Source organism: Sceloporus undulatus, chromosome 4, assembly GCF_019175285.1.
Source record: "Sceloporus undulatus isolate JIND9_A2432 ecotype Alabama chromosome 4, SceUnd_v1.1, whole genome shotgun sequence".
Taxonomy (NCBI): Eukaryota; Metazoa; Chordata; class Lepidosauria; order Squamata; family Phrynosomatidae; genus Sceloporus; species Sceloporus undulatus.
This window is the reverse complement of record NC_056525.1, coordinates 106,487,756-106,631,934: the sequence shown is the minus strand read 5'-3', so window position 1 is coordinate 106,631,934 and position 144,179 is coordinate 106,487,756. Positions and strand designations below refer to the sequence as shown.

The 144,179-nt window shown below is 40.5% G+C and overlaps 1 protein-coding gene across 1 annotated transcript; it reads left to right on the top strand.

The window, feature by feature from the left end:
• Positions 1 to 33,485: 33,485 nt before the first annotated feature.
• PLPPR4 (phospholipid phosphatase related 4) lies at positions 33,486 to 95,411 on the top strand. The gene is made up of 7 exons (XM_042464333.1): positions 33,486 to 34,031; positions 71,021 to 71,206; positions 77,590 to 77,719; positions 79,034 to 79,229; positions 82,902 to 82,959; positions 86,578 to 86,751; positions 89,390 to 95,411. Exons 1-7 carry the CDS (start codon positions 33,486 to 33,488, stop codon positions 90,725 to 90,727), a joined length of 2,628 nt encoding a protein of 875 aa, XP_042320267.1. The 3' UTR covers positions 90,728 to 95,411.
• The last annotated feature ends 48,768 nt before the right edge of the window (positions 95,412 to 144,179 follow it).

Sequence of the window (144,179 nt, the reverse complement as noted above, 5' to 3'; positions counted from 1 at the left end):
CATGCAAAGTTCTGCTGTGCTGCCTGCCAATGCCACCAGCAGTGGAAGTCACAAACTGAAGTCACAACAAGCTGCCCAGCAGTGTGTTTGATGCTGGGTGCCTCATTTTTCAACCACAGAAGAGTGGTACATGTCAACACACCTGGAAGCAGACAGTTCAGTGAGACACATGTATATACAGTCCCCCAGCATTGCTCCAAAGTGCCCAGATAACAGGGGAGAATTTGGGCTAGCCTCAGAGCCAGAATATTCCAGGAGCAGCCCAGGGTATTATGCCTTAGGTGTGCTGGAGAACATTATCCTGTCATAAATACTGCAGTAAATTTCAACTTACCATTCCAGCTACATGGAATGGGGAGTATGCATTATCTTGAGTTGTATCAACAGCAGAATATTTTAGGTCAGTCCTGTATTGACATTACACATCTCCCCCATCCCAGTTTCTATAGCCAATAGGAGCTGGGAGCTCTTTCAAGAGTGGTTGGAAGTTTCTGCTTTGCTGCTTCTGTGTGTCTTTGAGTAGTGTCCAACTTATGGCAACCCTAAGGTGATGTTATCACAGGGTTTTCTTGGCACAATTTGTTCAAAAGGAGTTTGCCTTTGCCTTCATCTGAATCTGACAGTGTGACTTGCCCAAGGTCACCCAATGGGTTTCTGTACCCAAATGGGGATTTGAAATCTGTTCTCTAGAGTCATAATCCAATGTCGGACCACTACACCATGCTGGCTCTCAGTGAATGTTGTGCAGAATAAATCCTGAACTGTGAATAGCTTTTGAAAACTGCTCAGTTTTTTGAAGACATTTTCACATTGGGAAGAGAATGGATAAAATTAAATTGAATTTAAATGAAATTAGTGAAGAATTATATCCCTGTTGAAAAATGATGGATCACATGAGGCCTGGGATCCACTATGAATGAAGCCTTCACAGTCCTCTGACATTCCCCTAACAAAGGGATGGGAATGTGGTAGCCTAGACATGGTCATAGTTATTTCTCACTTCACTGGAAGTAATGGGATAAAATGTTAAGAAAATAGCTGGCAAAATAAGGTGCTATCTTTGCCCTGTCTTGTGTTTGGCAGATGGGACTTTGGATCTGAGAGTTTTAATCTTGTAGTTCTTTCACTAGTGATTCTCTGTTTCTCACCCTAAAGAATTGCTTTGCCAGTCTAGATGTCCTTAAAATGCAAGAGGATTCAGTTTTTCTTCAAATTTTATTATTTTTCCTTCACATTTCCCTCTCTGTCTCCCTTTCCCCACAATCTTTTTCCCCCCATTCCAGCTCTTTTATGATAAAATGTCAGAAATGTGCATTGCATTTCAGTATTCTCTATCCATTTTCACAAAATGTCACTAAATTGTTCCCAGTCATATTCGAAAGACTATTTCCTGTCCTTCAAGCTGCCTGTTTGTTGTGACTGGCATTCTAACAATCTTTGGGAGTTCAAATGGCACTTTATGTTGGAGATTTATGATTGACAGTGCAATCCTAGAAAAGATTACTCAGAAGTAAGGCCTATTTACTCCTTACTTTCTGATTTGTGGGCATAGGATAAAAACATACAGTAAGTCCTGTGTCCTATTGGTAGCCTCAAACAAAGTAGACTTATAGAATAAAAGGGTTTGCATAAGTATTGACTCACCCTTGATCATCAGTTGATTCAATGGGTCTACTTTAGTTAGGATAGTCACTAGGATTGAGGCCTAAATCTACTAACTTTAAAAAAATGCAGCCACTTTAGGGAGGGTGGGTGGTAGTGTCAAATATGGTTGCCAGATCATGATGATCTCAAGCCAAGAGATCCATGCCAAAACCTGAGATCTAGGGACAACTCCTCATGGGTACAAGAAGTCTAACAAATGAGGAAAATATGTACACAAACAAACACAAACCACTGGATGACTCTGACTAAATAATAACAAACCTCAAATATAGGTGTATTGTTTAAATTAAAATACTTAATTCAACTGTGTATAGCTGCTTATATGCACATATATATATAAAAAAACCTGACATAACGCTACTTGGTTCAGTCTGTATGAATTTATTACCATAGGGTTTTTTTTTGGGGGGGCATAGAATTACAGCCAATTCAATTGTTGTGGTGACAAATGTATTAGTAAGAGAGTCCTTTACAATGCTGAAAATAAAATAGTAGCAAACAACAGAAGGAAATCCTTCACAAGTATTGAAGATGAAATGTTATCTGTTCACAAACTGTAGAAAATAAAATGTTGGCAGCCAGCAAAAATGTTAGCAGAGAATGGGACAAACACACAGTTTCCCCAGTCAAAATCCTTATTACTTCATGCTCATGGTCTGCACTGGCAAACCTGAGGTACTATGATGGCTGCAATTTTAATCTTGAAAATGGCACTGGGGAAGATTTATAACCCTTTTGCCTCCACCATCCATCGCCAAAGCTATGGTCAAATTGGCAGCCCCTGTGGTTACACTTCAAGGTAAGGATTGTATCCAAAGGTGTCCATCTGCCAAAGGAATGGGATCCTTCAGGAACAGAAGCAAAACGTCACTGTTCCAAGAGGAACAGTGGCAGATTGGATAAGCCATAGTCCTGTATTGGTCCCATTTGAGCTGTCTTCTGAGTAAAAATCAAATGGGTCACACTTATTCCCTCTCACTGGTTGGCTTCTCTTAGACCAATCTGGCATTCCAAAGAAGATATGGTCCCCTCTCATGACCAACTTCATCTCTGAGGCTGCATATTCTTGGCAAGATACTTTGCTCTTCAGAAAGCTCCTTAAAGTTTGGGCTAAAGCCAATGGAAATCTCTCATGTACAATAAACATGGTGTTTCTTTGAGCCTGGTCTACATAGCTGCATTTGTAGTTATGGGCTTACTCCTTAATAATGGCACTGTTCATTTAATACACTGTCTTGCATAGAAGGCTTTGAATAAGAGTGTATTCAGACGGAAGCATCAGGCACAGATTACTGATGGAAACAGGTTGACAGTCATTGCAGCCCTGGTTCTCAAAATGTTGCAGCTGTGTGGGTGGTGTGTCTGCAGAGATGGGTAAGGTTGCCACTATAAACTCCACATTAGTCCGCAATGTGTTTCTTGATGGAATCAACTGGATATTGGGTTGGGGAACCAGATGTAATATTCCTCTTGCAAAGTGGCTGCTAGAAATGGAAAGGTGTCACATTTAACCCCACTCCCAGTCAAGCGTAGCTAGTGGCTTCCATACTTATCCCGCAAATAGGTTCAGCACCCTGGATAGTTCTTTATGTCTAGTAGATTAGATGCAGTGCTCCAGTGACATGGAAGTCCAGAGGTGCCACCAATCCTAGCGTGCAAGTATACAGCCTCCTTAATGCTAATTCAGCGTAGATACTGAGAAGGCTACATAGGGATGTTGAGAGTTGTTGTCCAACATATCAGGAAAGTACCAGGTTGGGCTGATACTTTTCAATATTGGGCCAGTACCATTCAGTGCCTTCAACAACTGTATATGCCAAGGATCTACAGATGTTTTGGAGAACAGCTCCCACAATCTTTTACCTTTGGTCATATTGGTTGGGGCTTCTAGGAAGTGAAGTTTAAAAAAAACAAAACAGGAAACCCAAAGGTTCCCATCTCTTTATTATAAGCAAGTTACACATGAGTTTTTCATATAAAAGGGAAATGAAGCCCTGTAATCATTACAGGAAAAGTAATATTTGAGGACTACAGCACCCACCCCGCCCCAGGGAGCATTTCCAAGCTCTGTATGGGTGAGAGTGGCCAGATCACTTCAGTAAACTGAAATAAAAGATATCAATTTTCAGGGAAAGAGAAACTCCATATTCAAGCTCTGTTGACATCTGTCCCATATTCATCCCTCATTGATGCTTCAATTGAGGTAACACAAGATGCTTAATTTGTTTATCCCACTTTGCAACTGATTATCAGAGAATGGTCCTTGGAGATGATACATGAAGCATGCTATCAAATAAGCAGTACATGATACGAAAACTATTTGGAAATTCATTTAGAAGTACAATATGTAAATATGATTCCCTCCTTCCCTCCCCCCCCCCCCGCCTACAACTCCAAAGAAGGGATGTATGACCAATTCAATTTTCCCCAGATTTTACAAATTCATATCCACTGAAACTATAAATCTGTCACTCATTTCAAGCCTTACAGACTCCCCCGCCACTGTCACTGCCGCCCGTCCCCCCCCCCAAAAAAACTAAGAAATTTCTGGCTGTCCTGCTTCAGTCCCCTTTTTAAAAAGTGTAGACTTAAATGCCCAATAAGATAGCAAAGTGGGCAATGACACAAAAATACTAAGGCTTGGGGCACTAGTCATCATTTTTCTGCAAAATTTTCCCTCTCCGTATTTCAAATTGGGGCTGTGGGGGGGAAAAAAGCTTAGTGTTACTGTTAATGCATTACGGGCAGTCAGAATTTAGATGTGCTAATTTAATAATATTTCATTTTATGTTAAACTTCTATTTAATAAGTTAAATTTCATTATACATTTGTATTATACATTTGTGCCTCTGAGCAAGTTGCATAGGGATTATTGGAATGCTTGAAATCAGACAGTCTTTATGGTGATAGCAGTTATTCAAAGGTGGCGAAGTCCAGTGGTGGGATTAGATAAATAAGGTCTCACACATGTACCACAAGGGCATCTAGATGGTCCCCAGATATGATGCCATAGCTGTGGGGCAGGAGAAGGTTCTAATATTTGGTAGCAGTGGAACAGCTGGATGATGCTTGCAGTTGCCCTTTCTTACTATAAGCAAACCAAGATATATTTGTGAATGCCTTCTACATTCATAGTGTGTGAATATATTAATATACAACTCACCCTTTCTACAATGATGTGATCCCATTTGCAGCTGAAAACAAATGTGCCCATAAATGCATATACAGAAACAAAATTCACACAAACATCCATTCATGTGAAAGGGGAAATGCTTACAAAAAGTGTACACACCGAGAAAGGAGGAATACACAAATATGCATGAATTAGTCAAAGAGTGCACAAAAATTATATTAGTTTTCACATTGAATTTTTCAGGAGCACCAATATTGCTATGGTCACAAATTGAAATGAGCATGAGTAAATGAAAAGTTTCATAAAATGAAAATACATAAGTTGGGCTATTGCATTGCCAATATTTCCGTCTGTCTCTATTTTTCAGGCATGCTGCCCATTAACAGACATCTATTCTTCAAGCACAAGACTTCAAAGACAATGTATTGAATATTAAAGCAAATGATGAAGAGCCGATGAGAGGTGTTAATGAAGTGCTATTAGAACAGTAGCTGCAGATGGACCGAATATATGCCGCAGGGATTTGTTAAGCACACCTGTCATTGTCACTGCAAAAATTCTACCAAGGGCTTCAAAAGTCTCATTAGAGAGCTCATCCTTCCCAGACCGTCTGCTACAAACCCTACTTTGTCACAAGTCCAGCTTCAGTTGGTCCCCCTAGTTCATGAAAAGAGCTGGGTCAGTGAGATTTCAGACCTTCTTCCTTTGGTTTCCATGCAGTTGTAGCCAGGGTTGGCTACAGTGCAGCCTTGCCTTACATGGGGGATCCGTTCCAGACCTCGCCGCGTAAGGCAGGTTTCGTGTGTGCTTGAGCCTGATTAAAACTAATGGGGCTCATGCATGTGGTGTGGGGTGGTGCACACGCCCATGGGTGAGCACGCTCTTTGTCACACGGCTTTCAGCATAACCTGAAAGCCATGTATAGCACACACACCTATGACATGGGCACACTGTATTTTCAATGACAGCTCCCTGTAAAAATCTGGGAGTGGTTATCCAAAACCTCACTTTTCCATGAGTACTGGTCCACACATTATGACTTTTAAAAATACGTAATTTGGGGGGGGGGGGGGGAGAGTAAGTAAAAAAAAAGGAAAATAAATGAACATGGGAAAAGATGTCCTTAAAAGAAAAAAGATACACACACACACACAGAGTTGAGAAAGGTCTGTTCCTTTTCCTCTCCACATATGATTTCCACCTTTTGTTAATGGGTTTGATTACTCAGATATCAACTTTATCTAGAGAGAAGGTACAAGCATACTAAATCTTTCCAGTCTTTCATCATCATTGGTTACCTTTGGGCATAGTGTCCTCCTGTACCAGCTGTGTAAGTTTAGTGCTGAATGTGCTGTGCTTCAGCAGAAAATTCAATTCAAAGAGCAACTATGAACAACTATTCATGAACATTTTAGCAACTGAGCTGTGGGGTTCTGCAGGATACCATCCTATGCTCAACATTATTTAACTTCTATATGAAGCCACAATGGGTGGTCATTTGGGGGAATCTGAAGATATTTCCCCTGTGACATCTGAATTAGGTGTGAGTATACCAATGGTTGCTCTGTGACTGGACACAATAGCAGGCTGAATGATGGCCAATGAAAACATGGAAGTGGGTGATTTCCAAGTTCTGTAGATCTAGGGTTGCCATACCTGAGGACCTCCAAACCGGGACAAACACGTTGGAAAATGTAGGAACTTTGTAATTATTCTGAGCCAGGAAATGAAAAAAAAAGTCCTACATTGTTAAACGCTGTCCTCCTCTCCTCCCCTCCGCCGGCTTGGGGGGAAGCCTCGGCCTCCTCGCAGGCCGAGAAGGGTCACGGGGGCCGTTTGGGCATGGCAGCAATCGCCACGGTGCCAACGGCCTCTTCCGCCTCCCGACTTGGGAGGGAAGCTTGGGCTGCCCAGGCCGGTGAAGGGGCGCGGGGGCCGCTTGGCATCGCAGCAAAATGCGCAAGGGTGCCAAGCAAAGCCCCTCATCCTCCTGGCTTGGGAGGAAGCCTCGGCCTGCTCCCAGGCTGGGAAGGGGCACGGGGGCCGCTTGACATCGCAGCGATCACAGCGGTTCCAAGCAGCCTCCTCCTCGGCCTCGCGGAGGACTTGGAGGACCCCGCGATTGTGAAGCCGCCTCCAAGGCCTCTCTGGGGCCTGGGAGGTAGCGTCTCCACGGCCGGAGCTCCGACCACGGAGAGCGCTCCCAGGCCTCAGCAAGACCTTGGAGGACCCCGCGGCGCACACAGGGGCGGAAGTGGCCGTGGGTGGTGCCGTCCCGGTCTTGGCGCCAAACCAGACCAGGACCGGGACAGCACCACCCAAAGCGGGATTGCCCCGCCTACAGGCGGGATATGGCATCCCTATGTAGATCTGAACTCTTCAGGGCCCCTAAGGAAATGTAGAGCAGGGGGGGGGAATTTAAAACAGGATAAAACAACATTTTAAAATCAATTTAGAAACTACAGATTGTTAAAACTACCAAAGCAGCTGCCCCTGGTTTTAAGGACTGAAAGCCATATGACACAAGGTCTAAGCTGCCTGCTGGAAAGTAAAAAGGATGAAACCAACCTGATTTTTCTAGGAAGGTAGTTCCACAATCAGTTTGCATCTGAAGAAAATGTCCAGCCTTCTGTATCCACCAACATAGCCTCACAAGATACCAGGTCATGCAACAGGGCCTTTGCTGATGACCTCAAATTTCAGGCAGAAATACATGAAAAGAGGCAATCTTTCAGATATCCTGGCCACAACTCTTTCAGGATTTTGTAGGTCAAATCCAGCATTTTAAATTGAGCCCAGAAGCACACTGGAAACCAGTGTGGTTATTGTAAGACCTGTGATATACAGTCTCTGAAACACGCACCCAGAAACAGTCTGGCCACCACATTTTACTTGCACACACTTTTCAAGGGCAGCCCTGTGGATCAAGAATGAGCAACATTCTTGATCCACTGGTGAAGCCTTGCTTTGGGATAACTGGCAAAGGTCTAGAAGTAACTTTGACCTGGAGCAACTGATCATCCTCTGTTATGGAAGATGTCAAGTGTGTGTTGTTGTTGTTCCCATGTGACTTCAAGTAATTTCTGACTTATGGTGACCATAAGGTGAAGTTTTTCTTGCAAGATTTAATCTGAGGGCTTTTAACTTTGCTTTCCTCTGAGGCTGAGAGAGTATGGCTTGCCCAAGAGTGTGTAATGGTCTATAACTGTTTAGAATTTACCCCCATTGCTACATATCCAGTAACTACAATATGCACCTCTGAAAATTAATATTAAGTTGTCTATTGGAACAACAGTCAAGGAAGAATTATTCTGAACACCAATCAGTAGAAAATGCTACAATTGTTGCGTTACCACAGAAAAAGCCATTTAGAGTTGGACTAATCTGCTCAGTGATAAGTGTTGAAATCCAAATTCAATAAAAATCCATCAGTACACTTTAGCAGTCATATTACAAGCCCCTAAATCAAGCACATACCACTTCTGGAGACTTTGTGATATGACATTGAAATCTATATCAGTAGAATAGCACAATGTAATGATGCTATCTTCAAAGCACAATCATCAAGAGGACAACTGAGTGGAGAGAAGTAATTTGCATTATCTCTTTTTTTTCCATTGGAGCTTGCTAAGATCAAAAGCATTTTTACCTGACAAAGAATACCATGCATTTCTTTGATTACCTTTTGTAATCCCCATGCAAACTGGAACTCACTTCTTCCCCCACCACAGCCCCACAAAACTCTATGTAACATTCCCAGCCTTTTAAGTACTAAATACTGTGAGTTACCATTAGCCAAAGCACACTGCATGCATCTCCATTCAACTTTTGTTATAATACCATCCCTGACCTTATTACTTTGTATGAAACGTGAAGTGACAATGGAATATATCTGCTGGAAAGGAGTTAGGAAATGGCATGCACCTGGTAAAGCAGGGATAGGGAACATGGCCTTACTGGATTATGTCATCCCTCCTCTTTGGGCTGATGGAAGCTGCAACATTTCAAGGACACACATTCCCTGCACTTGTGATAAAGGCCATATCTACAACATATTGAAACAAATATAAGATTTTCCTTGGTTATTAATGTATTTTGACCAGACTTTAGAAGAGTTAATTTTTATATAACTCCCTTAATCTCCATCAAGCATGGGCACAGACTGGCAGTTCAGCTTTGATTTTGCTGACCCCTAATAATTTAGCACTGAATAACACTAACAACTTTGCATATTTTCTACCTTTTCAGGCTCTGAGCACATATTATTTATCTTTCCTGCAAGCTTTTGCATTTTTAATTTTTTTTGCATCCACGGGCCCTTTCACATTACACACTTATAACTCTGTGCTTCCACCTCAAATGGCATGACTGTAGCCTGTAGAGTCCAATGGGATCTGTAATTTCATGAGGCATTACAATTCTCTGTTTGAGAATTCTAAATGTTCATCAAACTGCAGAACCCAGTATTCTATAGGATTGAACCAGGACACTAAAAGAACAATCACAGTGCTATAATTGTGAGTTTAGGAAGCTCCCGTATTCTTTTTCTTTTAAAGAAATAAATTCTAGACCACATTTCTAGATAAAGAAGTGCAGAAAGGTATAGTTGATGGCATGATGAATAGAGGCAAATGTTTTGTTTATCCTTTTGTCTGTCTTGTCATTAGTTTACCAGAAGTCAAGGAAACACAGTCTAGACACAGAAAGGAAAATGTTTAAAAACACAAGAGGAATGTATTTTGTACTGAATCAGAAAAAAAAATCTATCTAGTTCAGCATCCTACTCCCTATTCTGGCCAAGAAGATACTGTTGGCAAGCTCATAAGCAGGACATAAATGCAATATCACCCACCTGCTTATTTCCTCACTCAACAAAGTATATGCTGTATGTATATATAGCCTCTGATACTGAAGGTATGGGGAGCCAGGGTGGTGTAGTGGTTTGAGTGTTGGATTAGGACACTGGGAGACCAGGCTTTGAATTCCTGCTTGACCAGACTAAAATTCAAAATGAACTTAATAGATTAGAAAACTAGGCCAACGCTAACAAAATGAATTTCAACATAGAGAAATATAGAGTACTACACATAGGGCAAAGAATGAATGAATGAATGAATGACAGAAAGATGGAATGCATAGATATAGGATGGGGGACACCTGGCTTGAGGACACTACATGTGAAAGGGATCTAGAAGTCATAGTAAACCACAAGTGAACATGAGTCAACAGTGTGATGTGGCTGCTAAAAAGTCCAATGTGATTCTAGGCTGCATCAATAGAAGTATAGTGTCCAGATCCAGGAAAGTAATAGTGCCACTCTATTCTGCTTTGATCAGGCCTCACATGGAATACTGGGTCCAGTTCTGGGCACCACATGTTGAGAAACTGGAGCAGTCAGACTAAAAATAAACTGTAGGAAGCCAATAAAGTAGGGACGGGGTTATGTTTAATTTTTATTAGACCCACACAGTGGGTCAATGTTTTGTTTGAGCTCCACATCACAACTCCAGATCCCTTCCTTGTTTGGTCACTATCATCTCAGATCATGTCAGTCTTTAGGGAAGGTAGGATTTTTCCCCAAGGGGGTATAATTTTATCCTTGGAGATATAAACCACGTTTGCTAGTTTATTGTTTTAATTTTCCCCATATTGAGAGTTCCTTCTGAGGCTCTTTTCTTTCTTTTTTCTTCTTTAACCACCCTGAATGTTTGGGTTTGTAGCATATTTAGGCACCCCTCTGCTCACTCAGAGCAGTGGCTACATCATTTTCAACCTTAGATTTAATAGCTTATGCATTGTTTTAGTTGTGAAGAGCATGATTAATATTTCTCTTCTTTTGCTAAAATATTTATTTTTAAAAATGAGATGGGTAGAAAGGGATAATGGAAGATATTTTGCAACACTGAGGTTGTGTAAGAACAGTTAATTTTCCACAGAGGTTTCCAGTCCTTAACAGCGTCCCACCACAGAAATTCTTTGGAGGCACAAAACTTTTTCTCTGTGTGAAGTTAAACAGCTGGACTTACGTTCAATGTTGCATCTGTAATTCCTACTCTGCAAGGACTGTACCAACCCCAATGACTTCTAGAGCAACCTGTAATCTAGCCATTTAGTAAAATTCAGTGATGTTTTTACATTCCGTGTGAAAGCCTGTGCCCTCACCTCATACTGTGGTGAGAACCATCTGACCTACCTATTTCTGTCCTGTTGAAGTATCTACCCAGATCCAAGATTGTTATCATTGATTCCCTCAGCAGGTCACAGCTAAACAACTTACATAAGTATTCCCTGGGCCAAGAAAACTAACAGGAGGAAATAACCATTAGCTTCTTTTGCCTTCAAGAACTTGGAAAGGGAGAAAAAAGAGGCAGAAATCAAATGATGGGATAGTTTTAGGAATTCCTACCTTGGACAGCTCCTCCAGCAGCACTTCCCTCTTTCTCTCTAAAATGCACAACAGTGTTATAATAGTTGCTGACATTCCTGACATGGTTAATATTTAAAGGGTAAGATGAGCACAGTCAGAGACTCAGAGGGTGGCTGGGGCAGGGAGGGGGCAGCGAAAATGGATGTGTGATATAATTCCTCCTCTTTCCTAAACTGGGTCACCTGGTTTCTCCTTACTATTTCAATTAACAAATGGTTTGAAATGAGAGCGTCTGTCAGCAGTTGGCAGAGCACATGCATGGAGGACCAAGGTGGCCCAGGAGAAGGGATCATGAGAGGCAAAGGCCATATGGGGAAAGGACAAAATGAATACTGATGGAGGAGGGGAAGACTGTGAGCCACACATGTGGAAGGAAGTGGAATGGAGGGGGGAAAGGTAGCGACACAGGAGGATTTAAAAAAAAAATAGTGCACTGAAAGACAGAGCTTGGAAGAAGAAGAAAGGGGTAAATATGAACTGTTAAACAGACAAAGGTTTAAAGTGCTTTAATAGTGAAGACAGCAGCAATTATTTAGCTGAGTCTCTGTTGTGCCACTATTGATTGCCTCTATTTTTAAGTAAAGTAGTCCAATTGCTATGCTCTTTTTTGCCATTGATTGCCACTGTTTTTAAGCAAAGCACTCCGGTGAGTAAAAGAAACCCTGGCAAAATGTACTTTTGCTCATCTTAAAGAAACAGCTACAGAGAAAGCATGAAGTTATGTCGAACTAGGAATCAGGAGGGAATAGCTGTAGCTTTGATCCTGAGGCAATGAAACCATTTTCTAAGTTCTAGGAAGGAATTGTTTCTATAAAAGGCAGCTGTATACCTTCTATAAGTTGGTCATTTTGCTCGACTGGTGATGGGTAACACCAGTTATCTAAAGAAATATGCACATGTCAGAGGAACTATTTTTCTGGACAATAATGATGGTGGAATAGGCAGTATATTGCTGTTCACACAATAAACAGATGTGCATTGACCAAACCTTCCATCCTAGTGGTGCCTGGCAGCAAAGATGGCACAAAAACAACCGTCCCTGTTGGAATTACGGACAGCAGGACATCTTGTAGCTTTCTAATGGGGAAACCTTCCTACCATTATTGAGACCTGTGATATTACAGCCACCAACACATCCCAAACCCTGTTGGTTTGACTGCAGCAGGATAGAAGAAAAGCAGTTGTAGTTGTTCTTTTCCATTTCCATGCTGGTGTGTTTTTCAACTCTATTTCCATAATTCCCCCATGTTGTGAGCATGTCTGAAGGCTGAGAAGGCTTTGGTTCCCACAAATCCAATGCTTCCCCTAGTCTGCTCATGCTCTGCCTCACCACCCATATTTTCTCACTTGATGCTGGAATTGCAATATCAGAGAAGGAAGAGTTGCAGATGTTTCCTCAGGGTCAAAATCAGGGGACGTAGGTTGGATCATATAAAGGGAAAGATCTCAAAAATCTTATGACATGTCATTCATTATCTCAGGGATTACAGGTTTGTAGCCTCTGAGGATTGCGGACCAATTTTTGCCACTTGCCTATGTTGCTGGCTAAAGGAAGGAACAAGAGGGGGGGAAAGAATAGCATGACAGTTCTGGATTAATATTGTGATTCTTTGAAAATTCACAGATACTCCAGTGAATTGGTGTATATGCCTTCGAGTCACCTATCAACTTAAAGTAACTCCATGAATTATGTACATTTTCTTAGGCAAGAAATACTCAGAGATTGTTTGCAATTGCCCTCCTCAGAAATATAGGCTATAGTTCTAGTATTCTTCAGTGGTCCCCCACCCAACTACTAACTAGAACTGACCCCTGCTTAGCCTCCAAGATTGATGGGATCTAGTGATTTCACCATCACTTATATGTGACAGCTGGAATCCACTGGTGTCAGCCTCAAAAGTGAAGAATATATCAGTGTTGTACATTCACAAATATGACATGTCAGCATTCATATGTGACTGCTAGTATTTACCATTCACGATAATAAATTTGCTTTAAATGCACAAACAGCAGGGGGGGGGAGAGACGTGACCTGCAAACTGATTAAGATATGGCTTTGAGAATATTTAAATGTGATGCACTGCCATTTTCTTTACTCCTTATCTCCCACTGAGATTTACAGCTGTACAGGACTGACAGCTTGACAAAGTAGAGAGGAAATGGAATATCTTGACAAATTCATTACTGAGACGTGATTGGAAGTTGCCATTTTATTGTTGTTAAGGCCTTTGAAGTCTAATGTGAATAAATTTGCCAGAATCAGCAAAATATGGAATCTTGTGAGAGGTAAAATACTTCTGAGAAAAATGCAGGACAATATAGGAGAATTAAAATAATCTCAAAGTATCAATCATTTTAAAATCTTTTCTCCTAAAGTGCATCATCATCATCATCATCATCATCATCATCATCATCATATAAAAAATCAGCTGGACAACACTTATTTATGTATTACATTTACTGGTGGGGGATAATTTACATATAATTTACCGGTGGGCGATAATTTACGTATAAACGTCTGGGCACTTATAATGACTCTTAGATGACCTGGAGAGCTGAAAACAATGGAGTTGCATAGTAAAATTGGTAGTAAAATTGGCAGCAAAATTCACTTGCCATTTCAGTGGAAGCATGTCCTTCAACACAGACAGCAATATGTTTTGCAATGGACTCTTCTCTTCCTTCCCACCTCTTTTTGAGAAGTATTGGTCTGCCTCTGGCTCAGCTGTAAACATAAATCAATACGAAAAGAGTTCTGGTAGCAGAATAAGTATATCATGCCTCCCCAACTATTTTGTTCTAAGTGGAATCAGTTAGCCTATGTATAAAAGGAATATGAGCACATATTGATGGTCGGGACTATGTATTATAAGGTAGGCAAAGGATTGCCTCTTAATAATGAGGGCGCTGGAGGAGCAGTGAAGAGGAATGGGGCTTATGGAAATGATAGTCTAGAACACCTAAGAGCTGAAGAAAGATTGCTTTTGATTGTGCTTTCAAACTATACTCACGTTACACTGATGTGATACACTACATGAAGATAATCCAACTTTATATTTTCCCTTTGGAATGAAATGGAAAAAATATTTGAAAATATTCCCAAAATATGGTTGAAAAAAGTGTTTCTCGAGTGTCAGGAAACCTTGACCAGGAGAATCATAGACTGGTGGGAACCTTTGCAATTGAGAACTTATCCAATTAAATAATTACATGGTTATTTTGCATAGAAAACAGCATTTCCTGCCCAGAAATGTTTTTTACACAGACAATGCTGTTTCCTGAACATAAAATATTGTTTTCTGTGCAAACAACCATATGATAATTTTGTAAGGTGCAATACTGCAGTTTGCAAAGATTTTCTCACAGTGTGAAATTAGCAGAGAATTGTATCCCTAATTTGGAATCAATTACTTTTCAGCATCAGTTCAACACTCCAGACTCTGATGAAAGCATATAATTGTACAGGTGAATGTTTCATTCATTTCAGAAATGGTGTTTACCAGTCAGTGAATGTTCTCCACCTATGGTCCATAATATATCTTTGGATCATGGCGCTAAATCTTACTAAAATTCTCATGAGGAGGGCAGGGGTAAATGTAATGCTGAATTTTTCACATGTGCCAAAATCTTGACTGACTCATCAACATTTTGTATTCATAGATGCCTATATTACTTTTTTGCATGTCATTTCATCCTCCCAGGTAATTGTCAATTGTACTGGCATAAATAATACCTCCGGCTTTTCACTGTTCATTATTTTCACAAAGTGCATATGGGTTTTATCACATGAGCCCCATTCTCACTGTAATTGTGCTTGCCAATGAAAACAGAATGATAACTGCTTGTATTATAGCCATTGTTGCATTTCTTCACAACTGTCACCATCACACTCTCTTCCTGACATAACCCCACCTCTCTAATCTATGCCCAACCCAGCATGCCTTCTATTTTTTTATTTTCACTGTTTTAAAAGTATGTTTATTGAGTTATTATACATCTTGCCAAAAAAACATACAAAACAAAATTCCTAGATTTTACAAACATATATAACATCAAACATTGACATACCTTCTTTATAGCACACACACAGTAACATTTACCCATTAAACAAATCATTCAGCACTACCCTACCCCATTTTCAATCCTTCTAAAATCTCATTCTGAACCCAAAATCTCTTCTCATTTGGGTATTTTTTTAAAACAAAACAGCCCTACAAGTTCTCGACTTTCCCCTATTCACCTGTTCAACATATTGTAAGAAAAGCACAGAAGAAGGAAGAGTTGAAACAGGAGGAAAGAATATCAACAATCTAAGATATGCAGATGACACCATAATACTATTAGAAAACCTCCCAGACCGGGAACAACTACTAAGAAAGAAAGTGCAGAAGCCGGCTTCCTGTTGAACATAAAGAAAACAAAAATAATGACCACAGAGGATCTACACAAAATGAATATAAACAATGAAGACATAGAAATAGTAAAAGAGTTCTCATACCTGGGATCAAACATTGATAGAGATGGAGACTGAAGCCAGGAAGTCAGAAGAAAATTAAGAATGGGGAGGGCAGCTTTGAAAGAAGTAGAAAAGATCCTAAAATGCAAAGATATACAACTGAGCACAAGTTAGAATCATACAAGCCATTGGATTCCTTGTTACCATGTATGGATGTGAGAGCTGGACAGTTAAGAAACAAGATAGGATGAAAATCAATTCATTTGAGATGTGGGGCTGGAGAAGACTGCTGAGGATCCCATGGACAGCCAAAAAGACAAACAAATGGATCCTAGAGCAGATCAAGCTAGAAATCTCTCTGGAAGGCAAGATGACAAATGACAAAACAGAGGCTGTTGTACTTCAGACACATCATGAGAAGGAAGGACTCCCTGGAAAAAAATAATGCTAGAAAAGGTGAAGAGAAGTAGAAAGAGAGGAAGGCCACAGTGAGATGGCTGGACTCTGTGAAGGAAGTCATGGATATGAATGTACAGGACCTAAGCAGAGCAGTGGAGGATAGGGGGTCTTGGAGATGTCTCATCCAGAGGGCCGCTACAGGTTGAGATCAATTCAAGGGCATTTAACAACAGCAGCAAACCTAATGTGCTAAAAAAAAGATACTACTTTAACTGTCATGACTTAATATAATGGAATCCTGGGATTTGTAGTTTGTTGTGGCACCAGAGCTCTTTGACAAGAAAAAGCTAAATATCTCAAGATTTTATGTGGTTTTTTTTTTTTTAATTACTGGTTGGATATGAATAGATTTAGATAAGGTAGTAAAGAATGGATAATTAATGTATTATACCATATATGTGGAATATTATATAAAAGTTTTCTTATATTATTGTATGTACTGTAGGTTATAATACTAATAAAGAATTACTAAAAAAATGCAGTAAAGCATTAAAAAAAAGTTAAATATCTCACATAATACTACAAATCTCAGAATTCCATAGCTTTGAACCATGGAAGTTAAAGTGATGTCAAACTGCATTAATTCTGCTGTGCAGACAGGACCCATTTAGCAGCTGCATTTTGCATTAGCTGACCCATTTGAGTCATATTCCAAGGCAGCTCCACACAGAGTGCACTGCAGAAGAGAAACCAGGAAGTTACCAAAGCATTAGCTATAATGATCAGGTAATCCCTGTGCATGAAAAGCCACATTTTTCATCACTGAAAATTCAAATTAGGAAAGAATCATGGGCTAGGCATGTACATTAATATAAGATGAACTTATGACCCCCCCCCCGAGTGCTGTGAAGTTAGTGGGCTTCATAATGTAAGGATGGATTACCAAGGTATGGCAGATGCACTGTCTGAATAGCTAACTCACCTAAGTAGAATGATGATTTGAGAGCAGCATCAAAACAAAACTAATTTTTGACATGTGATTTCTCTTTATGTGTCAGGGATCAGAATCACTGATCCTTTCAGATGTTGCTTGTCGATACCTCCCAGCATTTGTTACCATTGACTATGTTGGCTAAGGCTAATGGGAGGTGTAGTTTAACCATATTTGGAGAGCAGCATGATTGCCCACACCTGATATGTGTTAACAGAGAAAGTAAGGACTCTTCGCCCCAAGTGGCTCAAGTATCATTTGGGAAGGAAACACTGAAATGATAGACAAAGTGAAGTATTTCAGGAACATGAATTTGCAGTCCACAGCCTCCGGCAAGTATCCAGATGCCTGTGTGCAAATGTTATTGTAATGTATTCTGCTAGTTGCTTTAAATATTAATGATTTAGTGAAAAACAATTAAGACATATCTTTTTGAAAACATGGAGCATTAACTCTCTATCCATTAAAGTCACCATGGCTTCACTGAGTGCACATCTATTTTTGTGCTGTCTTTTGCATGTCATCCTGTCAGTTTTGCCATTCTGGTTGATGCAAAAAGTGAATGGCGTCTCAGGGAAGACCATGTTTCATTTGTTCTTATTTTACTGAGGGGTTTTTTAAATAATCAAAGTGAAATGAAATCTCCATTTTTTCAACCAATTTTTTTTAATGACATGTAAAAAGTAAACCTTTAGCAATCCCATATGATATTAATATTCATGGCTTCTAGATACATTACTTTGTATAGTGAAGACCTTATTCTTAAAGAACACTACTCAGGGCACTATTCTTCACACAACTCTGCAAAGTGAATGAGATTTCAGCAGAACACAGGGCAATCACTTACTTCATAGCACAATGGGCCTTTGGTATCCACTGGGGTTTGATTCCAGAATACTTTCATGGTTACCAAAAATCCATGGAGAACCATATCTTAGACCACAGATTGCAGAAACTAATGCAGAAGACTGGATACTGAGTAGACTGCCTTTCCCTATGGTCCTGCAGCAAAACCCCTACTATTAATGTTATCTTGATTTCACAGTCTAGCTAGTATAACTAATTGAAGTTTGGGGGCATCAGTTATTCAGATTCTATGCAAGATTCTAGGCATCAGTGAGATATCATTGGGTATTGTGGCAAGTTCCACCCATTGACCAAAAACAAATCCTCCACCAGTTTGGTTGTTACCTAGGTCAACAAGGTCCATATCATACCAGGAAGATGGAGGAACCCAGAAAGTCCCGCCATGTCTCCTCTTCTTCTCCCACAGAGTGTTTGAAGCTCAGTGGTGGAAGAAAGGAGAGGCTTTGTTTGCCCCACTTTCTGGCCATGCCTTCTCTTCCACTGAGCCCCTCGTGTCTTACAAGGGCCTGTTACAGACTGCCAAAATGAAGCTGCTTCGGTCGCTTGAGTCTGGCTATTTAAATGAGTGCATGGGTCATAAGAGTCGGAGGTCGCAACCAAGGCCACCTCCTTCCGAAGCACTGAGTGACAATTTGGTGCAGCTTTCGGATTCTTAGGATGCATGCATCATTTAAACAGCGTACCTCTAAAGAGACCCGAAGCAGCTTTATTTTGGCAGTCTGTAACAGGCCAAGGTATGCTAATGCTAAGTCCCATTTCTACCGAAAGGGAGATGTTTAGGGTGCAACAGTGGCATTGCTAGGATGGCTGTGGTGTCACTTCACTTAAGGTGTCAGCCAGTGCACACCCAGCATGCCCCCTAGTGACACCTCTGCCACAAGGCCAGCACAGGCAAAGGGCTTCTCAGTCACTTCTTAGCCAGTTACAGTACTTTGTTGCTGCTGCCAGGGTGACTGGGTGGCAAAGGAAGTACTGTAGCAACTGAGATTGGTTATTTTGACTGTGCAGTAGAACAGTAGACCTGATATCAAGAAATGAGTGTACTGGGGGTGGTAGTGCTAGAGTTGTCTTCAAAGAGGAAAGGGGGTGGTAGTGCAAAAAAAGTTTGGGGACTACTGGATTATGAGATTTGAGTCAACATCATTTCCCTCAGTCACTGATGATGGTCATTATTTGTAACTAGCAATGAGATGGGTTTAGGGATAAGGATTCCCAACCATATAATGTGAGCCCCAGCCATTTGCTGACTTCCTCAGAGGGGTAAGAGTGTGCTTCCCAATTCCATACAGAAATGGATTGGTGATCCATTTACAACAGTGCTCTTCTATCATGCTTAGGGGCATGGTACAGGGAATGCAGGACAGACCAAGTGGTACATATCCTTCAGTAAAGAATGGCTGACGGCTGAAGAGAAATGGCTCTTTGCTACCCCAGCATTATCTGCTCCAAGTAGTTGTCCCATGCGACTAATAGTCTTTGAGTTTGGTGTTCAAAATAGCAATAAAAAACAGCCAAAATTTATGACATGCTGGCTTAATAATCAGGAAGCAGCTACTGTATTGCCATGTTTGTGCTCTTCTTAAATTCTAAATTATTTCAGTACTGATTTCAGTTAACTTAGTCTTGTATTTCTCAGTAAAATTAACACATTTTCTACATTCATAAATTACATGATGTGTACATTTCTGTCATCAAGAAGGCACCACAACCGAAAAATACAGGATTTTCTGGTGTCTTCTTCAGTCTGTATGAAGGGTGCGCTTTCCAAACTTCAAATATGAGACAGCCCTTATAATAATTCTATATCAGACAGGCTTCTTTATCCTCAGATTAAGGGCATCCATTTTAATAAGGGGTATTTGACCATCTGGCCATCCTACCTGATTTAAGGGGGGCTGCTGTTAGTAGTTAAAAGAGTTCTCTTTTGAAGCAAATTCCCAAATCTAAAAAAAACCCCTAAACAACCATACAATTAACTTTATGCAATGGTTGCTTTAAAACATTGACCTACATAGGCAGGGTGTATGAGGGAAAAGGCAAGAGAGGACAACACTTTAGATAGGAAAAGAGAAATTATCAAATTATTATTATTATTATTATTATTATTATTATTATTATTATGCTTTATTTATATAGCGTGTAGATTTACACAGCGCTGTACATACAAACAATAAAATAGATAAAAGTAAACCTGCCCTGGTATTGCTATTGCAACTTGATGGAACATATCACCTGTCTTCTATCTTCTCAAGATTCCTATTCTGTATTCTGAATTTGTCCCAGACTGTGGTACACTTTCTGTTCAGCACAATTCCATCCTGGTCTCTTGAGATTTATAGTTTGGCGTAGATCAAAGCAGAGAATTTTTTCCTGACAGGGAAAGAAAAGGGGGAAAAATCAGATGGAGGAGTTGGTGGGGAGTGAAGCTGCTAAAAGCTAATGTCATTTTTTAATAATTAACAACTATCTCCCCTCAGTCTTATTCCATTTGCACATACTATTCAGTGTTGTTACCATAATGTTGTTGCCCACCTTTTCTAATACTTCTAGACTTTCTCATCTGGCAGCACAGTTCGCTAAGGTCTTTACAGGAACTGTTGTTCTGGGAACTAGCACTTCCCAGGAGCACTTCCACTACAAATCCCAAAGCTGCATCTTTCAACATGAATGGAAAGGGTTCCAAATGTTTTTTCCCTCTATAAAATAAAATATTGTGGGTTTATGCATTATGAATTTAACTAGCTCCTGCATGATTGATTGCATTGGTACAGGATGACAAAAATGTGGTTGCCCTATATCCAGCTGGGATCCTATTCACTTTGCGAGAGTAATGTGTGCATTCTAAAAAGGAGATAAAGCAGGAAAATACAACCCAAATACTGTTTCTGCACAGCAGGCTCTGACTCCCACAATTCCACTCTTCCTTTCTTCATGAGAGGATTATCATCTTAATACACTGAACTCAAATAGCAAGGGTACTCTCAATATTTGTAGAAATGTCCATTGTCTAAGGGTGGAATTACATGTTATCAGACACATGAAGGTAATGCTGAAAATGGCAACCACTTTGCACACCACCACCACCCCAAATTCTGTCCTGGCACATTTAGCACACATTTTAAACAACAGCTCCATGTACTTACCTTAAAGCTTAGTTTCAGACATTAGGCAGAAGTCAAATCATCTATGTTTCGTAAAGCTAAAGGCTGATGCAAACTAGGGGTGTAAATCTTTGACTATTTGAATAATTTCTGCAGTTTTCTCCTCACTCTGAACCAAAAAAAGAAACCAGCATTGTGCAGTTTTGCCCCTGCGTTCACATGGACTGGATTTGGAGAAATTATTCCAGGCAAAAATACAAATCAGATTCTTTGCATGAAATGTGTGTGTGTGTGTACAAGCAAAAAAAACCCTCATTTTTCACACAAAAGTACTGTTTATAGAAACAGATGTAGGTTTTATGCAGGATTTGGTATGTTTGTCCTAAAACTGCAATGATTTTGACACAACATATTATTTTTGCATATGTGTTTCTGAAGACTTTCACATGCAAAAATGCTATTTTTACACACAAGAAAACCTTGTTTCTAGAAATACATATTATTATTATTATTATTTATCATTTTTGGTGCAAACTTTGTGATTTGCAGGGAGAGGACCACCACCAATTTTTCAGACAAAAAGAAAAAAAAAGGAGTGTTTCTGAACACAGTTTGTGTTTGTGTAAAAAAAAATTACATAAACATGAGTGCATTTTTGTGTTGAAAATTTTCCTAAAAAACTTGAGATGTGTGAATATTGCATAAAAACTACACAACGGCCTCTTCTGTGTTATTCTTCTTAACCAGCTTTCCCAGCATCAGGAAACCAGTTTTTCAGCCTGGAAATCAACAGCAAATATTATTTCCATCCCTATTATTGGGTTAAAGGAGGTCTATAGCAAAATACCACCCATTCTGAAGGGTCTCCACCACCTATGAGCCCTGATTCATGGCTCTTTATACCCCCATCCCAATATACAAGTACCGAACAGTTTCCAGCTGCCATATTGTAATCTAAGTCAGTGTGGAACACCGGGAGATGGGATGGATAGCTTGCCACCACCATAAACTCACACCCTACGCTGTGTTGACTGCACCTCTGGGACACTGAGCCCAAGTCTCTTGCATTCATGCCTTGTTTGTTATTTTTGGCTACTGGTGGAACAGACAGATGATTAAGCGAGAGGTCTCTTTGATCTGATCTAGCATGGATTACTGTGCCACTGGAAAAATTAATGAGCAAATATGTGTGAACATCACATTTTAAATGTGTTCTATAAATGTTAAACAGTATCATTACCTGAAAAAACCCAGCCTGTTTTAGTGCCCAACAAAAGGTAATTATCTCACTATAGCTGCAACAGGGAAGCGCATACACACACACACACACACACATATACACACACATATTGACATTGTATTTCAGTAACATTTCCATTAACTTCAATGGCAGCTTCAACAAAGCTTCCAGTTTTGCCCCACAAAGTTATTCTCCTAAAATAACACATTTCACCATGGAAACAATGGCTCATGGTGAAATCAGTTTCTTTTAGGATCCTGGCAGGAACAATGCAGGATGTATGTGTACACTACTCTGTATGAGTCATTTAAACAAGGCTTGGTTGCTGTGCGGTTGCTGTGTGCTTTCAAGTCATTTCTGACTTATGATGACCCTAAGATGAACCCCATCATGGGCTTTTCTTGGTAAGACTTGTTCAAAGGGAGTTTGCCTCGACCGTCTTCTGAGGCTGAAAGATTGTGACATGTTCAATGTCCCCCAGTGGGTTTCTATGTCCAAGCAGGAACTTGAAATTTGGTCTCCAGAGTTGCAATGCCGCACCTACTACACCACACTGGCCCTCAAGGCCTGGTACTTTTCTCAATCAAAACAGAGCCATTTCCTTTAGATGCAACTGAAAGCTCTTACTAGGGCATGAGGTCAAGTCAAGTTTTCACCCACCCAGCCCAATCCTGAGCAACATGTTAAAAATCTAAAAGACTGGAGTGTCTAATACATAGTTCAATTAAGTTGCCAGATTTCAATTTAAAAAGGTTTCCCTGACAACTGATTCCCCACACAACTTAAACTTACAGAAAAAAATTCTACCAAACGTATTAGCGACGCAGTCCTGTAGATATCTATGCAGAAGTTAAATCAACTGAGTTCGATGGGAGGTACGCCAAGGCAGAAATGTATAGAATTGAAACATTCAAGTACAATCAATACTAAGGATAGAAAATATAAAATGGAAAGGAAAGTTTTGGTAAAAAGACTAGTATCTGTTGAACTGCTTAAAATGTTACGACAAGGAAAAGTCCTCACCTCTTTTTAGATAGACAGAAGTGAATTAAACTAATCATCAACTATCAGTAGTAAGTTCTACAGAGGAATTTTAATAACTTATTTTCAGAATTACTACCAAATTATATTCAGTAAGGAATTTCAAGAGAGAAAGGGGAGAAATATGGAAGGAAATATAGAAGGAAGGAAGCTAAAGATTTTCAGGTGGACAAAGTTTGTGAAGGAGTTCGGCATACCTTCATATTGTAGCTAAATTTTGCCTCAGTCAAATTTCAAAATGCATTTGCAGGCTTCAGTTTTGATAAACCTTGACATTATCAAAACAACTCAGCTTTGCATAGGTTAGAATAGACATTAGATTTATACACCAAAGCCTTCAAGTAAAGTTATAAAGCTGTCAGAGTTGGACACACTGTGCCCACCTTTTGAATGAAATCCTAGTCATTGACAGTCCTAGGCATCCCCCCACCCATGGTGAACCTCCTTCAGGCACTGGGGGATCTGCCCATTCTAGGGCTATCTGGGCAGCTGTCCAAGTGGGAAAGTAGCTCTGTAACTCTGGTTCTGAGTCTTTCCAATACTGACTTTAATCAAAATTGACTACAAACCTATGTAGATTAAAAAAATATGTCCCTTAGTGACTCAAGATGGTACTGCAGACTTTGAGCATATTGACATATTCAGATTTTTAATTAATATTAAAAATAATATTTCAGGTGACTAATTCTGGAGTCTCCTTAGTATGCATGCCATATATCAGGTGTCAATTTCATGCTCTTGGAGTTATGGTTCTGAGGCACAGAGTTGTTCTATCATCAACTTAAGAGCCAGACAGAGACTTGGAAGGGGCAAGGAGATTTGTGACAGCAGGATATAAATCACCACTATGTACAAAAACAGGAATTACCAGATATTGTCACTGTTTTATAACACCTGGACAATCCTACCATGTTATCATTCTGTTAGCTGACTACTTCACTCCTCAGACAAATTACTACCATTTTTCTTGAGAAAGAAAGCAAGTAGATGATGTGTAGGGCTGTGATAGAATTTTTTTTATTATTATTATATTCATGGTGAGGCCCATGTACCACATTTGGTCCTGGAACATCAGGGAATAGCTCTTTTGGTAGAACACCCAGCTGTGTGCATTTGGGCTCTGGGCCTTATTCAAAGACATTCACAAAAAGCCCCTCGTTAGGGCAAGTTACTTCTAAACATGTTCACAGAATATTTTGCCTCATTCTTGGCCAGCATCCTTCTCCGTGGTCTGGAAAAGCGGCAAATTGGGGCCTCAGGGCTGCCGCTGTGGCAGCTGAGGCCCTGATCCGTCGGGGAAAGGGGCGGGTGCAGGCCGCCCCAAAGGGGCGGTCTGTATCCCACCTATATTACACAACTAAAGAAGTTTGATAACAATTTAATTTCTGTGACTCCAGCCTAAGGAACTGGTGAATTCTCTGTTAGATGGCTCTAGTTGAGGGGGGTACACTAGAACTGTTTGGTACAGAATTCTAAGAGCTGAAACAGAGGGCCCTGAAGGGGCAGCTTGAAGCAGCCTCTGAAAAAGCTGGGTGTGAGCCACAGCAACCACATGCTACAGCCCCAATCCAGCCAGTTTCTGCCCCAAATAGATGCTGAAAAATCCGCTCCTATTTGGGGTGGAAAACAGCTGCCCCTTTGCTGCTGGAACCAGCTTTGTCCCTGCTCCAGGCTGAGTGGCATCTAAACACCATGCCCTGGAGTTGCCCAGAAACCAGCCAGTCTGCAATCAGCGGCACAACTTCCAGGGGACTCACAGACATGGCATGTCTAAACTCCACACCCCCAAGGTGGCTTTACTAGGCTTTTTCAGCGTATCTCACCAAAGTATAAATCCTTAGGACACAAGCATGTGAACTGCCATGTCTATGATAACATACAGACACAGAGGGAAGGGATGTAAGGCCACCATTAGTACCAGTGAGAAGTTGGCACCATTTGGCATTTCCTTACTCCCAATTTTTTTCTAAGAAAAAGGTTTATTATTATTATCATTATCTCCCAAAGTGTTTGGCATCAATGAGACAGAGGTGGAGAGAGAGAGAGAGAGAGAGAGGTAGTCTCTTGTCACTGTTACATGAATAAAGGTACTGCAAACGAACAACCTACCAAGAAAGAAGTAAAGCACAACCCCAAGCAAGCCATACAATGGTACTCAGAAGGGAGGGCAGGCCTGCTGTGATCATTAGCCAAGTGAATTTCAAATGTTGGGTCACATCAGTGAAGCTTAATAAAATTACTATTTTTATTACATCCTGGATAATTCCCAAAGTAACTTCTGCAAGCACTGCACACATCCCTGAATTTGGGTGGGAGCTACTCCCTGTAGTTGGTTCAAAACTAGGCAAGAATAAACACAAAAGCAGGGAATTTGATGTAAATAATCTGATTTCCACAGGGACAACAGGCAATTTATATTCCCTTATTATCTCTCTATCTATGTATCATCTATCATAATATTTCTAAGCCACATTTATGGATACCACGGTGGTGTGCAAAAATATTAAAATCAGTAAAATACAATCTCCAAATATGACATCAAGCCAAAAACTCCAAATATGACATCAAAGCAGTTAAAGTGGTGTCAAACTGGATTACTTCTGCAGTGTAGATGCAGCCAGATTTTATATATAGCCCTTTATTATTCCAGGACTAGCACACAGGTATGGTGGCCATATCCTCTAATTTACAGAAAACCATAGTCTTTGATGGGTGGTCAGAAGGTAGGGCTCTATTTAGAAGCATCTTCTGGTTTAAAGCTAAAGAGCCATCCACAGAGAGAGTAAGGCCTTGGAATTGTTGCCTAGCAACAGGTAGCACCCAGAGAGCAGACTGAGCAGGCTCACAGGTCATCTGGCCACACGTTTATTCACGGCAGTGAGATTTATTGTGTTGCTGTATGAATTACAGAGATTTTTTTTGCAAAGTTGCTTCGCTGCACTCTCATTTATCTTTGTTCTTTGTTGCTGTATATCCTGGGGGGGGGGGGTGTACAAGGCTTTACATGGCTCCCCTATCCACAAGATGCTACTGTTAGCCTGTTCATTTGTGGAAATCTGCATTAACCATGTCATGGAAACAGCACAGGTTGACATGTACGGTGTCAGTGGCAGAACTCATGTTTTGTGCATGCAAAGGCTCACAGGCCCACTTGTTGCTGTGTCTAGGATGGTTTTGTAAATACTTCTGCATGAAACCCTGGAGAGCTATTTTGAGGCTGTGTAGGAAATTGCTGAACTAGATGAACCAATGCTTTGATACAGTATCAAAGGCCTTGGGACAAACCAGAGCTTGGACACATTACTTCTCTGAATTACAGTTCCAAGGATCCCCTACCCTGCTTGGACACTGGCTCTGCTGGATAGAGGATTCTGGAAGTCCTAGTTCAAAATTTAACTTTTTCAAGCTCTGGAGGTGCATCCACACTGTAGAAATAATGCACTATGACACCACTTTAACTACCATGGTTTCATTCTACAGAATCCTGAAATTTGCAGTTCTGTGAAACACCAGCCTGCTTTGGCAGACAAAGCTAAAGACTTTGTGAAACTACAGATTCCAAGATTGCATAACATAGAGCTACAGCACTTAAAGTGTTGTCAAACTGCATTATTTCTACTGTGTAGCTGCACCCTAGGACAAACATGACACGGACGATTTCTGTGACCGTTGTCCAATATCACAATGGATAAATCTGAAACTCTAACTTAATTGTTATAACCACGCTCAGCTCTAAGTTATTCCTTTACCAACATGGCAGTCACTTTAATGAAGAGATGTAATGGAACATCATATAGCACCATAAAGATAGTGCTGGCAATGCACTCCATAACTCTTTATACATATGGTCTCTTTTTATTTCACACTTTGCTTCCAAACATTGCAATATCCATTATCTGCACACGTGCCTGGAAGTTAGTGCCAAGAGGCTGGAAACACAACTAAGCTAGCAGTTGTGTTTTTGAGGGCCACACAGCAGTGGATTGAGAAGGCAGGGAAAAACTGCTGGTTCCAAGCAGACTATTTCATTTGTGCTTTCCTCTCATATCTCTTCCTCCTACAAGATGTCAGTGCCCTTTTCCCTTCTGCCACCATTGCCTACACTGGCATAATTATGCCACCATCAGAAGTCTGCAAAATGCAGAGACACTTCCATAATTCATTGCTTGCAAAGATCCATAAGAAGATATCACTCTAAATTGCCTTTTCCCTCCTACTACCACTTCCTATGCTGGCATAGTTACATTACATCAGTGTCGTGCATCAATAGGAGTTCTCCCAGAATGTTAAACAGGGACCCGGAAGATCCAGATTTAAGTTCTAGCTCAGTGATTCCCGAACTTTGTTCCTCCAGATGTTTTGGACCTCACCTCCCAGGATTCCTCAGTGTTGTCTGGAAGACCAAAGTTTGGGAATCATTGCTCTAGCTGACTTGAACTCAGGTTCAAGTTCTAGCATGAAACTCACTGGCTAACAACAGGCCACTCACTCTCTGTCTCTCAACTTGTCCTGCTTTGCTATGAGGATGAAGGAAAGGAAGAAGTAAGCCACTTTGAGTTCATTGGAGAAATGGTAGAATATAAATGTAACTAAAAACAATTCAAAACATTGTCAAGGTTAGCACAGTACTATTAAATAGAATAGAATTTATTCCTGGAAAAAAGAATAAGCCCCACCCTAATGCATTAGCACGTCCTATAATTTGTGTTCAACTACATTATTAGTGGAGATTTGTATGTTCACCCATTTTAATTACAGCCACAAATTGTAGTCATATAAACTGGAAGGAAGGCATAATGGGACTATGGCCATTTTTGAAACCCTCTTCGCCTTAAGGATCACCACTCTTCTAGACAAATAAAAAGAACTGCATTTTCTGAAGGCACCCACTAGAGACAATTCACCTTTCAAGTAAGTTGAAGACCTCCTCTACACTGATTAAAATTTTAATCCCCCCTTCCCAAAAAAAAACCTGGAAGTGAACTTCCAGACACTACTACGTTTTATTTTGTTTTGTCAGCTTTTCTTTTTTCAGACTACCCAACCCACAGAGGATCCTAGGGCAAAAAACAGTGGCCCCAGACCTGCCACTGCTGTCCACCCTTGATAAAAACTAACAGAATCACAGAACAAAACCTGGAGTGTATGCATTAAAAAATGAATGTAGCATAACTGTGTATACATGAGCATAAGAACAGAAGGTGAACTCTGCTGAATTGAATCAATGCTATTTAGTTCAGCATCATTTTTCCTACAGTTTCCAAGAAGAGATTCTTCCATTGTGGTTTCCTGCAAATTGGTATTTGAAGGAAACTGCCGCTGGTCTACAGACAGCATGTAGCCATTTGGATTAATAGCCATTCATAACTTTGTTATCCATGTTGTTTATATGCTTAAGGAAGCATCTATTCATGTAACAGTTTGTTTAATTCTTTGTAGGTGGTGGAGGGGGGATTTTCCCCCCAAACATTTATTGCGTCCAGTAAAGAAAAAGTAATCTATTACAAGACTATTAATCTATAACTAAAAAAAACCCAATGTTCAGTACTATTGGATCTAAAAGTTGAGGTGGTGGTTGTTGTTGTGTGCCTTCAAGTCATTATGGAGCCTATAAAGTGACCCCATCACAGGGTTTTCTTAGTCTGAGAATGTGACTTACCCAAGGTCAACCAGTGAGTTTCCATGTCCAAGAAGGAACTCAAACCCTGGTCTTCAGAGTCATAGTCCAATGCTCAAACCACTATGCAATTCCTCCTTTGGATCTAATTAATCTAGTATAGTCGGCCCTCTTTATCCATGGGTTTTTAATCCATGGATTCTAGCATCCATGGCTTGAAAATATTCCAAAAAAGTATGTTCTGAATAGCAAGCCTTGATTTTGCCATTGTATATAAGAGATGCCATTTTGCTATGTGTGGGCGGGGTCGGTGCGGCGGGTTGCATGATGGGACTTGTAGTTAACCTCTATCCCCTTTCACAAGAGCAACAAACTTACTGGAGGCGTTGGATGCTGCAACAACAGTGCCCTTTATTCGAAACAGGTGAATAACAAGATGACTTCAAACAGCCAAAGGTACATCTAACTAATTCCCCAAAGTACGCAGTTTTCACAAATATCCTTGCATTCAACGTCTATGCCAGGGTGTCCTGGGGATTGGCCTCGGAGCTTCGAGGACGTCCTCCTGAATGCTTCTCCAGGGGTTCTCGGTCGGCTTTCTCCCAGTCTCCTGGCTCCGGCCCTTCCTCCCAGCGACTACCCTTAGTATCCCACCACCTTTCTGGCAAACTAGGGGTGGGCACCTTTCCCCATCCGTCCTCCTCGGGGAAAGTGAAGTCCCCTTCCTCTCTGGGGTCTCTTAGCTTCAGAGACTCATGAGGTCCGGGAAGCCGAGGACTATTCCGGGTCTGTAAAGACACCGGTCTCCCCACTCTTCGAGGGCTGTGAATAACTCTATCTCGCCCTAGCTCGGCCGCCTCACCGCGTCCCCCTCTTCCGCGTCTCAACCCTCTCCCCGCGCACAGCTGTTCCTGCCTCTTTATTTCTCCTTGAGGCCCCGCCTTCCCTTGCTCATGCCCCTCCCTTGGGCTCATCTGCTCTGGTCTTTCCACCTGATCGCTCCCTCCCTCTCCAACTCTCTCCTTGTCTACCTCTGCCTTCCTACACTATACCATTACATTTAATGGGACTTGAGCATCCGTGGATTTTGTTATCCAAACTCCAGCGGATAACAAGGGCCCACTGTACTATCACTGCACCAGAAGTAAAACTGAAATCTACTTCTTTCCCTTTTCTATAAGCAGCCTTAATTCTGCACTGGAAAGAACAAATAGGAACTGCACAGAATGACAGAATAAGAGAATCCTAGAGTTGGAAGAGACCACAAGGACCATCCAGTTCAACTTTCTGCCACAAAGGAACATACAATCAAAGCACTCCTGACAGATGGCCATCCATCCTCTGTTTAGAAACCCTGAAAGAAGACTCCAGCACATTCTGAAGCAGTATATTCCAATGTCAAACAGGTCTTACTATCAATAAGTTCTTTGTAATGTTTAGATGGAGCCACTTTTCCTGTAATTTTCATTATCAAAATATTAGGATTATGCTCCTTGTTTGCATGTTGCAGCCTTTTCCTAGCTGCAAAACAGTATGACCTAAATCCAGCTGTTAATCCCAGCCAGAGTAGATCCGTTCAATCAGCTGCTGAATGATAAATCAACACTTATATACATCCCATTGATTCAATAAGTCTATTCTAGCTTGAGCAAGTAATTGGATTTAGGCCCACGTTTGAACTGCTGTGGTGACCATTTAGTATGCATGTGTATTGAACAAATATATGCATTTTCAAACGGGGAACTGGATTTATTTAGTATGTTATTTTTCTCCTTCTAAATGAACTCAGGCCCATCTAGGTTGTTTTGAATGCTGATTGTCATATTTTATTTCTTCTTTGAGGTTTACACTTGAATCCCTTCAAGAAATTAAAAAAAACTTCTGAGCCTTGCTAATCATCAACTGCAATCTCTCTGCCTTTTCCCTTCTGAAATCTGAAATGGTATCCTGATTCTTAATCACTACAGTATTTGATATAACTTGTCATTTTCTCTCTTTGAGGATTCCCCTTTCTGTAGAAGAAACTCACAGTTTTCCAATGCTCATATTCCTTTCTGTTGTTGGGAAAGAAAGAAAGAAAGAAAGAAAGAAAGAAAGAAAGAGGAGGGAAAAGAGGAAGGGAGCGAGGAAGGAAGGAGGGAGGGAGGGAGGGAGAGAAGGAAGGAAGTGCTATAAAACTTTTTCTGAGCATGAACAAAGTACAATTTCTTTAGTATATGCTGGTCTATGACTATAATAAATGATTGATTGATTGATTGATTGAATTTCTTCAATAACCAGAGAAAGCACCACACAAACAGACTTAACCTCAACCCTCTTGTGATTACACTATTGAATGTTCTATATAGGCTCCTCCTTCATGGTCTTCTCAATGACTGGAGACCATTTTGCATATTGCACAGAAGCAATGTAAGATTTCTTTTTAATCAAATGCAAACTCAGAGTGAAAACCTGGATCATGCAGAACATAGGAAGTTTTATATGTGGCCCAGGAATATCAATTCTGTTTGTCAGCAGTTATCCAGACATCAGGCACACTTCTTTCCTCATCCTATGTGTGGCTTCCACCACTTTCAAAGAGCTATTTGGGGTGCTGAACCTATTTCAAGGATAGTGGATGATGAATTTAATTATATTTCAGCACCTTGGGCAGCTCCTGGAATTTATTCTGGGCTTTAGTCCAGAGTTTAAAAGAGCCATCCAAAATGCTAAAAGTGAACTCCCATACACACCTCAATAGGTCTAGCAGCCTGAACAGTTCCTTCAAAGTCTGGACTTAAAAACCAGAGCAGAATCACCATCCCATCCAGTGGAAACCATTAACCACCCTGGTTTCCCAGCCATGTATTAAACTGTCCTCATCCTACTTTGCCCAAATCTAACTTGGTCAGGGGTGTGTTGTGTTGTGGAGAGATATGGATGCTGCTTGTTTATTGACAAATGAAAATATCAGCTGACAGAGTCCACTGCAAACCATTGTATCTCAGGCAGAATTACTAAGGATGTATACATGCAGCCCGGCTATAGTAGTCTGGTACCATTTCAATTGCTGTGGGAATCCTGAGATTTGTAAGCATGATCTTATATAGACTTTTGAGCCTACTGCCTCACATGTATGAATCCTCTGGTGCGCTATCCCTGAAGGGCACCACTCCAGTTTTCTAGAAGATAATTGGAAAAGTCCCTCCCCAAACTACAGATCCCACGGTTTTCATAGGATGGAACCATACCAGCTCAGGTGCTATCAAAGACTAGCATTGTTCTGGCACCACCATTATGCCAGCCCTGGGCAGCCCATGCTTAGCATCACTTCAGAGAAGAACCACAAAGCCATGGCCATAGCAATTTGAACCCGCTTAAGGGCAAGATGACCAGCAGTCCTCCTTTTCCAGGGCCTGTCCTCCATTTCAGCCTTCTGCCCAGGAGGAATTCCAAAACGTCTTCCATCTGGAGCACAATTGAGAAGCATGAATTTGCATCTATATGAATGGCGTTATATGACATGTCCAACTAAAAGCTCATATATAAGCTTTTAGTTGGCCATGTCCTACAATCTTCTTGAACCTCCTACATTGTCCTTGGATGCCCCACGTTTTGCTGTGTGACCACCAAGCCTCCTCCCTTTGCAGGACCTGTCCTCCATTTCAGCTTCCTGTCCAGGAAGAATCCCCAAACACTCTCCATTAGGAGCATGATTCGGAAGCATGAATTGGCCTCTATGTGAGTATACACCAGCTTTTAGTTAGTCATGGCCTACACTTTCCTTGAATGCCTCACATTTTGCTGGGTGACCACCAGACCTCCTCCTTTTCCAGGACCTGTCCTCCATTTCCACCTTGTTCTGTCCAGGAGGAATGCCCAAATGTCCCCCATGTTGGGCATGGCCCAGAAGCAGGAATTTACTTCTATAGGAGTATGTGTGTGTGTCTGTGTGTGTGTATACCTATACACACACACACACACACAGAGAGAGAGAGAGAGAGAGATGCACACACACATATATACACATATATACATACACATATACATACATGTATATACATTTGCACACACGTGTATATATACATACACACATATACATATATCCACACACACACATTAGATGGATGGATAGATAGATGATAGATAGATGATAGATAGATAGATAGATAGATAGATAGATAGATAGATAGATAGATAGATAGATAGATAGATAGATAGATAGAGGGGCTTGTCTTTGGTGGTGTCCTCCACCCCCTGCGAGTGTCCTCCATCCCGTGGGTCTGGCCTGGCGAGGCGGAGGGAAGGCGTAAGATCGCGCGTAACGTGTGAAGCCCGGAGACCCTCCTCTTCCTTCTCGGTGGCCATCGCTGTCTGCTCCCGCCTGGCTGCCTCTTTTCCTTCCCTGGGGGCCCTTCCCCTGCTCTGCTCCCCAAAGAAGAAGAAGAGGAGGAGGAGGAGGAGGAGGAAGGCCTTGCTCTCGGGGGGGGGGGGGGGGGGGGGGGGGGGGGGGGCCCTGGGGGCGGGGGGGGGGGCTGATGGGGCTGGGGGGTCCTTGACGCCAGCCCTATGCATCTGGCCCGACGGAGCCGCCTGGCCCGAGCCTCGCCGGGGGGCGCCCCCAGGGGCAGGGCGGCGGGGGCCCTCTTGGCCGGAGCCACCGAGGAGGCCCTGATCGCCGCCGCCGCCTTGGAGAAGGAGCAGCTGCAGCAGCAGCAGCATCAGTATCAGGGGCTCCTGGCCCAGGGAGCGGGCAGGCAGCCAGGGGGTCCCCCTGGGGGCTTCGTGCTCCTGCTGCCCCCGCCCCCGAACCCAGATCCCCTGGGCTGCCCCCTCCTCCAACACAGGGAGCCCGCCGCCAGCGCCGGCTGCGAGGGAGGCAACCCCCGCCACCACTGGCTGGCCACCGCCGGACGGGGAGGGCGCCTGCCTGGCAGCGCTGCGGCCACGACGCCCAACGCCATCCCCGCTCCCTCTCCATCGCCTCTGCCTCTGGCCCCGGCCCCGCGCCTGCTTCCGGCCTCCGCCTCCGCCATGGCCGCCAAGGAGAGGCCCCGGAGCAAAGCCGCCCCCAAGGAGAGCCTCACCCTCCTGCCCTGCTTCTACTTCGTGGAGGTGAGTCAAGGGGACACACTACTGCATCCAGATTGGAGACAGAACCCGCTTTGGCAGTGCTTTCACTCTTTACTGACGCCATGCTATGGAATTCTGGGAGTTGGAGTTGGTCGTGGGGAGGGGAAAGGGCATCATCCTTCCAACATATACATAAAGGGGTTTTTGCAAATGCAGGGGGAAGCTTCATGAGATCATCATCTCACATGCTCAGGATCAGCCCAAATCCTTGGCAGAGAAAAGGGGGGGGGGGGGTTCCTGTGTGCAAAATGTCCTCGCCTTGCATTACAAGCTAAGAAAATGAAAAGTGTGGTACATTAAGATGGTGTGGGGGGTGTCAAATGGATCGGAGGGGGGTTGTTGGTTGCCCAAACAACCAGTGTAAGGTTGTTAGGAGCTACACAGATGTGGCCAATGCCCAGGTAATCTAAGGGAGTTTGTAGATGGTTGTTGCTGCTTCCAATGGTGGTCCAAGCCTGTGCTGCATAAAAGCAAAGAGGTTGTCTGCAAGCCTGGGTTGTCTCTCCCCTTCAAGGCAGAAGAACTGTTATGCCTTCTCTGGGTTGTCCCTATTCCGCAAGTGGCTCCTTCTGGCAACACAACGATGCAGAGGCGCTTGCGATGGTGTTTCTTCACAGCTGAGGAGTGAAAAGGGATCTCAGATCCCTCTGTTTGTTGACAGCTCAGTAAGTGAGCAGGGCCCAGGAGGAAAGAAGTGTTGGAGTGACTGACCCTGTTTGGCACTAAGGGTGATTCACAGGACAACCCAGGAGAATAATACGCTCATGCAGAGCATGGGAAAGGAAGCTTTTCGGACTACAGCTCACAGAATCTGGGAGTTATAGACTTTTTCCAGGACCTGAGCTCATCCTATTCCATCATATCTCCCACGGGGTGCATCCAGGCCAATTGAAAAGTCTAAGATTTTGTTCCCGTTCTTTCCGATTGTATACTAGATTTTATACCAGGTGAAATATTGGAAAGGATGTTTAAATATTGGAAAAGATGTCAGAGATGGAGCAAGTTTGTTTCTGCAGCTGCCGAGAATAGGACCCGGAGCAACAGATTCAAACTGCAGGAAAAGAGATACCACTTGAACATTAGGAAGACCTTTTAAATGCAGACCATCTGTCGGGATGCTTTGATTGTGATTTCCTGCATGGCAGTGAGTTGGATTGGATGGCCCTTGAGGCCTCTTCCAACTCTACAATTCTGTGATTCTGTGTTTCTAAAAACCAAGCAACCTGGGGAGCTGGTACAAAAAGTTTCTGAACATACTTGAGGTGACAGAAAATATCCTAGGATAAATCAAAAATGAATGGTGCTCCAAAACAAAATCCATAACTCACTGCAGAAATAATCCAGTTTGAGACCACTTTAGCTGCTCTGGCTCAGTGCTAGAGAATTCTGGGGAATGTAGGTTTGTAAGAGACATTTAGCTTTCTCTCTCAGAGAGCTTTAGTGCCACAATAAACTACAGTTCCTAGGATTCCCTAGCACTGAACCAGGGCAGTTAAAGTTGTCTCAAAATGGATTATTTCTGCAGTGTGTTTTGGAGCCAAAATCAAAAGGAACAGGAACAAAATCCTGGACTTTCTGGTCTTTTTAATCAGTATAGATGCATTCTGTATTGACATGCCAGCACTGCCCTGTCTATGGTGGCCAACAGATGTTTCACAGCCCTCTGGCTACTATGTGACAGCTAGAATCAATGGCAGCTGGTGTGATCCATGTCAGTGGGACAGTGAATCAACTTTTGGATTTCATCCAAAATGTAAAGTGCTGGACATAATTTGGAGATGGAATAGCTTTTTAAAAGTTCAGACTGAAACCTGACATCCCACTGACTACCTGTGGTTGCAATGATCATATGGCTCAGCCTTTCCCAACCTCCAGCCATCTCCATCCAGGATGAACAATGGCTTATTTGGATCTGGGGGATTGTAGGGTGTTGTATGTCACCACATCTGGTTTGTGCCACGTTGGAAAACGGTGACTGACTGTTAATTTCAAGTAAGGACAAAGACAGCCAGCAGAGTGGAGTGATTTGAGCATTGGACTGCAATGCTGGAGAGCTGGGTTCAGTTTCCTGCTCTGTCATGGAAACCCACTGGATGATCTTGGGCAAGTCATATGCTCTCAGCTTCAGGGGAAGGCAATGACAAACCTTCTCTGAACAAATCTTGTAATGAAAACCCCATGATAGGGTCACTTTAGGGTCTCCATAAGTTGGAAATGACTTGAAGGCACGCAACAATAACAAGAACAGTAGTGACCACGATACTAAAGAAGGAAGGATGCAGAGAGGCTGAAAGGTGATGCAGGTGAAAAAATGTCTTTGGAACAGTGGTAGCTGATGGCTTCTGTTCGATAGTGAACCATTCCAGGCTTTAGTGTGAATTTTGAAGATACCTACTGTATAAATCTAGAAATTTTAGTCAAAAAAATTGACCCCAAAGACTTGAGTTGACTTATCTACAAGTTAATGTAAATACAGTACTTTAACTCTTATCAGAAAAGGAAACATCCCCTGGTGAAAGGCAAGAACGTAATCTATCCTGGAAACACTGACTCCCTCTCTGTTCTCTCATCCACCCTGCCTTTAGTATAAACACAAACAGTTGGACCTGCTGAAATTTTGTTAAGTTCTTTGGCATTGTTTTCCTTTGCTTTTCTCCAAGAAAGTTGGCTTTGTTACATGTCCTAAAGTTTCTCCTCTTGACTTATCAACAGGTCATATCAAAATTCATAATTTTGGCCCCCAAACCTGCCCTTGACTTATACATGAAGTTAACTTGTAGTCAAGTATATACGGTAATCCATGAGGAAGGGGAAGTAAATGTCGATACCTTAGATAGCTCCTTTATGGTTTCAAATGAGACCTAGGGTTTCCACCTCATTGACATGAAAGCCATTGGCCACCACTTTTGGAAACTTTTTTTCTGATCACTCAGACAAGTCACAACAGTGACTCCTTAGTAACAAAAGAATGTCCCAAGTGTATACTGAAGCAGACAGACAGACATTCAGGAGATTTCCCAAGTTCTGAACAGACAAGTCCAACCATACATGTGAAAGGGATTTGGGAGTCCAAGTAGATCACAAATTGAATATGAGTCAACAGTGTGATGCGGCAGCTAACAAGGCCAATGAAATTTTGGGCTGCATCAATAGAAGTATAGTGTCTAGATCAAGGGAAGTAATAGAGCCACTCTATTCTACTCTGGTCAGACCCCACCTGGAATATTGTCTCCAGTTCTGGGCACCACAATTTAAAAAGGATGTTGAGAAACTGGAGCATGTCCAAAGGAGGGCAACTAAGATGGTGAAGGGTCTGGAAACCATGCCCTATGAGGAAAGACTCAGGGAGCTGGGTATGTTTAGTCTGGAGAAGAGAAGGTTAAGAGGTGACATGATAGCCCTGTTTAAATACTTGAAGGGATGTCATATTGAGGAGGAAGTAAGCTTGTTTTCTGCTGCTCCAGAGACTAGGACCAGGAGCAGTGGATGCAAGCTCCAGGAAAAGAGATTCCACTTCAACATTAGGAGCAGGGGTAGGCAACCTTTTTGAGCTGGGGGCCGGGTTGCTGTCCCTCAGACAACTGGGGGGGGCGAAGCCAAAAAATAAATAATTAAATAATTTTAAAAGAATTTCAATAAATAAATAAACTGGGACAAATGTAGGACAACATTTTCAAATGGTGGACACTTTTTTTAAAAAATTTTTTTTGCTGATTTAAAAAAAATGTTAATATAAATGCATGTTTCTGAGGCGTCTATAGACAATTGCCCCCCTTGCCCCTGTGCGCGAGAGGCCAAAGGCCCCGGCCGCAATCGGCGGCAGGACCGAGCTGGGGCCAGTCCCAAGGTCTCGCTGGGCCGCATCCAGTCCGCGGGCCACAGGTTGCCTACCCCTGATTAGGAGGAACTTCCTGACAGTAAGGGCTGTTTTACAGTGGAACAAACTCCCTTGGAGTGTAGTGGAGTCTCCTTCCTTAGAGATCTTTAAACAGAGGCTGGATGGCCATCTGTCGGGGATGCTTTGATTTAGATTTCCTGCATGGCAGGGGGTTGGACTGGATGGCCCTTGCGGTCTTTTCCAACTCTATGATTCTGTGATTAACCAGGAAGACAACTGTCTGTGGTGACAAATGGTGAATGGTGATGGTAGCAGTCCCAAGACTTTCTGAGCTTTCTGGCCAAGGCATTCCCCACCCACCTTTGGAGGGAACAGTTGTGTGTGACACACACTCTAACTTCATCATATAAAAACTCTATCCTGCTGCCTTCAGCCTGGATGAAGGATGCTATTCCATTGCAGAATAATGAGCAATCTAATAAGCTTCTCATTGGGAATGGAGGAGGGAGCATCATCTTGCCTTTTGCTTCAGACAGCAAAAAGACTTTGGACCGCATTGAATGTGGGAGTTATTGCATCTCAGAAATGTTTCAATTAAAAGAATAAAATTTCTAAATCTTCTCCTTATTCTCCTGAGCAAAATAATAAGAGCTGAAATAACAGTTCTCTATTAACTGTTATCTAATATTATCTAATATCCTTGGTCACTGTACTTTGAGTTTCTCTGACTCCACAAATGTCAGTGAGGAAACTCAAGAGTTTGGTGAAGCCCTGACATGTTCAGAGAATTTTAAAGAAAGCTGGAAGTTGGTGCTCCTATTGAATTTTGAGCTCTTGGAGGAAAAATACGATAGTGGATGGAAAGTTTTAACAGGGCCATGTTGACTCCTGGCAAGTCTGTGTTATAGGAAAGGCAGCTGGCACACAGTGATCAAAACTGAGGGAGATGGTTTTGATGCTATTTGAAATTTTTATTTGATTATTTGTTTAGTTGATTATAGCCAGCCCTTATCCACAATATAGGTTTCAAAGTGCCTGACTGAATATTGAATGTATGTCTTGTAAACTTTCAAGTCATTTCTGACTTATGGCAACCCTGTCACAGGGTTTTCTTGGCATGATTTGTTCAGAGAGATTTGTCATTGCCTTCTCCTAAGGCAGAGAGAGTGTGACTTGCATATGTGGGTTTCATGGCTGAGTGGGGAATCAATTTCTAGTCTCCAGAGTTGTAGTCCAGTATTCAAACTGCTATGCCATACAACCTTTCATTTGCCAAGACCCTATGTGAATAAACTGGGTCTTTTCCCTGTTGCTAGAAGGGCAACATAGAAGGGGTCAGCTTAGTCTCCCTTGATACGAAGTCCCAGAGTCTGGGAACAGATACCAAGAAAGCCTTCTCAGGGTGCATTCGCACTGCAGAAATAATCCAGTTCATCACCACTTTAACTGTCATGGCTCTATCCTATAGAATTCTGACACCAGAGCTCTCTGACAGAGAAATGCTAACTTCCTTACAAATCCCAAGATTCTATAGCATTGAGTCATGGCAGTTAAAGCAGTGTCAAATTGCATTATTTCTGCAGTGTAGATGTGGCCCTAGTGGGCGTTAACCACCAAGGGGTTCCAAGGACAGGATGCATATGTTGTGAATTTTCAGATCTGGAATCTCCTCCTTGGAAGTTTTTAAACAGAGGCTGGATGGCCATCTGTTGGGGATGCTTTGATTGAGAGTCCCTGCATGGCAGGGGGTTGGACTGGATGGCCCTTGTGGTTTCTTCCAACTCTATTATTCTATGATTCTATGATTCTTGTTGATCTTGCCTCAGTAATTGTGGCAGTAGAGAACTGGCCCTTTCATTTTTCTGGTTTTACTGCCCCAAAAGTGCAATGTGTGGAGATTCCAAATTGCAATGTGGTAAGGAAAATACTAAAATACTACATATTTGTTTGCTTAGATGTATGCAGTTGTTTGCACTTTTTGGAATACCTTTCCATGGCTGATGGCTAAGCCAGCTGATCAGGAGAACACTGAGGTGCACTTTTAGCCAGGCAGTATTGCTTCAGGGTAGAACATGGTGACCTGATGCCCTTGTAGGAAATAGAACATGATGTCACTGTACTTCTAGTTTCCATGACTCTGCAAATAGCAGCAGGAAAATTCAAGGGTGCAGTAAAGTCAAGTTCTGCTTTGTTTCTCTAGAAGTTACTGGGGTAAGAGGAAGACAACATGGGGGCATGGTCTTTCAATTTTGTTTGATCTGAGTTATGCAGAGGTCTCCAGTACACTGGTAGAACCAGCATGGAATCACTTTAAAATGGTTTTTGACAACCATCACTTCATTTACCGCCCAACGAACAACTCACAAAATGGTGTACAAGAAAAGCAAATATTCAGACTTCATTGTGCTGCACAATGATAGGTATAAAACATGCTGCTGGCACTTATTTCATGGAAGCCAGCAGGAGAAGGCGGTTAGTTAGAACAGTTTGGAGAGTGGGAGGTCTTGAAGGATGTGTATAAGTGTGTGGTCACAGAGTTTGAGTCCAAAAGTGGATAAACTATACAAGAAGCCAAAATCATGTACGTACTTGTATCCAGAGAAGGTTGTTGTTGTTTTAGGTGGGATATTTGAGAAGGGTCATGTTCCTGAGTTATATTGGAAAATGAAATATCACCGTTAATAGAGATTTTCTTGTTTGGGTTTTCATAGAGTAAAAGTAGTCATTATTGCTGTTTGAAATACAGTGGGTCCTTGGTATCTGTTGGGGTTTGGTTTCAGGGGGGGCCTCATGGATACCAAAATCTGTGGATGCCCATGTCCTATTAAATACAATGGCATAGTAAAATGAAGTCTCGTATAAAATGGCAAAACTCAAGGTTTGGTTTTTGAAGTTTATGGGGGTTTTCGATATATTCGACCCATGGATGGTTGAATCCATGGATAAAGAATATGTGAATACAGAAAGCCAACTGTACTCCAGACGCTCATCACTCTTAGCACAATATTCTGTTAGTAGTTCTAGCTAGAATTGATCTGTTGGATCAGTTACTGAACAACACTTGTGTTGTTTCAGTTAATTCAGTGGGTCTTCTCTAATTAGGGCTATAAGTAGGATTTATATCTGGAGTGATTTCAACCATAATCATGAGAAAGACTGGCCAACCAAGGTTCTCACTTGGTGGAGGAGACATTCATACCTTCTTGCTTATAATGCTGAATTTGAGGGTATCCAAGGGCCAGGGGCAGTACTGGGTGGAGAAAAGCATGGCGATCTTTTTTCCCCCCTTTCTTCACGTGTTTCTTAAAAATGTGGAGCAGGAGATTTGGATAAGAGTCTGGCCAAGACATTTTGCTTCCCTAGATGGTGCAACAAATGGTTTCCCCAACCTCACGCCTCAACAATAATGGGGCCACAAGGCCACAAGTCATTTTGGCACTTGAGGGAAAATTGTACAAGCATCTCTCTTCATTTCCTTGGCAGTAAACATATAATAAAAATCAACTGTAGCAAACACAAGATATTTAAGTATCTGATAAAGATTTGTAATTGGTCAGGGCAAGCAAAGAACTTTTTGGCAGAAATATGAAATCAATTTAGGAAAATATAATGTGATTTCAAGCATAAGAAAAGGATAAGTCTGCCTATGTACTGGAGATCTTTTTACAAGGAGAAATACAGTGCCAGTTCCTTCCTCTGAAATATAGCCCAGAGTACCTGGTATTCATTGGTGGTCTCCCATCCAAGTACTAACCAGAGCTGACCCTGCTTAGCTTCCAAGATCAGATGGGACCTGGTGGCTTTCGGGTATTTAGGTAATCTCATTCACCATAACCCATGCAATTTGATTACTTGATGACTTTTGAAGCCCAAGCAGAGTGAGGGCAATGATCTGTGTACTTGATCAGCTATTCCTTCGATTTAATACATAGAAATAACGAACACCCCAGGAACTGGTTTGTGACATATTTTCAGAACTTAGAAATGTTACTTTTTTGGGACTACAAGATTTCCCATGGCCACCTTAGCCACTGTAATGTAACAACAAAACTTCCAAGCTGTGCAACTTTGTGAGTGAACTCCATCCCAGTTCTATTTAAGGCTTCAGCGTTGAGGTTGTTCTACGAAAGGGAAATTAAATGTTAGAGGACTTGCTAACATAATTATCCATTGTTACCACCTACATAGGCCTGACAGCAGGGCTGAACAAATTCTAATAGGAAGGCAGAGATGTGCTTAAAGAACAACACAGTGTATATTCATAGATAATGGACAGCATAAATAGGAAGAAACAATCCTTTAGATTCTGTGCAGAGTTTACAGCTGGGATGCGTGCAAAGTTAATACACAAACAGACATCTTCAAGACATGAATTCAACTGTGAATGGATTCAGCCCATCAGCCTTTTCTTACAGCTGATATTCTGCAGCTGCTACATTTCAAACCCTGTGAAGAAAGCACTCCTATAGGTACATCCAAAATACAACCAGCCTAAGGACTGCCTAATTTGTGGCAAGTCTTTAAAAAAAAATTAAAATGGCTGCCTGAAAACATGGTGGTGTGTGAAACAGTTTTTCAGAACTGGGGAAGTCTCTGTTGTCTAGATGTTGGAATATGCCTTCTATTGCTTTAGTATTTCCCCAGGTTGTTGGCTTTCAAAGGGTATTCCCATGAGCTTGGGAGTTCTTTGAAAACAAGCCTCTGTAAAACCACTTGCGAGATTGCCTAAGGCAACTGGGACTGGCCCCTGTCACCTATTCATGTCAAGGAGAAAATCACCTAAAGCTTGTCAAGGTATTTTTGTCACATAAAGACAGAAAACTTTAAAGGACTTCTTTCTGTGCAGTGCCAATTTATTCCATGCAGCTCCTTCTCCTTGTGTCAGCCATCTCACTCTGGCAAAGGGTAGGCCTAGCCCAGACTCATAGTGATGAACTCCACTGTATCCTCACTCTTGAAGATACTCAAGTGTCTTAAAAATAATAACAGTCAGGAGTGGGACTTTACTATCTAGAGACGGAGGTTTGTTGTTGTTGCTGTGTGCCTTCAAGTCAGTTCTGACTTATGGCCTAAGGCTTTCATGGAGTTTTCTCGTCAAGATTTGTTCAGAGGAGGTTTGCCATTGACTTCCCCTGAGGCACTTGCTCCAGGTATCCCAGTAGTTTCATGGCCAAGAAGGGAATTGAGCCCTGGACTCCAGGGTCATAGTCCAATACCCAAGCCACTACTTCACGATGAGAAGGAGGTACCCAGCCTCATTTAACATCAAAATGGCCCTCTTTTCAACAGCAGAAATGGATTTTCAATGGCTTCCATATTTTTATTTTTAGACATATGTGTGCCACTCCCAATGTGTCCTGGAAAGAAGAAATTGATCTCATGACCCATCACAGTTGCCCAAATTTGATCCAGAAGGTTCTCCCACTTTGCTCTAGTCAGTGTATTCTAGACCAACACAATGAGATGTCCCATAAAAAATGCGTCAGAACCCCTTTCCTCAGCAAACAGCAATATGAAAACATTGCCTCAGAGTAGGATGTCTGAAGCTTGGGCAGCATAGCCAAACTGTATTTGTCATTACAATAGTGCTTAAGAAGCACTGCCAGGCTGTGCATTATATTAAGGTGTAGTGCTGGCAAATTTTCAGTATATTCCTGGACAGCAAAAGTAGCAATGTGTGAAAAAAAAGCAGGCATCTAGGAAAGCATCTCACAACAGAGACTGTTTCTCACACAAGTATGTCCATGCCTCCCTTCACAATGTCCATATCTGGTCCTAGGAAGAAAAAATGTGTAGGGCTTAGGCCAAAATCAAGTTAAGCCCTGCTGCCATCACTCTTTTGTCTTGGAGATGTTACATCCAAACCAGCATTAATAGGTTCTCACTGAAGGTAATGGCTTGAATATAGCTAGCCCATGTTATATTGGAGTCAATGATTTTATAGCTTTGCCTCAGAAACTCTCAGAGGTTTATGGAGTGCCTGTTGTCACTTGAATATGATTTAAGAGAGGGATGGTGAAAATGGGGCTACTTAGATGTTGTTGAACTCCAGTGCTGTTGGCACTGCAACTGAGGAGAGTTGCAGTTCAGTAACATCCAGAAGGCCACGTATTTCTCACCCCATCTTAAGTCATATTTACAGAACTAAAGAACATTGGTAGTGGTGTGTTCACTGATACTGTGTGGTAACAAGTGTGAAAATCCACAGACTATCCCTGTTAGAGAAAAAGATCTTTGTGATGGTTGATGTCTCTTGTTACCGGTGGTTCTGGACTGGCATCAACTGGAACAGATGCAGTCTTCTCAGCTACTCAGGATCAAAGTAACTTCCACACAGAGTTTCACTCAAATGAGGGTTTATTAACTTTGTTGCTATTTACACTTTACAGCAGGCTACTATACATCTATACTCTTTCAGAGTCCATGCTAAAAGCTTGAATGTGACATCAGTCTTTGTTCTCTCACAAGATCAACTTTCCCACCAAGTGGACACACCTCTTTCCCATGAAGTCACCATGCTACACAGGAGCATAACAATAACACATTTGTTGATATTATGTCTCAGCACATGTCCTTGAAGACTTGCTCTTCCAGGCCTAGGCTTTCTGGCCTGCAACAGGAACCATTTTAAACCTTAGTTAACCATTGACACATCTGAACATTTTCCATACAAATTAGAAATGTATTTTAACAATCCCACCTATATTCCCACAAAAAAACAGGCCCATGTGTCTGTGAATGGCGGCCAGCTTGCCTATAACATTTTAAACGCAATCACACAAAAATCACACACACAGCCTGAACCTTTTAGAAAACTGGTACCATGATCCCTGTGGCATGGATTAGTCACATCCATGGAACCGATACCACCACTAGACACCAAGATGAAGAAAGCAGAGAGGTGTTCATTGTGGGAAACATTTTAAAAGAATTAAATTATCATTATTTGATTAAGTAGGACTGTTTAAATGTACCCAAATGTAAATATCCTTGGTTACTATTTCTAATTTAGTCACCAACTAATTAACTAAATAAGCTATTCATAGCTTTTCTCCTCACACAAGATTCCCCTGAACTCTATAGCACATGTATGTTTGTATTCTTTTACTGGATTTTATTGGTTCTTTGGATTTATAGTACGTAGCTTTCAGTCAAATATAATAAATGATTGACTGACTGGCTGACTGACAACAGCAACCCATCTCTCTTAGGATGCTGTACACCAGTCTTCCTCAGATTCCAACTTGCTCAATTGCTTTTGACTGTAAGGTTAATTCTGATTTAGGGACTATTTGCTAAACTCTACCTAGTCAGAATCTGCCTTAAACATTCTGATGTGAGCCTCTGCTGCCCACTTGAAGCTTCACTACCACTTCACAGCATAGCTTCTTGTCCCACTCAGCAAACAATTCCAATCCCCACACTTTCTTTCAGACTGAGCTTTTTCCGTTGCTCAGCTCTGAACACTATCTCACCAGTGAACAACCATGATTTTTTTCTCAAGAGTTGCCAACTGATACTCATCTCCTGATCAGAACCTCTGAGCAGTCATGTTCTTTACAGAACCTCTAACTGCGAATAATGTTAGTTGACCTCCCGCCTTGATGTAAAAGAAAGGAAGCTTCTTCCCATCTCATTTTCAAACTCAGCTTAAGTCCTGCCATCATAACAGCTGTAATCAAGGCAGCTAGAACTGAGACTGCACCTGCACTGCAGAAATAATGCAGTTTGACACCGCTTTAACTGCCATTGCTCAGTGCTATGGAATTCTGGGATTTGTAGTTTGTGAGCTCTTTAGCCATCTTTGCCAGAGAGTTCTGGTGCCACAAATCCTAGGATTCCATAGCATGGAATAATGGCAGTTAAAGTGGTGTCAAACTGCATTATTTCTGCACTGCAGATGAAGCCTGAGTTAGGTAAGGGCAATACATAGCAGAAAAGACAGGGTTTCTAATTCTCTGGGGTAAAGAAGTTTCGGTGGAAGAACACAAGAAGGCCCAGTCAGATCAGAGCCAAGTTTGGAAATGTTACTTTAAAAAGCAACATGTGACTTGTTGAACTTTAAAATAAATATATTATTAATTTGTTACTGCCAATGTTATTCTCATCCAAATGGCTAAAAATAATGCTCTTACTTGAAAATGTTACAAGCGACCTTGGGGGCAAGTCGCACAGTCTCACCTCCCCAAAATCCAGGTTCTCCTTAGAATTGCCATAAGCTGGAAATGACTTGAAGCCACACAACAACAAATGTGTGATCATGGAATGGCTTTTTATATGGGGCATTTATTATAAGGGGTGGGTATCGTGTTTTTATTGTGGTTTTAATGTTTACAATTTTATATTGTTTTATGTGACGTTTTAATTGTAATAAGTTTTTAATATGATTTTGTTTGTGAGCTGCCTTGGGTCCCTTCTGGGAGAAAGGTGGCATAGAAATTAAATAAATAAATAAACAAACAACAACAACAACAGTGTTGCTTTCAGGCCTGAATTGTAGTTAGTGGTTAGTCCTGACTAGAGCAAGCCCATTAAATCAATAGAATGATATTTATGTTCATTCACCCTTCAGCAAGTCAGTGGGTCTTTTCAAGGTGAGTACAATGCAACCAAGAGGATGCACCCCTTAACATGTTATTTCCAAGTCCTGGCTGAGACCAATGACCTAGTAAATCCAGCATCGTATTTCCTGAAGTAGCAATCCAGATGCCCCAGCGAAGCTTGGAGAAAAGACCTGAGGGCAATAGCCTTGTCCCAGCAACTCAGCCTGGAGACCAATCCATAAACATTTCAGTTTTCATAATCTGCTGTGTTACGGATTAATATGTGTATATGGGGTGGGGGGTGGATAGTCTTTTAGCCATTGTACACAGAAAACATGGCAAATGAGGTCAGGTCATCTCCTGCAGTTTGAGAAAATTGTCTCATGGCCTTTAATTCTCAGGCTCTTTTTCTTACCTGTTTTTGAAACTCTTCTCATGCAGTGATATTCTTCTACTCCATTGATTGCCACAGTCATGTCTGGCTCACTGTTGTGTACACATCCCATTGATAATTGCATGCATACATGTGCAGAATGAAGCATGTGGATCATTTTTTAGCATGCATATGTGTATCAGGGAGGAAGAAATGTAATTTTTTAAAATTATAACATTGGCATAACCATACAGCATTAAAAAGGCACATCCTGCTTAGTTTCTTCATGAATCTGTGAAAGTCAAGTAGATTTGTTATTATTATTGCCTTGTGCCATTATCAGATGGGAGGGGGTTGCTTTGCCTGAATTATGTAGAAGTCTGTTTTTTATCCTCCAGATGGGGTAGGATTTAGTCCTCATATGTTGCAGCAAAAGTTGTAATGAAAGAGATTATTGACAGAGCTATAAAAGAAGTGATGGGGGAGGGAAAATAGTAATTTAACCCTTGTATTGCCAGGACCAGATCTCAGTAAACAAGCAAATGTTTGTCTTAGTGTTGGGGTGTGCTGCTGAAATTCAGCAGCTACCCAGGAAAACTCCCTTAAAACAAGAATTTCCTGTTTGATTTAAGGGCTTCCTGCCACAAAATTCTTATTGAATTTTGATAGTATAGCAATAGGATGGGATCTGTCCCATGATAGTTCCCACAGAGACAGAATAGGCCCCCAGTCCTACTGAATTTGCCCATCCCTTGTATAGACAATAGAGTGTCACCTGGGCCTGAATGGCCTGTAGGTAAAGAAAGTCTTACCAGCTCTAGCTGGGCTCCACAGAAGACATGGCTGTCTTCAGTAATAGGAACATACATGGCCATTGTCCCTCTGCCTAAGGAATATAGCAGATGCATTGAGCCAAAAAATAGTTATCAATGATGGGTATCACCATAACTTTGGGAACAGCTGTGAGATAGCTTTGACAGGAGCCTCTTCAGGAGGATTCTAAAAGTTATAATCCAAAAAAGTAACTTTCTCGGGCATTGCATTTGACAGGCTTCTAGCTTATTATCCCATGGCGAAAACAGACTGGTGTGCAATCATGACCCAATGATTGATACACCAAGCAGCCACATCCCCTGCCATCCACACACAGAGTAGTCATTTGTATTGCATGTGTGAATGCCAGGGAGCAGAGATAGTTGGGACAGGGCTGTTGGGCATGGCCCTGCTCCTATGTTGGCGAGTAAAATGCCTGAACAGAAGGAGATACCATCTGCACTTAGGAGTACCTAAATTTGAGTGAGGAGAATGAAGGACACAATAACAATAACAACAACATTTATTAATAAAGCCCTTTTCAGCAAAGGGAAGAACAACAGATATATACAATCAAGGAGAAAGCAATTTAAAAAACACTATCATACGCTACAGGTAAAATCCCCACTACCCCACCAGTGGCTACTCAACTTGACAGCCTTAGGCACTCTCGGCCACTTAATCCAGTGAATTTTCAGCCCTTTATGAAAATGGGTAAGATCCTCCTCCAGCAGGAGATACAAAGAAAGTGGAGCCATTGTCCTGAAAGGCTTGCAGCCTTGACAGAACCATATGCATTAGTGGAACCACCAATAATCCTTGGCCTGTAGTTCTTAGGTTTCTAGGTATGTACCATGCTAACTGAGTGCAAAGTCTTAAATACCAGGACCAAAAGCTTGTAATGAGCCCTGGCTCAAACTGGTAGTCATTGGAGGGATTCATGCAAATATTTAGGGAGATTTAAAACAACCCAGATGGCACTAATCTGAATTAAAACCAAGGGGGAAAAGGGAGCAAGAAGACAAACCTGCCAATAGGCTATTACAATAAGAGTTTCACATGACCTTGTCATAGGTTAAAGGCACACAGGAACTTGGGAGCTTATCCCATGCTAGTTCCAGTACCAAATAACAGGTCCATTACTGTTTACAGATGGGACAAGAACAAGATAAGCACACTGGGGTATGATAATTTCCCCTCCCCCAATCGCATGATTAACAATTTAATGGAGGAGGATGCTTTCCTCCCATGTGATAAAGTCCATAGTCAAAGGGCCACACAGGCTAGCTTCAGCCCTGACACTGCATGCACTAAAGCCATATAATATTGTTGATTGTTGTTGTTAACCAACCTCAAGTAGATCTCAACCCATGGCAACTCCTTGGATGAGACATCTCCAAGACTCCCGATCCTCCACTACTCTTCCTAGTTTCTGCAAATTCATATCAATGATCTCCTTTTTCCTAATTCCTCCCACTTTTCCCATTATTGTCTTTTCTAATGAGTCATGTGTTCTCATGATGTGACCAAAGTACAACAGCCTCAGTTTAGCCATCTTTGTCTCCAGGTAAATTTCATCTTAATCTGCTCTAGGACCCACCTATTTGTTCTTTTTGCTGTCCATGGTATCCTCAGCACTCTTCTCCAACACCACATCTCAAATTAATTTATTTTCTTTTTGTGCATTTCCTTAATTGTCCAGCTCTCACATCCATACATGGTTGGACAAGTTCATATTTGCCAGACCCATTTTCCCCAAAAGATACAGCTTTTACTCCGCTTTTAAAAGACCCACGCCAAGGGGCATTTGCCCCTGAACTGGTGTGAAAGCCTCGTTTTTGCTTGTGGAAGGATCGGGGCCAATATGAACTTCCCGTGGTTAATCCGAGTTCTGCTCTGGTGTAAAAGTTCGTCTGAATGGCCCCGCAGAAAGCACATATCCTTTCACAAAAGAATGGATAGGATTAAGATGAACTTGATGTATGCTGATCATATCACTACAATGATTGCAGGAAAAAGTAACTAATCATTACAAAAATGTTTACCATACTTTTCTTTTACAAAATTTTATGTTGAACAGATGTAAGAATGGATCTTTAAATCTTTCTGACAGTCTCTCCTACCTCACTGAAATCTGAAATATAACTGTGTTCTTGACATTCTGGTCACCCTCTTTGCCTTTTACCATCTAGCTTGGGCCATAAATTTTTCAGTGGATTACGTCCTACAAAGAGTTTCTATTTTAAGAGAAGTGATGTCAGACTAGTACAATCCTGGCATTCTTCTAGTGATTTCTTACAGACATTACATGCAATTCCATTTTGACCACTAACAGGTTCTCCTACAATTTCAGAGCATTAAGTAGTATTCAGATAAATAATATTACCAAACTAAAGGTAAATTGGAGAAAAACAGCAGAAGGGTGGTGATGAGAATAATTTAAAACAATAAGGGTACAATCCTAAAAGCATTATCTAAGTATAAACTCCATTTTGATTTAGTTGGGTTTTACTGAATTCTATTTGCATTCTCATCCCATCTGTTATTGTATCAGTGGTATGTTTCAATTGTATCCATCTTAGCTATTTCCATTTTTATAAAATATAAAATAGTTTTTTTCTTAATTTCAAAAACAGTTCAAAACAAAAATCATCATTAAATAGGGACATCGTGACAATGACTTCCTTATCTCTTCTAGTCTAGTATACATCTTTTTATATAATACTCCCATTAAATTTATATTCAAAGTACTCCATATTTCTGTTTTCATAAAGTTTTCCTAAATCAACATAACTTTTTAAATACTATATGTGTCTTATAATTATAATTAATTATAATTACATATACATGCTATCTACTGTATATTAATTATACTTAAGTTCTAAATCTATCATTCTCATCTTTCTAACACAATTGTCATGAATTCACCTTCTCCCCCCCCCAGTTTTTAAACATTTTTAAACATTAGCATTGAATATAAATTTAATGAGAGAATTATATAAAGAGATGTAAAAGTACAGTGGTGCCTCCACATTCTTGAGTATTTTATTTCTTCAGAACTTTGCAAATGTGTAGATTTCTGAAGCAAGGTGCATTTTGTCTTGCAATGAGTCTTAGCAGGTGTGAAATGGATACTATCATTGAGATTCTCAACTCCAACAACATCCTTTTCCATTTTAATGAAGAATGAATGTCTTACTAATTTCTCATAGTTGCATTCACAGTGATATCAGTCAAAAATCAATCTGCTAAAGTCAAAGATACCATTCTTGAAGCAATAGTACTGTCACACTCTAGTATTTAAATTCGAGTTTATTTGTAAGCACAAATACTCCCCATGTCACTGTTGTCTTAAAAATGAGTTAGCAGGACCATTATAATGGGCTGACAAGCAGAATAGATGCGAATCTTTTTAAAGGACTTCATACTGAATGCCCATTCACATATGAAGGAAAAGTATCCTAGAATCTATCTTTTCAGAAAATATATATACTTTTTTCATTAACTTATTTGCTGATAAATAGCCCTGTGGCCAGAACAGGACAAATCATGTTGGGAAATGTGAGAGATAATTGCTGATCTCACAGCCAGAGTAATTATTTGACAAGGCAGAGATTAAACAACATCCAGACACAGGCCCAGTCAAAGCCTAAAGACACACACACACACACACACACACACACATAAAAATAATCTTTCAGAGAAGGAAATCTATTTTGTCTCATTTGTAAAATGTATAAAAGTAGCTTTACATACTAAAATCTGAGCATAATCAAACTCTTTTCTTTAAAATTTAAATGTTTTTCTCTTTTATGAGAGGTATTGCTATGATTGGTTGAGCCATGCTGGTTGTGCTCATTTTGTTTTATAGACGGAGCACTTGGAGAACTACCATTAGAGGAAGACAAAATCTCTGGCAAAATGGCCTTTTCTATTGTAGTTATAGAAGTGGAACTCTGATGGATCTGACTAAGGGCCCAAACAGACAGGCCTAAATAAAGCTGCTTCGGGTCACTTTGGAGGTATGCTGTTTAAATGACACAACCTTAGGACTTGAGCATGGCTTTGGTGCAGTTTCAGGCCCCTTATGATGCATGCATCATTTAAACAGCATACCTCCAAAGTGACCTGAAGCAGCTTTATTTAGGCCTATCTGTTCAGGCCCTAAGTATTTTGATCTATTTGAATTCTGGATATGGAGAAACGCTGAAGCCTTTTGTTCAGTGCATTATTTCTGAACCATGAAACTGTTCTCCCAAAATAACATAAAAACCAAAATCAACAAAAAAAGTGATACCTTTGTTTGCCAGCCAAAATGTACAGAACATATAATGCAAGCTTTCAAAGCTCCACTGGCTTCTTCATTGGGCAAAAAATGTTAAAATACCATACAGGTATTTTCTTCTTTTCTTGCATGGCCAGCACAGCTACTGCTGAATATGTTCTCCCAAAGTTCCAGTAAGAAATCTCATTTTCTGTTCATCACTAAGATCAAATCTATTAACTCCTAATGTATTAAAGATTGTGATCAGAATATATATATATATATATATATATATATATATATATATATCTTACAGTTCTTGTGAGTCAATCACATTTCAGTTTCACCAGCTCTCTCATCCAAAATGTCTGCGGTGTAGGAAACATAATTCAAATGATTTTTGAACATTGTCTAACATTTCTTTGGCTGCGTTACACTCTGCCACAAGGATTAATTGATTATCCTTCAAATAATTATAAATTATATCCTGTGCTATAGAATTTTTCCTCTCCCTAGTAATAACATTTTCTCCTTCAGATTTTTGTTGTTGTGTCACTGTATCATAAACATTTGGGACATTTATTGTGACTACAGTCCTATTGCTCCATTGCTTGTAATTATGATTAGTAAGTCTCATAGGGTTCCTACCAATAATCCTCTTGTTTGATAAGGATATTTTATTAGATTAACAATTCAGAAAAACTCAGTAGCTCAAAAGGTGGGGAAATCTGTCTAAGATATTGCCACATGAGCATCGGTCTTGCTGCAGTTGCATTAGTAAAAGAAAAGGTAAACATACCAATTTAGGAGTATTTATTTTTGCACTTCTCTGCAATGGTGTGAAGGCATTGTTTTTACCACTAATGGTCCCATGTGTTCTCTTTTGTACTCTTCCTCAAACCTGCCTTTCTACCCTATGCCCTACCCAGCATGACTTTCCTTTATGTTTATTTTTAACACAATTTAATACAATTCTGGAGTTATGCTTCAGAAAACAGCATGCTTGGGATTAGTGAAGTGTACTTAGGATGGGGAGAAGAGGAGACACTGGCACCATGTGAGTGCCAATATTGGAAGTGCCATGTCAGCAATCTTTTGCACCTGTGGAATAATGGGAAAGCAGCACAATTGGGAGGTTATTGATGGGTTTTCCCCATCAATGAAAAGGGATGCTTTAACAACTTCACAGGCACAGCAACAAGACAGAGACAACACTGTGGAATAAGTATTTACAGGAATGGATGCAAGCTCCAGGAAAAGAGATTCCGCCTCAACATTCGGAGGAACTTCCTGACAGTAAGGGCTGTTCAACAGTAGAACACACTCCTTCCTCGGAGTGTAGTGGAATCTCCCTCCTTAGAGGTCTGGATGGCCATCTGTCGGGATGCTTTGATTGTGATTTCCTGCATGGCAGGGGGTTGGACTGGATAGCCCTTAGGGTCTCTTCCAACTCTACAATTCTATGATTCTAGGAATACTATTCTCCAATTTTAATTGATGTTTAAAAGACCTGTGTGATAATATCCCTTGTGTATGTGTTTTGGGGAGGGAACACTATCAAAAATATAGAAAAAGAAATGAATCTCTAACAACGTGAATGCTTATGTCTTGGACCTAGTAACCTACTGGGAAAAGCGGGAGGTAATAGTCGAGCTGTCACATAGAGTAATGAATTGGCAAGGCAGAACAGCACAGTCCCATGCCCACCTGCCAAAGCACTCAGAGGTATAGCAGAGAAAGCAACCTGGTTTGCTTTCCTTGCAAAATGTATAAAAGCAGCTTTACTTATTACATTATCAAACCCATAGTGAAATTGAAAGGAGAGACAGACAGACAGACAGAGAAAAAAGAGTCATAATCCAACACTCAAATCTCTGCACCATGCTGGCTCTCTAGTTAGGATGTACAGACATGCAAAGGTTGCTATCTCCAACTAATGACAACATTTTCCCCTCTTGAGTTGTGCTTGCCCCCCCCCCCCCCCTTCTCTTTCGCAGTTCTGGATTCTTTGGTCTGAGGTTGTTGTTGTTGTTTTTAAAAAATGTCTTTTTAATTTATGATTTAAAGGAAAATGACAGACTGTGTTTAAAGAATGACAGCTTGTTTCATGAGCAAGAACAATTTAAGAATAGAATCCTCATTAAAATTCAGTTAATAAGGCAGGACAACTGCATAACAAAATCCTCATTTTTTGAGAGTCCCCTATAGTCTGTTCACTCATGACTTAGACGATGGATACTTCATTATCTATTCTAGATGCTGACTCTGTTTATTTAAGTGATCCTGAAGTGGGAGGGAACCAGCCTGTATAGTGAGATGACCCTTGAAGAGTTAAATATTAGAACATTGTACTATGGACTAGAGTTCAACTCTGCCCCTTGGACATTGGCATTTCACTTTCAATTGTGTTCACTAACCAGCCAACAATAAAATAGTATGCTTGTTTGCCTGCAGTAAGATGTAAGAGTTTGTTTATTCTGCAGTTATTTTTATGAGAAGAACAGGATTGGGTTCTTGTCAGAAAGAGGTGAAACAGAGAGATAAAGTCATCGGGGGGGGGGGGGGGATATCTGTCCTAAGTTGCCCTTACTCTTTTAAAGCACTCACTATACTCAACAAACATAATGGCTGTATTTTTCTCCATTTCCCTCACTGCTTGATGGCAAAGGATGAAACATTTCTAAAGGAACAGGAGCACTGCTGTGCATGTTACAGTTTGCTACCTGGCTGGCCACCTAGGATGGAACTCAGGCCTAATTTCTTGTTTTTCCAATGCATCCAGCTCAGTATGAGACCTTTTGGGGGATTTCAGTTTAAAAATCTCATTTGTATTCCAAGATAGTTTCTGATCACCTAGAGTGCATCTACAGTATACAAATAATGGAGTTTGACATCACGTTAAGTGCTGTAGCAACATTGTGTGGAATCCTGGGATTTGTACTTTTACAAGGCCTTCTCTGCTAAAGACAGCTGGTGCCTCACCAAACTACAAATCTCTGGATTCGGTAAGATAGAGCCATGGCAGTACATGTGGTGTCAAACTGCATTATTTCTACTCTGTAGATGCACTCTACAGAGTTTATATAGCAAAAGTTGTTTTGTCTTTGAAAGGAAATAAATCATGCAGCATTCATTATATATAGCTAAAGACTTAACTCTGAATCCCAGTGGTAAGACTTAACTACAGTTCATCAATTGAATCAATAATGGATCCACACACAGATGAATCCCACAGATTCAATGATTCTACTCTGTTACTAATAATAGGTTTCAGGCTTCATTCCCAATGACTTCAGAGAAAGTTATATATATTGAGCTCTGCTCAGCACCATTCCCCCCTCTAAATGTCAGACTCCAGTTGCATTTTAATGTGCTCTACCTTGCTATCTGAATCCTGTTTATTTAAATTGGAATTGTCATGATGCAAGATTAAGACTGAATTTCTCTGAGGAAAACAAACTCTGTGCTAGTTCTAATTTCTTAATTACATCATAATTATTTGATTTGATTTTTTGGTTTTGGGATTCCCGTACTAACTCTATCATGAAAATCTCTGTTTTTCTATAAAGAAAAAAATGTCATTCCTTTAATGCATTGTGGTCATATAAACTCTTTGGCGAATATGACATTTTTTAGCCTGTTATGTAACACACTTTCTACATCCCTTCCCCTTCCCCTTCCCCTTCCCCTGGCCCTCTCTCTCTCTCACTCTCTCTCTCTCACACACACACACAGGGTTGGGGATTGGCCAGCACTTGGCTCCCATAAAAATGTCCTACTGGAAGTAGTTGTTCCCCCTATAAAGGAAGAAGAGCTTCAGGGACATCATAAATCCAAACAATCCCATCATCATCCTAAATAAACCAGAGTCCAATGCTACATCTGCACTGCAGAAATAATACAGTCTGATGTTGTTTTAACTGCCGTGGCTCAGTGCTATGGAATTCTGGGAGCTATAGTTTTGGGAGATATTTAGACTTCTCTGTCAGAGAGCACTGATGACACAACAAAGGACAAATTCCAAGATTTTATAGCACTGACCGATGGCAGTTAAAGCAGTGTCAAACTTAATTATTTCTGCAGTGCCGATCCAGCCTTAGATTCCAATAAGGTTGTTCAAATTCTCTTTATTAGTATGACGCTACTAGTGCTTGAGGTTGTTTTTGCTAGGGTCAAGTAATGCACTGGAATTGCAGTTGTAAGTAGATTCCCTAGCAGAGCAAGATAATGGCTATCAGTAACTGCTTTCAGATAGCGGAATGAAATTGTTTTGCTTCTAAAGGAATCGTTTGTTAAGATATACTACTGCTAATCTTAGCATCTCTTTCTTGTACTGCTACATTATAAGAGTAGAGTCGACCCTTGGTATCCACTGGGGTTTGGTTCCAGGACCCCCTTGGTTACCAAAATCCGTTGATACTCAAGTCCCAGTAAACACAATAGCAAAGTAAAATGGTGTTCCTTATATAAAATGGCAACAGCAAGGTTTGATCTTTGGAATTTATATATTTTTGGAATATTTTCAAGCTGTGGATACTTGAATCTGTGGACAAAAAATTTGTGGATCTGAAGGGCTGTCAATTTCCAAAATATGTGATTGAAAAATCAGCATGCTTTAACAGTTTTCTTCAAGAGTTGTCTTGGGTTAAGCGGCAAATGGGTTTCACTCTGTATGGTGTTTGAACCTCTTTGAGTTTATAAAATATTTTCCTTCAGATTTGCAGACACTGTACTAGATGAGACTGAGCATTATCTCAGTTCTGCCAGCCAATCAAAACTCTTTTAAGCACATCCCTAAATAGCCTGTTCATTGATTTGTCTACAAATATTGCCCATCTAAATATTTTCTGTTGCCCATTACTTTTCAATAAAACTATTTATTTTTGGTATTTTAGTTCAAATTCTATCCTGAATCAAATTGTTAATCCAGACTAGAGTAGACTGATTGAATCAATGGCATTTATATAAGTGTTGACATAGGTGTCTCATTGATTCAAAAAGTATGTTCTGGCTGAGACTAGAAATTGAATTTACACTTCTCTATCTTCTATTCCATTGACCACAAACAAGACACATCTTACTTGAAAATGTTGAAAGACTAGGAGCCCTGCACCTCCCATTTTAAGTTGCTTGCTTCTTTGTGCGACATCAAATTTCATAAAGCTTCTAGCACAGTGTCAATTGTAACTATACCCCCAGGTCCAGAAATGGACTCATTGGACCATCAGCAGTGAATGCAGTGAATAATATGAGAGGAGGGGTGGGGTTTTGTTCTGACATCATACCTGGGCATCAGGAGTACTCAGAAAGCAGGTTTGCAACTTTATTTCCTGCTTTCCAAGTATCTTCAGAGTTTAGAACTGTTAGTATTCATTAGAGATAGAGGCATAAGCATACTCCAAAGAAGCTAGCAGTTATATTCTAAGGCAGACAGATGGCCTAGAGGCAGAAGACCTGAGCACAATCTGCACTGCAGAAATAATGCAGCTTGACATCACTTTAACTGCCAAGGCTCAATGCTATGGATTTCTGGGATCTGGGGTTTTGTGAGAAAGTTAACTTTTCTCTGTCAGAAAGCTCTGGTGCCACCACAAATTACAAATCCCAGGATTCCATAGGATGGAGTTAAAGCAGTGTCAAGCTGCATTATTTATGCAGTGCAGGTCAGCCAGAGATTAGGTGATAGTACTACTCCGAAAACAAAATGAACCATTTCGTTTTGTAAGTGCTTTGTCCCATGGATAAGTTCCCTGTAGTGCGACACAAGGTCTAGGAGGGTTGTCATGTACATTCAACAAGATCAATGTTCAGGTCACCTGATTTATTTTGGTTGTCAGTCAGTAGCTTTCTTTCATTTCCAATCACCGATAGAATTGTATGCTAGAGCAACCAGGCTTTCTGTTTGTGAGTTCTGTTGCTGTGCTACTGGCTTAGGCTTTTTAGTACCTTACAAGAGCACCGTAATGTAGTGGTCAGAGGGTTGGAATAGGACTTCAGTGTTCCATATTTCTAGGGCCCATTGAGCCACAAAATTGACTGGGAGATTTTGGGCCAGACCCAGGGTGGTTGTGAAGAAAATATATGCCAACCTGAGCTTATTAAAGGAAATAAAGCATTTGAAACTTTATTTTAATACTCTTTCTATAATTTTATATTTGATTACATGTATTAGTTGCTTTTATACTAATGTATTTTACCAGCATAATTTATTATAATTACTGTATAGTTTTATATTTCATTATTCCTCAGATTGTATGCCTCTGGCAGGATTTGATGTTTTAAATTTATTGTATCTGTAAAGCGCCAGATAAACTTATGGCACTATATAAACAAATAATAATTATATTAGGCATATGTTTAGCAAATAATACATCACAAGCACAATGTGAAGGATGAAACATTTCTCCTGAGAAGGGGACCTTACTGATGTCACAATGAACACTGAAGGCATCCATTGCCTGTAAGTCAGTGTGATGTCCAAAAATAAGACCCCCCAAAAGAATACCCCCAAAACCAATTTGACATAAGGAATGAAGCCCACCTCTTTGACTTTGACTGAGGGGCAAGACTGACAAACACATTAAAGAAATGTGCTACAGGTGAATAGGACTTTAGAAGCCTCAATATTTTTTCGAGGAAACTCTTTGGCTTGTGATCCAGACCATTAAAACATTCAGCATGAAAGCAGCTAGAGCCAGCCATTTGGATTTGGGATTACACTTCACAGCTCTGTATTAAACCCGAGCTTGGCCTTAGTCTACCAGGCAGTGTTTGTCTGTTTTCCCTTATGCACTTAAAACATCTCGTAAATTCAAAACTACATCAAGAATTCATAATTTGTCCACAATAAATTGTGTCATGGAATGTATTTTGTGTTTTCACTTGGGGATTTGTTCTGTGCTTTTAAATCTAGAATCTCATTAAAGATGTAAACCTGGAAAGTACATTTTAAAAACTATTCTTAAAGTTAGTTCAGTGAAAATGTTGCTTTCTATACATCAGCGTCCTCCTGTCTGCTAGATGCCTTCATAAAATAGCATTAAAAAGGAAGCTCCCATCCAATATTCCCCTATAACTGCCAAGCCAATGACATTTCTGTGAAGGGAAACAGAAACAGTGTTTTATGGACATGAAATTGCCTCTCCCCTGCCATGTAGAGTACAGCTTAATTCTAGCCTTGAGACGTATTTTTAAAGTATTTTTTAAAATCAAACAGAGAAAACTAAAAGGCAGATTTACTTCCACCAGAATGATGAGATAAGAGTCTTTTTGAAGTGGTAGATTGATACGGACAATTTGATGCTGAGTGTCAGGGAACAAGCTACAGAGAGGGTATTTTCCCAGTCCTAGGATCTCCAGAGGCTACACCAACCTCTCTACAAGGACATGGGGGAAAGAATTCCAGGGTTTTGTGGGGGTTTGGTGTGGGGTGGTTGATGTTTTCCAAGAATAATGTATGGGGGGGGGGCACACTACTCTAGAGGAGAATTGTTGTTCTCCAGCTTTCAGGATCAGAAATTCACATTTCTGGGCAAAGGAATGGAGATCATTGGATGCCCAGGGGTCTTGGAAGGAATCATGAACAGGTGGAGGGGACCCACTTAAGGTCACCTGCAGCCTATGGTCTGCACGATTCCCATCCCTGCTGTAGGTGGGGGATGGAGAAAGGTGGTGATACAGAGTGAGTGGAAGCATATATTTTGCCCTCTCCCTTCTTCTCCCTCAAATACACATGGTGAGAGCAGAAGTGAATAGGCAAAAATAACCAGGGGCCTTGGGGGTTGGCAGTTTGAGTGCCCCATGATACTTTCTACAGAGCTTGGGAAGTTACTTTTTAGTTTAAATAAGCCTTTTAAGGGAAAGTAAGCCATTGCAAAGCCTCCTTCTGCTGCAAAAGATGTGGTTGCCACTAATGTTGCCATTTTGAGGTAACTTGCTATCTTGCTCATTGCCTTTTATTATTTTTTCATTTACTACATTTCATATTGATAAAAATGTTATATAAACCTTGAAGAAGTCTGCCCCAAATGTCCCCTAAAAGGCCTGAAAATACCCTTTAAAGCATTTTTTACCAAACTTTGGTCCTCCAGGTCTTTTGCACTTCATCTTCTAGAATTCCTCACTGTTGGGTAAGCTGGCTGGGGCTTCTGGGAGTTGAAGTCCAAAAACACCTGGAAGACTGAAGGGTGTCAGCCACTAAATGGCATGAAAAATTCCTTGTTGCACACCCACAAAAAATCTATGATGTAGTTTCTGTGTACAATGAGCCTTTGGTTTGCTTCCAAGACACAACCATGGATACCAAAATCAGTGGATGATCAAGTCCCATGAAATACCGTGGTGTTGTGACATGGTGTCCCTTATACAAAATCACAAAATCAAACCTTCCCATGTGGAACGTATACTTTGTTTAATATTTTCAAGTCGTGGGTGCTTGAATCTTTGGATAGAATGTGTGGATAGATAAGTAAAGATAAAGGTAGTCCTTCAACATGAATGTCTAGTCATTACTGACTGTAAGACTGGTGCTTATCTCTGTTACTAAGCCGAAGAGCCAGCTTTGTCCAGAGACTACTCCGGTGGTCATGACTGCACCAAATGCTGTTACCTTTCCACCGATGTAGTACCTATGTATCTACTTGCATTTGCATGCTTTCGAACTGCTAGGTTGGTAGAAGCTCACCCCATTATGCAGCATTCAGGCCTCAAACTGCCAACCTTCTGGTCTTCCAGTCATCAGCATTGGCATCTTAACCACTAAGCCACTGCATCCCTGGATAGATACAGAGGACCAGTTGTATTTTACTTTTGAATCAGGGCCACAATACTAAATAAAAGGGGGGGGGCTAAATCATTGTAAGTAACTGTTACTTGTAATTCATTATTTGCACATTACAGCTTTGTGTCACAGCACAGCCAGCTGGATCTATTATTTAAGCACCTCCAGCTGGAGAGGGAGGAAAAACATCAACAAACATTATTAGATGAAGTTATGTCCTTCACCAGAAAGTACCCTGTCATTCTTTGAACATGTCTTCTGAGCTGGCCCACTTGGTGGTAATCAGGACTCAGCAATGTTCTTTTAATTAAAATTGTTTATTTCTAAACTGAATAATCCCCTTTTCTCCAACAAGCACTCCAGTTGGTATATAATTTCTAATTCACTTCAGTAGAACAAATCAGTGCAATCAAAACAAAAGTAACAATGCTTGGTAAAAGATTAGGTCATAAAAGAGAAAGAGCACATCAAATTAGAGCAGAAAGGAAACATCTTTACTCTGTGACATCAGTGTGGGAGGCAGAATTTCCAGTGTAAGGGCTATGTCCTGAACTGTTGACCAACCATAAAATAATGTGACTAGACACAATATTTGGGGGTTAAGCAGGGGCCACCTTTATTCACCTAAAACCTTTTTAAAAGTTTGAGACTTGAAAGTGCAGGAAATGAAGCGGGGAGCAACTTGGTATGGTTTTAACTGAGGCACAGATGTCAACCTGTGACACCTCTCCAACCACCCTTGGGCAAAACACCAGACCTTAAGGGCAGTCCAAAGAGATTGGTTGCTAACTCAGATGGTCATTTTGCAAGGCCAACCTGGAGGGCTCCCTCCCAAGCCCTGCTACTTTGTAAGTGAGAGTAAGCCCTCAGGTCAGCCCCAAGGGCAGACTCTTTTACAAGCCCTCTGGCCCCATATCCCATGGAGTCCAACTGTTCACCACAAAGAGGAGCAAAGGTGTACAATGATCTGATATCTTCTCCCCTAACTACATGCCACAGGCAAGGACAAGCATCTGCTTAGTTCCTTTCCATCACCAAGCCTGCCAAAACAGTACACACACCCTTGTACAAATCCCCCAAGAAAATCAAATTGCCTTCTTCCAACAAATGAACACCTTCAGTTCTGTAGAACTCAGTCAGCCAGAAAAGTATGTCTGGATGAAGGAGAAAATGCCCCAACTACCTCCCTATGACTGGATTTCCCTATTCACCAGTCTGCAGGCCAGATCCATCCAGATATCTAGGGTCACCATGCTTGGCATGGCAAAATGGCTGACCAGATAATGGACACCCTAGGCCATGTGTCTGTTATGACTTGGAAATTATGTAGGGCTTGACAGTGTGCGCTGCAGGACTGGGGCAATCCAGGATCAAATCCCCACTTAGATATTCAATGCAAAATTTACCATGAAGCTTTTAGTATACCAACAGAAAGTTCTGTTTATCATACTAGTAGGTTCGTGGTAAATTTTGCACACAAAGTAGATGTGTACAGAGAGAGAGAGAGAATGAATGAAATCCATGTGATTGTTGCTTTGGGAAATAGCTCCTGACAGTGTAATCTTGTACATGTTTACACATAACACCCCTTGTGTTCAGTGCTACTTACTGATAGGACTTATGTACAAAGAATTTATTCTGAATAGCTGTAATTCTACCTTGCTGTGCAGAATCATGCCCATTGTTATCATGGCAGTGATACCCTGTATTGCAGTATTAAACATTCTTGTTTACAGTGCTAGCCAGTCAGCCATATCCCCCTCCAGAATACTTCCTTTCAGCCCAACACCAACATTTCCATTTCTCCACCCAGCAGCAGAGAGTCCATGGCCAATGAGTACCGTATATATTTGACTATAAGTCAACCTCATGTATAAGTCAAGGGCAAGTTTAGGAGTCAAAATTATGGATTTTGATATGACCCGTGGATAGGTCGAGGATAAAATCTAGGAGCATGTAACAAAGGTTCTAAAGGATGATGCAAAGGAAAATAATACCAAAGAACTTACAAAATTCTAGCAGGCATAATTATTTGTGCTCAATATAAAGGCTGGATGGATGAAAGAATAGAGCGGGTCAGTGATTCCAGGGCAGATTACATTTTTGTCTTTCACCAGGGAATGGTTCCTTTTTGAAAAATAAGTGTTAACGTACAGTACTTACAATACCTATATTGACCCATGTATAAGTCAACTCGGGTTTTTTCGGGTCAATTTTTTACTAAAATTTCTAGAGTTATACATGAGTATATACAGTATGTTCTATCTTTATTGGGTTTTTTTATCTATAAGAATGTTTTGTGTTTATTTTAACAGAGTACAATGGACTAGTGCTATGCATTTATGGGTATAAAACAAGAGTAACTACTCTGGATGTTCATGGTAAGATAAAAAGAGGAATTTGAATTTATTGTTTCAAGAACTACATCCAAAATAGGACAGGAGAGAAAACCCTGCACTTTGGTTACAGAAGCTCCTAAAGCTGGTTTCTATATATGAAAGTCCACTTAACCAGACATAAAATCTACATGTGCTGCCTGTCTCTCTCTCTCCAACTGGGAGAAGTGGAAGAAATTTCTTTAGATGCCGCATGCCACAGGAGCGCCAAAAAGCCATGGCAGCGGTGGAAAGCTTTCTTTTTGCACCAGAAAAACACCGGATCGGGACAATGGCATGTGGCTGCTGCTTCCCAATCCAGCAATGAAAGGGGCGGCATCAAGCTGCCCCTTTAGGGCCCTCTCTTTTGGCCCTAGGTTTCCTAGTGCCTAGCATAATGAGCCTTGTCCTATATTTACTGGCACCTATGTATAAAGATAAAAGGAACACTGACAATTCTGGGGCAAAGGAAGCTTATTAGTTATATTGATCATTTTCAAATACATCCATTTGGAAGTAAGGGGCAGTATTTTCAATGAAGCTTATTCCCAGGAAATGAGTTTTAGAATCATATTCTTATTCATTTCTACCCTATATGTTTAGAAACCAATTAACGCCTTTCCCATGATCCCATTGGGCCAAAGTTCTATTTATTTCTCAGCTATGTATTTCAAAAAGGAGCAAAGTTAATTGTTTAAACCATCTCTCCATCAACCAACTAATATTAGCCCACTTGGCTGATTTGTCGGAGTCCTTAAAATTCTAGTATGAAACCAAAAAAAGAATGTCTGCTTTGCAATTAATGCAATGCACATTATCCCATCTAATTATTTCTGACATATTCAAGGTATTTGAAGTTAATTCCTGTAATTGCAAAACTCTGGCTGTCCACAAGCAACACGCCAAATACATATTCATATGTTCAAATATCTACTTGTAACTTTTAGGCTGTTGAACATATAGTACATTTAGGTTTTTGGTTTTTTGGGTGTTTTTTTCCCCGCTTGTTTGCATGTGTGTGTGTGTGTGTGTGTGTGTTATTTTTGGTTATTTAAAAAAAAACAAAGTATCTTATAGTAGAAGAAAGCCATGAAAATAAGTTTTTTATCAGGTTAGCAAATACTAGATTATATCCATATTTGTGTGAAAGGAATAACCAACATTCTCAGGGCATGTTGACACCGGCCATTTAAACTATTTCCCCCTGCCTTCATGGTGCCATTTTCTGCAATACCAGGTCAATGCGTGGAGTGGATGGAGCATTATCACCTTGCAACACCAAAGCCCCAGTTTGAGTGTAGACTATCTTCATGAAGTGAGGCACTGAATTCACCTCATCTCTGCTTTAAAATGGTTTTAAACGATTTACCTTTTGCTCCAGATTTTCCAGGAAAACCCGAAGCATTCCAGGTCAACACTGGGTGGTTTGTTGTTGTTGTTTCTTTGCACAGGTGCCCCACTGTACTGCCCGGCACCAATACTGCTGGGACAAGTCATTCCCTCTGAGATCACAGTGAGGTGTCAGCCATGTAAATGGTGCTGGGCATCTCATTTAATCTCAGAGGCAGAGACTGGTGCCAGCAGCAGTGGTGCCAGGTGGCAGCAGGGGCACATGTGCAGACAGCTGCCCAGTGTTCCTCCAGAGTGTGGAGGGAACAGGTGAATTTGGGTCAGGAACAACCCAGAGTATTCTGGCAAGTGTAGATGAGCCCTCAGGCAGGTGTTGTGGAATCTTTCATGATATTCAGTATCATGAAAAGGCCTAATTGGTTCTTGTTTTTCCCCTTCCTCAGAGCCAGGGAAGTAGAGAGATGTATGTGAGATTTATGTGCCAGAGTGACTTATGTTAGTAAACCTGTGTCAGCCTGAGGGTCAAATTAAAGTTCAGAGACATTCTCAGAGACTTCATTCCAATGGTGGACAGTGGGTAAAGCAAAATAGCACAGCCAAAAATATCAGTGTATTTTGGCTTAAAGTTCTTGTTGCTGGTTACCGGGCCTTGGGATACACTCCATGGACAATGGAGAGGAGAAAACCAGGCAAAGCTGGCACTAAATGTGGAAGGGGTATAACTATCTGAGGAATCCCAGGGTGAAATCCTAAAAGACTATATTGGATTCCAAGGACTCAGTTTCACCACCACTGACCAGTATATGGCATAGAGAGTTGCAATGGGAGCAGACTTCTACTAAAACAAGTCTGGATGCAACCCAGCATAGATTATTATTGCTGGCATCATTATGGCCTGTAATGTGATAGAGCAGGAGCAGAAATCTCCAAATGATGTTTGAATCCAACTCCTGTTAATCTAATCCAGGTTTCTTAATGGCTTAAAATGATAAAAATTATAGTCCAGCAACACCTGAAGGGCTATAGGCTCTCCACATCTGTGACAAAATATCCCCCAACCTCTAAACCTTTGAAGTGTCCTATATACCATCCTTCCCCAATCTTGTACCCTTCAGATGATTTGGGCCCCTTTAGAAAAAAGACAGGTGATAAATAAAATAAATAAAACAATATATTTATTCAAATCCTAGAAAACCTGACCATTAGCCATCTTCTTTGTGTTTAAAACATCCAGATAGTATAAAGTTAAGAAAGCTGTTACAGTCTAATAATTTGGCAAGTATGGATTTGGCAAGCATGGGTCCTTCCATAGCCAAAGTGGCCCATTCACTCACAAGAGGGAGATATCAAAAGACCTGGTTTGCAGAAGATCTTTACAACAAGAGAAAACTTCAGTATACATAGTGTCCACTGAATGTACATTGATAGTTGGAGAACTAAAACCAGAGGCAGGAGGCATGGAATGGTGTATCCTGAGAAATGATGGGACTGGCTGATTGCCTGGGAACCAGGCAGTTCTATTTTCTGCAATATGTATAAGTAAAAGTAGATGTGCCATTTAGGAAGGAACTGAGCAACATATCTGTAACTGTTGTGCCCTCAGTAAAATTGAACTGGAACACAACACCAGACTTTTCTGATACGAAGGTGATTTACCCTGAATCAGGCATTGGTCAGTCTAATCCTGTCCTGTCTCTCCTGACAGGATGAAGCTCTTACAAAACTCTGTACAGTATTTCCTACCATGTCTCTATGCTCCTTTGGATCTAGGACCTTGCTGAGATGCACATAGATCACATGCATTGCTAGCAGTATAACTAGGCAGGACAACATTAGGCTGGAAAGATCAAAAGGTCTGAATCAGTGTGTTTTCATTTTTTTCATATGACCATCTGCATGCAGATTTGTGCAGCTGCCATGATACATAAGGCTCAAACATGATGTGATGGATGTTTATTTACCATTAGAAAGTATCCTCCCAGCATGTTGGACCATGCTACATCAACAGTTCTTCAGTGTGATGTTGCATGTATGTTAGCGGTGTGTGTGCATTCTTCAGGAAAGGATTGAGATAGTGGGAAATGGCAGCATTTTCAGTTTCTTCCATTTAAAAAAAAAGAATTCCCAGAATCCCCCCGCTAACATGCCATAGTAGCCGGGAGACTCTGGGAGTTCTCATTAAATAATAATAATGTAATTTTCTAAACTCTGGAAAATGTCATGTGGGAATAGATTTGAAGTGACTCATCTAGGTGCATTCTATATTCAACAAAACCTCCCCACAGTACTTCAAAACCTTTTAGCATTACAGATCTGTTATGCTAAGACAACCACAGTGTATGAGTCAGTATTTTTTTTAATTAAAAATACCAAATTATTGTAGCTATGGGAGAGCACAGTGGGATAGACTTGCTGTGTTTGACTTACATGGGATTCCAAAATGTCCATGTTTTGCAGGTTTCCTGTGTGTGCCACTGCACATCCTCATGGAGACAATGTTTAAAAAGCTACACAAATGCAGAAAGCAGTGGTTCTCCACCTTGGACCTGTCAAATGTTTTGGACTTCACCTCCCAGAAGCCCAGCCAGCTTGCCCAATGAGAAGGGATTCTGGGAGCTGAAGTCCAAAATGCCTGGAGGACCAAAGGTTGAAAATCACTGTTCTACAGCATATAGACTATCTGTGGGAAATGCTCTAAATCCTACCATTAGTGTCAATTTTATTAATTCAGTTGGATTTGTCTGTGTACAGTATTGTCTTGCCATTTAACAACTGATATTAATGGATTTGCTCTAGTTGGGTAAAGCAACAGGATTCTAGCCTATACAGTGGACACTTGTTATATGCTGGGGTTTGGTTCCAAGATCCCCCATGTATAACAAAATCCGTGGATGCTCAAGTCCCATTCAATATAATGACATAGCAAAATGGTGTCCCTTATAAAAAAAAAGGAAAATCAAGCTTTGATATTTGAAATTTATATTTTTTTTGAACATTTTCAAACCGTGTATGCTTGAATCCATGTATAAAAATCTGTGTATAAGAAGGGCTGACTGTATTCCCCATATAAAGCTGGCCAATTCCACACTGCAGAAATAATCCATCTTGATACCAATTTAACTGACATGGGTCAATGCTACAGAATTCTAGGAACTGTAGTTTGTTGTGGCACCAGAACTCTCTGACAGAGAAGGCTAAATGTCTCACAAAACTACAGTTCCCAGAATTCCACTGCATTGAACCATGGCAGTTAAAGAGTTGTCAAACTGGATTATTTCTACACTGCAGATGCATCCTAAGAGACATTTGGTGAAGATATGAGGAAGGGCCTTCTCAATGGCTTCTCCAAGACTGTGTATCTCCATCTACACTCTGCTCCCCCTCCACTGGTAGACAGTGGTCTTTAGTTACATAGGTTTTTCACTAAGAATCCTATCACACCTCAGCCATAGCTGAGGACCTCCAAACCGGGTCAAATGTAGGACAAGGTTTTAAAATGTAGGACCTTTTTTCTTTTCTTTTTTTAATTTCCTGGCCAGGAATTTTTTTAAAAAAAGTCCTAGATTTTAAAACCTTGTCCTCCTTCTCCTCCCCGGCTTGGGAGGAAGCCTCGGCCTGCTCCCAGGGAGTGTGGGGGCCGCCTGTCATCGCGGCAATTGCCGCAGTGGCAAGTGGCCTCCTTCTCCTCCCCGGCTTAAGAGGAAGCCTCGGCCTGCTCCCAGGCCAGGAAGGAGCACGGGGGCCGCTCCTCATTGCGGCGATCGCCGCGATGGCAAGTGGCCTCCTCCTCCTCCCTGGCCTCACGGAGGCCTTGGAGGACCCCGCAGCTGGAGCTCCAACCACGGAGTCTTCCAAGGCCTCTCTGGGGCCTGGGAGACAGCATCTCCCAAGCCCCAGAGAAGCCTTGTGAGGCTCCACGGCCGCAGAGCCACCCCCAGGGCCTCGCTGGGGGGGGGGGAATCCCAGGGGCGGGGCCAAACCGGGCCGGGACCGTGCGGACCCGCCCCCAGGCAGGATATGGCAAGCCTAATCACACTACACAGCAATAGTGCTATATTCCACTTTAACATCCTATCAAATCCTGTGATTTGCATTTGAAGGAAGAGTATTTACAATTCTCAGCCAGATAGCTCTTGGGCCTCACTAAACTACAAAACCCAGAATTCCACAAGATTTTTTTTTTTTGCCATGACAGTTAAAGTGGAATATATCTCTATAACCATCTAGTGTGATAGGGCCCTAAGGAATTCTTTTGCAAGAGTCTTTTAATGAATGGTGGTTCATGTTCCTTTTTATTATTATTCATTATGCTTTCAGTGGTTTTAAAAACTATTTTAAAGGCCTTTTTATATGCTATTTAATTCATAGGTACAGCCATGTAGAGAGATCTTGTAGCATGAACAGCGCTTTAGAAATAAAGTTTAATAGTAATAATAATAACAACAACAGAAAGCAAGAAGTTGGCAGCATGAGGTTTCATAGACTTCAGTCTACTTCCTCAGATGCTCCACCATAAGCATTTGAGGATGTAGACTGCCGTGTACGAAATCTCATGCTGCCAACTTCTTTCTTTCAGTTAATCTCAAATATGCTGTTTAAGTCAGTTTCCTTTAAATTCAGCTATCTTTAGTCATTACATTTTTTTTTAAAAAAATTAATACTATATTTTTAGCAGTATTCTATTTTAATCTATGTTTAAGACACCTTGGTGCTGCATGGGGGAAAGCCAAGATAGAAATCAATAACATCTGAGGTTTCCCATTTCTCAGGCAATAGCTTTTCTTGTCAGATTAGAGGTGACTCCTGTTAGGTTTCAAGAGCTGACTGGAACATGGGTTCTCAAGAGGGAGAAGACAGGAGAAACCCTACAGTGTGCTTTGGTCATTTCTGATAAGCAGTAGATCCTGCCTAAAGCTATTGGAACTGAAGATTAGAGTACAATTTTAAGCATACGCGGGTATGGTAATTCGGGTTGCCAGTGTAAAAACTAAAGCTGGCTCTTGTACCTTCAATGTTTGTGTTGTCATCTGTTGTTATGTGCCTTCAGGTCATTTCCAATTTATGGTGAACCTATCACAGGGTTTTCTTGGAAAGTTTCTTCAGAGGGGGTTTGCCTTGGCCATCTTCTGAGGCTGAAAAAGTGTGACTTGCCCAAGGTCACCCAGTGGATTTCCAAACTGGGCATTCGAATCCTGGTCTCCAAAGTTATGATCCAACACAGAAACCACTATACCACCCTGGCTCTCTAATGCTTGTGAAGAACAGGGGAGTTCAGCAGGTGCTTGTCATGCAACCAAGTAACAAGCAACACCTGCTGAATTTCCCTTTTCAGCACAACTATTAAAGGAACAAGAACCCTCTCCAGTTTTCACTTGGGCAACTCTATCTACTTTTAACTTGGATCAATGGGAAATGATTTTTAAAAGTGGCAGTGGTAAAGAAGAGACATCGACATCTGAGTCATTACTATTGGTTACAATCTTCTGTACATTTTTATGGAAATACATCAACCATTCATGTTGAGCAAATTTACTTTTAAATTTAGCCCCATCCATTTGTGTGTTTATATTCATCTTCCACTGCTCTTTTTTTGTTTTTAAACTGGATGTGGATGCTTTGAGCTTCAGTCTTTTTGACTATTCCATGCCTGTCTTGGATTCCTGATGAGATTTTATTAACATATTTGATAATTAGCATTGTCTTTGTGATTGGCACTTTTTTCTGCATTTGACAGGATTGATACTAATTATGCAGTCATTATAAATGTTTGATTTTGCCTGCATTTGATTGCTGACTACAAGTAGTATTTGGTAGTCCATATACACTGATTTTATTGTTTAGTAGCTGTTTTGAATCAAAACAAAGAAGGGATACTGAGTCATGTTAAAACTCACATACTTTCAAGTGAACATCCACAGCACGTTTCAGATTCAATTTATTTAATTAAATTTTTAAATTGCTTAATTTTAAGAACTTGGCAAATGTAATTTTTATAGCCATTAAATTGTTTTGTGAAGAGTCACTTTACATTTTAATAGTTTTATATTTGGAAAAAGGCTATATCTATCCTTACAGAATTATTTTAAAGAAAATGTTGACATTGCAAAGTCCAGTGGATAAAAGTTTATAAGGCTGTAAAGCTGTGTTGCTTGTGTGTCTTCATGCTGTTTCTTTCTACAGCTGCTGAAATTAGCCACTGGTTTTTTGAAAGATTCAAAGACCTGAATCTTATTCCAGAAGAGCAGATCAACTGAAGAATCATGAGTCAATGGCTGCATCTATACTGTAAGAACAATGCAGTTTTACACCACTTTAACTACTATAGCTCCTTCCTATGGAATCCGGGGATTTGGAGTCTTGCAAGGTATTTAGCCTTCCCTGCCAAAGAATGCTGGTGCCTTACAAAACTATAAATCCCAAGATTCTGTAGGATGGAGCAATGGCAATTAAAATGGTGTCAAACTGCATTATTTCTACAGAGTAGATGCATCCAGTGTAAGTAAATTCCATTGGGCTAATGTGTCTATTCTAGTTGGGACTAACAATAGACTTCAGACCCAAACATTCATGTGATGCAGATCAAGCACAAAGTGTATGCCTTGCTCTTGACAACTCCTTCTCATATTTCCATTTCAGTTACCCATACTGGCATCTTCTGTTGTTAGCCTCTATTTCCTCGAGCTTACGGATGTCTTCAAGCCAGTTCACTCTGGATTCAGCTGCTATGACAGGAGTTTGAGTATGCCATACATTGAACCTTCCCAAGAGGCTGTTCCTTTCTTGATGTTGCTCAGTCTGGCTTTTGCTGCACCCGCCATTACGGTGAGTCATAGCCTGTTCCAGCCTCCACTCTTAATGCCCTGCTGTGAGTTCTTGCCAAACAAAGTGGGAAGTGCAGATGGTTTGGGATGAAGAATCAATGTATTTGTACTGTATGGAGGGCCAGGGGGAAGAACTCAGTGTGAAACCCTTCAGTAATAAAATAATGTTAGCACATTACCAAAAAGCCTTAGTAAATGCACCATCACTCCTGCATACTCTGCATTCCATTCATTTAAAATATGCATCCATGTTTTAAAGCACTAAACTCCTGGGTTTTTTTTTGGGGGGGGGGATCAAATAACATGTTGGAGGAGGATGGCTGCAGTTTAAATGGCAAGTTGGGTGGAATTAGGGATAGAGGTGTCATTATTTCATCCATGTGGAGCTTTACATCTCCTGCTCCAGGTTTTGTTTTAAAAAAGTGATGGATCAGAAGCCAAGATCCTGCATTAGGAGATCTAATGACAGAAACGTAGTTGCTTTTCTGTAGCTACATCTTCACCAGAACCTACATTTTGACAGCACAGCCCTCCCCACAGCATGGCTATTTCCATGTTACCTGAGAGCAGGGAGTTGAGCAAGGATGTGTCTTTTTGCTATAAGTAGAAAACTGGATGCATTTCTACATAGCCCCCACTCTCCAACAACAGAGAAATAATGATTATGGTGGCAGGGGTTGATGCTGGAAATGTAGATTTCAGGGGAATTTTGGGTCATTGCATGGACCACAGCCATCAAAGTGAATTGTGGTATTGTAAGGCAGACTTACAACATCATAATTACTGAAAAAGTGCCACTCATTATGTTTTATAATACATTACATTTTAAAAACAATTTTTCATGTGGCTGTTTAAGCAAGTAGTAATAATGCATAAACCTTAAGGGAAATAGATAACGAGAAACATCTCACCATTTAAAAATAACAGCAAACACTGGATAGAGTCCCCCGAATCAAAAAGCTTATAAACCCCATGTCTGGTGCTCCTCAGTATGCTGTATCTGCACTGCAGAAATAATGCAGTTTGCCACCATTTTAACTGCTATAGCTCAGTGCTGTGGAATTCTGGGATTTGTAGTTTGGCATGACACCAGAGCTCGCTGACATGGTGGACTAAATATTTCAAAAACTACTAATGCCAGAATTACATAGCACTGAGCCATGACAGTTTAAGTAGTGTCAAACTGCTTCATTTTTGCAGTGCAGACAAGGCCCTGGCTGTTCTTTGGAGAAGCTGAATTCAACATGAAGGTGTGTAATTTCTTTCTTAGATCACTTTTCTATCATGGAGAAGATGTGTCTCTTCTGAGTAGTATCTTGAAGAAAAACAGCCTGAACCAACAAAGAACCCTATAAAAATAGTCAAGTGTATTAAGTTCCCACTAGTTGTTTTTGATCAGAGTCATATCATCATAATGGCTACACTGAGGCAGATTATATTGTTAGAAGCTATTTTTGACTGCTGCTTTTAGCTTGTAAAATCCCCCCAGTTCTCCTTAACATTACATTCTTATGGAATTATACAGCCTTCACTGCCCTCTTTTTGCTGTAAGGGAAATTAGAAAAATCCATTAAGAAACACAATGCAGTGGGGAGGAGGTTTGGTGTTTAGCAGTGACGTCAGACCACAGTATTCTCAGTTACTTGAATACCAGAAGGTCTGCTGTGTCAGCAATTTACTAACTGTTTCTGCCATTCTAACTTCAGTACAGAATTAAAGAGGAAATGCCTCTCTTATATTTTGTTGTTGTGGGTCTTAAAGTCATTTCTGACTCCAGCATTTCACCACCACTTCCACCATTTACTGCTTGAGGCAGCCACCACCTTCTACCTGGTGGAAGAGCCAGCCCTGGTTGAGCATGCATATGGAAACAATCCATCAGCTATTTTCAGTGCAATTTTAAGGCTGCATCTACATTGCAGAATTAATGCAGTTTAACTGCCATAGCTCAACACTATGGAATTCTATGACTTGTAGTTTTGTCAAATATTTAGCTTCTCCTATCAGAGCTGTGGCTTTTGCTGCTACATCAAACTACAAACCCCAGGATTCCATAGGATGGAACTATGACAGTTAAACCAGTGTCAAACTGCATTAATACTGTAGTGTGGCAGCCGCCTAAGGCCTCATTACACTATGGAAATAAACCGATGTGGAACTGATTTATTTACATTAAGTTAATACTTGCCCTGACTGCACTTGGTGCAGTTTACAAGGGGACAGCTGAAAAGCCCATTTAAACTGGTGCAAAAACCAGACCCCTTAGTGCTTCTTTTTTTAAGAGCCACAACAATCCACATCTTTGATAGTGTGACCATGCTATTGAATCAGTTCAGATCATACTGCATCACTCCTGGAAATGGAGATGCCTCCATTCAAATCAATACAGTGGCAAATGTGAATGGCAACAGGGTTAAAATGGCACATAGAGATTCAATTGCAGTAAACATAGTGGTAACACTGAACCGATTTGGAATTGGTTCTGAATCAGTGTGGCGATGAGAATCTCTTTGTTCAAAAAAGGAGGTGTGACTGACCCCAAAGATACACTGAAAAGAAATAGTAAATTCCTTTGGGAGCAACACAAGTTAATAAAAAACAGAACATTCTGTAAATTCATTGTTTCAGGGGTCAAGTAGAATTGTGAGTAAGACATAAATCTAATTGTTAGTCCCAGTTGAAGTCAACTCAGTGAACTGAATATCTAGTAAATCAACACTTATAGGTTTTACAGATGCATTGAGTCTATTCTTTGTTTGTTGTGTGTCTTCAAGTTGTGTGTTTTCAAGTAAACCTAAGGTGAATCTATCACAGGGTTTTCTTGGCAAGGTTCTTCAGAAGGGGTTTGCCATCTTCTGATGCTATGCGAGTGTGACTTGACCAAGGTCACCCGGTGGCTTTCCATGGCCAAACCAGAATTTGAACTCTGGTTTCTAGAGTTCTGTTCTAAGGCTCAAACAGTACACCATGCTGGCTTTCTTGAGTCTCCTCTAGCTGAGATTAATAATTATTTTTTGGCCCAATTAAACAAGCATTCCTTTTTAAATCTTTTTTACAAGAATACAGATATAATATTCTGTAGATGGAAGATTTAACCACAGATAGAAGCATTCAAGAGACTATCTGGACTCATGTATTCAAGAGATGATACAACTACAATAGCTCCAAATCCACAGGCACTTGTGTTATTGCTTATGTAACTAAAACATCACATTTTGCATGTGTAAAAAGGAAGTGTCTGCCAATATGGAAGAATTCCAAGTTTTGCAGAAGTGCCCAAAAAGGAGGGAACTCCCTGCAAAAGCAACGTAATGAAAAGTGAGGATTCTGTGGGAAAGATGGAAAACAGGAGGTGTGGAAATAGAATGGAATATTGTAGAAGAGATTGTGGCTGTTTGGCTGGCTGGCTGAAACAGTGAACAATAGTACTTTGCACTGCATGATTTTCTCCTCACGCATTTTCACAGTGTGCTTTCATCTCAGAATTAATGTACTTTATGTAGATACATTCCTATGGAGAACAAGCCCTCACCACATAGCAGGGATATAAAACCTCAACTATTTCATCTTTGCATATGGGGATGAATAATTATTATTGCTTTCTTCCCACTGTGGAAAAAAAGAATGTTCCTTCACAGTATTTTCTCCATATTCAAACATCTCAAAGTGTTTCAGAGGAATTATTCTGCAAGGAAAAATGTGCAGGTTTGTTTCGGGTTTTGTTTTTGTTAACTGTTTTCTATGCAGAAAACTTGTTTTCTGGGGGAGCTCATTTTTCTGCACAGAAAGCAGGATATTTTTACAAAAAAAATATCATTTTTGCAAATCCTACACAAGACCAAATATGAAGAGAAAATTTTCCTGGCTTCATAAAGTCCAAAATCCTCTATTGCAGTTGTGAACAGGTAACCTAAGGTTACACAATTGTGACTGTTATACATGATTCCTATGTAGCCCCTCATTTAGTCTCCCAAGCCTCACTTACTGGAAGGCAGCTACTGTGATTGACAGATTTGTTCCAATTTCAATCAGGAAGCAGTTGGTGGACAGTCCCACTCCTCATTTGTGAGTGATCTCCAGTGCAACAAGAAATTGTGGCAGAGGTCCTGCTTCTGTCTGAGATTTCTCATGAGAGGAAATAGGACCATCAGTCAGCTGCTTCCCAAGGGACAGGAGAATAGCCCTCAATTGATCACATCAGCTGCTATTGATAAGTGGGGAGGGGAGATTGGGATGGGATTCACTGCATAGCACCATAACCAGTGGCATCACTAGGGGGTATGGGGTATGTACTACACCAGAGGTAAGGTGACACCTGGTGTTCCCCCCCCCCCCAGCTGCGGGTGGTGCAGTGCTGCTACCAGTACCAACTCCTTTTCTGCTCTACTGGCTTTCTGGTTTGCCCAAGCTAACCAAAGCATCAGGGAAGGAAGGGCAGGCACATGCAAACATGCCCCCCACCTTTTCTAGTGCCTTGGCAAGCTTGCCTGAGATAGCCAAAGCATCAGGAGAGAGGAGTGAGACAGAACACCTGTTCCCGTCTCTTCCCCAGTACCTTGGCTAACTTGCTTAAGCAAGCCAAAGTATTAGGGAAGGAGGAATGAAGATGTGCAGACTTGCCACTCCTTCCTTCCCTAGTGCCTTGGCTGGATCATGGCTGGTATCCATGGGAAGACAGGTGGACAGGGCAGGGCAGGCTGCCACCACCAACCCTGACCCCAGTATCTACACCAGATGACACCAATGTTTGATATGCCACTGACCATAACTACAATGTTTATGCATCCATAAATCCCATACAGGATTCTGGTCCCATTTTTCACCCTGGAAATGAATAATTATGAATATTGCTTCCATCCGTACCTTGTGGAATATTTGCATTGTGTTAGTGCTGCCAAATGTCTTTTCTGTTCTGTTGTGCTGCTGCTTTGCCTTGGCAGTCCTCATAATTTCTTGTTTTGTTTTTGATGGACATTTGTGATCAAGCTGGACTGTAATATCACCAACAATATCAGGCCAGTCACCATAGCAGATGAAACTCAATGACAGTGAGCATAAAGCTGAGAAGACTCAAAAGAAAACAACAGTACATAGAAGAACAATAGTACCAAAGGGGGTGGGGGGTGGAAGAGCTTTACAACTAATGTTGAAAATTGCATTAAGAAGGGGGAGCATTTTCACATTCACCAAAATGTGATGTAGTGGTTTGAGCACTGGACTACAACTCAAGACCAGGGCTGAATCCCTGCTCAGTCATGGAAAAATACTGAGTAACCTCAGGCAGGTCACACACTCTCAGCCTCAGATAAAAGTGAGGGCAAAGCCCCCGTGAATAAATTCTGCCAAGAAAATAATGTGATATATTCACCTTAGGGTTGCCGTAGGTCAGAAATGACTTGAAGGCACACAACATTATTAGCCCTATGTTGCACTGATAGAGCTGCCGAGGGGGGGGGGATGCAAATACTAAAAAAAATACCCAATATAGAAACAAGAAAACATCTTGGTTAGCATAATCTTCTGTGGAACTATTTAGTAAGTTTGTGGGGGGTGATGTTCCAGCTATTGTACACAGAAAACATGGCAAAGAAGGTCAGGTCATCTCATGCAGTTGCAGAAAATATCACATGCCTTTTAACTGTCAGGGTCTTTTTGATAGCTGTTTTTCACTCTTCTTATGCAGTCTAATTATTCTACTCCATAGATTCCCACAATCATGTCTGGTTTATTGTTAAGAGCCCTGGTGGCACAGTGGTTAAATGGCAGTACTGCAGCCACTCACTGGCCATCTCTCGGGGGTGCTTTGATTTTGAGTTCATGATCATGAAAATTATAATCCAAAACATTTAAAGGGCCAAAGTGCCCCCCAAGCATATTATATTTGCAAATTTAAAATATGAGTTCAACTCTCCATACTATTTTTAAAATTATTTAATAGCCTTGGGCTTGCCGATGTATTGTTCCAGAGTCCCTTTTTTTTCAGCGAGAATGTTTTTGTGCAAAGGCAGGCCTGTGTAGACGTTTATTTTCTTGTGAAGATTTTATAATTATTAAAATGATTGTAGTCTGCCTTTCAGTCCCAAAATCCACAAACCAATTTCCAGATCCTAGCTCAACTGTAATCTCAGTCAATGGATCAATATATCGCTATGACAAACAAGACGTTTTCATGATAATGAACATACAGCACATCGTGTGCTAACATTTTCTCTGCCCTCGCTCAGGAAATCTGAATCAGTAGGTGTCTATGAAGCAATGTTAATAACACACACTTTGTTGATTGAAGGTTGTTCTACCTCAGTTATGTATGAATCCTTTCAATCAAGTCTTGGTTTGGTCAAATAGCTGTTATAGTTATCTTATACCCTTGCTTTTTCATTGTAGATCATGGTGGGCGAAGGCATTCTCTACTGTTGCCTTTCAAAACGGCGGAACGGTATCGGCACAGAGCCCAATATTAATGCAGGGGGCTGCAATTTCAACTCTTTCCTCAGGAGAGCTGTCCGTTTTGTTGGTAAGTTGTAGCAAGTCCTTTTTAATGAAGAATTCCTGGTGTTGATGCTTCTTTAGACATGGTCTTTTAGGCTTGGATGAGCATGTTGCAACTTCAGCTCTAACAATACAGAAACTTGAGGGAGTGGATTTAAAATTACCTTCACTGTGGGGATACCGTCCAAAATGGCTTTGTGTTGCCAACTGATTTCTCTACTCCTCGCAACATTTTACACTAGACACTATGAAGATTGAGGCTATCATGAGAATCCATGCTTCCACAACACTTCCTGTCCCTTATGGTCATGGGATGGTTGGGAAGATTCAAAATGCAGTGGTCCCAAAACATCTTGTGAGACATTTGCTATTTTTAAAATTGGAGATTGCTGGTGGCGGTGGTGGTGATTCACTTACAAAATTTCTAGCATTTTCTAAGTGATATCTGAAAATTAAAAGCCTCTACTCATAGGTTTCATAATACAACAGAGATGGAAAGAGGGAAGGGAATGGATGGTGGGGTAACTAGGGAATCTAGAATATTGAGATAATATGTTGCATGGTTACATAAACTCTGCAAGTATAATATATCTAGACAGTTTTCCTTGTTTATTCAAACATATGAATATTCCTGTAGTACAAAGTAGTCCATTCCAGCAAAAACATTTCCACGAAATGCCTGTTTGAATGTTTCTAATACTTGGAAAATTGTCCAACAGTTGACTTAAAAAAAAAAAGTTTCAGGCTAAGGCCCAGAGTTGATTCAGTGCCCACCTGCTGGAATGGACTACTTTGTACTACAGGAATATTCATATGTTTGAATAAACAAGTCTTCTTAAAGGCAAAGGAAAACTGTCCAGATATATTATACCAGCCACCACAGAATCAATTACAAGTGTATACAGCTTGGGACACAGATCTGTCTTCAACATCCACCATCTCAGGTGTCCCCTCCTCACTTTATTCTACCTAATGGCAAGGCGAGCCCTTATGATAATGTTGGCTTTTTTTTCCTAAAAGAAAGAGTTTCACACCTATGGAGAACATACACAGAGGTATAGCCGAGATGTTGCAAAGAGAACCTTTTTAAAAATCTAACATTTAAACACTGTTTAAAGTCCTCTGTGAAAACCATTGAACCACTGTCCTGTGTGAAAACAGACATTTTTTTTTGAACCATTATTTAAAAGGTGGCAGAGCCACTCAGTCTCTCTCCTATCATGCATCTAGACAGACAGATTTAGGCAGCAAGCCACCAGTTTATCATCCCTGGACAAAAATGAAGCACTGTATCTATTCTTGCAAAGATCTAAGAATTTTTTTCCTGCTTCTTCTTTAGGTGTCCATGTATTTGGCCTTTGTGCCACAGCTCTCATCACTGATATTATACAGCTGTCGACTGGGTATCAAACACCATATTTCCTGACTGTATGCAAGCCTAACTATACATCCCTCAATGTATCCTGCTCTGAAAATTCTTACATTGTGGAGGATATTTGCTCAGGACCTGATCCCATGATCATCAATGATGGAAGGTTAGATAGAAGCAGATACTTTTAAAAGAGTATGTGCATTCAGTCTTTTTTGTTGAGAATCAGGAATGTGTTGACATCTAATTTTATACAAATCTATATATGTGTATCTTTCAATAACAGTAAGACTAGGACATTATTCACTGCCATTTCATGATGGCTGCATTTATTATTTCTAGGTTTTTAAAAAGAGAAGTCGTGTTTATCTGTCTCATTAGCTAAAAAGGTTCCCAAAATGGCTTACAGATAGCAGTAGTAAGACAGTCCCTCAGACTTACAGTGTAAAAGTTCTGGCACACAAGCAAAAGTGGATAGGAATGGAGGAGGAAAAAACTAGAGAAAGCCAAACCAAAGGCATCTTGTCTCTGAACAGAGGTGATAGAAAACCCCAGCTTCTCTTTAGTCCTTCTTTTCTGCAGCCTAGGCTGCAGCCTAGGCTGAATCTACGCTGCAAAAATAATGCAGTTGGACACCACTTTAACTGTCATGGCTCCATGCTATGGAATCCTGGGATTTGTAGTTCGTTTTGGAATCAAAGGTTTCTGATATGGAACCCTGGTGGCGCAGTGGTTAAATGTATTGCAGCTCACAAACCACAAGACTGTGAGTTCAATACCAGCGAAGGACTCTGGGTTGACTCAGCCTGGCATCCTTCCAAAGTCGCTAAAATGAGTACCCTGCTTGTTGGGGGCAATTAGCTTACACTTTGTAAACCGCTTAGTACATCAGCAAGCGGTATAGAAATGTACTTGCTATTGCTTATATTGATAGAGAAGGCTAAAATATCACAAAACTACAAATTCTAGAATTCCATATTGAGCCTTGGCAGTTAAAGTGATATCAAACTTTTCTGCAGTGCAGATTCAGGCAAGGAAAGGCATCTGGTAACTTTGGACCTGTAGAGTAATCCAACTCTTTTCTTTTTTGTATCACAGCTGCGGCAGATGGTATGAGAGCTATCCAGGTTCTGAACTTTAATTCCCAATGTAGATGCAGTATCTGGATAGCTCTTCTGCAACCTGGAGCAGCTGTGGTAGGGCTGCCATTAAAACTGAAGACCCGCTGTTAAAAGCAAAACCAGATTATCCCCCACCATGCAACTCCAGTGTCACCAGCATTCTCTGGCTTTGTGAAGGGACTGCCAGCCAGGTGACAAATGAGAGAAGCCGAAGCAATGGAATTTTAGCTTATAGTGCAACTAAAAACTGATACAAAATGGTTGAACAAATTCCTTCATAATGATACAGAGTAAACAAGTTACAGACGGCAATGGAGGAGAGTGCATGAGAGGAGCAAAATGTCTCTCATTGACAAGATGGGTCAAAAACACAGCAAATTCTAGTCTTTCTCCATCAAAACATTTGATTCATATCCACAGTGGGATTTTTAAACTTTTTAAATTAAAGTTATAAATACGGTATAAGGACAATTGATTGTACAAATTCTTCTTGCTCTGATGCTGTCTCCCCAGACTGTATTCAACTGAGAAAGATGTTTGCAAAGGAGATTCATATTGCCTGTCTGCAAGTTCATTAAAATCCTATACAGTATTGGCTTCAACAGGACACATGGCTACATAAAAACATAATGACCTATAAACACACATCCAGATGAAAGCACTTGCCACTAGCAGGATGTGATTGGGGCCAGGGATTTCATGAATTATTCAGGAAAGACTAACATACTAAGAATAACATTAGAAATATGGGTTGACCTCTGTTCTTTTAAATTATATGTATATAATCTTCAGAGCTGTGTAGAAACCCATTTACCCTTAAGATTGCATTGACATTCTAACCGGGCATGCAATGCATGTTAGGTTGCCATCTATTTCCTATGTATATTTCCCATATATAAAGGTCAGTACACATTCTGTTGCTTTTGCATATGTCACGCAGTGTTGAAGGACCTTTTCTGCTTAGTAATCAGGCAGCAGTTTTTAAATCTGGTTTGGGAAATGTTCTTTATAGCAATAATCTTTTTTGCATGGTTTTAAAAAAGAGGAATGGAGGATTACAGTTTTACTTTAAAAGAGAGAAAGCCTTCCCTCTCAAAAACAGCGGTAGAGAGAGAGGAAGAAAGGTTAAGCACTCTACAAACTACCAGCCAGTTGTGCAGCTGTTCTTCACCTGTTAAGAGTACCCACATCCTATAGGTGCTGCTAATGGACATCTATTTCTACCCTTAGCTATGCTAAGGATTAAGCGTCAAATTATTTGCTTAGAGCATAATGTTTCCTTATCTCAGTATGGCTCCCCAAGCAATGAAATTATGGCACTGGGTCTTAATCAGCTTTCCAAACATTACATATTGTAATATAGCTGTATTGAACTAAGAGACTGTGTATTATATGATATGCCTTCGAGTTGATTCTGAACTATGATAACCCTATCATTCATGGTTTTCTTGGTAAGATTTTTTCAGAGGAGGTTTTACATTGCCATCCTCTTACGCTGAGAGAGTGTGCCTTGCTCAAAATTACCCAGTGGGTTTCCATGGCTGAAACAATGCAGTTTGACACAGTTTAACTACCATAGCTCAATGCTATGGAAATCTGGGATTTGTAGTCTGTTGTGGCGCCAGAGCTCTCTGACAGAGAAAGCTAAATATTTCATAAAACTACAACTTCCAGAATTCCATAGCACTGAGCTATGGCTATTAAAATGGAACCAAACCACATTATTTCTGCAGTGCAGATTAGACCCTGGACTCTCGAAGTCCTAGGCTGCACCTGCACTTCAGAAACAGTGCAGTTTGACACTGCTTTTTTAACTGCCATGCCTCAGTGCTATGGAATTCTGAGATTTGTAGTTTGTTGTGGCAGAGAAAGCTAATTATCTCAGCAAATCCCAGGATTCCCTAGCATTGAGCCATGGAAGTTAAAGTGGCATCAAACTACTGTACATTAACTCTGTAGTGCAGATGCAGCCCTAGTCCAACATGCAAGCACTATACTACACAAGTCCATTCTATTGCTCATGGTGTCACATAAATCAGGTTTTGGTAATCTGTGGTTCTCCAGTCATCATTGAGATAAAGCACCTAACCTCTGCATTTGCAAGCTGTGCCAAAGGTTTCCTTGTCAGTGAAGACATATATTAAACCCTGGGATATATGGGGCAAAACGGAAACACACTAACTAATGGGATTGTGGCCATCAGTTTAGCTTCCCTTCCAAACCAGCCAGTGACCAGATATACAAAACTGGTTACACATGAGCAGTCCAAGGAGTGACTTGATGCCAATTTTGAAGCAAAAGATACAAGGTTTAACTAATAGGTGAATTATTTCTTCATATTCTTCATATCATTACTGAAGTTAATAAATTCATCTGTTCCTAGACTATTGTGCAGTACTAATTCTTTTGTGTAATTTCAGAACTTTGTTCCTTTGTTCCCCAAAAAGGTCAGACCATTTGACTTTGAGAAGTTTAAGCAGTGTTATTGAAATATGTTATTTTTGTTAATATGTGTTAATATAAGATAGCAGCGATTCTCGCTAAAATACCAAAAGGGGAATTTTTAATTACCCATAATGTAATGATCATTTCCCTGATTACATCTTGTACGTTAAATATGATTTCTGGACCACCTAATGCTTTGGTTATTTTTAAACCTGCTCTAGCAGAATGTCTTTTTAAGTGAGAAATTTAATTTGAGTGCCCTTCCTTTACAGAAAGTCATTCCCTTCACAACACGCCACCCTGGCAGCCTTTGCAGCTGTGTATGTCTCGGTGAGTAATTAAAACTCATTGTAATAATGGGAGATGTCAGAAGGCCATTTCATGTCTAACCCAAAACAGGCTGGTAAAGAAGAAAGAGATATAAATGTGTGCTATACATATTTGGCTGTGACAGAGGCTCACCAGGAAGAGGTCTCCATCAAGCATCCAGGTGAATAATATAGCATCACTGGAGAAATTCATCTTATTTATAGCACCAAATTTTGGATGACCCTCTACATGGCAGTGCCACTGATGCCAAATTCGCAACTACTTTTGGCACTTCCTCAAACCTCTTTGTTTGCCAAGCTATTTTAATTAGTCAATTTGGACTGTTTTCTTGGCTGCTTTTTCTGACTTTATGGCATGTTTGGGCATTCAATTCTATATAACATTGACTGTTTTAATTTTATTTATACACCATGATGCTTATACCATTTGTAAGGATGGTGAATTTAAAATGTTTCCATCCAACAAGCAAGCAAATAGTGAATCAATCAGTATTAATAACAACAACAAAACCCTTCTCTGGCTCATTTTTTTTCTGGAGACCTGTGATGTTAAAAAATGGAAATTGGGAGAGGAAGGTTGGTGGGAAACAAGGTGAGCCCTACATCAGACAGAGTGAAGAAATAACTTCAGACAGCAGACTTGGGATGTAAGGAAAGAACAGCAAACCATTAATTATTATTATTGTATTATTTTTACTGCCAAGGAGAGAGACAGTGGTTTGTGGAATTTTCTGTTACATGTACCAAAATAACATGCTTGTTTTGGGGTAGTATGCATCTTCAGTTGGCTTCCAGAGGGTTGCAGGGGGGTATCCCTATCTCAGGTCCCAAGCATACTGCAGAAATAATCCAGTGTGAGACCACTTTAACTGAACAGGCTCACTGTTAGGCAATTCTGAGGAGTGTAGTTTTGTGAGACATTTAGCCTTCACTGTCACAATAAACTACTGTTCCTAGGGTTCCCTAGCACTTAGCCAGGGCAGTTAAAGCAGTCTCAAACTGGATTATTTCTCCAGTGTGTTTTGGACTTCAGAGAGTAAATTTTTTCTGAAAGAGTTCCTTGTGTAAAGCACCATGCTTAGCCAATATTTTCTCCTTTGAAAAAGAATAAAATTATCTTGAGAACAGTGTATTAATGTGCAGCCAATCCCCACTAATGTAAATATCTTAGATTTCTCCATCATTTGCATCAAGTGAAAAAACCGATTAAAGTCTGAAAATACACATCCGCAATCAAGGAGCATGTGAAAAGAGTTGAGAAGCTTCTTTCAGTTCATTCAGTGAGGCCTTTGAAGCTGACACTGCAAATTCAGAATGAGAAGCTGTGGATCTTTCATTGTGCAATCTTATACATGTAGACTAAGATCTCTTTCACACTACACACAGTGATAGCACTTTGATGCCACTTTTAACTGCCATGGCTTCAGCCTATGGTATCTGGGAATCGTAGTTCGGTGAATTGTTTGAGTTCTATGGCAGAGAATTTTAATTACCACACAAAACTACAAACCCCAGGATTCCACAGGATGGAGAGATGGCAATTAAAATGATGTCAATATGCATTCATTGTGTACTACATAGGAGACCTTAGAAATAAACCGCAATAAACATAAAGGGCTTTCTTCATGGTTAATGAATATAGGATGAGGCATCAACTTCAGATCCAGATTCTGAGTAATGAAATAAATTTGAGTGATACTATTTTTATCCTCCCAAGGATGTATTATGTACTGCACTGGATGTAAATCGACTAATTAAGCCTGACTAATTTTGTTTACTCATACTAACTGTGACACTGGCTGTGTGTGACAATTAAATAATGTTAAACTCTTCAGTCGTATTGCAAAAAAGTAGCTGAAAATCTAGATGTATTACTACTCCTTAATAGCATTGGTGGGCATGTTTGTTTTCTGAACTCTTCCTCTTTAAAAAAAAATACTTTGCTGATGAGTAATAATGTTAATAACTGCATACTGCTTCTAAGTCCATAGAATATAATCTTCTTCTGTATGTTACAATGCTGATTGTTGCTATTTTGACTTCTGAGGAAAGGAATGGCTTCTGAGCCCTACAGTCAATGGAATCAAGAGGGGCATTGTGGATTGGCTAATCATCACCACTGCCCTCTAGGGTGACCATGTAGCCTACTTTACAGAGGGTAATCCTTCATTTGGTAGCATCCTCCTTCGAAGACCAGTAGAAAGTTTAACAACAAAAACCTTTAGAGGGGAGAACTGCAGGAGTCTCAACATTTCTCATCAACAGAAGCTGGAAAGATTGTCTAGTCAAAGTCTTTACTTCCAAAGAAAGATGTATTGTGTTTTCATTTATGTTATAGCCATGACCGTTCGATGTGTATCTCTCTATATCCGTTAGCATATGCAAAATGGTTTCATCTTTTCCCCTTTTTTGATAATAATATCTAAATCAGAGTGGCATAGGAGAAATAAGATGGAGATACCATGGCAACCTTCCTTTCACACCAAACCATTCTTTCATCTAATAAAACTAATTATTTCCATTTCTCATTTGCTCTGGCAGTGGGATTGTTCACTTATTCTGGGTCCAGTCTGGAGCATTATGCCCTGGACTGACCACAACAATAATCACGTGCACCAGGCTAAAATCGATGAGATACCACATCATTGTGTGCATGGGCCAACTAGGTTGACACCTCATTGGCCCATCCCCTGTTTTTGGAGCCATGTAAAACCTGCCCAGTGCACTGCTGCTTCTGCCAAGGACAAACACCCAGGCACCCAGAAACAGGATCAACAAGGAATCTGGACACCTGTTTCTGTCCACAGTAGAAGCCAGCAGCATGCTGAATAGGTTTTACACAGAGCTCCTGCTCACATGGCTCCTAAAACTGGCCATCCCCTTTCCCTGCACTGCTCAGCATGGGAAAGGGGGATGGCACAGCTCTTTTTATGTGGATAACTGGACTGGGCTGAATGGCACCTGATCCAGCTGTTCATACACCAAAACAATCTGAGGTAACTGGAGTTTTGGGGAAACATCATGCTTTCCCCAACTTTGCTTAGTTCAGAGCAAAGTCAACAACAACAAAAAAGCCATGGATCCTCCTGGAAGTAGCTGTATGTCCTCAGGACTGTCAGCATCAGTTTTAGTATGGTATATTTCACTGGTGTAGACAAGCCCTGATTTTCAATTTGAGTACAGCACCTCACTGATTCACTGAATGCTGGTTTATGAAACCCATCCTTTCTCTAAAAGTCCAAACATGCAGAGGGAGACTCATATCCAATATGAAGTCAAAGGCTTTCATGGCCGGCATCCATAGTTTTTTGTGGGTTTTTGGGGCTGTGTGGCCATGTTCTAGAAGAGTTTATTCCTGACGTTATCCAAAACTTGGGAAAGTATTACGTTTTAGATTACAATACCCAGAATCCCCCAGCTAGCATAATTATTGGTCCTACTGACTGACAGAATATGGGAATTGTAATCTATTAAACCAATTTTCCCTGGCTCTACTCCTATCCCTGTAATCTGTCAACAACAGGTTTCCCCATCTGGTTTGCTAGCTCACATAAATAAACAAGAAAGCACTTCATCTGGGAAATTACACTAAACTTTTAAAATGTATTTCTTTTTAAAGATGTACTTCAATTCAACATTAACTGACTCCTCTAAGCTTCTGAAACCACTTCTGGTATTTGCATTTATCATCTGTGGGATTATTTGTGGACTGACTCGCATCACCCAGTACAAAAGCCATCCAGTTGATGTTTATTGTGGCTTTTTAATTGGGGGTGGAATTGCCCTTTACTTGGTAAGTATCAGGCAAGTATTCATAAATGCCTGTGTCTTGATAGCTAATTGCCTTTTAATTAAGAAGTCATATGTTTCTTTTAGATGTGTAATAACAGATTATGTTCACTGTGACTTTCTGAAATCAGATGAGGAAACATGTGACACACACATAAGATGATGAACTGTGAATTCCATCATCCTTCACCGCTGCTTTTACTGGCTCACACTGATGGGAGTTGTGCCCCAACACTGGAGCCTAAATCCAGCTGTCAGTTCCAGTTTAAGTAAACCTACTGAATCAATAGGAACAAATCAATCAAGACCTATCTAAATTCCTTTGATTCATCAGTTCTACTCCACTTGGGACTAACAACTGGATTTAAGACCTGAAGAGTCACACTCCAATCAACTTGTTTTTGCTCAGAAAATGCAGGTGGTTGAACAAAATACTTTTCTTTTTTTACACAAAGCAACTGCTCATCAGAGCTTGGAAAAGTTACTTTTTGGAACTGAAATGTCCAGAATTTTCCAGCCAGCATGGCCACTCACACTAAGACTATGATCTCTTAATGTTTCACCAGTAAACATATAGTATAACATAGAGAATAGAAATTGCCCATAAACAAAACTGAAAGTATTAGAAAAATATAAGCATTTGTTTTATATTTTAAAATATTGTATGAAATTTTTTTTTTTAAATTCAGTTTTGTTTATGGGCAATTCCTATTCTCTGCATTTAATTTTTCACTCACACAGCATGATTGCCTCAATCTGATTAGATTTCTGCTCAAAGGTTATGCCCTTTCTTTCGCTTAATAACCATGTAATGTGATATCTTTATGAAAGACAAATTCATCAGTTTCAAATCAGTTTGTGGAGAACCACAGCAGAGTTTGAGATGCACTCTATTTGCAGTCAATAAACCATTTACAAGAACCCAAAACAATACATTGCACTTCTGAGGAGAGGAGGGAGATGGGGACACTGAAGAATACTAAGGAATTGTGCATGGCAGGGAGTTGACTGGATGGCCCTTGTGGGCTCTTCCAACTCTATGATTCTATCATTTTTTAAAAAATCTTTGTACATAGACTTTAATAATTATAACTGATAGTGTTAACAAACATTAGCATCATCCAGATGTTCCTGTGAATGTATGTAGATGTAGAGGGCGATCGCTGTGCTGCCTCTATTCACTCCCCTTCCACATGTTTGAGACAAGAAGAGTGATTCCATTCCACTGTCTTCATTATGACAGTGGAATGGGCTGCCTTGGAGCATGGTGGACTTTCCATCTTTGGAGGTCTTTAAACAGAGGCTGGGTGGGCATCTTTCAGAAGTACTTTAGTTGTGTATTCCTGCATGGCAGGGGTTTGGATTAGATGGACCTTACAATGCCTTCCAACTCTAAGGTCTTTATCACACAGGGAAAATCGGGGTTTAAACACATCCCATAAAAATTGCACAATTGCAATTAACATTTTCACACACATTGCGATTAAAGAGCCATTATTCCCAGAATAAACAGACAATAAACAGCAACAAATCATTTACGGGATTTCCCTGTGAATGGTTTGTTGCTGTTTATTCCCAGGATAATGGTACTTTAATCGCGACATCATGTGAAAATGTTAATCACAATATTTGGTTATAGATATGGGGCCTACACACTTCAATTTGTACATCCGTAAGGCTCTTTCAAACATTAAACCAAATCTGTCTGCAGGACATGGGTGCAAGCAATCCTCTTTCCCTTGTAACTATGTTCAGCAGAAGAGCCTAATGAAGATTAAAACATGGCATGGGTTTGAAAAAGCGGCTTACCTTTCCCGACTTCAGTGCTAATTCGGGAGGCAGCTGGCTCCTATCACACATAAATCGCTGAAGAATTGCCACCTAGGTCCGTCCTGGATGCAGCCTGGGTTGTCTAAGCCATTTCCATGCCCCCTTTTAAAAATGAAAGCTTCCAAGTTCTAAAAATGGCTGCCGAAGTGGCTTAGACTACCCAAGCTGCATCCAGGATGGACTCAGGCAGCGATTTGGTGGCAATTTATGTGTGATAGGAACCAGCTGCCTCCCAAAGTAGCACTGAATTCTGAAAAGATAAGCCACTCTTTTAACCTCATGCTGTAGGGTCCTTACTTTCTACTAACCTCAAATTATTTTTAAGAATTTCCTTCTTTGGGAAACAGTTCTGATTTGGCAGGAGCCACCTCTGCCTCTGACACATCTTAGTTACCACAATGCACAATACAGAAGGCACCCTTGACTAACACCTGGAAACTTTAATAGGTGTAACGAGATGCAACTCCATCATCTCTCACCATTGGCCATGTTGGCTTGTGCTGATGGGAATTGCATTCCAGCAACATTCACAGGACCATATATGTCCTATCCCTGCCATAAGAGTTGCATTACATTTGCTAATCTGCCTGTCTGTCTGTCTATTTACACACACACATAAACAGACAGAGAGAGTGAGAAAGAGAGAGAGAGAGAGTTTTATTGGTCTATTTTGGAGAAATGTGAGATATAAATAAAATAAAATGAATACTGTAACTGCAATACTGAGCTAGCTAACCATAGCAGATGTACCTATAAATATATGATTTGGGTAATAAGCTCCTGCTTGTTTGTTTTTCTTCCTCTAATACCAGGGCTTCTATGCTGTGGGGAACTTTCTACCAAGTGAAGACAACATGTTTAATCAAAATCCACACCGAGAACCATTGAGGTCTTTGACTGACCTGAGCCAAGATGCCAACAGAATCTTACCAGGGAAAAACAGTACCAGCAATGATGCCATTTCCACTCACCACACTGAGAGTATGTTGAACAGAAACCACAGAGACACTGGCTCTCTGACTAACCTCAAAAGGGCAAATGCTGATGTGGAGATTATAACACCTCGAAGTCCAATGGGGAAGGAGAACATGGTAACTTTCAGCAACACTTTGCCAAGAGCCAACACACCTGCAATGGAAGAGTCAGCTCGAAGGAATGCAACTATTCATGCATCTATGGATTCAGCCCGTTCAAAACAGCTTCTGTCTCAATGGAAGAACAAGAATGAAAGCCGGAAGTTGTCCCTGCAGGTGATAGAAACAGATTCTGGACAGTCACCACCTCGAGCAATAGAAATGAGGTCAAGCTCTGAGCCATCTAGAGTGGGTGTCAATGGAGATCACCATGGCCCTTCCAGTCAATACCTAAAAATTCAGCCTGGTAGCATGCCAGGTTGTAATAGTGCTGGCCTGTCTGGTGGGCCAAGGGTTTCCATTCAGTCACGCCCAGGTTCTTCACAGCTTGTGCATATCCCTGAAGAGACACAGGAAAATGTTAGCACGTCTCCCAAAACAAGTTCAGCTCGAGCTAAGTGGCTGAAAGCTGCCGAGAAAACGGTTGGGTGCAGAAGCAACAGCCAGCCAAGAATCATGCAGGTCATTGCCATGTCAAAGCAACAAGGAGTCCTTCAGGGCAGTCCAAAGAGCTCTGAAGGTAGCACAGTCACCTGTACTGGATCAATCCGATATAAGGCCTTGACAGACCATGAGCCGAGCAGTATCGTTAGAATAGAGGCCCACCCTGAGAACAACAGACCCATCATTCAGATGCCATCAGAAGGAGAAGGGAGTGGCTCATGGAAATGGAAAGCCCCTGAGAAAGGAAGCCTTCGTCAAACGTATGAGCTCAATGATCTCAACAGAGACTCTGAGAGCTGTGAATCTTTGAAAGACAGTTATGGATCTGGGGACAGAAAAAGAAGTAACATCGATAACAGTGAGCACCATCACCATGGCCTCACCACAATAAGGGTCACACCAGTAGAAGGCAGCGAGATTGGTTCAGAGACCCTGTCCATTTCCTCCAGCCGTGATTCTACACTTCGGAGAAAAGGTAATATCATTTTAATCCCAGAAAGAGGCAGCAGTCCAGAAAACACCAGGAACATCTTCTATAAAGGGACATCGCCTACAAGAGCTTACAAAGAATGAGAGCCGGTGCTTTGGTGGAACCATGCCACTAACAATCAATATTTTTTGGTACAAGCTTTGTGCTCTCTCCTTATTTTATTTTTGAGCTGATGCTAAAATATTCTTGATGTGCCAAAATATCGACCATCAGCCTGACTGTTTATGGATGTTGCTGATGTGTAGTGATTGTGCATGAATTTGTGGATTTCATGTCGCAGGGGGGGAAAGCACAATGCAAGAACCTGATGAATGGGAAATTTCTTAACAGTGTTTTTTCTTTCCAGAGACTAAAAAAAAAAAAAAAATTCCAATGGGAATGATGTCAACAAAAACAGCAAACCTAAATACAGACACCTTAATTCCTGAATGTGCCAACTTTTTGATTTATATATGTCTAACGACAAAAGGAGGTGATTTTTTTAAAAAGTAAAAAAGTAAAAGTTGTACCAGTGTTGTACTTCAACTTTGCAGGTTTTGCACCAAAATTTAATACAAGTCGGTGCTGATTCTAACCTTACCTTTTTAAACAACGTACATACTTGCTCTACAGACACATGATGTTTTGATATGTAATTCCTTTCCAAGTGATATTGTTGAAAATTATGATGTTGGCTGCATTCATTTAGAGTAGAAAATAAAATATTGACAGCTTTGTTATAGTGGAATGTTCACATTAAAAGATAGAAAAGGTTTTGTGTATTCTTTGAAGTGGAGCAAAAACAGACGTTGATGATATTCCATGAAAATGGATCAATATCTCTCCGGATTAGCTTTTCTGCTTCTCTCCAAAATATGTTTAGTTACAGGTGCTAAAAACCAAGAGGTCACATCTTAGTGAGTTAACCTGGGCATAGTTGAAATATTGTAGTAATCATTAAAAAAAAACAGGGATCCCTTTCAGAAATAATTCATATCTTTCATATTTTAACAGCTTTTCAGTTTTTCTTAATGTTGATCGTTCTGTTTTGTTTTTTTTAAAAATTGATCATGGAATAGCTAGTGCGTTTCATTGATAATTGCACCTTTGTTGTGAAAATGAAAATAACAACAGGCTGCATAATTCATTTGCAAGACTGGTCAGGTACAGGAATGGCCTTGATGGGGCTAGAGCTCATCTTTCTGTGTGCATCCTCTCCTTTCTTTTTATCCTGCCAACAGCTGAGCTGCAGCTATTGTCTTCAGGAGTACCTTGATCCTGATAATGTAGCACAACTGAAGAAGCCAGGATGCCCCAGCATGCTTACTTTGGGCTGGTAAAATGGCCTGTGGTGATGAAGGCAGAAAGATAGTGGTAGCAAAGCACCCAATGGGGTTTCCAAGGTGCCGCATCCTATCTCTGTGGAGGTTTTGCCATCTTAAGCATGCAGAGCAAGGTGATACTAAACAGAGTATTTTTTCTTCTTTCTTGCCTCATTAAAGAATACTTGCCTTCCTTTGCATTTATGATATCCTACATGGCATAAAGCTAGTTTAATAAGGATGGCAGCAATAGATGGGGCAGCTAGTAGCTGGTAGACTCTGAAGGCTTGATGCCTTGGACAAATGCCGCAGGGATGTAGCCAAGGGGGGGGGATCTTGGGGTCCGGACCCCCCCCTCCATTAGAAAAATGAATGGTGTGTGCTGCTGCGCCGCCGCACTCAAGCCCCATTATAATGGTGGCTCTTAGTCTGGACCCCCCCTTCCTAAAATCCTAGCTACGTCCCTGAATGCCGTATCCTGTGGATGGGCTGACTCTGTCATTTAGGGCAAGTTATGAAACTCATATTCAAACTCACATTCAGAAGTGGCTGTCTCACTTTTTTGGCTGTGTACATCATAACTACTGAACTATTCATTGCATATTCAGCTGGGTAGTCTTTATTATAAAATTTTGGAATGGCTCCTAGCAGCCAAGTGCTACATTGTACAAAAGATTATACTCAATGAACAGTCTCTTAACAGAGCTTTTAGTTAAGGAGCTGAAAATTTGTTGTTGTTTTTGTCACTGTTTTTAACTTAGCATGAACTCATTTCAGGGAAGTGAGATGCCAGTGAGATAGTTTACTAAGGAGAAAATTGACTAGTTTGAAGCTATTAAAACTAATGTAATATGCCATGAAAGATACACAAGGTTATCTAGGATAATAGTTCCCAAACCTTGGCCCTTAAACTGCAGCTCTCAGATTTCCTAACTGTTGGCCAAAGTGACTGTGGCTTCTGGGAACTGAAGTCCAAAAGACTTGGAGGACCAAAGTTTGGGCATTGCTGATCTAGGATCATAGTTCAGTTGTGGTATCCAGGCATAGACAAGCCTCTCTATTTCCTAGTCTCATGTCACTTTCCACATTTCTGTCATAGATCTGTTCTGTCTTGTTTCTGCATTAATCTATAATGTTTTATGGTCTCACAAGAATTTGCATTTAAATTGTTATGTAGACACACAGGACTAAATCCTATTGCTTTTTTTACAACTAGACGAGATACACTGGATCAATGGAATTTACCCATTTTTTGACAAATCGTTCAGCATTTGAGTTAATGGATCTATTCTAGTTAGGACTAACCATTTTTAAACATATTTTGAAACACTTTTGTAGCTGAAAAATGCATCAGACCATTTGGGAATATTAAAATCCATTTGATAATTTAAGTTCCAGGATTGGTAGGTCTGGTCAATTTAGATCACAATTTGATTTTCCAAGCATCCCGATCTATACCCAGCTAAAATACTCAGTCATAAGAGCATCTGCCATCTGTGGAAATTATAGGTGTCTCCACAATTCACTGAACTAAAAAAAAACAAAAAACCCAAACTTAGATTGTAATCATTTTCGTTCTTTTCACCTACCCAAATAGAATAATATCAACTCAGTGTTGCTATATATTATTTCCCACCACCCCTCTGAGATGTTGAGGGTCATTTTAGCCTCCAGAGATTGCCCAGAGGGTTTCAGAACTGAACAGAAATTTCATTCTGAATTTCCTCCATCCATCCTTCCAAGTAGCTGTGATTCTCCAGGACCTCAAAAGAGAGATCCTTCCAAGCCCTCTCCCAAGGAAAGATCCTTTAAATGATCCATGACGATGATGATGATGGAACCAGGATTTTATGCATATAAAAGATATACTCTTCCACAGGAAGGAAGTATAATTGCTAAATTTATTTCAAAAAAAAAATTGCAAGCACATCATCTGTGAGCACATCACACAGGGATCCAAGGGAGCAGGCTGGGGTTAACATCATTCATATGGAAAGGCAAACCATTGGCTCACACCTTTAAGAACTAAGCAGGGCTGCATGTTGGGATACACTTCTGTATGTATATCAGCATCCCGTTCCTACCAACCCTTTGTTGGCTATCAAACCTGAAATTCCCAATCCAGCTCAGGGATCCAGGATGTGCAGCCCTGATTCCTGGATGCAGGCATCCAGCCTAGAGCTTCATTCTCTTGCACTTACCGATCCCAAACCTACATATAAATCAACAGAGATCCCCTGGCTGGATTGGGGGGTTGTTTACAACTTACAGGATTTATAAGCATTTCTTTTTTCTTAAAAAAAATTGTATACAAGACTACATATTTGCAAATGTCTCCTTGAGTTTATCATTTTTCCACACATTTTAAATAACTGTAGACACTTTGCTTGATGAAGGATTACAGCTTAGTTTGGCTACATTACATAGAAAATATTTTGAAAGAATAGGTCACTCGCTGCTGGCCTGGAAATATAATGAGAGAGTTTAGAGATATTAATAAATTGGTAATCTAAGAAAGAGAAATGATGATTAAGAGCACAATCCTAGGCATATCTGCTCAAGAGTTAGGTCTATTCTGTTCAATGGAACTTACTCTCAGGTAAGTGTATATAGGATTGTAGTCTAAGTAGCTGCAATAATTCAAGGATGGACAAAAAGACCTTCTTTTAAAAAAGCAGCTTGTTTTGTCAACAGCACATGCATTTCCTTTGATGGAAATAGTTGATTTGTTTTTTTTTTTTAATTATTATTTATTTATTTATTTTTGCCATTCGTTAAATTAGGTTACCATATATAAAGATATCATGAGTTACTTTTCAGACTCAGAAATTCACTGCATCCTTTCCAATGCAGTGTGATATTTTTCCTATCTAAGCCTTTTCCTACTTCCTAGCGATCAATTTTAAAACACTTGCAAAATCATTGTAATTGCATTCTTTACATAAAATATTGAAAATACTCTTTTTTTACTCAGAAGTGCCAAAGGCTACTCTTTTTAATAATGGCTTCTCAGAAACAGAATTACGTTCAAGAACAAAAAAAAAGTAATAAAGATATACCTAGGAATTCTAACTTTTCTGAGTATATCGATTATGGAGCCTTTTGTAAAATGAACCTTTGTTTACATTCCACTGATACCTTAATTTCAGACAAATCAAATAAATCAACAGGTGGCATCTTCTAATTCTTTTCTTACTTGCTAAAACAGGCACCTATTTCTTTGTTAGGCTGTGCTTTACTAAGAAAAAAAATGGATAAAATCCAAAATATGTTTTTAAATAAGAATTCTATATAAAGTATTGTGTTCTATTAATAAAATGTTATGCACTGTTTTAAAATGAAGACAAAAAAACTATTTGTAAATTGCTATAAATGTATTTTGTTAAATCAGGACAGAATCAATGCTACTGTGTGAGTTTACTGTGCTAATATCATTTTAAAAATAAATATTAAATTCTTCATTCAAGCAGAGAGACTTCATCTTTGTCCCAAGACAGTTTAGTATTTCGTTATGCTATCCTTTGTTTCCTTTTAAAAGAATATGTGTGTTTCTGTTTCATGACAAGCACCAACAACGGTTGTACAATTAGGCTGGTAGAAATTCCCTGCCCTCTCCTCTCTCCTTGAAAATACTACATAGAAGGTCAGGAGAACCTGCTAAATGAGGTGATATATGGGGTAGGAAAATCAGTCAGAAGCACCTTCTATAATCTAATCCTTTCACTGGATCTGGATCAATACTGGATCTGTTGCCTTGTAGTGAAGGATTGTATTATAGAAAGTGCTTCTGACAGTGGTTCCCACTGTGTTTGCACCGGTTTCAGGAATCGGTTCAGGAATTGGCATGCCTCCCTGACAGCCCAGCTTCCCCAGTCTCTCCAGCCTTGCCTCCCTCCCTCCGTCCTCCCAGCCATACCTCCTTACTTCCACCATATGCCTGCTCCATCCCTGGCTTCTCTGTCCCTGTCCCCTTGCCTTCTGGTCCCCTGTGGCCTCCTTACCGGCCTCCCAGGCTTCTGTGTATTTTGTGCAACCACCTTACCCGGCCTCCCCTTGTGATCTCCTTCCCAGCTTCCCCGGTGTTTTGCAACCTCCTTCCCAAGCTTCCTCGGCTTAGCTGGGAACGGAAGGAGGTCACAAGAGCTGAGCAGAGCATTGAAGATAGGAGAACTTGGAGATGTTTCATCCATAGGGTCACCATGCGTTGAGGTCAACTCAAAGGCAATTAACAACCAATAACAACCCAGAAATAGCCTGGCTATGAAAAAAAGGTGTTACTAGAAGGACTTCCACTAAAGACATAAGAACTGCGTCACTTGATGAAACCGCATACAAACGTCCTTGGCTTTATTTGTTTGCCTAAATAAGATAACAACATATGTTGTCAACTAATTTCATTAAAAGGCCTTTATGGGCATTAATCATCAAAGAAAGTCTATTAGACTATCATTTAGTCACGATCTAAAGCCAGCAGCTGCAGACATTTCCCAGTGGTGAGGAGCCAGATTGTACTGTAACAGTTAAAACAGCCTTTTCATGCACAATTTCTAAGCGGTGAACATTTTCAAACACTTGTGAAGGTTCACAAGCTATGAGTGTCCGGCATGACAGCAAAATGAAGACATTTCGAAAGGAGGCCAAGCCATCAAAAACGGAGATTAAAAAGAACCCGTCTAAAAGGTAGTTTCATAAATCTCAGCAACAACAGAAAATATGTATGCAGTTTAGACATACAGAATGTAAACAGAATTCCAGACTTTGTGTAACAAGTGATGGGAAAAAAAGGTTGTCGGTACTATCTCTAACATCTGCTTCACAAGATGTGAAATTGTCATCACAATGTTATAACTGGCAACTGTTCCTGGCTGTGTGTCATATGTCAAATGACAGCTAACCCTTTCCTGATACTTTGTCACTGCATAGTGTGAAATAAAATTTAAAATATGGCTCCACTAAGAGGAGGGATTTTTAGCCCTCCAGCTATTGCTGGCTAGAATTCTCATTACCCTAGTCACCTAAGAGTGAGGGATGATGAGAGTTGTAGTCCAAAACAACTGACAGACCATAGTTTATGAATCCTGGTCTTAAAGACACAAGCAGACATGTAATATAACTGGGATAGCCCATCATTTAGAAACTAGTTTTTGGGATCGATCTTTTTGCCAAAACAAGTATCAGATTATGAAAGTACCAGCTTGACTTCTAAAATATAAATCTGCACTGCATAAACAATGCAGTTTGACATGGCTCCATGCTTTCAAATGCTGGGATTTGTAGTTTGTTGTGGCAGCAGAGCTCTCTGACAGAGAAGGTTAAATATCTCACAAAACGACAAATCCTAGAATTCTATAGCATTGGGTGCAGTTAAACTGGTGTCAAGCTGCCTTAATTCTTCAGTGTAGATGCAGCCTGAGTCTGTGAAGCAAATTATATAAAGCTTTGGTCCTCCAGATGTTTTGGACTTCAGCTCCCAGAATTCCTGACTGTTGGCCAGGCTGTCTGGGCCTTCTGGGAATTGAAGTCTAAAAACCTGGAGGACCAAAATTAAGGCATCACTGCTCTAAAGAATGCCATGCTGCTCTCATTCTGATCTGCAGTTATATAAATAATTGACTAGGTTCAAAACAGTGATTTTGACATTTCATGGGACATCACTTCTGACAACCATTTTGCGAAGGACTCTGAAAAAAATTGAGGCATTTCAATGCTGTGGGTGGGTGTATCCCATGAGGGGCGTCTAAGGAGAAAAAAAATAGCTCCTGGACCCACTGTGGCTGCATCCACACTGCAGAAATAATCCAGGTTGACACCACTTTAACTTCCGTGGCTCAATGCTATGCAGTTCATTTAATCTTATTCTTGTGAAACATTTAGCCTTCTCTGTCACTCCAGCGGCACAACAGGTTACAGTTCCCAAAGTTCCATACCATAGAGCCATGGCAGTTAAAGCTGTGTTAAACTGGATTATTCCTGCAGTGTGGATGCAGCCCCTGCATTACCTACTGAGTGTTTACTACAATTCTAAACTAGACATTCACGTTAAACTCCCCTGATATCGCATCTAGTGGATTCTGATTGCAGGATCAGATTCTTAAAACAAGGCTGAATAGCAATGGAGCGACATAGAAAGGGTTAGGCAGCAAACAAGCAGAGCATCTCAAAACTTACGGATCTGGCACCTGTTGCTAGAATGATGAGGCAAGAGACCTGTTGCCATGGTAACAAATCAGCATTACAGGAGCCTGATGCATACAAGGCAGCACTGCCATCATTGGATCAACACAACTCAGCTTGTTTTGATAACTGTATTGGCAGCATGCTAGAATGCAAAATCTCAAAGCGGCCGTATCTGTGTTGTACTAGCTCCTGCAGTCTTTCAGACCTAATGTCCAAATTCTGCAAATTAGAAATGCTACAAAAAGGAAAAAATTGCAAATAAGCAGACTTTATTCTAGGTCATCAATGTGATTTTCTTGGTCCCCCCCCCCCACACACACACACATCAACCCCAAATCTGGATGAAACCCGGAAACATGTCGAGCTTCGTGCCATTCTGGATAGGAGTAGAAAAGGATTGCAATAAGAAACTCTAACCTCTGAAATCCAGATCCTTCTGGATTATCACTGGCTTTCATTCAGCTCTTACATTTTCTGTTTCTATGGCAACTAATCCAGTTATCTGCGTATAAATAGCCATTTATGCTGTGGCTCTAGGAAAATTCAATTTTTTATCAACCTTCGGCATTAACAAGGCAGAGGCAATACAGAAATAAAAAGGAGGCCTATTCTCAATGAGGTTTGGGCAGTGTAGGCAATCCAGCTGTTGGCTTGGAGGGGGTCCTGGCTCACATGGACACAAGAATAAAACACTTGGGTGTTTTTTTGTTTAAGGCATGAGCAATGCTTAGAATTTTAATCACAGATAAAATATACATAGGCCTTTAATAAAGAATTCATAAGCCCTGCTCGGCTGTATTCCAGGACAAAAAAGCAAAGTGGGAAAGAGCTGCCATACCCCAGACCTCCTCAACCAGCTATGTAGGAACGATGGAAATTACAATCTGACAAAGAATTTGGACAAGGTACCTTTCAGACTACAACTCCCAGAATCCCTGAACCACCATGACCACTCAGAAACATCCTGCCTTGACGGATTATTAGTAGTATTAGTGTTGGTATTTCAATGTATACCTCAGTTCTCTTCAGAAGATATGGAAGCAGCTAACTGCTTAGGAAGAGTATAACAGTTTATTCTATCAGTTTATCAGTAATTTTCTTTCTGAGGTCCAGAAATAATCCAGTCTGAGACCACTTTAACTGCTCTGGTTCAGTGCTATGGAATCCTGGGAACTGTAGTTTACTGTGGTACCAGAGCTCTCTGACAGAGAAGGCTAAATGTCTCACAAAACTACAGTTCCCAGAATTCCCTAGTATTGAACCAGGGCAGTTAATGTGGTCTCAAACTGGATTATTTCTGCAGTGTGTTTTGGACCTGAGACACCAAGAGAGGTATTGCCCACTGTCTGCCAATCCATAGCCATACATGGCCACCCTGCTGAGAAGCGGAGTATGTTGTTTCAATGACAAAAGGAAACAGAGATGTTATATTTTGAGATAAACTTAGGCAGCAAACAAAAAATAATAACAGTATGAGCCCCCCAAAGTTTTGAGATCATCCAGAGAGGCCCTTCCCTCTGTCCCACCAGCTTCAGGCCCATTTGGTGGACACAAGAGAGAGGGCCTTCTCAGTGGCTGCTCCCAAGCATTGGAACTCCTTCCCTAGAGAGGCCAGGATGGCTCCATCCCTGCTGTCCTTCTGGTGGCAGATAAAGACATCCTTGTGCCGGCAGGCCTTTGCAAACTGATAAGGGATGGAAATGTTGTCCCAATGAAATTTTAAGGTTTGTATTTTTAACATATTCCATGTTTAACTCATAACTGTTTTAATGTTTAAAATGGTTTAATTGTTTTTTTAATTTTTACATTTATACATTTCAATGTTGTGTTGTTTTTAAATTGCATTGTTTTAAATCTGCTATTCACCACCGTGAGTCCCTATATTGGGAGAAAGGCGGGATATAAGAAAATAAGGTAATAACAATAATGATACATAATAATACAACAGGTGTTGGAGGCTTTCACAGCCAGCATCCATAGTTTTCTGTGGGTTTTTCAAGCTGTGTGGCCACATTCTGGAGGATAATAGCCCGAAAAACCCACAGAAAACAACAGTTATTACCAAGCAGGAAAGTCAATGTACTGATTGTGGAACAGTAAAACAACCAAAAACATAGAGATACATTAAATCATGAAGGGTCCACACAGCCCATCAACCCCAAACTCCTGCCATGTAGGAATGTCCAACTAAATGACTCCTAAGAGACACCCATCCAATATGTTTAAAGACCTCCAGAGAAGGAAGTCCACCACCTTCTGAGGCAAATCTAAAAGACTATCAAACAACTCTTATGTTAAAAATGTTCTTCCTAATGTTTAAGCGGAATCTCTTTTCATGTAATTTGAACCCATTGATTTGTTTTCTAACCTCTGGAGCAGCCAAAAACCCCAGCGATTGCAGGCATTCCTTCCATCCACAGGGTTCAAATCTCTTTCATTCTCTTGAGAGTCCCTAGCATCAGGCCCCTCACTTCACCTATAGCTAGCAAAATTTACCCCATCCCTTCCGAAATCAGTAGAATTGAAATTTTAATACAATATAAAGCCTTTAGAACATGGAAAAGGAAACCCACATCCCATACCCTTTCTCCTTTTCTGGTGTGCATCTTCATCCTCCATCCCTGTTAGGAATGATCTTCCCTGTTGAGTGAGTTGGGTTGCGTAGATTATGTAGCTGAATCACTTGGAAGGAGGCAGGAGTATACTGGAATATGCTCAGATATTTGAGAGGTTGAGAGAAATAAGTCACAATAGATGTTTATTAAAGCTATTGATAAAACTCAACACAGTACACAAACACCCTAAATCCCAACTATGAAAAATAGCTTTTAACGTCCCTCTACTGGGAACTTTCATCTAACATGCGACCTAAATTTGCTCACCAAAATGTTCCCAGGAAACTCACAAAGCAGTCTTATGTCTCCACGTTATACTCTGACATAAATCTCTACAATCTCTTTGCAATCACAGCATAATGTTAGTTCTGTTCAAAGAGTTTTAAATAGCAGCATTACAAAGATAGCACTGCAGAGTCAATCAACAAGGTCAATAGGAGTCCGGTTTAATAAACAAAGGCAATAAATGAGATCAGCAGGGAGTTCAGTTTAATAAGCAATAGCACCAGGTAACTGTACTGTACATTACAAAAGAAGAGTCTTTATAGAGAGAAATGTGAACTATGGTCCAAAACACACTGCAGAGATAATCCAGTTTGAGACTGCTTTAACTCCCCTGGCTCAATGTTAGGGAATCCTGGGAATTGCAGTTTATTGTGGCGGATGGCATTTTTCAGATGGCATTTACCATTGCCTTTCTCTGAGGCTGATAGCATGTGACTTGCCCAAGTGGGTTTCCATGGCCAAAGAGGGATTTGTGCCCTGGTCTCCCAGTCCAAAACTCAAGCCTCTACATACATTTTGTCAGTTCTGGTCAAGCCAAAGTACTATTTCACTTCAATGACAGCAGCAATGCTTTTTCAATCAACATCTTAGTGTGACCACTTCTGTCACTTTCTACAATGCACAGCATGTTCCTTCAAAATAACACAACATTTCAGATTGGTTGAGGAGAAGCATCTCCATGGTACCAGCCAGCTTGGTATAGTGAGGTGATCAGGCAATAATTGCTAGTGAGAGGGAAATGAAGAGACTAGCATGGGCCATGGGAATCAAGGGAGGCAGGATGGGGATAGCTCCCCTTAGCATAGTAGCAAAAGATTATTATGATTCAGGGTTAGATGAGAAGCTATATAAATAAAGTTTAATAATAATAATAATAATAATAATAAGAAGAAGAAGAAGAAGAAGAAGAAGAAGAAGAAGAAGCTTAGCTTTCCTGCTCACAATGAGCTTAGCCTTGAACCTCAGCAGTTCAAGTGATATAATGCAATTGTCCTAGAATGCTGACTGCTGAGATTCAGCACTAGGAGACCAGTAAATGCTTATAGGCCCCATTCCCACTGGGCATATAAAGCGATGTATTTTGCTGCGATTCTGACTTGGATCTTTTTTCCGAGTTGTATTCGAATCTGGTCCCTCATTCCCATTTCAAAAGGGTGCAAACAGACTCAGTTTTTTTTTACCCATGTTCTCGTTCCCATTGAAATTTTCTCCATTGTAATTTGAAGCAGGCTTTTTTGCTCCCCATTCCCATTGCCCTTCCAGAACCTCTTTTTTTAAAAGCATCTGTCAATCAAGTGTCTAGGCGCTTGACATCACAGTAACGTCAGTTGCTTTGATGCATTTTGGTGTGGGCAGTGGACAGTTAAAGTTGTTTCAAACTGCATTAATTTTGCAGTGCAGCAGCAGTCTGGAACACTTGGGCGGGTTACATACCGCTGAGAAGCGGCGGTCTGGCTCCGCCTCTGCTTGCAGCGTCCGGGAACTGCAGCCTTTAAACCGCGCAGCTCCCGGAAGCTTCGAGGAAGGAGCGCGGAAATTGCGCTCCTTCCTGGGCCCCAAAAAAGATGCTGTGAGGCGCTAGTCGCACTTGCAGCGTCACTTCCGGGGTGCAACATGCAGACACACAGCATCCACTACATCAATATGGTGGCGGCCGTGTGGAACGGCCGCCGCCATTTGTCATGGACTCTGGCCGTGATAGGGTTAGAGGCGTCTGGAAGAGACACCCCTTTTTCAAAATGGGACGTCCTAAGGACATCCCTTATAGCGGTCTGTAACCTGCCTTGGTTCTGTTAATGACCTGGCTGGTCATTAGCTACTGAAGTACTGTATGTTTATGATGGTGTCAAACTGTATTATTTCTCCAGTGTAGATCCAGCCTGTGTTCTCAGCAGTTTACCACAGGAAGGTAGATGAGGAACAAGGTACAGTAATCTCTGCTGGTGGTAGCAGTGGCTCTAGTAACTTCCTGCTTGTCTACAAAGGAGGAGGAGAGTTACACAGCTACCAACCCTTTTGAAACACCTGACTTGTTCCTAGGGGTCCTGAGAGCAAAGTTGGGAGGGCCCAAAATGCTGGTTGGGTGGAATCAGAGCTTGGAAAAGTGACACTTTTGGACTACAAATGCATTTCCATTTAAATTAAGGTACTTTCAGATGAGGCTTTCATAATGCTTTCTACATGGCTATGGAGGATATGGTGTCGAAACAACACACTCTTCCATTGGTGAGCTTCTCATGTTTCTACCATTTTTTAAATCTTTTTTTTTCTTATCATAGAAAATCCATTAAAGAGAGCACATCTGGAAGCCAATTTAGAGAAATGTTAACCAGTTGGCATCTATGGATAAATGTATAGTGTAAATTTGCATCATTTTTTTCTTTTTCTTTGGGGGAGTGGGTTGATGCAAAAGTATGGACCATGCCTGTGTCTCTTTGGACATCCTCAGCAGAAACTCCACTCTTTTGGACTACAGCTCCCAGAATCCCCCATTCATCATGGCCAGTAACCATGCCAGCTGGGGGATTCTGGGAGTTGAGTTGTAAAACATAGTAACGAAACGTTCCCAAGCTCTAGGTTATATTTCTGCTATTTTCCAGAGAAAAGCTTGAATACCCACGCAACTTTTCCTTCCCTGCCCCCATTTCTCAAAACAGAAGGCAGCCTGAGTTGATTCAGTACAGTTTGCCTGTAGGAAGTGTGGGAGGCCCTTCATCATTACCACCTCCCTTTGTGCAAATCTCCCAGGAGGATGTTTTAATAGCTGGGGATGAGCAAAGAACACAGAGGCACTTCCTCTCATTTCAAAGCATGAACTGACCTTATCACACTTCTCACAAACTGCAGCTTGTCTCCCCTGCATTAATGAAAAGGCCTTCTGTCTTTCTTGAACATGAGGATTCAATTACATTAAAGAGCAATTAATTCAGAAGTTCAGCTATTTACTGGGTCTGCAGAGCCAGACTCTGCTGCCAAGGGTACCAGCACTATTTTTGCAAACAGCTTGTCTCTTTCTATGCATTTCAGATCAATCAGGCTCTGAACTGAATAAAGACTTCAGCAAATTGCTGCATTTTTGTTTTGTGATAGAAGGAAAACAAAAATCAGGAACATAATCCTTTATTCCCTCGGTGTGGTAAAGATTTGAAAAGAATGTCATTTAGATCATCTGTCACTTTGAATGTTTAATTGGTGGAGTTACCTTTTTTTAGGGAAAAAATAAGAACATTAGTTTTTCAGAGAATGTATTAACGCATCTGTTGCCATACAAATTACAGCCTGCCCTTGCCATACGTGGGGGATCCGTTCTGAAACCACCACCCCCCCTGCGTAAGGCACATTTTGTGTATACTGAAATCCCATTAAGTTGAATAGTGGTGCGCTCCCTTGCCCTTCACTGTCCACTTAAGCTTAAAACCGCATACGGCAAGGGTGCGTATGCCAAGGGCATACTGTAGGTGGAAATTCATAATGATTAAGAATTTTAAAAATGAATACACACTACCAGATCCATAGTCTGCAGCCAAGCCCTGCGATACAATCACATCTGCTCAGACCCACAAGACAAGGACACCAGACTCATGGAATTACAACAAGCATTCCTTAAGCTACAGTACCCACCATATGAAGTTAAAATACACACACACACACACAAATAAACAAGGCAAGACTATCTGGTACAGAATAGACTGAAGACAGAAAATAACAGAACCCTACTAGTGGTCACATACACCTCCCAACTGAGTTCACTCAGATGTATCATCCTGGACAAATCTATCCTGGACAATAATGCTGCCCTTTCAAGGACTCTTGGTGGCAGGCCTTTACTGACCTACAAACAGCCTCCAAATCTCAATTCCTTACCTACAGGAGGGCACACAACACAGATGTGGACACAAGTACAAGGCCCTGCCACAAACCCAGATGCCAGCTATGGCTACATATTTATTCAGGAAATATCTTCACAGGACCTAATGACACCATCCACAATATTAGAGGGACTTTCACTTGCTCATCCTCCAATATAATGTATGCCACACTAGGTCAGCAATGACCTTCAGCTCTCTACATTGGGCAAACAGGCCGGTTTCTGTGCCAGAGGATAAATGGACATAACTCAGACATTAGGAATGAGAATACACACACACCAAAAAAAAAAAAGGTTGCAGAACACTTCAATCTTCTCAGGCCTCAGAGCAGTGGTCCTTGAACAAGAGAACTACAAAGGAAGATTGGAAAGAGAAATATCAGAACTGGAATATATTCACAGACAACATTCTATCAGCAGTGGGTTAAACAGAGACAATGATTTCCTGGCATACTATAGACATTTTAAAACTATCTAACCCCCCCCCCCCCCCCAATCCTCATGGCAGTGCCCTTGACTAGTTCATCACATCCCCTCTCTGGTTTCTAAACTACATTTCAATACTCATTCATACGGGTATCTATTCTTCTTGGCTTTAGGAAACATCCTTCCTCCTGCCTTTGTCCCCCAGTGACTTACATTGAAACTGAACTTGTCAACTCATCTCCATACCCACAAGGTTTTGAATTTCAATCAACATTCTCACAGACAACTCAATTGTGGACTCTTCACTCCTTCTCATTCATCTGAGGAAGTAGGCTCAAGTCTATGAAAGCTCATGCTACCAGCTTCTTTCTTTCGGTCAGCCTCAAAAGTGCTACAAGATCATTTTGCATACTGATTTTCCATGCTAATACGGTTACGTCTTTGGAGTGGATCTATAGTTTCTTAATAAAGGTTTTCTGAGTTTTAACTAATGAAGCTTGGATTTCTGAACTTGGTATCTTGTCAGTATTTCCAGATTTGTTACACTGTTTCATCCTCCTTTGCCACCTTTGCAGCCATCATTGGTTGAATTTTTCAATCCATGGTGGGTGGTGACAGTAGTAGTGGCAAAAAGTTCAGCCAAGTGCAATGGACAGCAACAAGCATACATGGGAAGAAACCTCAGGGACAAGAAGACCAGAGTGTCAATTGTTTGCCTTGTGGTGCATCTTGCACAGGAAGGAAGCTAGCAGAACATGTGGGAGAGAAGGAATAGATACATGTGTCCACATGAGTGGACACAAGAGAGAATCTTTTTTCATACTACAACAGCTACTACTGTTCCAGACATCAGTGAAGAGATAGAGGAGACATCATAAATGCCTCTTGGCTAGAATCTAGTACAGGTTTGAATCAGCTGTAGCCCCTATAGTCAGAAAGGCGGGGACTAATGTTAGAGTGTAACTATTGCTGACTTTTGATAAGAATGGCCATAGGCACAGAAATACAGCCCAATCCAATGTGGACCAACATATGAATGTAAGCATTGCTTAGAGAGGCATCCTGCTATATTGTTGTTGCTGCCCCTGTGGCATCTAACCAAAAATGTCCTTGTTCTGAATATGATGTGGATGTGAGTGGCCTTTCTTTACAATTTTTTCTTAGGATTCTTTCTTCTTTATCTTTTAGAAAGCACATCATGGGGAGAAAATGGGAAAATATCATAAAGGTAATTGAAGGAAAAGAGGTTTATACATGAGGACAGCAGCAGGCTGATGGCCTCCAAGGGAAGCAGAAGGTAATGAGCAGTATAGCTGTGGAATCCTGTTTCTCAAAAGTATTTCTGAAAATAAAAGAATTGTTCTAGTTAGGCACAGAGGTTTTGGAGATTTTAGAACAGGAATCAGAGCGCTGTTTTCTTTAAAATAATATGAATTATTTATTTGAGATTTTTATTTTGGAATACTGTTATTGAGGTAGGATGCAGATTGGTTTATAATTTACAGACAATTTTTGTGCTTGATTCCTGTCTCTGTGTCTATCGGATATTTATTTTTGTAACTTCATTCATTGCCTTTTGTTGCATGGGAGGGAAGGATGGTGAGAAAGGGGATTTTCAAAATATCATGCAGCTGTTCCCATTCTAAACATAGAACAGGGAGAGGGGTAGGAGTAAAATAAATGGAATTTTTCATCTTCAGATTAGGCTTTTTAACTTAATAATACAATGTAAACTTACATTTTAAAAATCAAGGATCAGCTCAATGTAAATATAATCAACAAACTTTTAAAAAACGTTTTACTGTAATAGCATTTCCCCCACTAACTTTCCTGTCTCTGGCTGGCTGAAATAGTCTGAGGCAATCATCCCAGGCAGCAGACGTTGGCATGAGGCAATGTTGGTAACCCAATACTCATTCATAGTCTGTAAATCTGAAAGGCTATCAGAGCCTCAGAATATTACTTTTGGGATTATACCTCCATATTCCTTCACCTAGTGTGGCCACTCATCATACTGACTAGGAGATTCAGGTCAAAAAAGGAATTTTTCCAACCTATGAATCTAGAGAAAAATACTAAAATGTAAAATACTAAAATGCCCTCTTGATGGATGACTAGAAAAAAGAAAACGCTGACACAAATATTTTATATCAGAATGACAGCCACTAAACTGTGAAATCTGGACAATCATCTTGGCTGTACAATTCGGATAAAAGAATTTAGCTACTCTCTAATCTGTTAATGGACAGATGTTGACCCAAATTTAAAGTGCTTCAAAAATACTGAGGTCATCATTAATAACAAAGATTTCTGCACAGAATCCCAATCACCTCAATCACAAAATACCCTAGGCTACTAATTCTACCTTTTCCATGGCCAAACCACATTGGCTCGGAAGCAGTTTTTCTGTGATTCATTTTATTCCTCTCCACTGCAGAACAAGGTCACGTTGCACTTTTCTAAATATATTCCACCATTTTTGTAGCAGTCACAATACCACCCCTACAGAACCCTTGATACATCCCAGAGGTGTTTCTACACAGAACAATTATAGCAGTTTCATACCTCTTTTAGCAGACTTTTCCACCTTGAGTCCCTATATTGTGAGAAAGGCAAGATATAAGAAAATGGAAAAGTATTAAAAAATAATAGCCATAGGTCATTATGGAATCCTGGGATTTATAATTTGTGAAGGACATAGAATTTTCTGCCAGAATGACTGGATGTTTGAAAAGGTGACAACTAGGAATAGTGGTTAGGGTCATGTGAATTAATTTTGCCCTACTTTGCAAAATCAGGTATCCCTCAAAATCCATAGTTTTCTGAGTTTTTTATTTGTATTAATTTGTTAAGTGTATATCCCAACTTTCTTCCAACCTGAGACCTAAGGCCACTCGCACTTTGAGTTAAAATTAAATACAGTTAAAATGATGGATAATACAAATGTTTAAAACATGTGTATATTAGTGAAAACAATATTAAAAATAAATTATGATGGTAAAATTGCTTATAATTTTTTGTACAAAACTACATACCAATTTAGTACACACTGAAATGTATACAAAATGTATACAAAATGTTCACATTATGGTTGAAAAGCTGAAATCCAAATTCTTTCCCCTTTGTAAGTAAATGGAAGAATACCAAGAGTATTTTTTAATAAAATGATTTATGGATTTGTTAAAAGACTAAGCAAGGTAGCAACATAAGTAGACAAGTCAAGGATGCAATCAACATTGCAGGAATAATCCAGTTTGACACCATTTTAATGGAGGCTACACTTCCAAAGCAAAGGTGAGAGGCGCTGCGGCTGGTTTTTCAAAACATAGTCTTCTCAGGATACTTCAGATGCAAAGATTATAAACCCAGCATTACTTTTGGGGGCTACAATTCCCAGGCCAAAGATCATGCTGGCTGATGGATTCTGCAATCCGTAGTCCAAAAAACATAATATTTCTGAGATCTTTTTCACTCCTGTCAAATAATACGAATGGGACTGAACAATGCAGGATTCACCAGAGATTCAAATGCATATTTTAGCAAGCTGAAATAGAAATGTATACAGAGAAGTCTGTTGCTTTGGCTCTTTCTTCCACTTTCTCTTTCAGGATGGCCAAATCTTCAAGCTCATAATGAGTCTGAAGAAATAAACAGAACTAGCAGTAATAAGGATGGGAGAATCCAGTGGCATTAATGTCACCGTGACATTAGCATTAAAACAGCATTGGTTAATCTAACTGTAACTATTATTCCTTTTTTGAGGGGGGGAGCATCCTTATAAAAGGAATTTTATAGCCAAGAAAAGAGAGAAATCAATTGCTGCTGTATTACCAAAAATTGTTGTCCTATTTAACACAAAGGTAGCATTCACTGTCTGCCAGATCAAAAAGATTATGCCCTTCAGCTGACCTGAAAAGCAGTATTTACCAATACCAACTCAAATTTATTTCAGAGGCAGCTGCTGTTAACTAATTAGCTGGCTGCTTGCTCCTGGGTTCTGTTTGGAGAGGCAGGAGTATGAGTGAGGAATACAGTCAAAAGGAGTGAATTTTCAAGGCAAGAGAATGTTCCTTTATATAGCATGAGCAGACCAGGAGGATATCTGGGGGTGCATTGAAACATTCATCCACCTTTAACTGGAAATTTATCTTAAATTGTTACACCTGGCCAAAAAAACCCCAAGTCTGCTTTTGCAAAAGAATGTGACTGTTCAAAAGTTAAAAGATGTTTCATTTCAATCTGCAGATTTTATATATGGCAACTGTCCATCTTGACTACTCGCAGTGAACTTCCAAAATAAATTCATGGACCTGGGGAGCCATTTCAAAATTCTATCTTGAAAATGGCACAAAAAGGCACTCTAATGGGCCTGTTACAGACTGCTAAAATAAAGCTGTTTCGGGTCTCTTTGGAGGTATGCTATTTAAATGATGCATGGGTCCTAAGAGTCCAGAGGTCGCACGAAAGCCACACTCCATTCCTAAGCACTGGAGTGCAGCTTTGGTGCAGCTTCTGGATTCTTAGGGTGCATGCATCATTTAAACAGCATACCTCCAAAGAGACCAGAAGCAGCTTTATTTTGACAGTCTGTAACAGGCCTCACTGTATAAAACAGAAGTACATCATGCACATAAGTATCAGTAGTGGAACTTGCAGTGAATATATGGAAATATATCATGCTAGATGAACCTGTATGAAAAATACCTTAGAAGGAGATGCCAAAATACTTTGTCCATAATAGACGCATAACCATGCTGTGGAAAGCTAAATGCTGGGAAACTCAGCACTTCTTATCATGTATCTTGACTGAGGTCTAAGTTGAGAGTTATATCATCACACTTACTATTAAATTCCACCCACGAATGTTTAAGTCAATATGAATTATTTCTGTGTCTGGTCCTCAGTATAGCTTGAAATGTTAGATTTGAAAAGTAGTTCATTCATGCTGACCATTAAAAATGGGCATGCTGTTTCACTGTCATTTCAAGTAGTAATGCATAACAAGGCAAAACCTTTTCCTTATTGCATCACAGTAACAATAAGCATTGTTAACAGCAAATTTGCTTATTAAGTTATGTTGGGTGAAGGAGAAAATGAGTTTGCAAACAGCTAGTTAAATTTAACTAGTTATTTTTCAAGCTTAGATCGTGAGTACCTGTTAACCAAAATATTTGTTCTTCAAACCTCATGGGGAAGAGGGTGATTAGCACAAAGATCTGACTGATTATTTCTAAGTCCAGTTTTCCATGAATTAATATCCATTCCATTATTGGCGATAAGAACATCCTTTTTATCTGTAGCCCTGACAATTTCATGTTGGCAAAGCAAAGGGGAAGAGGCAGTGATCTTTGCTTTCTTCTTTCCAGTTCCCAAATTTACTTTTGTTTTTTAACACTTTCTATACCATTGACATCAATGGGTGGGAAATGATGTGTGCCAATTGTAGATTGTTAATTGTGTGTCTTGCAACTAAGGTAAATATCACAGGGTGTTCTTTTCCAGATTTGTTAAAAGAGGATTTGCCTTTGCCTTCCTCTGAGGCTGAGAGAGTGTGACTTACTCAAGGTCATCCAGTGGGTTTCCGTGACTGGTCAATTCAAGCTCTGGTCTTCAGAGTCATAGTCCAATGCTCAAACCACTACACCAGGCTGGTTCTCCCCCAGTCCAGCCATGATACGCCTCCCAGTTTGTTCCTTTTCTACTCTGCCTTATCAGAGCTGGGAATTTAAAACATTTTTATATAATATTGCATTCAAAGTGGAATTTCTGATAGTCATTACTGAGCTGAGCAAATGATTCAGCTGTCTGCAGTTTCCAGAATGAGTCAAACTAGCAAAACAGTATAAGTAATCAAGTCAAGTCTGACATTGCAAAGACAGAGTTTTATTAATTAAAGAGCTGCTGGAAATGAACCTGCTTGCAATGCCGTGGGTTTATTCATGACGTTCTTTTTAGGCACGTGTGAATTCCCATGGATGTTGTCTTATGGATGTTGTGGGTGTAACTATGATATTGTTTGTTTTTCCCCAAATCTTGAATGTTTTCCAGCGTCTAGAAATTTGGACCTTTTCCCACACAAGTGGGTGGGTGATTCACAGAGCTGGTTCATACATGGTAGACTAGGGCTGCATTCACTCGGCAGAATTAATGTAGTTTTGACACTACTTTAACTGTCATGACTCAATGCTGTTGAATTCTGGGATTTGTAGTTTTGTGAGATATTTAACTTTCTCTGTCAGATTGTTCTGGTGCCGCAACAAACTACACATTTCAGCATTCCATAGGATGGATCCTTGACAGTTCAAAGTGGTATCAAACTGCATTAATTTTGCAGTGTATCAGCATCCCATGTGATCAATTTATGTAGGAAACAATGCAGAACCTCCAGAGATTCTAGAATTGGGATGGAGGGAAATGAATGTAAGAACAGTGGGTTGCAGAATCCATGGGAAGGAATGAGAAACAGTGCAATGTTAATTAGGAGGAATAATGTAGTCAAAAGAATGACTGTTGTGGACTACAGAGAGATAAAGCACAGGTGAAGTCCTACTGCCCCCAAAAATGACCAAGAAAAATTGATGGAAAGTCGATCTTAGTCTAGCACAAAACCTAAAGATGTACCATTTTGAATTACAATTCCCAGAATCCCACAAACATATGAGTGCACACATACACATACACACACACACACACACACACACACACACAAACATCATAGCCAGTGGTCATTCTGGATTATCAGTATATGGATGAAACAATGCAGTTATCATGCTGCACAGAGAATTCTGGGAGTCTTAGTAAAAAAAAAGTAATGTTTCCAAGTTCTGACCTAGCTTTGTACAGTTGACCCTCCATGTTTGTGGCTTTGACTTTTGCAGATTTGATTATTGGCAGTTTTGTTTAATAGGTTCTCTCCAGGAATGTCCAGGTTCTCCAGCGCAACTCTGCCAGAGTTGTGCTGGAGTATCTAGAATTGGCAACACTGAGATGTTCCTAGGGAAAAACACATCTCTAGACATTTGTAGATACTCCATCATGATTCTATGATCAATTTCTGGCAGAGGTTGGTCATAGAAGTAGTACTGGAGGACCTGGAGATTGCTGGAGAGGTGTTCTCTCAGGTAAAAAAGAATTGTGGTTTTTTTTTATTTCTGATTTTTCCACAATCATAGGGGTCCTTCATCCCTAACCCCAGCGAATGTGGAGAGGCCACTGTATATGGGATTCTTTGTATGTGGGTAATCTACTTGACCCCTTGGAAAAGCACAGGGACATTTTGTCTAGCACAGCAAAATTTGTCTGACTGGCTCCGCTGACTCTCAATTTCTCACCAGAGTGAACATTTCAATCAAACAATCAGTCTTTTCAAGTCAAACACTCTTTGTCCCAGAGGCTTTGCTAAGATGCTTTTAATTTGTTTGTTTGCTTGTTTTAATCTCATCAGGCCTAAAAATAAAGCTCGACGACTGTGGTTGCTATGGCGTGGCAATTAGTGATGATGCACTTACACCCTTCGGTGTTAATAAAGGCTGGCGCTGAAAAACTAATAAAATGGGTTTCCTCACAGGGTTATTATTTAATGCAGCCTGGACATAGGAAGTTCAGCATTAGATCATTGGCTTCCAGTACAGATTCATATCTGTCTTTGCTAATTAACTAAGAATAAATGCTGTGCATCCTAAAGGCAGGTCAGCAGCCCCAAACATTGTCATATTTTTAAATACTCTACTCAAAATGGCAGGTGGCACAGAGAGCATTGCATCCTTAGTCCCTGCAGGCAATGATGCTGTTCTCCCACGATTCACCATCTAACCTGGCCTACTTCTATTACCCATCCATAAGGAGACCAAACAAGGTTGGCACTAAGCCATTTCTGAACAACATTCATGTGTCATAGTACATACTGGACTGAAACGATAATTAAAATGTTTCTGGGGCATTTGTGCTTCCTTCGTGAAGGAGGGAAGGAACATAGATCTCCTCCAGTGCAGCTGAGATAGTAGAACAGTCTCAATGAATAAATGCATCTCTTGGGCTTTCTCTTCATCTGAACTGGGTTTTGCAAGCAAGTCATTTCCAATAAATCTTAAGTGCAGGGGTCATTTGTATGAATGATTTATGTTTGGCTGGCATTGGTAGAAAATTCTCTGAAGCAGCAGCAGCAATAGGATTATGGAACAACATTTTAACAATGCTGGGAAGTGATGTCAGGTGTTAGACTACTGGGTCTGGGTCAAAGTAAAAGTAGCTGTTGTAATCTGGACCCAATGGCAACACCCAGATATCAAGTATGCAAGAATGCCAAAGGTCAGGCAAGGTACACTGTCAAAAAAGAAAAGAAAAAAAAAAGACTGGGGCTTAAAAGGAGAAAAAAAATGTTGATCCATGAGAGCAAATGTACTCAAACCAAATAGAATCAGGATCAGAAAAAGGTAAAGAAGATGTTGAGGAAAACGAGAATAAGATAGAATCAAATGAATACGTGATTGATTCATTTATTAGGATGTAAGCTCCAATGAACAGAGTGGGACATACATGTGAGTAAGAAAGCATTGGCTTGTTCTGAGAGGCCTAAATGCAATTGTCTGCATTAAAGAAGACCTACTGAATCTGTAGAGACTTGGTAAATCAATGCTTGTGTAAATTCCAGTGTTTTAGCAGGTTTATTCCAACTGGAATTAGCAACTTGATTTAAGACGTAAAGCCCCTTTACACTGGGGTTAGCATCTCAAAAACCCCTCCCATACAATTTGAACTTCAGTTCAGAAAGTCCTCTCCAAGACTGATACGGCCAATGAAGAATTTGTGGTCCAAAACATTTGAAAAATCAAAGGTTCTACATCCGTGGTTTATAGGCACTGTTGATGAGCTTCATAGTCGTCCCTATTGTGGTTGCTTCCATACTGGTTCATGTAAAGTAAGGGTGGGCAATTACTCAAGGTCTAGGAACCCCCCACACACCACCACCAGCACCACCATCATGCCTGCTACCCTTTTATTATTATTTTAGAAAGTACTGAAATGAAGTTAGCACTTCTAGTGTAAAGGAAAGGTCACAACTGTGAAATGCTGTCCTAAGCCTTTTTCCACATCCAGATATAATCCAGAAGGTACTTCTGATTTTGTAAAAAGGCCTCTCCAGGGCCTAAACCTTCCCGGAAGAGCAAAAACATGACAAAAAATTCTGACCATGCCTCTTAGGGGTAAAGGATCAGTTTGAGTAAAAACAAAACAAAACAAAAACCAATGGGAAGCTCAGAAGTGGAGTGTCAACCAATGCAATTGTTCTAACAGGGAAATCCTCTTCTCTTTTTAACTTGCATCAGTCAGCAATCTGATCACAACAGCCTGTTACAGAATGCCAAAATAAAGCTGCTTCTTTGGAGGTATGCTATTTAAATGATGCATGGGTCCTAAGAGTCTGGAGGTCACGCCAAAGCCACACTCCATTCCTAAGCATTGGAGTGCAGCTTTGGTGCAGCTTCTGGATTCTTAGGGTGCATGCATCATTTAAACAGCATACCTCCAAAGAGACCTGAAGCAACTTTATTTTGGCAGTTTGTAACAGGCCAACATTTCTAGACAGGCTGCAGTGTTTCAATACATTTCAAAGGCAACTCAATTTAAAGCATGCTGTGATAACCCATGTAACTAGGTCATGCGTCACCATCACCAAGTCCATTATCTCAAGGAAAAGGCACTATTGATGTGCCAGCCAAAGTTGTGCACAATCACTCCTGGCAACAGCAATCACTTGTCTATCCAGTCTGAGGGCCAAATCCAGGTGTTCTCCCAAGGAGTCTTGCACTAGGACTGAAATCCAATTGGTTTGTCTCAACTAGAGTAGAACCTTTGAATGAATTGTTGGATGATGAGTCAGGACATGCTGTTGTATGCCTTCAAGTCATTTCTGACTTATGGAGACCCTAAGGTAAACCTATCATGGGATTTTCTTCGCAAGATTGTTTAAGAGGGGATTTGCCTTTACCTTCCTCTGAGGCTGAGAGAGTGTGACTTGCACCAGTCACTCTCTGGATTTCCATGGTGGAATGGGTACTTGAACCCTGGTCTTCAGAGTTGTAAACCAATACTCAAACCAGTACACCATGCTGGCTCTAGTGAACACATGGGTAAATACAATTGTTTCAATGGTTTTACTCTGGTCAGGACTAAAAATAGGATTTGACCTCATCTGAAGTACATACCACAAAGCAGTACTGTGGGCTCTTTGTATCCACTGAGGTTTGGTTCCAAGAACCCCCATGGATACTAAAATCCCATTATATACAATGGGTATATATTAAAATGATGTCCCTTATATAAAATGGCGAAAATAAAGGTATGCTTTTTGGATTTGGGGGGGGGGGGGTAACATTTTTAATCCATGGGTGCTGTGATCTGCAGATGAAGAATATAGGCTATAACTTTTTCCCCATGACATTCATGAACCAACTAGGTTATATGTCACCCTCCCATCCCCAAGTATTCTTATCACTGATGGGAAGGGAGAAGGCGGCTGCATCTGCACTGCAGGAATAATGCAGTTTGACACTGCCTTAACTGCATGGCTCAATGCTATGGAATTCTGGAAACTGTAGTTTTGTGAGCCATTTAACCTTCTCTGCCAGAGCACTCTGGCACCACTACAAATTCCAGGATTCCATAGCATTGAGCTTTGACAGTTAAAGTGATGTCAAATTGGATTATTTCTGCAATGCAGATGTAGCCAGGGAGAAAAAGAACTTTTATTCCAATAGATTTAGTGAGGGGATGGATGTTCTGATAAAGTAGTGTTTATGTTTCAAATTATAAAAGACAACCTCAGTATAGAGTCGCAGGGGAGGAAAGGAACAGACAAAATGTCTTATGTGTAAAGATAATGACAACTGGCAGATCTTCCCTATGTGGCATGCAAATTACATGCAAAAGCTGTAAAGAGACCATATGTTAACCTTTTCCAAATGGTTTGGCTTAGGTACCATCAGGAGCTGACAGACTTGCAAATGACTGCAAGGTGAACTACAGTTTGACCTAAATAATCAGAGGTGAGCTTTAACACCTTCCTTTCATGCATTGTTTCCTCCCCTGCCTTGCTCCCCATTAAGAGGGTGGTTCTGTACTGGCTTAATTAAAATGAAGTTCAACTGTGCTCACTGGAGCTAAGTTCTTGGTAAGTGTGCAGCTGTGCATAAGACTGCATCTTAAGTGTAATAGAAAATGAAGATCAATAGGCTACCTGAAGAAAGGTAGCAGCATCCCAGAGTTTGTTGTAAAGAGTCTTACAGAGTTGCCAGTCATTTGTAACTCCAGTCTGTTCCTATATGGGAAAGTTGCTAAAGGGGAGCAAATTCTTCTTTAGGAAGGGAAAGGAAAGGGGTTTAACTTTGCTCCTTCCGGACGGTATTTGCGGACGATGTGGCGCTGTTAGTGGAGGATCCCCAATTAAGCATTGATATAATTTGCAAAGAACTAAAAGTGTTTGGAACATATTCGGGTTTGAATATTAACAAAGAAAAGACAGTTATGTTAACAAAGAATATACCACTTAAAGATATAGAGACCATTACTAAGAAATCAGGATTTAAAGAAGCTAAGAAGATTAGATATTTAGGGATATGGCTTGCAAAGGATAACTTACAATTGTATGAGAATAATTATCAGAAGATGTGGAAAGAAACAAAAGAGAATTTAAGCAGGTGGAATAAACTTAATTTGTCTTTGTTCGGTAGAATGGCTTCTATAAAAATGACTATTCTGCCAAAAATAATGTTTTTGTTCCAAAATCTTCCTATCGCATTGAACAAGAAAATATTTAAGGAATGGGATAATGAACTAAAAAAATTTTTATGGAAAGGACAAAAACCCAGGGTAAACTGGTTGGTTTTGAAAGAGACAAAATCAAGAGGAGGATACGGTGTACCAGATTTGAAAATCTATTACTGGGCTTGTTCCCTATTATGGATCCAAAACTGGGTTAGACTAGATAATAAGGAGATATTGGAACTAGAAAAAGAACAACTTAGATTTGGATGGCATGCTTTTATCTGCTATGGGAAATTGAATCAGAATAGGGATTTCTCAAATCATCCTATTCGAAAGTCACTCCTAGGAGTGTGGAAAAAAGTCTTTAAAATGTTTTATTTTCATTTACCGGCTTGGACCTCACCACAGGAGGCTTTTTTTGGAAGGTGGCATACACAAGATAGATGGATAACATATAAGCATTTTACGACAATAGATGCTCAAGGTGAATTAGTCCCAAAGGGTTTAGACAAACTTAAAGAGGAGGGATTCCAATTAACATGGTTTAATTATATTCAGTTAAATCAGAGATTCAAAAATGATTTAAAAAATATAGGGATTGAAACTGAATTTAACTAACTAGATAAAATCTTTTGGCAACCAGATAAAAACAAAATCAGCAAATTTTACCACCTAATTTTAAAAAGAGTAACGGAACATATTACAGTCAAGGACTATATGATAAAATGGTCGAAAGATTTGGGGGTAACAATAGAATATGAAGAATGGCAAAGAGCATGGGAGAGAACAGACAGGTTTACAGTGGCACAAAGTCTCAAAGAGAATCACTTTAAGATTGTCAATAGATAGTATATCACCCCATGGAGACTTAAGAGGATGTTTAAAAATAGTGAAGGTTTGTGTTGGAGATGCAAGGAAAAAAGAGGAACATTGTACCACATGTGGTGGGGTTGTAGCATGATCAAAGGATTTTGGAAAGTGGTACATAAGTCTTTACAAAGCATTTTACAACACAAATTCGCAATGGATCCCAAACTATATCTATTGAATATAACCACTTCACTAAAGACGATGGAGACAAAATATTGGAGATTAGTATTATATCTTATCACTGCAGCCAGAATAATAATAGCTAAGTTATGGAAATCTAAAGAGATTCCATCATGGGAGAGCTGGATGCTTAAAGTGCTTGAATTAAGTGAAATGGATAGGATTTCCTGTGAGGTGCAAAATAGGGACAAGAAGAAAAGAAAGGAACAATGGGAAAAAGTTCTATTGCACATAAATAAAGAATGGGATATGAATGTGATGTTGACTAGTATTTAAGAGAGAAAATTTAATGCAATAAGGCTTTATCTAAGTGATTGTGATCAAGGTATATCTTTTTTGTTGCAACTTACTATATCTCATGTCATGTATTCTTCTCTAATTAACAGTCAAAATATAGACCTGAGGAAGTTTAACAAGATGACTTTGAAACAAGATAGCTATACGGATAAGCCATTTACTATCCTTTTTGGAGGAATTTTGACTTCTTCGTACTTATACTTCATGGATTCCCCAAAAAGGCATAAAAGAAAGACACGGGGTGCAACTGTTACAAGATGTTTTCTCTGATGTAAGGATTTAAGTAGACATGATATATATGTATCTTCTTTCTTTGATACAAAGTATTCTGATACATTGTTACTGAGGAAATGGTTGAAATTCACATTTTATAACAATATATTGTTAAAAGAAACTGTTTCAAGGTAATAGCTATATCATGTACCATTTCTTTTTCTTTTAATGGACAAATATTGTATATTACATAAGTAATAACATTTTTGACTACTAGGTCTGCAAAAAGGAAACACTTTTTATTTCAATGATCTTCAAACGTAGGGTAGGAATCGATATAAGGAAGTCATTGGGTTAAATTTTAACTGAGAGAGAACAGTGAGAGTTTATGTTCTGATATATATTTCTTTTGGCTTTCTTATCATGGTTTTCCTCCAACTGTATTACTGCATAATCGTTAGAATGTATAAATTTGTAAACCAGGTATTTGGCAGTGATACTATGGAAGAGACTATTACTGTCAGAAATTGTTTATTCTGTTTTGTTGTTTTATAAAAATTTAATAAAGAATATTTTAAAAAAAAATAACTTTGCTCCTTCCAAAGACAGAAACCCCACTGGCCATGAGATTTTGCCCTTGGAAAGAGAAAAAGGAATGGAAAGAGTTCTAACTTTACTCCTTTCAAAAACAGAAACAAGGGATTTTCCACTTGGAAAGAGCAAAGGAGAAAAAAGGATCAACTTTGCTCCTTCCAAGGGCAGAAATGAGGAATTGTTCCTTTTGACTCAAGGAGGTTTTCATCTGAATAAACATGTGTAGGACTGCATCATTAAAAAAAAAACATCTCACCCTCCCTGTATTGGGAAGAAGACGGGATATTATTATTAATAATAATAATAATAATAATAATAATAATAATAATATGCTTTTTTTCACCAGCACTCATATACCTTTTTGTTTAAGCAGGCGTTTAATGTATAAATAGGGGAGCTTTGATTGGGATGTTTTCTTTATCTTTTTCAGCTTTTGTTGGTCTTTTATGTGATTTTATATTGTTTTATGTGGTGATTTTAATTGTGTGTTGTTGTTTTTTAAATTATTGTGTGAAGGTTTTTTAATTGACTCTCTGAGAGCTGTCTTAGGTCCCACTCTCTGAGAAAGGCAGTATATGAATGAAATTAAATGAAATAAATAAAAAGCAGACAAGAAAAAGGATGTGAAAAATAGCTCTTGTTAGAATCAATATTCAGTGTTTGTGCAATATATGTGCAGCAAGTACTACACAAACATTAAAAGCCATCACCTTTCCCATAGGATTAACCTACAATACATTCTAAGACTTCACAGCTAAACAAAAGGTTTTGGCACGTGGGTCCCAAGCAAAGGTACAGTAGTACCCAAAGCTGTCTGTATAATTGCATCTCATAATTTTCCATTTTGACAGCTTTTTCCATCCGCATACTTTTCATATTAGACACCCACGCACACTTTTCGAAGAACAAGCTTACTCAAGCATCTATAGCACTGCTTTTAAATAGCTCTTGCATATGTACATAGAAGTAAGAGGGCTTTGTTAACTTCTCACTTTCAAAACAAATGCGAAATTGTAGATGATAAAGCAAACCAGTGATTTGTTGAAGTTTTGTATCATTTTCAGAAAAAAGAATATTTATTAGAAGGATTCATCTGAAGATGGGTCACATATTTATTTTATGTAGCACTATCAAGCATCAGTTAAGAGACATTTAATGAGATGCTTAAGGAACAGGATGGGGAGGACTATTTCTCATGAAAACAACATGAAGAAAAATATGTTTACAGTTTCAGTAAAGGAAAGTTTGCAGCTTGGTGGTGTGCATTCTTTCCATTGGTTATACAAGTGCTGTATGTGCCTGTGTTTATGCAACAGAGCAATTGTACCCAATTGTCACCATGGCTTAAAAATCCATACCAGAAATGAAAAAGCATGTGAGAAGGCTTTGGGGGCATTTGATGTTCCTAGTCACTTTTTAGGCAGCATAGCAAAGTGGTGTCCTTACTACAGAATAAATATTTCCTGGTTTTGCACTTACAGTTGCTAATGCCAGCTAGTAAAATGATAGTTGTAACCAGCCCATCATTGGAACAATCTTCTTGGCAGAGTTTGGTATGGATCTCATTTTGACCACCCTTACATACAGCCTTCACCGAAAGAAGGACAGGGGAAATACATCCTCATTCTTTCTCTTCAATGTTTCCATGATTTTGGAATCCACTGATTGCTGTATTTTCCATGACAACCTGATCAAGAGGCGGCCTATTTTTTTAACAAATGTTTTATTAAACAAAAGAGATAAAAAGGAAACAGAAATGACAAGTCAAAGCTCAATACTACATTTAAATGTTTTACCAAACTTCTGAATATGGAAGAGCATAACATTTAAAACATTGTTAAATGATAATGAAAATCAACTTGGACTAAGGAGTTTCTAAATTGCATAAGGTATATCTTCAAAGGACTGTAGTAGTCCTATGGTTATAGTGTTCTTTGGGATAGATTGTTGACATAATTTAAGAGTGGGGACCATTGTTCCTCCAATGTGTTTTGAAGAATGCATTACAGTTTGGACACTTTCAGAAGATGTTATCTAAGGATGCTTGCTCTGAACCAAATAAAGAATACTGTGAAATCCTGCATGGCTTTTACTTGGCTACCCTGCTTTTTAAGAATCTAACAACAACAACAACACACCACACTGAATGAGGTCATTCCAAGATCTGGGATGGAACTTTATCAGTACACTGGTGACAATAAACTCATTTTTTTTCTTTTTAGCAGAATTAGATACAGCAGCAGGGTGCCTGAAATCAAATGGGGCTGCATTTACACCACAGAATTACATCACCGCTTTAACTGCCATGGCTCAATGCCATGGAAACTACAGATCCCAGAATTCTATAGGATGGAGCAATAGTTAAGTGGGTGTCAAACGTGATTAATCTGTAGTGTGGCAACAGCCAAATCTTACTAATACATTCTAGATAATGCAGATATTATGCTTTTATTTTAGGTGAAGTATCAGACCAAATAGGTGCAATTCAACCTCATCCGGATGAAGATCAAGTTCTCAGAATGGGCATGCTGTAGGATCTGATGCTTATTTACTATTCCAGGTGGTGCGGATAGCACAAAAAGTTTGTAACAGAATAAGGCCTGTGCAAGAAATTTTCCACTTGAACAGTAGCTTTCTCAGTTCTTTATGTCCCAGTAACATGATGGTTTGACTGTTATGATGCATGAAGACAGGGGACACTTTTGAAGACTCCAGAACTTCAGCTAGTTTTAAGTATGGTAGCCAAGCTACTAACCGGCATAGGTAACTGGCTCAAAATACAGTGGATAGACTACTAACTGGTATGGATCACTGGCTTCCCATGTGTTTCTGGATGTCATTCAAAGTGCAATTGTCAAACCTGTTCCATGATTAGAGTACAGGAGTAATTGGAGCAGCAGACTTGGAGAATCAATAAAGAGACTAAGGGGCTGTACAGACTGACGTGAAGCACTGGCGTAAGGATGGCAAGGGTGTGTGGTGTTTGGACAACACATGCCTTCACACTGGCATCATGCCGACTGGCCGACCACACAGCAAGTGGCATCATGGCACTCCTTTGGCACAGCATTTATATGATGCATGATGAAAGGTGCCATGGTGGCAAGGGCACCTTTTTGCCGGCTCTAAAAGGAGCAGCATTTTGTTATTTCTTTTAGAGCCAGCAAAGCACTGGATCAGGGCCATGGTGTGTGGTTGCAGCAGCCCCAATTCAGTTCTGAAAGGGGCAGCGCAGAGCCGCTCCTTTGGGGTGGTCTGTAGAGCCCCTAACATGGTTAGTTACTGAATTTGTAATTGTCGAATTTTTACTGTGAGCAGGTGCTTGAAGGATTTTATGCCTTATGCTCCAAAATAATCTGGTTGGCACAGGACACTATGCAATTTATCCTAGATGTGCTCCATTAGCTAGTACAGTGTCTTTGGTTAATCCTGCCTGTTTAATAGCTATTAGGCCTTTATATCTTAGTCCAGGTGTACCAGAGCTTAGAGAGACATTCAGAGTTTAGGAAGGAATTCATCCTTATTATTCATAATGATTTTCAAGTAATGCAACACCATCAGTTGCTAACCTTTTTTTTTAAAGCCACTTGTGAGACATTGTCACTCTATTGCTTGCCATGAAGACTAGTGGTTGCATACAGAGGTTGCTTGCAGCTGCTGATTGCAGTGGTAGCTGGGAAATCAGCTAGTAGAACTTTATCCCCCAGATTGGTTCAGCTACTTGGCTAGCTTCTTTAAAGTTTGGCCTAGGACACAACATAGATTCACAACAGCATTGACAAATCCATCAGGCAACAGCTGCCATTGGTTGCTGGTTACTTTTCATTACCAGGGGATGCAGGAATAATCCGAAAACACTAAAAGATGTCATGCAGGATCCAGTAAGGTTGTTCTGCTGATGGATCTCCTTCCATCCGCAGAAATGGGATGAAACAATACCATCTTCAGGAAGGGAGCAATACCCCCTTTACATCCTTAAAACCTTCTTCAGAGGATGAGAACACTCTCCAGAATAGGTTTCCAAGAGGCACTGAGAGTTGCAGTGGAGATGGGAATAAAATCATATTCCTTTAATGGTCAAATGCTACTCTGCTGTTGGACTTGCTCTGAGGTGAGCACGCTCTGGAAGTCCAGGGCAAATTTTCCACCCAGAGACTGGCACAGACTACAACACTCTCTAAAACCCAAGCTGAAAATGATCAGAAATCAATTTCTAGTTTTGTAAATAATCTTTTGGGATGGGAAATACAAAATGCAAAGGTGGGTCACAACTTGTTTTAAAGGAGAACCACTCCTCCTGGAAGCTTCCAGAAATATCGATTCTGTCTGTTTGCTTGCTTTTTTCCTTGTTTTGGGAAGGAGTTTGTTCTAGAAAGGTCCAGGGATGGTTAATAAGCAGAGGCTGAATTTAGAACATTGTCTTTGAAATGACAGAAAAGCACAGATTGAGTTTATTGCTTGATGTTACACCCAAGTAGAGTATAACATGCATGTACGTTAACAAGATCTAAATATATTTTTCTAGATAGCATATCACTGCAATCATAGTGTGCATATTTGAGGGTTGAAGGCCTTGGACTTGATCTTACATTGGTCTTTTGCTCCTCTCCACATCTTGGCTGCAAGAGCAGCCTCGCCCACAGCCATTCTCCAGAAGACAGCCTTGCTCAGAGCACAGACAGGAGGGCTCCTCAAGAGGAGGTGGGTGGGAGAAATGACAGTCAGCCAAACTCTTTCTCTATCCTTTACAGAAGGGCAGACATGAAAATAATGATTTTTGAAAATGCATTCATCATATGCTGTCAGAAACATTTTGAAATGGGGGGGAAGCTGCTATTATGTAGGCATGTTTGATTTTGGATGTCATTTTGGAAAGGCAAAAAGCCAGTCAGAAGGCACATTTCTGCCTGTGTCTTCAGTACTGGCAAAATCTTCTGTATGTACACTTTGTCTCCCACTTCAGCTAACTTCTTTTGTAACCAAGGGCCATGAACTGAGCGTGAGTAATGTTGCATTGGGGTGACTTGTATCAAACAATTTGACTCTTTCTTCAAAAAAAAAAAATCAAGAATAAATGTGGTGCTGTTGTTGTTTTTGCTAACAAGCTGTCAGCCTTTTATTTACACTGAAGTACAAAATGTTTTGTTCCTTGGCTGTTATCCTATATACGTGTTAATTAGCAAGCCTCCACTGCCATAGAAACTATGCAGAGAAAACGTGAGACAGCAGCTTCAAGAATCTCCAAGCTGAGTGGAAATGTCAGACCCGAACATACCATTGTCCTTGGTACCTGGTATCTAATATCCTTTGCAGGGCACACAGATTCCTCAAAACAGGGATGGGATTAAAGGTGGGGACGGAGAATGAGCACACACACACCCAAAAAGGAACTCGCCCGCCCCATTTCTATTTTAAGAATTTCTAGGCTTCTGTAATTACCTGATTACAGATTACTGGCCCCTTTTCTAGGCTTCTGTAATTACTTGAAGGAACAGCTCTTTTCACATACACAAACACGTTAAATATATTATCTGAGTGTATCAGAAATGAAGAAAGCACCACTCAGGGGCTGCATGCATCTCCCACAGTTCTTTTTGCAGACTAGAGTTTATTTTATTTATTTATTTTTAGAAAATGACATTGCAGTTTGTTCACAAAGTGGGATGCTGCTCATTCAAGGAACAAAGGATATGTGCTCCTTCTAAAAAAAACCCCCCAGAATATTTGTTTGTTTTATTTTGTTTAGTTAATTATTTACTGGTGCCACCAGCTTGTCAGTCCTACTAGAGGATTCTTTGCCTATGGGTATGCAGAAAATTCTAATTGATCAGGGAGGGAGTTCAAATCAGGATGATGAGGGGAAATGGCAATTCCCCCCCCCCCCCCAGCCCTTGCCATAGACTGGTTCCACATTTTTACACATTGGCCACAATATTTTCTCTTTTTTCCCTCAACACTTGCCAGTGACTTGCTGTCAGTCACCGGCTTGTGGACCAGCACCAGTCCCTAGACTATCTCTTTGAGTCAGGAGCATCACTAGGGAGGTACAGGAAGTGCAGTCCACACCAGGTGACACTCCAGAGGCTGGGGCAGTATATCCAGTGAGAATGGGGCGTCTGCTGGGAGAGCAAGAAAGGGCATCCCCCCCCCATTTCTCACTCAATCACCAGCTATTCCAGACCCAGAGTAGTCTACAGGGAGATCACAGCATCACCACCCCATCATGGGCCACTAGTGGGGGGTATGGAGTCTTCCATTCTAGTGTGGCATGGCTGCTGGGTAAATATCTATGTCAGACCTGGAATGGGCCATTGGGAGGCTGCAGCACCATCCCCATCAGATCAGCCAGGGGGCAGGTGAGTGAGGCAGCAGGAGGGAGGTAAGGGAGAGAGTAATGCTGCCTCTTTACACCTTCTTAAACCCTTCTCCAGAGGGTGGGAACACTTTCCAGAATAGGTTTCCAAGAGGCAGTCTGTCACCTCAGCCCTTTCCAGGCACCCTTACCAGGTGAAACCAACCCTAGTGATGCCACTGCTTTCAGTAGCACTGACCTAAAGGCCAAGGTCAATATTTGGGCAATATCAGTCCTTTTTTATTTGTGGTTTTTCTACTTTCATGTGGGTCCCCAGCAAATGTGGAGGGTCCACTGAACACATTCATCTAGTGCAGATATTTCCCCTTACCACTGACCAAAGCAGAGCTTAGAAAAGTTAGGTTTAGGTTTACATCCAAAGTGTCATGGCCAGCCATGAGGAGGATGAGGAGGAGGACTCAGCTCCACAGGTACAAGAGGAACCTGAGGCTGTGCCAGGTCCCAGTTCTGCCCTGCCAGGTCCCACCTCTGCTGTCCCAACCACAGTAGATTTGGCTCAGCCAGACCCTAGCTCTGTGGGATCTTCTTCAGTGAATCGTGGGGCTCAGCAGCCCACCATTGCCCCAGTAGAGGCTTGGAAGATATAGAGCAGCAGGGCATTGAGGTTCCTACCTTCTGCCAGAGGAGATCAGAAAGGGCGTGCCTTCAACATTCCAAAAGACTTGCTGAGAAACGCTCATTAGCCACTCAGCAGCTGTGATAAAGTAGCTGGCGTGAGATATAAGACATCTGGCAGACGCTGAGCTCCTTGGTCAGAGTCTATATTGTTTCCATTAGTGAATACTGTTTGCTCTAACTCTCCTGGATTCCTTGCATCCTAGACCTCTGACTGCCTTTCAGTCTTTGACCTTGGACCGGACTCGTTGACCAACTCTCTGGCACTCTTGACCTCGGACTGGACTTGTAGACTGGCTCTCTGTAATCCTGAACTTTGGACAGGCTTGTGGCTTCGGATGTCAACTGGTACTGTTGCCTGTGGAATTGCTTCTTGACAGTTTGGTATGGTTTACTTTTGCCAAGCAGGCTCTTATCAGCCATGTGATAATGATTAGCAGCATTCCCGGACAGAAAGCTTCCCAGCCAACATAGTAAGTATCAGTGCTGATTCAAGGATTCTGTGAGTTGTAGTTCTAAAATATGATTTCTCCAAGTTCTAACTTGGATAGAAACCCATCAACTATTCCAATCCTTCCTTGGCTGGAAATATTGTCATTACAAGACACTGTGCATGAGAATGCCGCCTGAAACAAGAGCAGTCTTTGCCACTGAGGCAGTCTTAAAACATCTAATTCTTCTTCTTAAAAAAAAACCCTCCCACACTGTTGCAACACAAACTATCATAGTATTGAATATGGAGGACACAATGAAATCACTGCAACCCATGCTTATAAATTATACTGGCTACATAATGAAAGCTGGAAGTCATTTGCCATGGCAGGCTATTACATATGACTAAAACTTTCTCAAACATTTTGACAATATCATGATGATTGTGTTAGCACAGAGAAAAAAACTTCAGTCATATGCCACAAGGCAAATTTTGTTTTTTGTTGCAGTCTGCTGAAACCTTTTTTTTTATCACATCTTCCTCTTTTTTCCCTCTGAATGTAAAGCTAACATCAAGAGACAGAAGAGAGTCAGTATACACTTTTAACATTAACATGAACATTACTTGAATATAGGTATATGCCAGGCCCTCTTACTGTAACTTCATCATTCAAAGACAACAGAATGATTGTTGTGGGCAGGGAATTTGCTTCAACCCAAAATGATGGAGTGAGGCGTACATCTTCTACCCTAACCACAATTCTCTGGTTATGATTCTGCCAGGTGGTTTTTCTGCTATCTCCTTGCAAATTTCAAACCATCCTGCTCATATATATCAGCAAACCTCTTGAATAATGCACTTATTTCATTTTAAACTCTTTCCTTGGTCTGTCTGGACATTTTCAGCATGAGGAATTTCAAAGCAAGAAGCCTCCTGAGACAACGCTTGGCTCCCTGCCATGAAGATATTTCTCTGACATGGATATCAAAGGATTCTTCAGTGAAAACACTCTGTTATCTGGTGAATATGAAATTAATCCTGCTAGGAGAGAGATCATGAAAGCAGCAAGGGATTCTGCTGTTGTGTTGGAGGCCTATCCAGTCCATTGTTCTGTTCCAAAGTGACCAGTAAGATGACTTTAAGGGTGACTATAGTATTCTTCCAGTCATGTTCCACAGCAGCAAGTGTACAGACACAGGCTGCTTCTCATACTGTAGATAACAGATAGCTCACAATGACTAGTGATCACTGATAGCTTTATTCTGCCATCAAAAAACACATTGTGGCAATACCTTTGTTAGGTGAACTGGAAGGCACAAAATTCATCATGCAAGCTCTCAAAATCCACTGGATTTTTTTCATCAGGCAAAGTGGGTTTAAAAAATTGCAAGGGAGGAGGCTTGTCTGTGTTAGAACATCAGATCTGCATCTCATTTACTTGAGGTGTTACAGACAGCCCATACAGATGGCCATGATGAAACTAGGAACAAAAGCAGTGAAAGAAAAGCAATAAAAAATTCCTTCTTCATTTGCAGCCACAAAGTTTCCCTTTTTACAATTTGTCCCTGTCTGGCCTATGCAAAATCATGGGCCTGAGGCCCCATTGCAGGCAGAATTCACTGAGTCTCTCAGGAAGCCTTTGGCGGGTTACAGACCGCCGAGAAGCGGTGGTCTGGCTCCACCTCCGCTTGCAGCGTCCGGGAACCGCAGCCTTTAAACGACGCGGCTCCTGGACGCTGCGAAGAAGGAGCGCAGAAATCGCGTTCCTTTTCAGGCCCCGGAAAAGGCGCCACGAGTGCCAAAGGGCGCACTTGCGGTGTCACTTCTGGGGCGCAACGTGCGGATGCAGAGCGTCCGCTACGTCAATATGGTGGCAGCCATGTGGAATGGCTGCCATTTTGTGCACGCGGAGCGCGTACTAGAGTTAGGGGATGCGGAAGCACCGCCCCTTCCTAACCCTAGTACGCACTCGTCGCATACTATATGGCAGTTTGTAACCCGCCTTTGTTATATCAGGTCTGCACATAAATGTAGGTCTTAAGTCAGGCAAAGCACATCAGTGGGACCACCAATTTGACTGCTCTACCTTGCACTGAAAGGAACAAACCTTACACAACCATGTTGCAGTTTGTAGCACGCACTGGAGTTCCCAAGAGTGGGGACCTCAAAGGTTGGAAGTGAGGTGTAAACTTGAGCATTTTAATTGTACTGAATGGTACTTGTGTGTATACATGCATGTATGTGCCTTCAGGTTGCCTATCACCGTATGCAGACCCCATTAATTTCATAGGGTTTTCTTAGGCAGTTCCTTCCTCTGAAATATAACCTACAGCACCTAGTGATATTCATTGACAGTCTCCCAACTACTTAGTAACCAGCGCTGACCCTGCCTAGCTTCCAAGATCAGATCAGATCTGGTGCCTTTAGATATTTAGGCCCCACAAATGATACTTAATTCTAATTAAATCTGTTCAAGAAAATGAGATCATAAGAAGAACCCTGGTGATCAAATCAAAAATTTATCTTGTATCCCCAGTCTTCATTCACAAGGGCGTGTGTGTGTCCATGTCCATGTAAGTTCTAAAGTTCTAGTTCTCTTGCTGCCTTCTGATAAGTGGTACAGATGCAAGGGACAATTGAGAGACTACAACTGTGCAGAGAAGAAAGAGCAGAGTGGCAAAGCAGCTTAAACAGTCCATAGGCTATGCCCTGCTTACCTATACTAAGGGCAGCACAGCAGGGGAGTATACAAAGGAATAGTCCAGAGTCCATTCCAAAGGGCACACAATAAAAGTCAGTCACAGCAAAGGGTAGAGGTAAGAGTGTAGTCACAAGACAATTCCAGAGGTCAGATAACCAGAGTCAGGAATCAAAGAGCAAGGAAAACAAGAACAACAAGGTTGCAAAACTGATTGCAGCTGCAAAGAATCTCTGCAGCTGGAGGTCTTTTAAAAGACCTCGGCTTCTCTCAGCTGAAACCTATTAGCTCTCCTCTTGGCTTTTAGCCTGGAGAAATGCCTCAAAGACTCTTTGACCTGCCTTCTCTCCACAAGTCCTAGCACTTGCAGCCTAGAGTCCATAGAGTTTGTTTCTCCCTCTGCAGCTTCCTGAGCCTCCTCTGGGACTGCAGATCCAGGCAACTCCAGATCTGCCCCAGTCTCAGCCTCCTCCATGTCTTAAAGGTCTGAGTCTTTTGACTGTGCCTCTAAGTCAAGCCCAGGGTGCTCCATGACAGCCTAGGGCTCCCAGACCTAGATCCTCTTCTCCAGATATCAGAGCAAGGATGAGAAATCTCAAGGCATGTGCAATGTCCTGAAAAGTGTGCGTGTGCATGCACATTTTCCTCATTTGCTAGATGGTGTATTTTATCTGAACGGCATACTCTCTGCAACTGTGGCTGATGCTTTAGGTTTCGTGCTTAATGACATCATCAAGGGCTGTCCCTGTGATATCAGCATTAGGTCTCAGGGCCCAAGATAATAATGACCTGGCAACTTTAGTCCCATCCAATGAAAACTTACACAGGACCACCAGGCAGAAACCTTAATGGCAGCTCTCCCCTGTCATGTTTTCCCCAGAATTTGGTATTCCTGCCTCAGCCCTCAGAAGCAGGATTGTTGCCATGACGGACAGTCACACTGACAACCTGATCCTCCGAAATTTGTCTAATCCCCCTGTAAAGTCACCAGCACATCTTATGGAAGAGGATTTCATACTTTGTCTTGTTCAAAGGACTGCCTTCTGACTGTCCTGAATCCCTGCCAATATTCCACTTCAGAGGCTAACTCCAGTTGTGGTATTATGAGAGACAGAGAATCATGCTATAGCAACGTTGCAATACAGAATATTATATGAATCTAGGACATATGCCAAGTTAAGAGCCCCTTCTATTTTTTTATATAAAGAAAATGCTCATTCATGATTCTGCTGAGATACCCACTCAGTACTGTATTATACCGTATTGTGCTCTGGCCTGCTACAAAGCCACTGAATTAGAAGACAAAATCTATAATCTTTCATTTGGTGGAACAAACACAATGACTACATGTGTGGGGTGGGAGTGGGAGCAAAGAGGGAAGGAAATTACCCTGATTTTTTTTCTTTATAAAAATGTTTCACTTTATCAGCAGGTGACATGGCTGCCGGCTATTTTATGAACAACAGGCGATCTGAATTGCTTCTTTTTCGTGGGTGTGTAAAATGCACAATCATTGCAGAAAGGCTGGGAGGATAATGATGGGCAATCTAAATATATAGTGACTGGCAAAGAAATTTCTTTTGCTGAGCCAGTGTATCTGGACTAATCCAGTATAGCTGACTATTTCAAAATAGTACCTATTAGCTAGAGTTTAGACTAACAACTTAGGAGATGCTCTGTTGGTAAGTAGCATCCTTTAAGTTCAAAGAGAGGTGAAAGCATTGTCCTTCCCCCTTAACAGCCTTATCAACCATTTCTAAGCCCTTTATATTACAATATTCTTGTGCTGTTTCTCCCCCCCCCCCCACCTCACTGCAGAGAATATTGCCTGGAGCTATTTGGAGACCTATATAGATAAACCATTAGATTAAAAAAGTACTTGAAGAGACTGAGCTGGCTTCTTTGAGTCTGAACAAAGAAGGGAAGAAAAAACAGAGACAAAAAGGTACTGAAAGGAGAAACTGAAAGGTTCAACAAAACAATTCAGATAAAGGTTTGCACAGAAATTGGTTGTTGTTTTTAAAAATCTTGTTGTAATGGCCTTGTGTCAGAAAAGAGTTGGAATCAAAGGCTAGGAGGCAAGATAGATGCTTGATCTTGCCCACATATTCTCCATGGTAACCCCTAGTCTGTGGTAGGGAACTGTATTGGTAACAGAATGAGACCAATGTTCTGTGAGCTGCACTGCTGCCAGTGAAGATCATGGAGCTACAGCCTTTGACTTCAGAATTTGAGTCATCTCTCTATTGTGTAGGCAGTGCCAGAGTGCCCATCCATACTACAGAGTGCCTCCTTCCATATTATTGAGTGTCTCCATCACTTCCAGAAAGAACAATGGGGGGAATGTTGCTGTGAGCTTCAGAAAGGCTGTTCGTTTGGCACTGTCAGCAGCAAGCAGGTGGTGATGGTGGCGGTGGCAGTGGCGGTGGCAGGGTCCATAAAAGTTGCAAGGAAGGCTGCATGTTTTCCATGCCAATCTAGATTGGGGGGAAAAGGTTGTAGTCCTGAGTATTAGAATTGCATTGCAAGAGATCTTTGAAGCAGAAAGGATGAACTTGACCTTTGGCTATCTTGGCATCTTAATTTGCACACTCATTTTAAGGCTCTGTGTATTTATTAGATACCTCTAAACAGAGCTTGAGCCAGCTTGGTATAGTGGTTTGATCATAGGACTAGGACTCTGGAAATCAGGACTAGATTCCCTGTTTGGCCATGGAAACCCACTGAGTGACCTTGGGTGAGTCACACACTTTAAGTCCCCCCCAAAAAATCCTGTGATAGCCTCACCTTAGAGTCTGCATAGGTCAGAAATGACTTGAAGGCATACAACAACAACAAACAACAGAATTCCCTAGGTGTTATTCAGAATCAAACACATGACCATATTGCCATCTGTAAAATATGCATTTGAAACATCCAACCTAGCATGAAGGCCCAAATACAAATGTCAAGTCAGTACAATACAATTTATTGAGTAGCCCAAGGGCCGTTTCAAAATACTAGTAACATAATAAAAAGCAGTATCACACAGCTATATATAAAATGTAAATACAGTGCACTAGGTGCAATAAACCTCCATACAATATAAATACATATGCATAACCTAAGCGTGCACCAGAACCAGAACATGCACTACTTGTCTACAGCTTATGTATATCTAAAAGATATACAATATGTACTAAAGGATATACTAGTAAACAGATAAAATAAAATAGTTAACAATTAAACAATAGTATGTAAGATAGTTACCATAGGGAATAAAACAGAATTAAAATTGGAATTGAAATGGGGGGATGAACAGATTTGATGTATGTCGACGGATATTTTATGTTAATTTTATGTCAAGTCAGTAAATTTATTATTTACTCTGGATATTGAAACGTAAAGATAAAGGTTTCTCCTTTGACAAGGTTGTTAAGTCATGTCCAACTGTATAGGCTGGTGCTTATCTTCATTACTAAGCCAAAGAGCCAGCGTTGTCAAACACGACTCTGTGGTCATATGGCCAGCATGACTGCACAGAACATTGTTACCTTTCCACCTATCTATCTACTTGCACTTTTATGTGCTTTCAAACTGCTAGCTTGGCAGAAGCTGGGACTAGTGATGGGAACTCACTCTGTCCCATGGCACTTGGGCCTCAAACTGCCAACCTGACAATCTTGCAATTGTCAGAGTCAGCGTATTAACCGCTGAGCCACCATATCATTACAGAAGCTAAAATCCATCATCATGTACCATAGACCTTGATCTTGATCTTGCAAAGCAGCAGTGCTGCAGTGAGAAAAGATCCATCAGCACTAGGGAAAAGGTGGTGGTTGTTTCCCTATCTAAGCCAGCTGTTGGCCCACAGAGGATCTCATCATACGCCTGTACTTAATTACAGTCTGATAAACTGGCTAATTTACAGTCCAGAAAGTCAGGTTGGCCAGTGACCACTCTCCCTGCCTTCATCACACCCACAGAGAAGGAATCCAGGGTCCCACCCAATTCCATTCCCTCGCTCTTCTTCAACACTACTAAGGAACAAGAAAAGAAATGAATTGGGATGTCTTCTACCAACACTTCTCTAGAACTCTAGGCTTTCTCCATTCCAGATGTATAACACAATAGGTGTCGATGAGGGCTGATAAAAGCAATAGACGCTGTCACTAACTTGTTTTCTACTTCCTCTGTAGTTTCATGACTACAGCAGGACTCTGCTGGTTATAACCTGAAAATTACTTACACACAAACATATACATTTCTGCCCTGCTGCCCACTTTCTGATACTTCTCTGGACTTGCCCTAGCATTGGGCCAAGTGAGGCGACCACCTCAGTTAAAAGATGTTGATGTAAAAGCAGTGGCAATTGCTCTCATTATTCTCAGGTTGTTTCTCTTTGTTAACAGACAGAACAGCCAGCAAGCCAGTTACAAATATTGGAGGAGCACGTGGTTCAAGTGCCAATTCATGCTAGTATTGTGCTCTTACAGGTGTTGAAGCCACAACAAGGTAGCCAGAAAGACAGTATGTTTGCCTATAGTTTCTTTTTAAAAGCCATTTTCCAAGTTCTATTCATTTGTCTAATCCTACTTTGCAGCCATGTAAGCCTATAATCAACATCACCACCACATCCTGGAACAATGAACTCCATACATCAGTTATATATTCTAGTTTCTGCCAGTCAGATTCATTGATTTCAAAAATTCTTGGACTGGTCATTTCGACATGCATTTATTAGATTCATATCACAGCTTTCCTCTTTAGAGTGCACAATTCCATTTATTCCTTTCCCCTTTCAAAGGTAGCAGTTAAGAGAAATCAGAATATGATTTTAAGAAATCACATTTACATCACATTTCTCATAATATAACAACATTGATATCTACTGTGCCTTTAGGTATTTAGGCCCCCACATGGATACCAAAATCAGCGGCTGTTCAAGTCCCATTAAATACAATGATAGTACAGTAAAATTGTGTCCCTTACCTAAAATGGCAAAAATCAAAGTTTGCTTTTTGGAAATTAAAGTGTCCATAACTTGGAAATGACTTAAAAGCACACAACAACAAAAAGAAGGTGCAACTCTATTTCCTTGCTGATTTTACCTTTTTTTCTCTCCTCTTTTTCTTCTTTCTGTCATTTTATTTTCTGAATATATATTACTTTTATTGTAAATCAGATGTTTCATGTAAAAAGATTAATAGAAAAAAGGGGGGTTGCAAAATTTTGCATTTTCTTGGTAAGCTTTCTTCAGAAAGCATTTGCTATTTGCCTTCCTCTTAAGCTGAGTGGGATTTGCCTGCGCAGGGATTTGAACCCTGTTGTCCGCAGTCCTAGTCCAGCACTCAAACCACTACATCACACTGGCTTTACTTCTCACTATGTTACCATCATTTTATGACTGACTTGTATCTTTGCTATGGAAAAAATAATAATTAATGATATGTAGCTCATTATTTGTAACTAATCACTTTTGAATGCTATGCATTCCAGTATCAGAGTAAGCTTCCTCTGTTTAAACAGATATTTATGATGGGCTGTAAATGTAACAGGATCTCTGTTAATTCGTATTCTCTCTTCTTGATCATTCAAATGCTATATTATTTGTTTATTTATTGTAATTAAAGTTGTCTGTATAAATATTGTTATTATTCACCTTGGGATTTTTATGCAGTAATGATGTCATGCTGATTAAATAAATATTAAAAAATAATTAAATATTTATACTAGGGGAATATAGAAGCAAACATGGCAGCACTGTCCTCAGTGTCCCCCCTGATACAAGTTCTGACTTAGGTCTGAAAGGGGATTCTGAAAGTCATCAACTGAAAGTGCTTATAATCCTCTCAATGACCAGAAACACTACATGATATATAGCCATGCCAAGCAAATGCACTGAAAATCTCTTTGACTGCCACAACCCTTGGGTCATGAGAGGCAAGGGCCATGGAAGCTTCCTCAGTAACTAGGAAGGACACTTCCTTTGAGTGACAGAAGTCCAGAAATATCCTATGGCCACAAGATACTTTCCCAGAAAAAGACTGGAAAGTTACTTTTTACTTTGTAAAATCAAGTAGTTGTACTTCCTGGTTTCCAACAGCAGCTAATTCTCATTTCTCAAAAGTAAATAATAGATACTTTTTAAAAGCCACCTTTTGAATACTAAAGGCTTAATAACAGTTTTGTTTTGTTTTAAATCTACCTGTTTTTCAATGAAAAGATCAAACTGGCACTTGAGGCCACAGCAGAGTTCTTTATTGAAGTAAATTCAAAGTTACAAAGTTATAGTTACAGCTACAACCCTTATGCACAATGTACAGTCAGCCCTCCATATCCACAGTTTTCTATCCACTGATTCAAGCATCCACAGCTTGAAAATATTTTTAAAAATATATACATTCCAGAAAGCAAACCTGGATTTTACCATTTTATATAACGGACAACATTTCACTATGCCGCTATATTTAATGGGATTTGAGCATCCACAGACTTTGGTATCCATGGGGGATCCTGAAACCAACTCCCAGCGGATACCAAGGGCCCAATATCTGTACACAAAGGGATCTTAGAGAACTGAGAGAGAGAATGGAGTGATGATCAACACAGACCAACATGGCTCATGTCTCTGCATTCTCCCATAATATTTGTATAGTTCAGCCGTTAAACACAGTGAAGAAGTAAAATCTCTGGCAAACCCTGAACGTAATTCATCACAAGTTACCTGTAAGATGTCATTAATGACTGAACATGACTCTCCGGCAATCCCCCTTTTCAGCCTGGCAATCTCCTAGCCAAAAGATTTCCAAGGCACTGCAGATCAGGGCACTGGAGTCTAATCTGCAGTGCAGAAACAATGCAGTTTGATCAAGGTTTGCTTTTTGGAATTCATTGGGAGAGGATATTTTCCAGCCATAGATGGTGGAATCTGTGGATGCAGAATTTGTGAATATGAAGGGACAACTGTATTAGTGATCACTCTCCTTTTCCACCAAGGAACTCAAGAGGGTCATTCACATTATGATTTAATACAGTGTGGAAACCAAGTTAAAGAGGGGTCATTCAGACACTCCAATTACCTGGCGTGATTTGGGGGTAGCGACAGCCATGACTCAATGCTATGGAATTTTGGGATTTGTAGTTTTGTGAAATATTTAGCCTCCTTTGTCAGAGTTCTGGTGCCACAACAAACTATAAATCCTAGAATTCCATAGGAAGGAGCCAAGACAGTTAAAAAGGTGTCAAAGTGCATTATTTCTGTAGTACAGTTTCGATCTGGGAAATGATGTCTGCAGTGCTCTCCCAGTCATGGGTTGCCTTCAGACAAGCAGTTGAAGTACAGCCCCAAGGGATATCTCCAGATGCCTAATCTCAATCTATCCCCTTGGCCAGAAGAGTGCTGCAGATGTTATTTCCCTACCTCCTGATCTGTACTGCCTCAGAAACCTTTGGTTGGGGCACAGCCAGGCTGAAAACATGGGGTTTTGCCAGGTGGCATCATCAGACATAACTATGGTGACAGAGTTCCATCAATGTAATCACAACTGACAATGCAGGGTCTCCATCTTTGCGCTCAGAACACAGTGCAAACTTCTGGGCAAACACACACACACGCACATCAAACCAAGTTGTAGGGGTCAATTTTCTCAACAGGGAGGCTTGGTATGTCAAGTATTCTTCACATCTCTAATAATGAGGAACATGAATGGGCTACTTTTAAAACATATAGCCAGTAAATAGAATAAATGACTTTTTTAAAAAAATCTGTCTAAGCTCTGAATTTTGGAATAAATGGAAAAACATTCCTTGAGAAATCTGGCAATTTTCTCTGCACTGGTACCAGAAAGAATGGGACGAGGACCAAAATAATCCTTTATTTTACTTTATAAATGTAAGTACATTCCTGTCCCAAAATACACTACACAGTACTTCAAGTGCAATTACATTTAAGTGTGATTACATTTTTATCACAGCGCTGTACCATAGATGATGGAATCTGTGGATGCAGAATTGGCACTTCTAGTTTTGATACCTTTTCTAAGAGATCAAAACACAGAATATTCCTTTTTCACAGCAGCTGTGCACTAGGTCAGTGTTTTCCTCAAGCTATCCAGCAGCCTGGCCACTGTAAAGAAAACCCTTGTTATTTTTTCTCTCTCTGCTGTCTCTGTGAAGAAGAAAAAATGTCTCCTAGAAAATGCAATAAAGCAGAGTACATGAGAAATTGCTAACCCAGCCTTGAATGTTTCAATAAGAATACCACTTTCAGGGCTTTTAACAGCTTTGAGATGCGCATACTAAATTCAGGTGCAGCAGAACATGTGCTTTATGTTAAAAGAGCTGTATTTCTGCTTGGTTTCCTAGGGAGTGGTGATGTGCTATATTGTACTTTACTGCATTTAGGTGGTTGTGGGATTTTTTAAATTTTATTTTATTATCTTCTTATTCTCACCAAAATGGTAAAAAAAAGCAACAGCATATATAATTACATTTAGTTAAGAATTAGGGCTGAGACCTGGATGAGTTTTTAATATCAAGACCCATTCTGCAAATCTAAGCACAGTGGGTCCTCGGTATCCTCAGGGGTTTGGTTCCAGGACCCCCTGTGAATACCAAAATCCATGGATACTCAAGTCCCTTTATATACCGTGGTATATAAATTAGTAAAAATTTAGTAAAATGGTGTCCCTTATATAAAATGGCAAAATCAAGGTTTGCTTTTTGGAATTTTTTTTTTGGGGGGGGGGACATTTTTCACCCATAGATGGTGGAATCTATGGATGCAGAATTCATGAATAAGGAGAGCCAGCTGTATTAGTGATCATGCTCCCTTTCCTCCAAAGAACTCAAAGGGGTAATTCACACTACAATTTAACTGAGTGTGGAAACCGGGTTAAAGGGGAGGTCATTCAGACTCGTCCCAATTCCCTGGTGCAATTTGGGAGAATGGTGCATAGTCCACTTAAACCGGTTCTTTTGGATGTGGGGGCTTCTTTTTAAAAGAAATGGGTTTTTTTGAAGGAGCAGTAAATGGGAACATGATGTCAATCCCATTCAGAACACTGAGGAAGGAGGGCTTATGTGCTGAGGGGCAAGACATACCCATCCCACAGGTCTTGGCTTTCCTGCAAAGCACCATTATGGGGTGCCATTATGGGGTGAATAAGCCAGCTCCATAAATGTGGTTGGTATGTCCTCCCCTGCATCCATTTCCCTCAGGTGAGCATCAGAAGGTGTTCAGGTTCAAATTTCACGTGCCTCGGAGAGTAGTCCCTTTAAAGCACCACCCAGCTTTTTTTCTCTTTTGCCAATAAATTTGTCCCCTTTACACCACCAGGGAGGGGGGGAAGTAGAATGCCAGTGGAGAAAACTGATAAAATATTCATTAGGAGGCAGGGAAGGAAGAGCAATTCCAGGTCTAAAAGCTTTCTATTGTCAGACAACCTGTTCAGATTCCCCATTGTGTTGGCTCCCCATCAATGAGATGCCAAATGTGATAGATATTTTTTTTCCTCTTAATCTCATATATAGCAAGGTGCAAACAGACAGGGCAGAGTTGAAGGGGGGGGAAACACTGTGAAATGCTAGAAAATGGGAAATAATATGTTTTGGGGAAACCCTTCTTCACGATTTAATGCTAGAAACTCTGGCTACCACAACAGAGAAAGAGAAACAGAAGAATTCGCTCGTGAGGAAGGATTTTCCCAAAATGCGTCAGCTGGACAAATAAAAGCCTCTTTTTTTTTACTTAACATTTTGTTCCACAAAAACACCAGAGTGTACCTCCCATTTTCCAGCCAAAGGACAGGGACAGCTTCTTTGAAGGCCTATGGTGCTGATGACTTCTCTGCAGGAAATGGTTGTGTCAAAGAAAAGCAGCTATGGCTTCAGTGCAAACAGTGGTACTCCAGAGCAAGTCTGATTGAAAGCAGGTGGGTTTACTTATGAGAAGGTAGGGCTAAAATTGCACTAGATGCACAGGGACCTGAAGAGTCTGTTTCAACCTAGATGGAGCAAAGGCCTGCTTTAAAATAAAAAACATAGAAAACTTCACCACTTCTGTGGTGGGGAGAAAAGATAACTGCAAGGAGTGATGGTAGAAGCAGGGTGGGGCAGTGGCATTACTAGGGGGATACAGGGGATGTGGGCCGCACCAGGTGACACCTAAGGTGGGGTGACACCACCAGTGCTTCTCAAAAATCTGTCTTTTGTCAGAAATGTGCTGTGGTGTTAACCTGTGTCCCTTTAAAATGCTGAAAAGATGGGGTGAGGCTCAGTAGAAGGTGAAAGGAGGGCCCCCAGATTTTAAATATTTTAATTTAAAAAATATTTAAAAACATCACATTTTACCAAATTTTCACTTCAGCCACATGCAGCCATGTATATGTAAATGCATTTAGGCTGTGTATATGATATTGTAATTTAAAGGTATAATTTGATTTTTCTAGCTGTTTATGTCACAACCATTACCATTACATTCATACAGGAATTAGAATTAAGGAGTAAGATTCATGCAAAAAAAAAACATTGCTAAGGATTCTGTATGGTGTGGTATGGGAGGAAGTCAGTGGAAGAGGTGACATAATGAGTTACCACAATGGATGATGCCAACCCTAGTGATGTCACTGGAATAGTGAATGTCCACCATGTGAGGCTTCTACTTTGAAGAAGTTTACAAGATGATATATCATAAGGATTTTTTACTGCAAGATAGGAAATCCTTGTAATTCTTCCAATAAATTTGTTTGCCCAGTCTTTTCTTCCATGACTGATATTTCACCAGTTAATAGCTTGAGGAGTGATGGGTGTGTGGTGGTGTGTGCCTTCAAGTCATTTCTGACTTATAGCAACCATAAAGTGAACCTGTCATGGGGTTTTCTTGGCAGGATTTGTTCAGAAGAGATTTTCCATTGTATTCCTCTGGAGCTGAGAGCATGTGACTCGCCTAGGGTCACCTAGTGTGTTTCACAGCCAAGCTGGGAATTGAATCCTGTTCTCCAGAATTGTAGGTCAACACTCACCAACCCCAAGGTCAGAATTACATTCTGTATATTTTCACCAACATGGTGAAATGGTGTTAACCCATTCCCTCTCCTTGTCCTGCAGGAGATTTGAACGTGGCTCTTCTGACATCTTGTATGACCCTTAAAAAGTCATAGAATAGAACACAGATTAAAAATAAGCTCCATTTTTAAAATGAATAAATAAAAATATTGATGAGAGAGAAGGTGAAATCACACATCTATTAACCTCCATGCCATGCTTGCCTTTCATTTGGAGAGTTCCAAATCTCTCTCTCTCTCTCTCTTTTTCTCTCCAAAGTGGAAAGATGGCTAATACAAATGCCACCCATGGGATCAAAAGTGACAAAAGCATGACCATCAAAATGATTGAATTAAACAGAGTATTGTTTTTAGTGCACATCTTTAAAATGCGGAGTTGGCAGATGCCAAAGGCAATAACTTGATTTGACATAACCACAGCTTTTCCCAGCAGATGGCTTCTAATGGATTAATGAGGTAAAAGTCACATTTCCAGGTCATGGATGAGAATATTTAGCCTCATACCCTCCAGCACAGAGAAGATCACCATACTTTTGATATGGATAGGACTGCCATCAAAAACTTTTTTTAAAGTATTACTGCCAGTTATGGCTTTAAAAAGACAGATGCAATACAGAGGCTGAGTGCTCATATCAAATGAGATGTACTGTCTAGCTTACCAGCACAGCTTTATCTAAGGCACTCTGAACCATGGCCTGTCACACACACACACACACACACACACTCTTTTACTAAAGAGGACTGTGGTTTATTGGCTGTTGTTTGATTCTGCTGGCCATTTTTACATAGAGATGTTGGTCTAGAGATGGACCAATATCTCACAACCTTCATCTGGTCTCTGGGGATATAAGATTATCTTCTTCTTCTGCAAAGCTTTGCGTTCTTCTCCGCCTGCTGACCTGCTTGTGCATGGTGATGCCTTTTTCTCTCTCACACAAGGAGAATGGACTTACTATTAGGATATATGATGGTACAGTCGGCCCTTCTTATACATGGATTTTTTATACACGGATTTAAACATACACAGTTTGAAAATGTTCCAAAAAAGTATAAATTTACCTTGATGTTCCATTTTTTATTAGGGACACCATTTTGCTATGTCATTATACTTAATGGGACTTGAGCATACACGGATTTTGTTATACACGGGGATCTTGGAACCAAACCCCAGCGTATAACAAGGATCCACTGTACTACAAAACTCATTAGTCTGGCATTTTATCTCTTAGAACCACAGAGGTGCAAGGGAGCAGAAGGCCTATTGTGCTGAAGTATAGGATTGCCCAAACACCCAGGTCCTCCAAGGATTCAAATGTCACAATTCATAAAATAGTCACATGATGCAGAAAAAGTAAAAAAAATATTAATTGTTCTGCATGTAAGATATGTTTTTCCCCCAGTGTTGATGTTTTCGTTCACATTTTAAACTCAGTATTTTCATGGTACCTTATTATCTCTTACTTGCAGTAGTTTGCAACTCACAGTTTAAACCTCTGTTGTCGCTTAATAATATTATATTACAGTTAGTCAAATGTGGGAATATGAATATCTAGATTAACATTTTAGACTAAGTGCTTAATACAATTTTCTCTTTTTATCTCTTTATTTGTTTATTGTGCTTTGTTGGAGCAAGGGTGTGACCCACAACAATTAAATCCTGGTGCAGAAAACATTATAGTATTCTGAGCCCTGAAACCTACAAGGGCAGTGAGTTACATAATGTAATTAATGCAATGTAACTGACTCCCCTTGCACACAAAGTCCATTCCTGATTGCCCCAAGTTTTTTTTCCCAGTTCATTATTATAATTTAAGATGCATGAGATATTTCATCCTACCACTGTTGTTCATCAAATGAAAGCCAGATATTCTTTCCAGTGTAATTTGAGGTTGATGCAGAAGCTGGTACAGGTGCTCAACCAAGCCAACATAGTATAGTTATCTAGGGACTGAAAAGATGTCTATACAAAAGCAATTAATTCAATGTAACACCAATAAACATGGGGCTAAATGCATTGAAGTCACCAGATCCCATCTGATCAAGGAAGCTAACCTGAATCAGACCTGATCAGTACTTCAATAGGAGACCGCTAAAGAGTACTAGGTATTATAGACAATATTCAGAGGAAGGCAATGGCAGATGTTCTTAGAGTACTCCTAAATAAGAAACCCTGTTAATCAACAGGTGACTTGGAGATGTTGGGAAATTCCAGCATTCTCCTCCCTCATTCACTGTTAGAGTAATTGGGATTTAGATAGGAAAGTGTTCCCTGCACATAAGATACTTCTGTTTCTTTCTCCCTGTTTGCTCTTCCTAGACTTTGAAATGCATGTTTATAAATCCCTTTGGTGTGTCAAGTAACTAGTCAATGTGACTCAGGAAACTTCCTAAAGTCACATGTAAAGACTCCTCCCTTCTCAGTCTTTCTTCCACCTTTTTTACCATTCTTTCCCTTTTACAAACTTCCTCTCCTTCACTTCCTATCACCATGCTGGAAGTGAAGCTCTTTCTTTTACCTAATCTTGTCATTAACTAGTTGGGATGTAGGCTCTCCACATGGATATGTAAATGTAAAGACATTAGTAAACTTTCCTAAGTTTATAACATGAAACTGCCTGCCTTGTTTGTTTCTGAGTTCTCAGTTTTAGTTCTCAGGGAAGCATCATCAGATTGTGGCACACTATCTGCTACTCTGCTAAAAGGCTGATTCCTAACAGTTTTAGCTTTGATATTTTTAATATCTTTTTCTCAAACAAGGGCTGACACTTTGGGAAACTTAAATTTCATATAACAAGCATGTACACATACTGTACATCTAGTTCTGTATGACAGAGACAACCCGAGCCCCATGCCTGCACTAGCTTCTTCCAGAAACAAGTCACCATAAAGTAGTGCTTCTGGGTAGTAAGGATACAGTCCAGTTCATGCTCTGTTCCTGATTAATCACATAAGAGTCTTTGTGGTTTCATAATGTAAGAACTACTGCACACCACAGAACTATAAACTAAGACTTCAGTCACACAGGCTACTGAAGCCAAGCATTTCTGGTTGCAAAGCTGTGTAATCAATCCCTCCTTCTAATGCTGTAGGCAAGGAAAGAAAATGTTTTAAATACCCCATGGATGAACATTTTCACTCCCTTTCACGGTCATGTCATTCAAGAAAACATGTTAGCCAACACACCCTTACACACACACCTTTTCTATTTAGCCTTCAACTCCTGGATACCATTTAACTTCAGATTCATGGGTTCTGACTGTGCCATCGTACAGGCCAAAAACTGCCACAAGCTCACAACAACCATGTCTATCTTTGCTATAATCATACATGGGACACATCCAAGAAGTGTCATGTAAATTTCCACCAGCACGCATTACATATGGCACTGAATTCCTCACTATGCTTGCAATATTCAACGTGGCCTTGAACTGAAACGCTGTCTCTCCTGGTGACATTGGCCTATTCAAACTTATTGCCTTTATGGCAATATTATATCACCAGTTACCAAAGGAACATGACATTTTAGCAATCACTTCCACTGACACAAGTTTCCCTGACATTCCTGACCAATTCCCAATTAATTTGATGCTAAACACAGCAAAAGAAGGGTGTTGCATGCCCTCTAGCACTTCATTTTATAACAAAAAAGGGACTTGTTGAGAAATTACTCTTATTCTCTCACACAGTATTTATTCCCATAGCCTTACTTCTGTTAATTGAGCACCATCTGTAGTCCTTTTTGATTTAGTTACAATAGGCTGTCCTGCTCCATTTTAAAAGAG

Bases quoted from the DNA above. Each gene is read 5' to 3' on its own strand.
- PLPPR4 (XM_042464333.1), top strand. From the start codon at position 33,486: ATGCATCTGGCCCGACGGAGCCGCCTGGCCCGAGCCTCGCCGGGGGGC. The intron at 79,230-82,901 runs GTTAGATAGAAG...CTTCCTTTACAG, and splicing joins ATGATCATCAATGATGGAAG to AAAGTCATTCCCTTCACAAC. The intron at 86,752-89,389 runs GTAAGTATCAGG...CTCTAATACCAG, and splicing joins GTGGAATTGCCCTTTACTTG to GGCTTCTATGCTGTGGGGAA.